Raw genomic sequence first — 144,179 nt, 5'->3', positions numbered from 1 at the left:
AGATCCTTCTGAAACATAGAATCCAAGTTCATCAAATCTGCAGGGAGAATAGGAAATTGGCCAGGCTCCAGCTCAGATTAAAGAAAGTATACTTCTATCCAAGATGGTGACCCCCAAACTGCAATTTAGAAAACAGTAAACAACAGTTAAAGAGTCTATGATAGTGGGTTAATGGACTCCAGAAGCAGGGCTGACCATGCCTGCCTTGCTTCTGGTTGTTGCCCATTGTTTTTTGGGGGGTTTTTTTTGGCTTTTTGTCTGTTTACCCTGTTTGTCAGATGACTGATTGCTTAAACCAGATGTCACCCAGTGTCTGATGTCTTTTCCCTGGACCTGGTGTTGACCAAACTATGGAGGCAGGCCGAGGAACTGATTTCTCAAACGGGACCTCTTCGGGAAGGGATAACTCTGTGTCCAATCTCAGCAGGAAGTAACTATGGAAGAAGAAACCTTCATCCCTTACCCCATTAGTTCGAGGGGGGAGTGATATGCTGCTTGTGCTCAAGACCCAGATACTGTTTTATGTGCTTGTTTTCTGTTATCTCTGCTAAAGTTCTGTTGATACCAGTTGCCCCACCAATCTATGCAATGAAATGAAAGATCTTTGTTCTTGGTTCTTCTATGTGAAGAGTCTGTTGTATTTTGTGATTCAGAATTTTGCCAGAATATTCATGGCCACCATAGGCACTGTGAATATCTTGCTGGTGCTACAGTTGTCTTGTTTGCTTTGAAGTTTGATCAGAAAATAAAGAAAATAAAAAGAAGCTCTAGAAGTACTGTTTCAGGTAAAAAAAATGATAATAATAGTGAAAATCTAGGGCTAATTGAAGTTCATTTTGCTTTATCTTTTCTGCTATGGAAAACAATCTTTGGATTAAAAAAGAAGATTTCAAAAAATGATCAATAAGTACTTGAAAATCAAGGCCCTATTAGTATCAAGTTGTTTTCCTAGATCAATAAGTTCACTGATATCAGCATATTGTATGTTACTAATAAAATACTAGAGAAAGAAATAAAAAAAGAAAATCCCATCAAAATAAAGTTAAGGAGCTAATAATTTGAAGAGGCAACCTGACACAACAATTTTTACAGAAATAAATAATACCACGAATAATTGGAAAAGTTTTTAAGTTCATAAAAAGGCTGTTCCAATATCAAACAAAATCATACTACTCAAGTTAATTTACAGATTTAATGTCATATAAATAGAATTATTAAGATATAACTACATGAAATTAGACAAAATAATGGCATTAATGTACAGCATCAGTTGGCTTCTCAAATTTTTTTCCCCACTCTTTGATTCCTTTTCATGTATGGCATGATGGCAAAAGCAGTGCAAAGTCCACATGCTTTGGATTCAGATCCAAGTCTACAGTAAAATTGTGCAATGCAACATGGAAAAATGTTGCCAGAAACACCTTGGATTAATTGTACATTTGATTTTTAATTAACTTTCTACCATTGTGCATTCAGAAATCTTTTACTGTTGCCAATTTTTTCACAACCTCATATGAAGTCACAACTCATAGGTTAAGAAGTGCTGTTTTATATAATAGAACCCTTTTGTAATCTGATAAACTCTATGGACCTCTTCTCAGAATGAAGTTCTCAAAAGAGTAAAAGACATATAATTTTAAAGAGAATAAGATATACTAAAATACAAATATCAGAAAACAAATGGAGGGGATTCGGTGTCCCTCTCTTGTCCCACCTGGTAGCATACTGATGACTGAGAGGTCAGACTTGCTCCTAATCATCATGGAAACTTTGATTTACTCCATTTATGAAGTGGGTCAATTTGCTTTTCCTTAGGCAGTGTATCACCACCCTTCCTCTTCTGGAGGAAGTTCATGTAGAAGTTTGTGATCTTTAACCTTAATGATGCTCTGAACTCATGAGCACAAGCAATTCACAAACTTCAGACTTCAAAGTAGAAGAGATTATGGGCATGTCCCACCACACTCAGTATTATATATGTGAATGCATGCATACATGTTGACATGTGCACAAACAAACATATGCACATGTTACAATATACATACAACTGTTTATGTACATATGCATATATGTGTATCCATCTTTATCTATGTCTATGATTATATTTATACTATGTCTTGGATGTTACCAGATTTTTTAATTATATTACATAAGAAATAATTATCAAGATAGTGTTATACCAGATTAAAATGTCAGAAGCAGATCATCAAAATATACTAAATAGACAAGAATTAAGAAGCAAATTAATATAAAATCTTATATTTAGTAAACCTGAGAACATGAAATGTGAAAGGGATTTTGGCCATTTTTCTTCATTAATATATAATTATATATAATATGTTATATTAATATAATATACTGATGTAATATAATTATATATACATATATATATTCCAGCTATAAAAATGGAAAAGAACTTCTGAGTAAAGTGGTGAAAAATTTTAGGTTGACTGAGTTCCCTGAGGAATGCTTATTAAAAATAAAGAAAAACACCAAATGAACCAACAGAACCAAATGTTTTTGTTTTTATTTTTTAAAGAAAAGGACAATATAATATATATATATAAAGGATATCATAGAATTTATAATGTAAAAGATATCATAGAACATTTGCCCCTGAAACAAGGATTGTTTCAGGGAGTGGTTGAGGCATTGGAGATTTCATAAGGCGCTAACCACAAGGTAGTATGATCATAACTGAGCCAAAAGCCCTATGCCTCCCATAGGTGATTGGACAAGCAAATTGAGGCAGACCATTTAACAAAGCTCAGAGGATATCAAAGAAGGTAGATGGAAGCTGCAGACTATGGTAAAGAGGAGGATTGGTACTTCCTTGGTTTCTTTGTAGGCCTTAGGCTATCACTGTGGAAGAAGACAGAACCTGTCTCTAGATAATTTTCCATGCAAGGAATAGACTACATTCTAAGCTTAATGGCTTACAGAATGTGGGAAAAGGCAGAATGTAGCTCCATTGCATCTTTCTGCTTCAGTCCTGTAGAAGGAGATACAGCCCAATTCTATTCACCAAATTTAAGAGGACAGAAGGCGCTTAGAACAATCTTAACCACCAACTACAACTATAAATTTAAATGGTATTTGGGGTAGAAGAAAATGTCATTTTAAAAAATATTATGAATTAAGGAAGCCTAGAAGAAGGAAATATATTTGAAATAATTACCTCAGATAAAAGAATGAATAGACTTTGAGAAATCAAAATATATAAAAGAATGGAGGAGAATCTAAAACAGATAAAAAAAAATAAACTTAGTATATGTGGGAAAATACTTAATAGTTGAGAGTAGACAGCCTTTCCCAAGAAGTTAATATCCTGAAATATGTAATGGAGTAAACAGAATTTAATGACTGAATGAGGAAAAAAAGAAATTCCGTCTTCTGTAAGAAGCCTTTTTTATTCCCTTCAAAGCTAGTGCCCTATCTCTGACATAAATTTAAAATTACTATTTATATATACGTGTGTTTATACATATATAAGTATGTATATGTATACGTGTATCTATATTATATATATATGTGTGTGTGTGTGTGTGTGTGTGTGTGTGTGTGTTGTTTGTAAAAAAAAAAAAGTTTTCACATGGTCTCTATCATTAGACTGTGATCTTCTTGAAGGCAAGAACTATCTTTTGCCTTTCCTTCTTTCTTTTGATTGTTGTGTATGCCAAGGGCTTAGCACAATGCTTGGCAAATTGTAAGGGCTTGTGAAATATTAGTTTGACTGATTAATCAAAACCCTCCAAGGGAAAAAAAAAAAAACAACCATTTCCAGAGGCAGGGTTTCCAATTTTGAACAATTCTATTGTTTGGAAGGTTTTTGTTTGCTTGTTCTTGTTATTTTCCTGAAGGTAAGGGGAAGGGAACAAGAATTATTTAAACTCCTACTGTGTGCCAGGAACTGTGTTAAACTTTTTATAAATATGATCTCATTTGACCACAAGTCAAATCTGTCATTGCTGCAACATCCATCAAGTGGAGTTGTAATGAATAGCATGATATTCACATTTTCATGGAAAATGTTTATGCATTAGGTAATACCCCCTCCCCAAATACCTCAAAAAGAAATGCCTACACATAAAACTGTCATACATAATCTTCATTATTTTAAAGCAATAAAAATTACAATTACAATTATAATACAATAAAAATTACAGTTTGAAAAAAGGAATGAATGCTTTAAAATATACCAAAGAATGAACCCCTAAAATGAGTAACTCAAAGAATAAATCATAGAAATTTTACACTTTTTAGAAAAATAACAATGACAAAATATGTCAACGCAATATTCAATTCAGAGAATTAGAAGAAAATTCACGTCTAAAAATTTTAGTCAATAAAAAAAGCAAAACTATGTAAAGTAACTTTTATCAATTTCATCTTACATTATGATGAATAATAACACATATTCTGCAACTGAACATAATTCAATTCAAAAGTCATTTCTCACATGTGATGTGTTGGGCATTAGGGATATAAAGACTAAAACTAAAATCCTTAAGGAGCATGTGCTCAAATTGAGCCATAAAGCACATTCAAAAACCAAAAACCTAAACACAAGGTAATTTGAGAAGGGAGAGAACATTAACAAATTGGGAGCAGGCATCCTTTTTTCTTTGCCTTTACCTCATTCTGTGAAAACTTTCCTAAGGGAAGTAAATAAGTCTAACCAAATGAAAGGGGGAAAATATAAAAATATTGAAATCTGTTGACCAAAAGCAATTGAACAAGAAAAGATTCTGGAAAAAGTTCTGGCAACAAGCTATTATTAGAAGGAATTTTACTTTTCAAGGAAAGGTATACACAGTTATGGACAATTCTGTTGTTTTACTAGTTGCTAAATTATTTTTGATACTATCCTAAAGTTATATTTGTAACGCAGTCTAAGGGGGGAGACACCATGAGGAAACCAGGAGGTAAATATAGAAGGGAAAGAATTCCAGGAATGAGGGCCAACCAAAGAAGATGTCCAGAGTATAAAGATGGAATATCTTCTTTGTGGAACATCAAGGAGGGTAAGATCATTGAAATGAAAAATATGTGAGTTATGGTAGGTAAAAAGATTAGAAAGATCTGAAGCTGTTCAGATTATGAAGGGTTTTGAATGTCAATCATAGGATTTTGAATCTGATTCTATAGGCTATAGCGAGCCATTCAAGTTGTTTTTGTTTTTTTGTGGGGCGTGTTTGTGTGATATGTATGTGTGTGTTTGATGCCATTTTTAGGAGTCTATAAGAAAGTTTGTTTGGGCTTGCTGTTTGAATGTGTGGTGGTTGGTAAGATAGAAACTGAATAAAACCATTAAATTTTAAAGTTTTCTAATAGCTAGCTGCTCAATGAAACATATGCAACCAAAAATCTACTGGTGCATGTGGAAAGAATCCTCCTATACAACTGGAATTGAAATTCTTTGAAGTGTGGACAAATTATCCTAATTACTATAAATGTTTAAGAAACTCAACTTCTCTGGGCCCAGATGTCTGTGGTATTAAGCAAAACTGATTTTTCCCCTTCAAGTAGACTATAGAATTACTAAAGCCAGTTACTCTAAATGACATTGCAGAAATGACTAATTCACACACAAAAAAATCTGCAAGTAAAAATATTTCCTTTCATTTTTTCCATAGATTTCCAATTGGAAAGGAACTTAGAGGTACTTTAGTCAACCCTTAGATATTATTGATGAGGAAACTGAGGTAAGGGGAGGTTAAATGACCTATCTAAGCTCATATTTGTACTTTTCTTGGCAAAGAATATAACATGCAACTCAGGACTATCATCAGTACCGAACTATTACTTGAACTTCAGGTAAAGCATATATATAGAAACTCATTAACCACAATACTATGGCAAACTGCCATTCTTTTAAAGTGACACAACCAAAATTACAATGAAAATTACTAGAAACAAGGGATCACACAAAAATATAATGCACAAAATGATATTTCATGCATTTGTATAAGTAGAGAAAAAGAACTAGACTTGTATATTGAACAGCAAAAAGTACAGAATTCAGAAAATACATGTCAGTGAATTGAAATGAAGAAAAGTCTTCTCATGACATTATTTTTCTTCAGCACAGTTTGACAGAACTTATTTATTTCACAAGTGGTTGAAGTTCCATTGCAGAGGAAATTTATATGCAAAGTGAAGCCAGATAACATTTGTTTCAGAGGGATCAATTCTAACCTCACTGGAAGTAATATAAATATTTGCCCAATATTTCAAGGGCACATTGAATCCCATTATTATCTATTCCAGAAGACTATACAATTTCCTTCCCTGTTCTCAAACTTTCTTTTTAACAAGCTAAGCCTAGACTAGTCTTAAAGGCTGGCGGTGAGCTGGGTTGGGGAGGGTATAATAGCAATCTTCTAATATTTGAAGAAGTTGCTTGGAAGTGTTCAACAAACAAAGACTGAATGGCCACGTGTCCTCCTATATCCTTTTTCCATTTCATAGCCAAACTACTAGAAAAACCAGACTATCTTTGCTGTGACTTCTTGTACTTTTCTCAGTTCCTTACTTTTGGACTTCTGATATCACACAGCTAAAACTGATTCCTCTAAATCTACTGACAATCTTTTAATTCCGCAATCTCATGTCATTTTCTGAGTTTACATCCTTCTTGATACCTCCGCAACATTTGACATTGTTCACTACCCTTTTCTTCTACACATTTTTATCTCTGATTTTTAATCTTTGTGGTCCCTATTGGTTTTCCTTAATTCAGGTGACCCTTTAGTATTCTCTATTGGATCATCAACCATGCCTTACTTCCCAAATGCCTAGTAAGACTGTGTTACATAAGTGTTCTCCTTCTCTTTAAGTCTCTATCTCACTCTCTCTTTCCTCTCTCCCTTTCCTCCATTTCAATTTTTTGTAAACACATCAGTTCCTATAAATTCAATGATCATACCTATTAATGTGACCCTCAGAACTAGTCTCTCTTCAGATATCCATTCTTACATCATCAGATCCCTGGTTAAACATTGACAACTGGATATATCACAGGAGTCTCGAGATTTATATATTCAAAACAAAATTCATTATCTTTCAGCCTAAACTTTCTCCTATTTCTAATATGTCTATTATTTTGAAGTCAACACCATCCTTCTAGTCACAGTTTATAATGTTAAAATTATTTGCTACTTTTAACTTTCCTTAACCCACTATCAAATAAATCGTCAATACTTTTGAATTTTACCTCAACAATATCTCTCTTACATGTGCCCATCTTTCCACTCAAATTAATACTCCTCCTTGTTTAGACACTCATCACCTCTGATTGGTCCAGGCCAACTCATATTTTTCCTGGAGGAAGGAAAATATAGGGAATAAAGTGACTGGACTACTCTGATGAAGAGTGAAAGTCTTAGACATCAGAGATGAAGAAAGTACAAATTTTCACAAATTTTCAGTTAATGCCAGATAGTTCGAAACTCAAGGTTAAGCTGAGTTCATAAGTCTCAAGTTTCTCCATCTGGATCTGGTGACTGACTGGCCTTTCTGGATGAAAGCATCAATCCTGCTATAGAAACTATTTTTCAATTTATATAATGAGTAAAAAAAAATATTTGGATGTTGTGATAGCCTTCTTTCTCGTATCCAAACCAGTTACCATATAGTTATTTAAATTACATTCCTAAAGCACAGGTATGGACCTGTAACTCCTCATCAAAAATCTCTAGTTAGTTCTTTATTACTTCAAAGATAAAATAGTCATTGGGATTTAAATGCTATTTGACTTCAAAGTTTTCTATAACCTCACTCCAGACTACCATCCATCATCCATCCATCCATCCATCCATCCATCCATCCATCCATCCATCCATCCATCCATCCATTTTTCTCTCTCTCTGTCTCTATGCCTGTCTGTCTGTCTGTCTTTCTTTCTGTCTATCTATCTAGGGATCATTTTAGAGATAGGTGAATTACTAGGCTATCAGAACATTCCAATACTTTATATCCAAGATAGTGTGTGTATGTGTATGTGTGTACATTTATGTCTGTAACACTACCTCTTACCCACTCTACAGTTCAACCAAATTGGATTCTTTGCTCTTCTTCACAATATGCTATTTCATTAATCATTTCTGTGTGTTGCTACAGCATGTTCTATATTCTAGGAATATATTCCTTCCTGATATCAGTCCCTTAGAGTCCTTAGCTTCTATTAGAGATACTGAGCTATCTCCTAAGTGAAACTTGCCTTATCTAACCAACTTTGACTTTTCCTAACCTTCAAAAAATTAATTTGTAATTTTATGTGTATACACATATACATAATTGCATATATCTATCTAATTGCATACTGTTACATGTCTATGTATTTCCCCTGAGTAAGTTCTATGAGCTTAGGAACTTCTAGTTTTTCATCTTCCTAATAGATAACTCTTTCTTATCACAGTGTAGGGATTTAATAAATGTTTGATTGGTAAATTTATTAGTTTGAAATAATAGTTATGGATCAGAATATATTACTTCTAAGATTCTATGATATAATAATGTCTTAATTTGTGAACAATTTGTTTACTAAATGGCAGGGGAAAATGGTGAAGCAAAACTGATAAAATTAACTTCTGAGGAAGTAAAATACCTCAGAGGGAAAGTTGAGGAGATGCACAGATTGTTCTGAAAACTAGAGAGAGAATTACTTTCAGATGAATGGATTAGAGAGACCTCTTTGAAAATAGAGCAAAGGTAGATAATGATAATCACAGGGCAACTGATTTGCATGTGATTTTTTTCAGAAGGTTGTATTTAATAACTGAGGTGTTATTGACTTGACATCTGACATTAAATGGGGTTACTTGACCTTAACCTAAAAGGGTCAGGGACTCCCATCGCATCCTGGGCCATCTGCAGTAGTCCTGATGAATATCTGGCACCTGTACTCAGAAGACTCTGGAGGAGAAAGTGAGGCTGGTGACCTTCAGTAGCCCTGCCTCCCTCTAATCAAAGTCTACTGCAAGCCATGCCATCTCTCTGATGTCATGGCCTTCTTTGAGAATGAAGGGCAAACATAAGATAAAATATGAGTCACTGATACACCAGAAACTCTGATTAGAGTTGCTGGAAGATATAGGATGAGAGAGGAAAATCTAGAAAGAGAATTAGAAAATGAAACAAGGAATGAGCAGGACATAAGAAGAATCATAAGAATTCAGAGGAAGGAGAGAGAAGGATACAAAGGAAACTCCTAAGTTAAATACTGTCCACCTTCTTTGTTTGAAGTCTACTAATTGGAAGAGACAGATTTCTTTTTTTTTTTTTATTGCAGAAAGCTTGGGTGAGCTGAGAGCTCTTCTGATATTGTGTTGATTAGAGGAGAGTCTGGCTTATTGCCCTCTAGAGCCTGAGAGTTTGGAGGGGAAGAGAGAATTGGTTGTTTTTTTCCTGTTCTCTATATAGCTTTACAGGGAGAAAATGTTAGGAAAATAAGGCTACACATCTGTTGTGTAATTAACTGCACTTATTGAAGAAGAAACTTTGCTTTCTTAGAAGCTGATTGGAGAAACAGAATCATGTGGAGTAAAGAGGTGCTTGAATTTGTTTCCATTTCTCTGAGACTTAGCCTGAGGAATTCTGAGTTATCTTGTTTGAAGGAACAGTTTGATACTTAGGGCAGTGGAATGGTACAATGATTAAAGTGCCAGATCTATAGTAAGGAAGATTGGAGTGTGAATTCTGCCTCTGATACTTAACTAGCTATGTGAACAGTGGCAAGACACCAAAATTATATGTCTTAGCTTTTTCACTGAAATACTACTACTATCAATCTCAGCAGGATGGTTTTGAATGCTCTATACATGTAAGGATGATTTTGTTACCCTTTTACAGTTTAGTTTTTCAGGATCCATGGCCATTAGAATGTCTAGTTTCCAGGTGTTAGACTAATAATTCCCAGAATAGCCCCAAGAATAGTAGTTCCCAGAATCATAGTGACAGACAGTACTACTGAGGCTGTGCTGTGAGATATAGGGTGATAACTGATATTTTCTACATTTGTGCAGAACGACTATGTTGTCAAAGTTAATTTATGAGCTTAATTGTTGGTAATGTGTCTTCTTTGTTTGTTTCCCTATAAAGCAGGTGAATATTAAGTCAGTGAGTGGGGAAAATAACAGGAAAACCAGAGGGTACACCAGAGGGCACCCATAGAGGAATCTGTGTGTGCCTCAACTGGTCCTCATTGAGGCTTAAGGAAAGTTGGTGAGTGTTCGAGCTATGTCTGTCTCAATTGACTCCAATCAGACTTAGGGGTAGTTGCCCCGCCTTCTTGCCAGACCCTGCTAGAACAGTGATTAGGTAATGCTGTAGGAATTAATACTTCCATTATCAGCAACCTTTCTGAGAAGACTAGACTAGAATAAAGCTAATTATTAATCCCTCTGAAGCTGTCTGCCTTTCTGAACAGATCAAGAGTGAGTATGTTAGAGGCTGGAAACTGAAAATTCCATTGCTTCCCATGTGTTATCTATGAAACAAATATCAAATTAAATAAAATTTGCAAAGGAATTTAAAAACCTTAAAGAATTGTATGAATATTATTATTATTAAGGTTAAAAGTTATTATCACTTTTATATTGTCTTTTTAAGGTGTCTGTGAATTAAAAGCTTATCATGGTTTCACCAGCTTGAAAGCATAAGAGGAGTAGCTTTGCCCAATAAGAGAAAGTTGAGGAAGAAAAGGAGAAGAGTTAATAACTAATCAGTTTCATATGGCATATGGTACACATTATTCCTGAAAGTTTAAAGAAATCAAGGTCTCAAGTCCAGAGGTTTGATTTTCCCTAGAAAGATGGATTTCTTTGCTCATGTCACTCAGATAGGTTTCTATAGAACTGAGTACTGTGTATATTGGTGGGAAACCGAAGTCAGAGTTTATTGGGTAGGCTAGGATATTTTGAATATTTCTGATTTTCTCTTTTATTAAATGTCCACTTCAAAAACTAAGAATAAGCACAACCTGTGAGTAGTCCAAGCGGTTGGATAACTCAACTTGTCCTGTTCCTCTCCTTGTCCTTCTCTCCAAAGGAAGGTAAATTTTGATGTCTGGAAGCTACTCAGTTAACTTGGGCTTTGCTGGATAGATTCCTTCCTTCCTACCTTCTCTTTCTCTATATCTCTTTCTCTCCCTCTCTCTTTTTCTCTCTGTTTCTCTCTCTCTTTTTTTCCCCTTTTCTCAAAAATCAAACCTTAAACCCATTTCACTGTGGAGTTCATAGATCGGACCACAATAAGCCCTGCCGAAGCTCCAGTTAATGACTATATTCTGGGCATTCCTGACTCAGAGTGAATGTCAATGTTAATATATTTCTAATTAAAGGGGCCATCCATTGACTCACATCTTAAAAAGAGACCTATTCACTGAATGGGCTTTACCTCACTCAAAGTGAAAACCTGTAAGAGTCTTAGCCTAAAAGGGCTGGAGACTGCCATTGCATCCTAGACCATCTCCAGAGGAAAATCTGGCCACTGGATCCAGATGACTCTGGCAGAGAAAATGAGGCTGGTGACCTTGCACAGCCCTCATTCACTCAAATCAAAGTCAACAGCAAGTCATGCCCTTGTTTCCCTGATGTCATAATCCTCTTTGAAGATGAAGAACAAGTACAATCAACCTTTTATTGAGTAACTATGGTATCCTGATTATGCTTGCTTTTGGTCTCTATTGAGGAATGTTATGAAAATTTTTGTTTTTACCTTATTGTTAAATAAATGCTTCACATTTAAATGTTGGTTATTAAGAGTGAATGATGCAATGGTGATTGATTTTGTATCGATTTCCAGAACACCTGTGAGAGCTTATGAGCTAATGAGCTATAGTAAGGAGCAATAACAATGCAGATGTGTTTTGAAGGAGGCACTGTAGATTTTGGATCCCAGGCTCTAAAACACAGTTAACACAACTATGCCAGTGTAAGACAGGTGGAGACACTAGCACAGGTTCACTCTTGATATCGGCATACAGGAAGACAAGAATAATAATAAGATATTAAATAAACTAAATTACTTTATTCTAGGGGAGTCTTCTCAAATGGAGTAGGATGATAACGGGAGCATCAACTTCTACAGCATTCCCTAATCATCCTTCTTGCAGGGGCTGGTGAGAAATGGGGGAAACTACCCCTACATCTCAATGGAGTCAGTTGAGACAGGCACCACATTTCAACTTGATCATTCTCCTCCATCTCCTCAAGTGTCAGGGTGGATTGAAGCAGGAACATGCATTACTCAAATCCCAAATCCCTATGGGTTCCCCCTAAGCCTTGCTGGGAGTTAATTAAGGCACACACAGCATTACACTAATATTACGCAATTATTGACCAGTGCCCACTTGATTTATAAGGCATCAAAGGAAGCAATTTGCCAGAAATAGCCTCACAAGTTTACATTACATCACAATTATATCTCAATGAACAGTCACAGTGGATATTTACAATTTTAAGTACAATTGTGTATATTTATCATTATATAATGCTTGACAAGCATGGAGGAGATGTTTACAATTCACGAACCTGGGAACCAGAGATGGTGGCCATGGAACCTGAGAAATATTATCTAAAAAAGAGTAACAAAATCCACCTTATGTGCAAGATATTTCCTTATTTCTGGTAAGGGAAAGATGAAAGAATTATTATTGGAATGAAAATAGGTTGGGGAGAAATCATCCCAGACCCAGAGAAAATGCATGTTGGCCACATATTGAATACTATATGAATGATGATATTGATCACATGGGTGGATGCAAAAACAAGCATATAGTATACTATATGGATGAACCAGGAAAAAATATTGTCTGCAACTTTGAAAAACTCTTGTTCTGTGGAAATTGGGTTATGTTATGATATTTGCTTAGCAGGCATATCAATTGAGTAAAATCAGAGAAACATGTCAGATGACACAACATTATAGTAGTTAGATTCATATGAATAGCATTAGAAATATACAAATAGGGCATTTTTCTGGTGTTGCTATGAGGGCGGTTAATGTTTTATCAATGTCATTTAAACAAGGGATTTCATTAAATAAGGCTTTCCTATAATGATATGCAACACATTTTTAGAGTCCCAACACTTACTTGATGATTCCATAACACCTAGGATAAACATAAAAAAAGATACGATTAAATTTATCAAGTTAGGGCTTATGGATCATTTTTTCATTGTCAAAATAATCCAAAACTATATTCCTACCCCTCAATCTACTTCATAATCTACCTATTTCAACCACTGGAATTGCTCAGACAAGTTTTAAGACCATGCTATTTTCATGAAGTTTGCTATTCACCCTGAAGAGTTCAGTGAAGTAACTAAGTCACCTGAAAGTGACTATTATTTCTTATATTTGTGTATATACTCTTGTTCGCTACAATTACAATATGACTTCATTAAGAGTAGGATTTGTTTATTCACTGTGCTTGTACCTTTAAGGCCTAGAAAAATGCCTAGGGACTCATTAAAACTTCTAATTCGTTTACAGTCATGATGTGGACTACATACTAGGAAAACAAAAAAACAAAAACAAAAACAAAACATCCTACCAATACGTCAAGCCACTGTATCCACTGGTCAGTTTCGTTCTGGGGTGACAAGGTGTTTTGTTACTAGCAAATGCAACATAGATGCAATGCATTCTTGGAGCATTTTGCAAAAATGAAGAATTTTTACAATAAACATGCTTGAATATTAAATAAATGTTAAACATATTTAGATCCATCTCTGTCAACTTTCTCTTCATCTTAATTTTATTTTAATTAATCCAATATGTTCATTTTTCACATAATTTGAGCTATCTGTAGAGGTAAAGATTACTTACTTAAAATTACATATCAAGAAGTCATTTAGTGGGATATGGACCCTACTAACGCAAATCACAACTCTCATGGACCTTAGGAGAGTCTTCATAAGTTGCTGTGGCTAAAAAACAAAAAAAGAAATCACCTTGAAGCTTAACCCTCTGGTGATAAGCTTTCTCCCTACCTTCATGGACTGTCCACGGATACAAGACACGGTCTTTCCCTAGACCAGCACAATCTTTCCAATTTGAGAGAATCTGTCAGACCTTGAATTGTTACCATTGTCTTCCTATTCAGGTAAGGGCTGGACAAGATGATTTGAAATTCATTCCAGTTCTGAGATTCTGTGATTCTGAGAACATCCCATACCAACATAAACATTCAAGGAAGATGAAATTAGAGGAACAATAACAAACTCAGAAATTTACAGTGCTTTATAGTATATAAATAATCTTCATAAATTCCAGGGGATTGTTACTACTTCAAGGATCAAAAACAAATCCCTTTGTATGGTAGTCAAAGTCCTTCATAATCTAGACCATTTCTGTCATTCCAAGCTTCTTTTACCTTAGTCCCTGCCTTATACTCTCTGATTCAGTGACACAGGTCTTTACACTGTTCCAAGAATTAGACATTCCATCTCTCAGTCCTGGGCATTTACTCTGGCTATTCTCCATACCTGGGATGCTCTCCCTCCCCATATTTGTCTCTTGGCTTTCATGGCTTTCTTAAGTCCTATCTAAAACCCAGTCTTTTATAGAAAGCCTTTTCCAACACCTCTTTTAAAAATATTTTATTTTATTAAAAATGTCCCAATTCCATACAAAAAAAGCAACCTCTTTTTTAAAAATTTTGAATTATAAATCTCTCCCAGAGTGCTATCCCTTCACCCTCCTTAAGAAAGCAAACAATTTGATATCAATTATATATAATTGATATTGAATTACATAGTTTTTATAATTTTATAATTATATACAATATACATTTTATAATATGCTATAATTATGTATTTATTTATATACAATATACATTTTATAATATGCTATAATTATGTATTTATATACATATATAGTCACGTAAAGCATATTTCCATATTAACTGTATTGCAAAAGAACACACTACCAAAACATTCCAAGAAATATAAGCAGATTTTTTTAAAAAAGTATGTTTCAATCTGCATTCGGAGTTCATTAGTTCCCTCTCTGAATGTGGATAAAAATTTTCATCATAGGTCCTTTGGAAATGTCTTGGATCATTGCCTTGACCAGAATAGCCCACTCTTACACAGCTGATTATCGTTACAATATTGTTGCTACGGTGTACAATTTTCTCCCGGTTCTGCTCACTTCACTTTGCATGAGTGCGTATAAGTTTTCCCAGGGTATTCTGAAGTAATTCTACTTGTCATTTCATATTGAACAACAGTATTCCATCATAATGATATATCACAACTTGTTTCACTCTTCCTCAGTTTATGGGCTTCCATTCAGTTTCCAATTCTTTGCCATTGCAAAAAGAGATGCTATAATATTCTTGAAGAAATAGATCTTTTCTCTTTTTTTGAATATATTTGGAATTCAGACCTAGTAGTGATATGGCTGGGTTGAAGGGTAAGCATAGATTTATAGCTTGTTATAGTTTCAAATTGTTCTCCAGAATAGTTTCGCTAGGTCACAACTACACCAAAATTGCATTTTAGTTGTTAGTGAGTCATTTCATTCATGCCTGATTCGGTGTGACCACATTTGCAGTGTTTTCTGGTGAAGATATTGGATTGGTTCACCTTCTCCACCACATTTTACAGATGAAGAACTGAGGCAAACAGGGTTAAGTGACCTGCCCAGGGTCACACAGCTATTAAGTGTGATTTGAGCTCAGGTCCTCTTAACTACAAGGTCGGTGTTCTATCCACTGTGCCAATGAACTGCCCCATTAGTGCATTAGAATCCCAGTTTTTTCCACGTCCCCTGCAGCATTTATCATTTTCTTTTTCTCTCTCTTGTTAGCTAATCTGACCAGTGTGGTGTGGTATCTCAAGAGTTGTTTTAATTTGGTTTTTTCTGATCAGTAGTGATTTAGAGCATTTTTTCATGTAACTATTGATAATTATGATATTTTAATATGTAAAACTGCCTGTTCATATTCCTTGACAATTTACCAACTGAGGAATGGCTCTTATTTTTAGAAGTTTGATTCCATTCCCTATTTATTTGATAAATAATTCCTTTATCAGAGAAATTTGTTGTGATTTTCCTCAGTTTCCTGTTTTCCTTCTCACTTTGGCTTTGTTAGTTTTGTTTGTGCTGAGGTTTTTAATTTCATGTAGTCAAAATTGCTTACTTTAGTTTACGTGATTCTGCCTACCTTTTACGTGGTCTTAAACTTTACCCTTATCTATCGATCTGACAATTGTACTTTTCCATAGTCCTCTAGTTTACCTAAATTATTTATCCATTTCAGAGAGTGTGAGATATTGGTCTATGACTAATTTCTGCCAAAGAGCTTTCTAGATTTCCCAGCAACATTTTAAATTAAATACGGAGTTCTTATTTCCAAATTTTGGATATTTGGGATTATCAAACACTGGATTACTTTGGTTTTTACTTCTGTTCCTTCTTTACTCATTCTGTTCTCCTGATTTTCTATTTCTTAGCCAGTACCATATTATTTTGATAATGATCACTTTTTAATATAATTTGAAATCTGGTACTGCTAGGTCACCTCCCTTCACAATTACTTAATGATTCTCTTGATATTCTTGACCTTTTGTTCTTACAAATGATTTTTATTTTTTTTCTAACACTACTTAATCATTATTTGGTAATTTGATTGGTATGGCACTGAATAAGCAAATTAACTTACATTTCAGTGTTATTTTATTATATTGGCTTAACCTGTCCGTGAACAATAAATATATTCCCAGTTGTACAGATCTGTCTTTATTTGTATGAAGAGTATGTTGTAATTGTGATCATATAATACTTAGATTTGTCTTGGCAGCAAGACTCCTGAGTATTTTATATTGTCTCCAGTTATTTTATTTTATTTTATTTTATTGTCATCAAGAACAGGTCATATTACTAAATGAACTTTATTTTCCTTTTCAACAAAATTACCAAATGGGTAGATAAGAGAAATTCTTAGATTTCTCATATTTTATTTTATTTTTTTGTTCCCTCCTTTTAGAAGTTATTTAGTATTTTATTGTTCCTTAATTACATGCAAGAACAAAATTTTAAATTAATTCATTTTTAACTTTCAACATTCACCTCCTCAAGATTTTGAGTTCCAAATTGTCTCCCTATCTTTCCCTCCTGCCTACCCCAAGACAGCATGCATTCCAATTATGCCTTAGCCCTCCCTTTTTTTACCCACTTCCCCTCTATTTTCTTGTATGGTAAGATATGTTTCTATACCACATTGCCTGTATGTTTTATTCACAACTTGAATGAAAAACAATTTTTAACCTTCATCTTTAAAACTAATTTTGAGTTACAACTTCCTCCCTCCCCACTCATCTCCACTGAGAAGGATATCAATTCCATAAGGTTATGCATATTTAGTCATGCAAAACACTTCCATAACAGTAATGTTGTGAAAGACTAACTATATTTCCTTCCATCCTATCCTACCCTCATTTATTCTATACCCTCTCTTGACCTTGTCTCACCTCAAAAGGGTTTATTTTTAATTATCCCCTTCTCCCATTTGCCCTTGTTTCTATCATGCCTCATCCTTTGCTTATCTTGTTCCCTCCTGACTTCCTGTAGTTTAAGATAGATTTTCATACCAAATTTCTTATTCATGTTATTCACTCCTTAAACCAAATCTGATGAAAGCAAGGTTCACTCTTTCCCTCTCACCTTCCCTCTCTTCCAGTCCATTGAAAAAAAAATTTCTGGCCTCTTTTATGTGAGAGATAATTTACCTTATTCTATTTCTTCCTTTCTCCTTTTCCCAATATATTCTTCTCTTACTCCTTAATTTTATTTTTTTTTAGATGTCATTCTTCATATTCAACTCACCCTATGCCCAATGTCTATATGAATATAGTCTCTCCAACTACTCTAATAACTGAGAAAAGTCTCGAGAGTTACAAATAGTATCTTTCCGCATAGAAATGTAAACAGTTCTACTTTAGGAAGTCCCTTATGAAATCTCTTTCCTGTTTACCTTTTTGTGCTTCTCTTGATTCTTGGATTTGAAAGTCGAATTTTCTATTCAACTCTGGTCTTTTCATCAAGAATCCTTGAAAGTCCTCTCTTTCACTGAATGGTCATTTTCCCCCTGAAGTATTATACTCAGTTTTTCCGGGTAGGTGATTCTTGGTTTGAATTCTAGCTCCTTACCTCTGGAATATCATTTTCAGAGCCCTTTGATCCCTTAATATAGAAGCTGCTAGATCTTGTTTTATCTTGATTGTTTTTCCACAGTACTCAATTTGTTTCTTTCTCTATGCTTGCATTATTTTCTCTTTGAACTGGGAGCTCTGGAATTTGCCTACAATATTCCTAGGAGTTTTCCTTTGGGGATCTCTTTCAGGAGGTGATCAGGGGATTCTTTCAATATCTATTTTACCCTTTAGTTCTAGAATATGAGGATGATTTTTCTTGATGATTTCTTGAAGGATGATGTCTAGGCTCTTTTTTCGATCATGGCTTTCAGACAGTCCAATAATTTTAAAATGATCACTCCTTGATCTTTTCCCCAGGTCAGTTGTTTTTCCAATGAAATATTTCTCATTGTTTGCTATTTTTTCATTCCTTTGATTTTTCATAAAGTCATTAGTGTCCATAGGCTGCATTATAATCTTTAAGTAATTATTTTCTTCATTGAGCTTTTGGGCTTCTTTTTCCATCAGGCCAATTCTTTTTTTTTTTAAGAAATTCTTCTCCTCATTGAAATTTTGAATCTTGTTTGCTATTTGGGTTAGTCTATTTTTTTAAGGTGTTATTTCCTTCAACATTTTTTGGATTACCTTTAGCAAGCAGTTGATTCATTTTTCATACTTTTCTTACATTACTCTCATTTCTATTCCCATTTTTCCCTCTATTTCTCTTGCTTGATTTTCAAAATCCTTTTTGAACTCATCCATGTCCTGATACCAGTTCACATTTTTCTTGGTGACTTTGGACATAGGATCTTTAACTCTGTTGACTTCTTCTTCTTCTTCTTGTATATTTTGATCTTCCTTGGTATCAAAGTAAGATCCTATAGTCTCATTCTTTTTCCTGCTTTTGCCTATCTCCCAGCTATTTGCTTGTTTTTGAGCTCTTGGTCAAGGTAGTTCTCTGCTTCCAGGGTGAGGGGATGGGGGGATAATACTATCAGTTTCTTGATCCCTCCACAATCTGTGGTCCTAGAGCTCCAGAAAGTCACTGCTGCTTCCTTTCTGCTGCTGTTGAGAATTCAGTGGGCTCCTTTACCCTCTCTGCTACTCTGAGTCTGGGGTCTGACCACTCTACTCTCTCACACAGGTCCCAAAAGTTTTTTTTCCACTGATCTTCCAATTTGACCTCAGTGTTGTGTGGTTGTGAATTCAGGAAACTGCCACAGTTGCCAGTGATTCAATCCCCCTGAGACCTGCTCAGGTGCTGTCTGTACTAGCTCAGTCCACACTGAACTGTGCTCTGCTCCCAGAGTGATGTGATAGACACTTCCCTTCAACCTTCCAGGTTGTCTTGGGCCAGAGATTTGCTTCACTCCACTATTCTGTGGGTTCTGCAACTCCAAAATTTGTTTAGAATAAGTATTTACATGTATTTGGCTGGGCTTGGGTGGAAAGCTCTATAAATTCCTACTTCTATTCCACCATTTTGGCTCTAATTCCAGTCACAATGGCATTTTTTAACATTCATTTTTGCAAATTTTAGGGTGTTGTCTCACTGTTGTCATTCTATTTAATGAAATTGATTATTTCTCTGATGTGTTCTTTAGCTTATTCTTTAGCATTAGATCATTTAGTTTCTAATTAATTTTAATCTATAGTTTTATGGCCCTTCGTTAAATGCTGCATTTTTGCATTATGGTCTAAAAAGTTTGCAATTAATATTTCTGCTTTTCTGCATTTGTTGTGAATTTTTTGCACTAACATATGGATTTTTTTTGTGAATGTGCCAAGTATAACTGAGAAAAAAGATACACTCCTTTCTATTCCCATTCAATTTTCTCCACAGGTCTATCCTAACTTTTGTAAGATTCTGTTCATCTACTTGACTTCTTTCTCATTTGTTTCATGTTTATATTTGTTACGTTTCCCTTTGAGAGGGAAAACTTGCATACTAGTGATACCTTATTAGTATAGTGTTACTATTTTCTCCTGCATGTTTTCCTTTAGAATTTGGATGCTATGTTCTTTGATGCATATACTTTTAGTATTGATATTATTCATTCATATTCAATTCATATAATTCAATAACATTGATCCATATCAATACTATTGATATTTTTTCATTTTATGTGCTTCTATTTTTGCAAGATGTAATTTCTCTTATTGCTTTTAATCATCTTATTTTCCTTTTGTTTTGTCTGAGATCATGATAACTACGCTTTTATTTTATTCTAACTGAAGCACAGAAAATTCTGCTCCAGCTCCTTATTCTCTCTCTGTCTCTGTCTCTCTCTGTCTCTCTCTGTCTGTCTGTCTATCTGTCTCTCTCTCTCTCTTTTTCTTTGTCTCTCATAAACAACATATTGCTGGATTTTGTTTTGTGATACTTTCTGATATTCAGTTCTCTTTCATGGATAAGTTCATCCCAGTCACATTCACAGTTTCATTTACTAACATTTCCCTCTGTTAGTAACATTTCCCTCTCTCCTATTTTCCTTTGCTTGTTCTTCTCTCTCTCTCTCTCTCTGTTTATATCTTGCTCCTTTTCTAAAGTCTCTTTTTCTTCTAATCACTGCCTTTTTATATATTCCTGCCCTTTAATGGCCTCAGCTTTCTCTTATCACCTTCCCTTCCTGCTTTCCTGTTGGGTAAGCTAGATTTTTTTTGCCAGTTGAGTGCATGTGTGTGTGTGTGTGTGTGTGTGTATGTGTGTGTGTTTGTATCACATATTCTTTTTCACATATTCATAGGTTTTACTGTATTCCAACATAATTGACTCCCTCCTGCCCCCTCTTTCTATATAGAATTTTTCTAATCACCTTAAAAATAATGAAGTTCTTAGAAGTTACAAGTGTAATTTTCTCATATAGGAAAATAGCTTAATCTTATTGAGTGCTTTTTCATGATTACTTTTATATTTCCTCTTGAGTCTTGTATTGAAAATCCCACTTTCTATGTAGTTATGATATTTTCATCAGGAATGTTTGAAAATCCTCTCATTCATTACAAGCCCATTTAATCATTTGAAGGATTAAACTCAGTTTTGTTGGGTAAATTATTCTTGGTTGCAATTCCAGTTCTTTTTCCTTCTGGTATATCATATTCCAAGACTTCTGCTCCTTTAACATGGTAGCTGCTAAATTTTGTGTGATACTGACTATGACTCTATAGTATTTAAATGTTTTATTTCTGGCTGCTTGAACCATTTTCTCTTTGACCTGACAATGCTAGAATTTGGGTATAACATATAATCTCCTTTAGGTGGTAATTGACGAATTATTTCCATTTCTATTCTACCCTCTGTTTTCTAGACTATCAGGGAAGTTTTTATCAATTATTTCTTGAAATATTTCCTGAAAACTTTTTTCTAGCTTCTTATGTTGAACTTGGAATTTAGGTAGCTAAATTATTCTTAAAGTATCTCTCGTTGGCCTATTTTCCACGTTAGGTATTTTTTCCCTGATCGTATTTTCTTACTTTTTTCATTATTTTGACTTCTTTCTCATTTCTAGATGTGTTATACAGTCATGGGTTTCTACTTACTCAATTCTTATTTTTAAGGAATTATTTTCTTCAGCAACCTTTTGTACTCTTTTTTTATTTGTCCAATTTCTGTACCTTTTCTCTCTTTGTAAAATACTGCATTTTTAAAATTAATTAATTAATTTATTTTTAGATTCTGACATTCATTTCCACAAACTTTTGAGTCTCAATTTTTCTCCCCATCTCTCCCCTCCCCCATCCCCATAATATCTTGCATTCTCATTACCACTTCCCTCAATGTACCCTCCTTTCTATCACACCCTACCCTTCCCTTATCCCCATCATCTCTCCCTTTCTACTCCCAGTATTTTCTTCCCTCACCCTTTAATTTTTATTTTATTATTTTTATGGGTATCATCTCTTCTGATTCAACTCAACCTGTACTGTCTGTCTATGTGTGTGTGTGTGTGTGTGTGTGTGTGTGTGTGTGTGTGTGTGTGTGTGTGTAATCACTCCACTTACTCAAATACTGAGAAAAGTCTCAAGAGTTACAAATATTATCTTTCCATGTAGGAATGTAAACAGTTCAACTTTAGTAAGTCCCTCATGCTTTCTCTTTCCTGTTGACCTTTTCATGCTTCTCTTGATTCTTGTGTTTGAAAGTCAAATTTTCCATTCAGTTCTGGTCCTTTCATCATGATTGTGTGAAAGTCCTCTATATCATTTAATCACCATTTATTCCTTTGAAGTACTATACTCAGTTTTGCTGGGAATGTGATTCTTGGTTTTAATCTCAGTTCTTTTGACTTCTGGAATATCATATTCCAAACCCTTTGATCCCTTAATGTAGAAGCTGCCAGATCCTGTGTTATCCTGATTGTATTTCCACAATACTCAAACTGTTTTTTTCTAGCTGCTTGCAGTATTTTCTCCTTGACCTGAGAACTCTGAAATTTGGCCACAATATTCCTAGGAGTTTCTCTTTTAGGGTCCCTTTCAGGAGGTGATCAGTGGATTCTTTCAATATTTAATTTGCCCTCTGGTTCTAGAGTATCAGGGCAGTTTTCCTGGAGAATTTCATGGAAGATAATGTCTAAGCTCTTTTTTTGGTCATGGCTTTCAGGTAGTTCCATAATTTTTAAATTGTCTCTCCTGGATCCATTTTCCAGGTCAGTTGTTTTTCCAATGAGATATTTCACATTATCTTCTAGTTTTTCAAACTTTTGGTTTTGTTTTCTAATTGCTTGTTTTATCTCATAGTCATTAGCTTACCTGGACACAATTCTCTCTTTTAAAGAACTACTTTTTTTCAGTGAACTTTTGAACCTTGTTTTCCATTTAACTAATTTTGATTTTTAAAGCCTTCTCCTCATTGGCTTTTTGGACCTCTTTGTCCAACTGAGTTAGCCTCTTTTTAAAGGTGTTATTTTCCTCAGCTTTTTTTTGGTTCTCTTTTAGCAGGCTACTAACATGCTTTTCAAGCTCTTCTATGGCCTGAGTCCATTTCATATTAATTTTGGGGGTACTGAAGGCAGAGGCCTTGACTTCCTCTGACAGTATGCCTTGCTCTTCTTCAAATGAAAGGATGGAAGGTGACACCTGTCACCAAGAAAGTAACCTTCTATGGTCTTATTTTCTTTCCATTTTTTGGACATTTTTCTAGCTAGTTACTTGACTTCTGAATCCTTTGTCAAGAAGAGGGTCCAAGTGCTTCTCCTCTCCCCAGTATAAGGCTGAGATTCAAATCAGCTGCCCAATTCTCCCAAGGTTTGGGTGGGGGTAGGCCTGCCAATTAGGACTGAGTTTCAGATCAGTTGTTCAATTCCACCAGAGGCTTAAAGCTGAGCTCCCTGGACAATGGACTAAAGTACTTCCTTGACCACCTTTGCTGCCTGCCTCCTGCTGCTGCTGCCTGGGGCTAGTGCCCAGGTGGGAAAGCCCTCCCATGCTGACCTTTGGAACTTTCTTTGTCACTTGTGGGTTGAAGTATCTCTGACCCTCCCTGCTGGGAATTCTGGCCCATAAGTCTGTTCATGTCCTGTTCCTCCCAGTGCTGCTTGGCCAGGGCTGGGCTCTGCTCCCCTCAGTATCCTGTGAGATAGACCTTCCTGTTGTCCTTCCAGGTTACCCTTGGCTGGAAACCTCTTCCACTCTGTTGTTCTGTGGCTTCTGCTGCTCTAGAATTCATTGAGAGTCACTTTTTACAGGCATTTTGTGGGCTGTGGGGAAGCGCTAGAGTATATACATCTTTCTACTCTGCCATCTTGACTCTGTGCCAATTCTGCCTTTTAAAATGTCATTTTCATTAGTATTTTTGTTCCACTTTTTCTAAGCTAATTGTTTTTTTTTTTAATTTTCTTCCTTTTTCATCTCTTTACCTATTTTTTCCTTTCTATTCATATTTGATTTGGAAAAAATTTTTAAAGTCTTCCAGGAATTCGTATTAGACTTCTTTCCAGTTCATATTTGTCTTTGCTATTCTGCTTGTAACTGTTTAAACTTCTCTGTCTTGTTCTAAATGTGTGTCTCCATCTTCACTGTCAATATTTTAGCTTTTTATTATAAGATCCTTTTCCAGTGTTTGCTGATTTTTCCACCCTTTTTTTAAATTTTGAACTGTATTTAAAAAGTGTGCTTTATTTTGGGAATGAAGGGAATGGGGCACAGTCTCAATCTTTAAGATTTTTCACACTTCTGTTTTCAGAGCTATTTCTGGGGGTTTGAGAGTTTTTGCTGCTTCCAAGATGATGTGATCTGAGGGATATGTGGTCACTGATCTTCTGGTTTGATTTCTAGAGCAAAGACCCCTGATATCTTAAAACTGCAGAAAAAAGTATTAATTTTCATGGTAGAGGAATTTTCCTCCTCTGGGAGTACTCTTCTGGCAAAATCACAGGTTCAATTATTCTCCTATCTAAAAAGTGTTTGAGCCAGAATTCAAAACCAAGTCTTCTGGCTCCAAATCTAGTAATATGTGCACAATTATGTTGTCACTGAGTTGTTTCTATTACCATGACTTAGCAGGTATTATGTCAGATACTGAGGCTGCATAGCCTCTATCCTCACATTAGCATTCACAAATAAAGAGACTCAATAAAAAGGTGGGAAAAGCATTTTATAATTATCTCTAGCACTTGGTATTTTGCTTATATTGCCTCAGATGATGTAGCAAATATTATACTGAAAGCCAAATAAAGCAGAATATAATGAACAATATTATACTCACCAATCAATCAGAAGAATATGTGCACATGGGCACGTGCACACACACACACAGACGCATACATACCTACATACATCCTCGTAGAGCACTTTGGGGCTGGGTGCTTGCTGTGTTCTACTGGATAGCAGGTGTTCAATCAAAATTGTTAATGTATTTTCAGTGGATCTCATATCCTTTAAAAGCAGGTAATTAGAATTATCCACAGATACTTTGAGAGCATGAATAATTCATTTCCTGCACATCAATAAAATAATTATTGAGTATTTTTGTTCTTAGCTCTCTATTTCAATAAAATTGCCCATGTTGTGTTACTGTCATCAGAATGCAACTTTATTTTCATTTTCATATTAAAATGGCTTATAAACTCTCTCTTGGTGTGTGTGTGTGTGTGTGTGTCTGTGTGTGCCAGAGTAGATGGAGATTTATGGCCAATATTCTTTGTGATATGCGATAGCCTTTCAAAATTTCTTTTCAGCAGTAAAAGAAGGGAGAAAACTCCTTCTATACCCTGGCTTCACAAAATATATTCAATTTAATTTCATCTTCATCATCATCATAACAACCATTTGTATACTACTTTAAGGTTTACTTATAATTTTTGTTTTTATTCATACACTCACTTTTTTTGCATTTTCAGCTGGGTGTATACTGCTAAAGCTCTATAGAGAAGTGAAAATTGAAATTACATCATAGGCGTATATATGCATGTGTGTGTGTGTGTGTGTGTGTGTGTGTGTGTGTGTTTTCACAACAACACAGATAGCAATCATTTTTTGCCACAGATTTTTTAACCCTTCCTCTGAAGTGATGGAGATGTAACTTGATCCTTTTACCACTCTAATGGCAATAGATGTTTCATATTAATGAGTGAAAGTAGAAAACTTTTTCTTAGCAAAACAAAATAAAAAATGACAAATCAATGATTGTGCTATATGGTAATACTATATTATCTCCCACTTTTCTAGTACTTTAAGGCATATGAAACTTTTCATTTCAGTCCTTTAAAGAAAGAAGTACATCTATTACAGTTCAGTCTACCATAATCCTCCCAGACATCCAAGCTTACTATTTAGGTATCATTCTTGACTCTTCGTTCTCTCTTGCCTCCTCATCTCCTTTCTATTGCCAATACCTGTTTATGCTATGTTCTCAACATCTCTCCCATACAATCCCTTCTTTCCTCTAATGCCATCACAATCACAGTTCAATTACTCATGCTTGGACTATTATTACAATTGACTACTTGATAATCTCCATGTCAGAAATCTCTCCTCACTTCAGTGTAACCTCCACTAAATTATAAAAGCAATCTAGCTAAAGCACAGTTCCGAATATACGGAATATATACATCACAAAACAAACATGACAAGCAAAAACCACTCTACTGGTTTTCTAGTGATTGTGAAATATAGCACCCTCGGATTTGCTTTTTAAAAGCTCCTTCTTGCCCTTTCCTACCATTCTAATCTTCTTACACAATATGCCCCCACCATCCACCCCCAATATGCTCTATAATCCAATAACATTTCTCTCCTTCTTTCTGATACAACTCTGTGATCTGGCTCAATGTCTTTTCACTGGCTTTCCCCACCCATGTATACAATTCTCATCCTCCTCTCTTCTGTCTCTTTCTTTTCCTGACTTCCTTCAAATGTAATTTAAACCCCTACTTCCTGCAAGATTCCTTTCCATGGAAAAGAAAGGGTAGTTGAGATGAAAGGGAAGTCAAGAGAAATTAAGGTTTAGAGACAGACTTCGTGTGTGTGTGTGTGTGTGTGTGTGTGTGTGTGTGTGTGTGTGTGTGTGTGTGTGTTATAAACCCATTGGTGCTAGCTCCTTTTTTCAGAAATTATCAAATTACTCTGTTTCTATTCTATATTCTCATAGTGGTTTGTCTAGTTTCTCCCCCTTTAGACTATGAGCTTTCTAAGAGCAGGGACTGTTTTTGCCTTTCTTTGTATCCCTGGGAGCTAGATAGTGACTGGCACAGAGTAAGTATTAAATAAATGTCTCTTGACTGAATCACTGATTGACTTGATACCCATGTCATCTTGAAAATGCCCATTCCCTTGTTAACCTCTCTGTTTCCTCAGGCCTGGTATAAAAGACACTAGAAGTATAGAAACTAAGTTAAAATCCCAACTTTATCGTGATGACCTGTTTTACCTTTGAAAAGTTGCATGATATCACTGGATCCTAGTTTCCTCATCTCCAAAACTGGGAGATCATACCAGATGATAATCCTATCACCGATAAGCTAATTATGATGATGCTTACCTTTCAATTACCTTATGTCAATGATGACAAAAAAAAGTGCTGTAACAAACTAAGAGGAAAACAAGCTAACAGACACCAAAATACAGCACAAATGTGAGTTTGGGTTATTTTTACTTTATTTCTGGATTCTTTAACCACTATTCATAGGTAAAAGTGTTATTTGGGACATACGTAGGAATTGATTAGATTAAAAACATTAAGACTTCTTGCTACGTGTGTGTTTTTAATGCCATTTTTCTTGACTGTATATGCACAGGGCCTGTCCAAGTTTTTCTAAGATGTTTTTTCTCTCACAGTCATTTAAGTTTAAAGTCAATATTTACCTTGTTTTTTGTTGTTGTTGTTTTTCTGTGGCTTCATATACCTTTAACAGTAAACTGAGGAAGAAGGTGAATGTTAACAGATTTGACTTTAGGTTTCTTAAGGTATAATGTTGACTGGATTTTAGTAGTCTAGTGAATGCATTTAAAAACAAATAGAAAATGACATTAACAATAGGCTTGATTTATTTACAGAAAGTGTCTGAAAAGGAGTTAGAACAATATTCTTTGAGGAAATATTTGAGAGCCTGTTTGTCATTTATTAAAAAAGATGAAGAGGTCTCTATCAAAAAAGTGGAAATTGAGGGAAGATATCCTTCAGTTGTGGAATGGATGAATAAGTTATGGTACATGATTGTGATGGAATAATATTGTGCAATAAAAAATGAATACCTGGAAAGACTTATATGAATTGATGCAAAATGAAGTAAACAGAACCAGGAAAATATCGTACACAGTAATAACAACAATGTAACCATGATCAATTGTGGAAGATTTAGCTACTTTAATCAATAAAATGATCCCAGACAATTACAAAATATATATAGTGAAAAATTATATTCACCTCCAGAGGGAGAAGTGATGACCTCTGGACACAGATGGAAATGCTTGTTTTTTATTATTTGTAATTTTTTTTTTGATTTTTTGCAACATGATTAAGATAGAAATTTGTTTTGCATGACTTCTTATCTATACTTGATATCATATTGTTTGCCTTTTCAGTGGATGGAAGAGAATATGGAATTGAAAATAGTAAAAAAATTATTAAAATAAAAATTAGAAATCTGCTAAGATAAAATAAAAAAGAGGACTCTGTGATATTGTGGTATAAAACAAAGAACAATGGATGAAGAGAGTTAAAAGACATGGATTTGAGAACTTAGGTTCTGTTACTTATTCACTGTCTGACCATGGGCAAATGTTTTACCTCTCTTAGGCACCAGTTGAATTCTATGTAAAACGGGAATCATGATGCTGGCACAACCTTGCCTGCTGTTGTTGTGGTCAATTAAGATAATTAAACAAAGAAAACTATAAATATAACACTGTGATTATCATCACTGGGCACTGAACACATTTGTTTCAAAATTCTAAAAATCATGAGTAGCCCTATGGTACTATTTATGTGCCAGCTTTTTGAAGTGAGAAGTATTGAATATACCACATCTTCAGGAGTTGTCTTTCTCGTAGTAAGTGAGGATGAGCAGACAAAATCATTCACATTCTTTTATGACTAATAACATTTGACAGATTATTCTCTCTGGTCAAACAACAGAACCAATGAACTGAATGTCAAAAGTTTTTTCAAGAAGATCACAGATTTAGATACCTGTCTCAAAGGTTATCAATGTCCCTGCTGTGGACTGGTCCCATATGCTGGTGCTAGAAAAGGACCCTAGCACGATTCCTGCAAACTGTTTACTGAACTGATTGACTTATTGGTCTAATTGTGATCAAGGTGATATAACATTCATATGCATGCAGGCAAGAGATGCGTAATATTACGCAAAAAAAAAAAAATAAAAATGGATTTTCTTTGAAGGTAGGGGCAGAAAATTACACAAATTACCTTTCATGAAAAGTGGGAAATATTAGAGCAATCCCTATATATTTGCCTCTGCCACATCTGTTGAATGAAAGTCCCTCTGCATTTGTTTTATAAGACATGAAGAGAAATTTGCAAGATTTTAGACTTCGCATCTGTAAGGGTTGTGCCTGGGAAACTGGTTTTGTGCAATTGCTGGGGAGTTCTGTGAGGACTGTGACTGATGGGAATGAGCTGCTGAGAATAATCAGAGCAGAAGGAGGGTTAGGGAGGGCTGAACAAGCGCAGCAAAGCTCCAGTCGTCACCGTGGAGAGTTGAAGCCTCTGAAGAAAGGAGTTTAGCATATTGATTTTTTCACTTGTCTGACTATTGGCCTGGATTGTTAATTATTGGCTGGCATTCTGCTCTGGAGCAGACACACAGTGAGCTCTTATCCCTGCCTGCCTCAGCCCCCATGGCTGCCTATCAATCTTGAGTCATGATGTGGATGCTTTTATGTTTGACTTTCATCTCACTCGATTACCATTTGGAGAATTCTTCACTATTTGATCTCTCCTCATACTGAGACCCTTAGTATCACAGATGGTATTTGGGAAACAGAGCATTTTGTCTTGGGGGTGAAAGGAGGGGGAGAGATATTCAAGAAGAAATTACAATGTCTACGAAATACCTGGGAGCTCTCAAGTTCATTTTGAGACTGCTCTGATCCCTCCATGTGGCCCATACATTGTGTAGTCTGAAATGGCCTGACCTGCACTTTTATATAGAACTCCTAGAATGTGACTCTCTAAACCATCAGAACTAGGAGCTCTTTGTTCTCTGGACACCAAGTCATGGCAATAAAGTTTGGGGGCATTTAAGATACCATTTGAAATACAACATTTTCAGTGTATTTCATTATACATTGGTATTCCCTATCCTTCTGCAATCTTCAATGGCATCTATTCAGAATTACTCAGAGAGCACAAACACAGCCCATCACTGACTTCGTCTATGCACTACATTTACACAGCCTTCAACAGCACAGGATTGCATTTGGGTTAGGACTAATCATCTGAGCAGAACTTTAGTGGAACACAGACAACTGCACAAATAGTGTCCACATACTCTTGTCTCTCTGACTCTCTGTCCATCTTTATCTTTATGTCTCCCTCTCTCTCTTTGTCTCTTGTCTCTGTCTCCCTCTCTGTCTCTGCCTTTCTGTCTCTTTCTCTCTGTGTCCTTTCTCTGTCTCTTTTTTCCCCTCTCTCCTTCTTTCTCTCTGACTTTATCTCCATCTGTTTCTTCTGTATGAATCTCTTTACTTTGTTTCTTTATGTGTTTCTTTCTCTCCAGTGTCTCTCACTCTCACCATCTGTCCTTGTCTCTCTCTGTTTTGTCTCTGACTCTATCTTCCTCTTTCTCCTTCCTCTCTATGTGTGTCTTTTTACTCTCTCTCTGTCTTTCTCCATCTCTGTCTCTCTCTGGGTCTTTGTCTCTCTCTGAACAATCTACTTCTTGCTATTATACAGCATTAATATTCAGTTATGAAAAAGAGCATCAAAACTTGAAGAAATCATTGTAACTCAAAGCCCTATAGAACCACTTTGGGCAAAAAAAAAAAAACTGAAGTGGGCTACTTACAAGTCATGAGATTAGCTTATCTATGCAATGGAAGTCTGTTAGTCAGCCCTCATATACAGAACTGGAGAGATCCTATGGAATTCCTCTGTGATGCAATGGATAGTATTAACCTTGGGAACAAGACTTGGGAATCTAATCCCCACCTCAGACACTCACTGTGTAACATGGACAGAGAAACATAACCTCTCAGTCTCAGATACTTTATCCGTAAAATGGGAATAATAAGAGTGCATAATCCACAGGCTTTTTATGAAGATCAAATGAGATAAAATGTAGACTGTATTACAAATCATAAAGTGTTTTATAAAATGGTATTATTATTATTATTGGCGTTTTCTAGAATATAGAAGATAGCACTCATTTTTGATGAAAGAAATAAAGAATTTCCTCTTTGAATATAGGAAATAATTTTGAGTTAGTTTCCATTTTTCGTTTCTAGTGCCCAGAACTGTGATGCATGCATAGCACATGCTTTATAAATGTTTGATAGATTATATTGGAAATAGAGGCCCAAAGTGTCGAACAAAGTGGAATTTAAATTAATGAATGATCCCCTAAAATAGATCGCCTGGGTCTTGGTTCTAAGCTCAGTGCTATTTTTATCACTCCGTTTCAATGCTTTTCACCTTTCCTGGATTCCTTGGCTATAAACGAGGGCTCTGTGACAGTTGCAAGTAACACATTTCAACCTGTCATTGTTTGAATCTGTTCAGCTGAAAGGTTCTAAATCAATACATTCTCTGAGGCAGGGATTATGTTCCTTTCTGAACATTATACCTATGCTGCATATATGGACACAGTGTTTTTGCATGTGACAGGCACTTTTTAAGGATTTTCTGTAGTGTACTGAAATGGGCATGCTCTCCCAAACATAACTAAAGCTACTCATTCTATCTTTTTTGGTGGATTGACAGTCAAAACTTCAGGCCAGGATGTTTTGTAAGGGCCACATCAGTAATCATTTTGGGCAAATGTTCTAAGTTTATATTTTGAAATCACCACGTAAGCAGGTGAATGGAATAGCTAAAGGGAAAAGTGACAGAGGAGAGTTAAAGAATCTGAAGATTTAATAATGTGGTGTTCAATAATAGACAAGTAAATTACTGAGCTAGACATGGTGTTTTAACCATTTGCTACTATTAGAGCCCAAATTAATCTTTTCTTTGTGTGTGTGTGGGGGGGAAATCTTATTTGTGAAGTCAGTCTGTCCCCTACCTCCTTGTCTCCTTCTTGGCAAACTCATTTTCTTTTTATTTGTCAGATGATTAACTCCTGTATCATTTTTGAAATTTCTATTGTCTGCCCATCTATCGCAGCAAATATGAGAAACCAATCAGCAAGGGACCATCCCTTCCTATAAAACTCAGGCGTTCCGGAGTTGCCCTGATGCAGAGAATGATGACAAACATATGACTTATACCCTTCATACTACAGAGAGCTCAGTGAGACCACAATGTGCCAAGTCGTTGGAGTAACCTTTCACTGAATTGTCATGTATTTTGTTTTCCTCTTGCCTCAACCTGAAGTCTATCATGTCAAGGCTCATTGAGGATATCCCTGGTCTTATTAAATTTTAGAATTTTTAGCTATCTGCCTTAGGTGAGATGGTGGGTGCTCTTGTAATTTGATAAGTATTGACCAACATCCCAGTTTGGGGATGGTGCCTCCATTTGTTTTGTGATTTTGTTGTTGCTGTTGTTACTCTGCAGTTAAACCATGTACATTTAAATGAACCAAATTGAAAGATATATAACTGCTTTCCATGTCTAGTTCAATTAATTTTTCATTGAAGCCTTCCCTTTTTAAATCTAGCTATAGCAGTAATATCTATTACAAATAGAGTTGGAATCCAAGGCAGTTGTCATATCTATATCTAAAAATTCACCAGACATGGCTTTTAATTCTGTCACATAGGCTCATTTTTCTCACTGAAAAGACAATTAATCCTTCCTGTAGATTTAATTGGTTCATGGGACTAAGTCTTAAACCAGTGACATGACTAGACATGACTCCCACAGTCATGTAAGTCAACATAACCTGCTGACGCATAATGTCATTTTAGCAAATATAGGAGCAAGGAAATCATCTTCCATTTGAACAATGGTTCTATCTTAGGTAGTTAAATCTTCTTCCCAATGTTATCTTTCATTCACTCTGTATATATCTTTCATGTACAAAGCTATATACATGTTTTCACCTCCATTATAATGATAACACCTAGAATTTATATAGTGCTAAACAGTTTCCAAATGGCATTAAATATGTAGTACATATGTGTTGATGTACATATGTATATATGTATTGTATGTACATATAAATGTATGCATATGTGTATATATAACATATGTAGTATGTGTGTATATGTAATACACACATGTCTATATAACATATTTGCATACATGTATGTATAACACATGAACATATACATATGGACATATACATGTAATTATATCCTCACAGGGCTGTGAATTAAGTAATAGTATTATCTCCATTTTACATATAAGGAAATTGAGGCAGAAAAATAAGTCAAGCGTCTTGCCCAGGGTCAAATACCTATATAGATATAGATATAGATATGTATGTATGTATACAAATACTATGTTTTTGTCTTTTTTTTGCAACTAGTTCACATAGTGGTTAGAACATTGGTCTTAGAATCAGGAAGACCTACATTCAAGTGGTATCTCAGTTGCTTATAGCTATTTGACCCTGAACAGGTCATGCAACCTCTCTCGGTGTTTCTTCAGCTATAAAATAGGGATAATAATAGCAGCTAAGACACATGGTTAGTGTAGTTATCAAATGAGATGGCATATATCAGGTTCTTTGAAAACTTTAAAGCATTATGCAGTTGTTTTCTTAGTAGATAGATATGAGATGAAATTATTTTTTAAAAAAATCACCATTTTATGGCTGACCGTTTGGCCATTTATTTCTGTACTTAGCTAAGTGGCTCCTTGGTTGACAGAGCTAGGAGACATCTCTCAATGTAATCCTAAAAACTGTCAAATATTGTAGGATCTGATAGATCTTGCATTCTATAGTCATATCCTTGAATAACTTACGTTTCATAGATCTTTAGAACTGGAGGAGAACTTAGAGGTCATCTGGTAAAACAACATTATTTTACAGCAGGGTATTGATAAGAGGACTCCTGATCAATTGAATGCTCCTGATCCACCGCATGAAACCACAGTATATAAAAGACAGGAAAAAGCAGTGAGGAAATGCTAAGGTTTTGACCATTTCAGAGTTACAGTAGTTGCATGCAAAACTTGAACGGCTCATGTCCTTTGCAACATGTTCAAAGATTAAAAAGAGTTTGTCCCTTTAATATTTTGATAGATCAGTTTAACGAAGCATTCAAAAAAAATGTTTACCTCTCTTTCATCCCTTGGGCTTTGCAAAGCAGTTTTCTTATCAACTCAATAGAATTTTAGGACAGTAAAGAGCTACAATATTAGGATGGTTCCTGGTTACCTTAAAAAATAAGACAATTCTGAGAAGAATGTCAGTTCTGGTAGATGAAAGAAGAACTGGCTTTGGAGAAAGGGCCTAGATCTTGAAAAGGAATCACTTTTGACCTTTCCCCTTTACCCCTTTCTAGGGTAGGGTTAGCATGGTACAGGAAATTTCTCTCTCCTCTGTTATAACGTTTTTCTGTGACTAACAGAGAAAAAACCTATAGGATCCAACTGTGTAATTCATTTTGAATTGTGGAGAGTTTTAAGCCCAGGGTTCCAGCAGAGCAATCCTTCCAACTGAGGTTTTCTTTTTGATCCATCCGGAAGGAGGATCAAGAAACCATTGAGGGGAAAGAAAGACAAAATAAATGACCTTCAATGATTAAGATTTTAGCTATCTTGGCTACATGTGTTCCTTATATGCATGTATTTCTAGTAGTTTATTCTATTTTTATGACTGAATTTGTAGGCTAGGTTTATGGGGAATGTTTACCCTCCATAATGTTCATTCAGTGCCATTTATGCAAATAACTTTGCCTTAAGCCAATTGTGTCAACTGAGTAATTATTGAAAGTGAATTCAGTGGGTGGGGTTTAAGAGAGTGGATTCACAAAATTCCCTGAATCTGGAATCATTTTCCTCCAGACCACTCAACCCGATTACAAGAGGATGAGATAGTCAAGAGAACTATATGCTAGTGAGAGATCAATGTCAAGAGATGTGAAATTACATTCGCAAAGTCACAGGCTACAAATGGAGAAATTGGGATTTGATTCCACATCCATTACTTTATGTTATGGCTGATGATGCGACAATGATGACAATGATAATGATGATTTAAGGAACTGAATCAAGGTATCTTTTAAACAGAAAATTTTGGATTTTTATCAAATACATTATAGAACAAATGTGATCTTCATAGAGACAAAAAGATCTATATGGTTTTTTTTCTTATAATTTAAGTGATTCCTGTAGGATCACAGACATGCTTATGTGGGAGGAAAAGAAAAGGGGAAAGATGTAGGGAGATTGAGCCTTTGAATGAATCAGTCCCTTCAGGCTACAATTATTTATATCAACCTCACACAAATATTCAGATATTCTTAAGATCAGAATATTTTTTTCTCTTCTATTACTTTCAATTACCCTGATTAATGTTTATCATAAACCTAGAAGAAGGAGATTTTCTTGCTTCCAAAGGCCATTTCCAAAGACAGAGTGATTTTCTCCTGGAGGTTTCAGTCAGCTGCTAGCATAAAGTGAGCTGTGTGCCATCATTATTTTTTTTAATACAGCTAAAGAAATCTCAGTGTATTAATAATATCATTATTAACAATAATACATTTCATTTCTATAGTGCTTTATAGTTTTCAAAATTACTCCACATACATTATCTTTAATAGGCTATGCATTATTTAACCATGATTAAGAGACAATAGGGATAGGACTAAGGTTCTTTTTAGCTATGAAAATTTAGCAGATATCATGAAAATAAGTATAGGATCCAGTTCTAACAAGATTTCACATTTTTTCTTCTTTTCGCATCATACAAAATGCAGAGTACTGTGTCTGGCTTTGGGAACCACATTTTAAGAAGGATTTTGACAACTAAACACATACTCATTTGGATCACACCAACTAAGGTATTTGGGGGAGTCAAGACCAAGTTGAAAAACAATTAACCATAGAGATCAAACATAAATATAGTGATACTTGTTAGTAGATATAATTACACACATCTTCACACACACATTTCTCAAAGGTTTGTAGATTACAAATACTGATTGTATACATCATATCTGATTTTAATGAATAATGAGTACTCAGTAGATAAGGATATAACATTGATTTTAAAGACTTAAATAACCCCTATGCATAGAAGAACATCATATCTGATATTAAAAACTTAAATGACCACTATGTAAAAAAATCTTCTCTTTTAAAGGAAGAACTTTAGGTACAATGAGTTAAAGGAAGAAAGTTAGATTTTAAATGTTAGTTCAATGTAAACAATAACATTTTTATGCTTTTCATAAACATTGTTTTTATTAATTTTTGTATGTCATATTATTCTAATAGTATATATACTCCTTGAAGTCAAGGTCTATTTTATTTTTTTCTTTGCATCTCCACAACTTTGCACATTGGAGGCACTTAATGTTTTTAAAGTTGGAGAATTACTAAACAACCATAGTCCCACATCACCAGTTACCTGCCTGACATCTCTACTTGGATATTGCATCTAATTACCAAACTTAATATGTTTCAAAATAAAACTCATTGTCTCCTTCCCTAAATTCAGACCCTTCCCACATGTACCCATTCCTTTTGATATGAACATCCTCCAAACATTCTCTTAATCCTTTGGGTAACTAACTTCAGAGTAATCCTTGTTTCTTCCTTCTTTCCAACAATAACTAAATCCTTTCTTCTCTATCTTAACCACACGTTCCACATCTGTCTTCTATTCTCTACTCACATGAGCACCACTCTACCTCGAATCATTCTTTAATACTTGTCTGGACTATTGTATTAGTTTCATAATCTGTGTCCTTGGTTTAATTTCTTCCTTCTCTAAATCAATCATACACATTTAGCAGAATAATCTTTTTAAGATGTTGGAATGAATGTTGCTTCTACCTAGGTTCAAAAACCTTCAGAGACTTCCTATTACTTATAGAGGGATTTGTGAACCTCTCAACTTGAATTTTAAAATCATCTCTAATGTTCCTCTAATCTACTTGTTAGATTTATTTCTGATGATTTCCCTTTATGCATCCTATATTAGTCAACCTAAATTACTAGCTTTTTAGGGGCCACAGCACTATATTCTTACCTACATTGAATAAAGCCATTTTATCCTCTTGACCACAATTCCTCATTAATTCCGTGTCTGAAAACCCACATTCATCTTCAATATTTAGGCACTATGCTAAGACTTCTGTGAAACTTTCCATCACCCATCCCTCCCATCCCATTATCATATATATATATATGTGTGTGTGTGTGTATACATACATGTATATGTGTGTATATGTGTGTATGTGTGTATGTATGTGTGCATGTATATATGTATGCATTGTGGGGGAGGAACATCTTTTTATCCTCAGCACTTAGCATCATTTCTGGAGCATATTATTGAAAGGAATTGAATGAATCTAATCAGCATATAGTGTTGTCCAAAAATGGAAGATGTACCTAATCCTCAACAGAAAGCTACCTACAGATTCTCTAGGTTATAACTAATCAGGGATGCTGAAGAGAAATTTCATTATCTGAGAGGCAGGTTGTTGTATCAGATAGGGATCTGAACTTGAAGTATGCAACTCCTGGGTTCAAGTGCCATACTAGACACATTGTTGCATGACTTTGGAAAGTAAATTAACTTGTTTCTTCTTCAGTTTACTCTTCTATAGCATGAAGGAATTGTATTGTTCATCTTTAAGTTATCTTCCATCTTGGATTCTATGACTTATCTGTAATTGAACTAGATAAGTTTTAAAGTAAATTCCAATTTTGAAATTTGAGAGTTCTGCAATGCCTAATTTAGTATCCATTAATTGGAAGTATTTTAGTGCCATTTCTGATGCCTTTCCTGTGGTTATTTACAACAAATGACCCTGGTACACCTGTCTTCTATTTTTCGTCTGATTTGTGTGGAGAAGTCTAGTTATTCCAGTATCAAAAAGGGATATTGTCTTAAGAAGATGGTTTGCATAAGTTTTACTGATTTGCAGGTACCTCTTTGCTCCCTTTTAAATGATTTTCTCTGTCACCTCTTCCTGCTTACTCCTATAGATTTAAGTTACTAATAGTGACTGCTGTATCATCGCAGCACTAAGGGGGTGGGGAAGGAATAAACATTTATTAAGTCCCTACTTTGTGCCAAGAGCTGTGCTAAAATCCTTACACATATTATCTCATTTTTTCTTTAACCATCAATGAGGGGTTTCTAAACTTTATTTAAAAAAATTCAGTACACATGTGACATCGAAATTGCTTAGTTCAACCATTTGAAAGTACAAATTTACTAAAACTATAAAGAAAATCCATCTAAGTATTTTCTTTGATTTGACTACAGACACACATAGAGATTATTTTTATTTTCTCTCAGAAAGGTAGAACTACTATTACTGGGACTTAAAGTAGGATAGGCCAGAGAGGAAGAATATTAACATGTCACCACATACTCAGAGGAAGATCAGTATAGTCACAATACTCCAAATCATATCTTATCATTGATCAGATAAAGAAACTGAGGATTATTTGACTGGAGAAATGAAGACTTCGTAGGGCACCTGGGGATGAAGGAGAAAGCATAATCATTGTCTTCAAGGATTTAAAAGTCTGATATGTGTAAATGGAGGAAGCATTTATAAATGGGGAACGAGCATTTAAATAGCCTCCACAAAATGCCAGACATTGGCTAAGTGCTAAGTAAATATGATCTCATTTGATCCACACAAGTACCCTGTGAGATAAGTGCTAGATTATTCTTATTATACAGTAGAGGAAACTGAGGCAAATAGAGATTTTTGTTTAAAGATACTTGACCAGGGTTGTGAAGCTAGTAAGTGTCTGAGGCTTGATTTAAGTCAGTACTTATTTGTATCACCTTGCTGCCCCTAGATCTGGTCTAGTTGGCACTAAAACAAAAATAAGAGCAATATCTGGAAGCTACTAAGCTGATAATTTAAACTTAAGGTGGGGAAAAATAATTTCTTAATATTCAGAACTATATAAAAATGGAATAGGCTATAATCAGCTGCTTCTCTTCACTGGAGTCCTTCAGATGATGAATGACCACTAATTAGAGGACCTATGCGGGACTCAAGGTTATTCAGATAGAGCTGGAATTTTACAGCCACTGAGGTCCCTTCCAGTGCTAAGATTTGGACATCATGAAGGTATAACTTAAGTGTGATGGCCTTCTCCTGTCCTAGATTTTGCCTCTTTATAATTCTGGAAACTAAACCTTGAGCCATCTTCCTTTATATCAATGGGAAGACTCAGCCTCCTCAACAAGTCTGTGGTCAGCATCACTTTCATAACTAAAGGATAAAAACATGGTGTTGTAGAAAAGAATCTGGACTTGAAGTCAGAAGGAAAGCTTGAGCCCCAGCTATGGAACAGACCTATGTGACCCTGACCTTTTTACTTTTCCTTTGTGTTACACTCTCATCTTTGTTAAACAAAGGATTGGACTCCATGGCCTTTTAGATCCCTTACATTCTAACATTATCTGAAGCTGGCTCAAGGCAATTCTCTTTCTGTATCTCAAAGCTAGAGGTTATTTTCCCAAGAGTAAACTTTCAGGTAGAGATGCAACAGTACCAACTATGGGCACTAGAGGGCTGGTAATTTAGTGAATACAAGGTTATTTATTACAAGAACAACAACTCAATGAAAATTATATATAATACTTCCAGAATTTATTTTCAAGTGTGTTAAATGAAATTAAGAATTCGTGAACTGAGATTATAAAGTGTAATTCATGTTACATAAGATTTGTTTGATTATTTATTAGAAACAATTTCCAAACATCCCAATATAATGGAGGTGGTGCTCATATTGCCTAATGTAAAAGAGCATATAGAAGGAAGTATTTTGTAAACTGTAGGGTGTTGAATGTGTCAGTCATAACTGTGATGCATGTGCCTGAGCCCCAGTTTCGTCATCTGTAAATGCAGGTTAATGACTCTCATACTTCATACCTTATTGAGTTGTGAAGAATGATCTTTATATGGTACAAAATAAAATAGAAATGTGAGCTAATAATGTTCTTGTTGTTTCCTTCCAAGATCAGGTCAAGTGCCACCTGTTATACAAGACCTCTCTTTATCCATTCAATAGTTAGGGTCTTTCTCATCTTACTGGCACCATTATACTGCTTTCTTTTCTATTCTATCATCAATATCCACATTCATTCCTCCAGTAAAATGGAAACAATGGTAGAAAGGGGATTATTATTAGCTTTTCATGTTGATTTTTTCTTTATACTTGTAATAGACATATAGTAAGTGCCTAATAAATGCTGATCAAATGAATGAGTAAAAGAATGTGGTGATAATTTGTACCTGAGACATCATTGAACAGGGACAGTAGGCTTGTGTCATTGCCATAGAGCTAGGGTTCTTCACTTGAGGCCCACAGAACTTGAGGGTATATGGACAGCTTTCAGAGGGTCTATGAATTGGGATGGGTAAGAATAGGCATTTGTTTTCTCTAACTTCTTACTACAATTTGTCATTTCCCAAAATTATAACTTAAAGAAAAATCTGAGAATAGGTCCATAGATTTCACTAAAAGGTAGAAAAGGTCAGTGTCCTACAACCAATACTTTAAAGCACTTTCTTTAAAGTCTTTTTATCTCTCTTTTTTCTTTTCTTTTCTTTTCTTTTCTTTTCTTTTCTTTTCTTTTCTTTTCTTTCCTTTTCTTCTCTTTTCTTTTCTTGCATATTCATACTTTTCCATTCAAATAATATCATTTACAGTCTAGGTCTCTCCCAATAAATGGAGAGTTAGGGAAACTCCAGATTAATTGAGCAAAATCAGCTGAGTCACTGTTGCTCTTCTGTGTTTTCCTTCTCTCTGGAATACATGACTTGCCAGTGATAAGCACTGGTAGTACAAAGGTCTGAGAGTGGCTGATTGTGAAAATGGAGAGGAAAACTAAGATAAGGTAAACTCATTGTGTCTCAAAGAATTGCTCCATCCAGGGCATAGAATCTAGATGGCCACTGCTAGAAGGTAGGAGTTGTATGACAGGTCTTTTTCCATTCTGTCTTTATCTGGCAACCATTTTATCACAAGAGACTCAGCAGCCAGACTTAAAATGAAAACCACAAAGGTGTTAGATAGCTCTGACTGGACATATACATCAGTTCAGTTAAGTGACAGGTCAATTCAGTCAATCCAGTTTATAGACACTTAGTTACCAGGCAAGTCAGTCAAAAGGGTCTTAGTGTGTTTGTAAACACAGCTTCAGGTGAAACAACTATTCAGATAAATCACATCCCCTAAAAACCTTTGCTCAGAATATCCTGATAAGGGAAAGAAAGAACTCCTAGGTCCTTGTCTTATCTGCACAGAGACAAAATTTTCCACTTCACTGTTAGTGTTCTTCCCATAGCCCTTCCTTCCTTTCACCTGTGTAGATAAAATGACAAACATATGTTTGCTGTCTTAATTGGATGAAAAATTAAGATAATTCTCTTATCTTAAAATTGCATCTTTTGTCCCCAGGAAGTTTTCTTCCTTCCTTCTTCCTTCCTTCCTTCCTTCCTTCCTTCCTTCCTTCCTTCCTTCCTTCCTTCCTTCCTTCCTTCCTTCCTTCCTTCTTTCCTTTTTTCCTCTTTCTATTCTTCCTTCCTTCCTTCCTATATTCCTTCCTTTCTCCCTTCCTGCTTTAGTTGGTAGTGTACTTGCTTCAAAATTTCATTCACAGCCATCTTCTTCTACTTATATTTCTCAAGAACATTTATTCTGTGAAGTGGTTAAAATCAGGAATCAAAGAATTTAATAATTAGAAGGGGCTACTACAATTTAATAATATGATGCAGAATCTTATCAGTCATTGAAATTAATATAATTATTTGATGTTTGAATGAAATACTTCTTTTCCTGTCTTTTGAAATTATATATTCAATTTTACTATTTCCAGGACTATGACATTTTTATCATTTGCTGTTTTCATGTAGATCACTTTTCAAATATCCAATAATTGTTGTTTTGTCTGATGTTGTGATATCATACCTAATCAGTTATTTTTAAACATTTATCCTTGAACTTGATTGATGTTAGGTGGCAATGCACCACTATATGCTCAGTTACATTTTATGGCATCTATATTTTGTGTCATTTTATGTCTACTACTTCTAGGCTGAAGAGAATTTTGTTAGAGATAATGTAATTTCTTAGAGATAACATAATCAAAATAGTATAATTCAGGAATGTGACAATAAAAGTCAGAAAGGGATAAGATGATAGATTGTGGAAAATGGCTGGATCTGGGGAAATTCTTTATGGATGAGGAATATTAGAACATGTGGCTAGCAATAGCATCTACCTCATGGTTGTTGTGAGGATCAGATGAGAGAATATTGTAAAAGCAAATAATAATGTCTTACACATAGTAGGTGCTATCTAAATGCTCATTTCATCCTCTCTATGTGTTATTGTTATTATTAATGATTAATTGTAAGGATCATAACATCAGCATCAGCGTTATCATCACCACCATCATTAATATCATCGTCATCATCATCATCACTATCGTGACCTTGATTCCATTCCCATTCACGTTTTCTAGGAGGCTATCCATTGATAATTCCCTATTTTGCCATCATCCTCAATATTCTGTGAGTGTACCTACTAGTTTTCATTTCCTAATTACAAATATGTTTTAATATTCTTCTTCCATAAAAATCCTTCCCAAGATGCAGTCATTGGCCACAGCCTATCATCCTATACTCTTCTGACTTATTGCCAAATTCTTGTGCTAGATTGTTTTCCTTTTTTTCTACTGAACAAAATTATCTTCAGCCTTGAAGAAATAATCCCCAAAATAGCACAAAATATAGGTGCTATATAGACGTAATGAGTTGTAAGAAGTATGGAAAGTTATGCATTTTGGGAAAAATCACTTTAGTGCCTAAATGGGGAATGGATTGAAGTGCAGATAGACTTGAGGCAAGTAAATTGCAATAATCCAGGTGTGAGGTGAAAAGGCATTGAACTAAACTGGAGGTAGTGTCAGAGGAGAAAAGGTGACAAATTATAGAGATGATGCAAAGGTAAAACTTGCAGGCAGTGGCAACAATGTGGATATGAGGACCGAGAGAGAGTGAGAAATCAAGGATTACTAATAGATGAAAAGCCCAAGGGACTGAGAAGATGGCATTGCTCTCTAGAAAAATAAGAAAGATAGGAGAGATTAAGAGTTTAGGAGGAAAGAAGAGTTCGATTTTGAACAGTCAGTTTAAAATATCTACTGGATATCCAGTTTATGATGTCTAAAAATAGTTGGAGATGGAAAATTGGAGGTTAGGAGAAATATTGGGGAATGAAAGCTATATTGGATAATCACAAGGAGAAAATTGGTAATTAAATTGATGGGAACTGATGAGATATCAAATGAAGTAGCATAGAGGGAAAAGAGAAGAGAACCCAGGACAGAACCCTGAGGGACACCTACAGTTAGAGGGCATGATCTAGTGGACAATCTAGCAAAATAGACAGAGAAGGAAGGGTTACACAGATAGGAGAAAAACCAAGAGAGAGTAGTCTCTTAAAAACTCAGAGCAAAAAAAAATATTAAGGAAGAAAAAGTGATTCACAGTGTCAAAGATTGAAGAGAGGTCAAGGAGAATGATAATTGAGGAATGGTCATTGAATTTGGGAGTAAAGAGATCATTAATAAAGTTGTAGAGAGAAGTCTTGATGAAATGGTAAGGTTGGAAGTCAGATTGTAAGAGGTTAAGAAGAGAGTTAGAGGAGAGAAAGTGGATACGCTGAATGTAGGATGGCTTTTTTGAGTTTAGCTGCAAAGAGCAGAAGACAAATGGAATGATAGTTAACAAGGAAGGAAGTATCAAGTGAGAGTTTTTCACTATAGATGAGACATGGACATGTTTATAAACAGTAAGAAAGGATCCAGTAGAGAGAGAAAGACTAAAAGTAAGTTTAAGAATGAGGAGGATGGAGGGGAAAACATGTTGTGAAAGATGGGATGATGTGAGATCACTTGAGTAAAAAGTTCAGTCTTGGTAACATGTAAGGTGATATTATCACGTGAAACAGGGGAGAAGGAGCAGAATGTTTTGGAAGGCAATTTAGTAATATTAGATAAGGAAGAGAGAAGATGGAGTTCATGGAGAATGACTTCAATTTTTTTCCGTAAAATATGAGGCAAACTTTACTTAACCTCTTTGTCCTCTTGGCAACTTTCAACAGTTGTATTCTTCTTTAGAAAGTATTGACCTGAATTGGAAGAGGAAGTTCCTCCATGGGAGCCTCTTATACTCAAGAAATCATAGGCATAATCCCTATACCTCATTCTTTACCTCTCAGGGGAGCTTTTACAGTCCAGTTGACCAAGTGGAGATAGGGGGCATACTGGGACATTTGATGAGGGATGAAGCTTGGAAGAGCCACTGTGGAAAGTGGAACAATGAACTAATTAAGGAGCCATTGTAGGATTGCCTAGAAGCAGGGAGGACCAAGTTGAGGTTAGGTAGCATAATTTTGTAATGGTTCCAGTCAGAATGGCTGCATGATTTTCTCCACCTTTGTCCTGTGTAGACAGGAAGACAATACATGGGGGGAAAGATCTAAGACTAAGGCTTAGTTGAGTATGATCATTGATATGATAAGGTCACTAAGGACTTAAGATCAGAGGATAATGTATATTTGAATTTGTTCACCATGGAATCAAGATAAAGAGAATAGAGAGTGACAAGTGCAGAGGAGGTGGCCTGAGAAAGAATTTAGGGACAAGGAAATAGAGGTCATGATGAAGATGAAGAGAACAGTTCTATAATGGAAGTCAGAGGGAGAAGCAAAAAGTCAATAGATTATGATCAGATAACAGAATTTCATGAATTCTTGAACATAGAGGTAGTATATTCGTGGGTGATAGCAAGATAAAGGATATGACCTTTTCTTTTTAATATGCCTGAGATGAGGTAGAGGAGTCACTCATGGAAGAAGAATAGTTTGAAGGACTGAGTAGTTAGTATATCTGAGGAAGAATCAATACATATGTTGAAATTCCCTTGTTTGAGGGCAAGAGTTGGAGAAGAAAGAGAAATTATAAGCTGGGTATCAACTCACTGATGAAGAAAGGTCTATATGAAATGGCTTGATCTCAGACACTTACTAGCTGAGAAAGTCACTTAATGCTACTTGTCTCACTTTCCCTTATCTGTAAGATGAGCTGGAGAAGGAGATGACAAACCATTCCAGTATCTTTGCTAAGAAAACTCAAAATGAAATCACAAAGAGTCAGACATAGAAAAAGACTGAACAACAATACAATTACAATTTTGATTGGTTATAAAAATGGAAAACATGAATCCAAAAGAAGAGAAGTTACTGAGTGAAGGGAAAAAAGCTGGAAGTATCCATGGGGAGCAAAAAGTATTCCAAATCCCCTGCCTTGGCTAGTGGGCTAGGGAGAATCAATACCAGTACTGTAAAAAAGAGTAGAAGCCAAGAAGTTTGTGTCATTAGTAGAAAGTCAGGTTTCAATAAAATCTGGTAGGTTGATGAAGTGGAAGAGGAGATAACTTAAAATGAAGAGAAGTCTGTTATAAATGCAACAGACATTCTAGAGGGCACAATGGAAGGGCTGGTGGATTTAGAATGAAGTCTTGTGGAAGGAGGGTTGATGGGGTGGGAATATGTAGCCAGGTGGTAGGGGGTGTTAAGTTGGGTTTGAATATGAAGGTTTAATGTCGTCAAGTATTAAGGCAGCATTTGTGGAGGAAATTATTATGAACCAGGTAGTGAACTATTAGGAAAAGAAGGTGGAGTGAATGAGGTTTAGTGAATAAAGAAGTATCTGAAAGTGGTTGCGGAGAAAAGGGATGCATTAACTCTTCCTCCCAGTCTGAAATGCAACCCTAAATTCACTCTGTGGGACATAAGTGAAATAAAAAATATCACTGAAGAAGGTAACCAAAAATAAGTGTCATTCACATAAGTCAGATTTCCATGGACAAATTAAAAGGAAAAGAGGATGAGAGAAAGAGATCTGGAATGAAGAATAGTTTTTATCAAGAGTGTGGTGATTTCAGAAGGCACAATGTGAGAAGGATATAGATAGATATCAAGATTCAGGGGGGTACTGAACTGAGTAGGATAGGCACGATTGGTGAAAGAATTAGAAAAAAAGAATGCTCATCTTCATCATTCTAAATGGTAGGACTTTGAACTCCATGAGAACAGGAACTTGTTTTTCTTCTGTGTCCTTTGCACTTAATATGGTTTCTAGCATGTAGTGGAAATTAATAAATGTCTTCAACTCACTGATTGAATTACTAATCATTGACTTAAAGCTGGAAGGGGCACAAAGTGTTTCTGAAGCTTATCTGGTGAGAAAGACAACTTATCCTGGCCAGAGTAACCACTTACACAATTTTTGTCCCTGGATCATAATGTGCTGAGGCTGTGACAAGACTGAGGAAATTTAAAGAGTAAGGTGAGAATCAACATCTCTGTTTTTCAAAAGTAGTGACTACTTTTGTTACCTGGGACCTTCAAGTTGATTAGTATTTGAGGCTTGGGCCAGAATGGCTGATGTTACTGGTAACTGAGAGGGTAAAATAGTGAAGAAAGCCTCCAGACACTATAGTTTCTAACCTCTACAATATGCTGCCATTCTCTGTTTTAATACCATTGGGAAACTGGTAATGTTGAGGGAGGGCGGAAGCCTGGAAAAATCTTTCTTTTTTTAAAAGTTATTATTTTTTATTTATTTCATTAAATATTTCCCAATTACATGTAAAATTTAATAATAATTTTTTATTTGAGTTCCAAATTCTCTCCCTCTTTCTGCATTTCACCCTCCTTGAAAAGGCAAGCAATGTTATTTCAAACATACGTGTGGTATTATGCAAAACATATTTCCATGTTAGTAATATTCCAAAATAAAATACAAACAAAACAGTAAAGGCAAAGACATTTTTTTAGAAAGTATACTTCAATCTGCTTTTAGATTGCATCAGCTCTTTCTCCAGAGGTGGATAGCATTTTTCACCATAAATTCTTTTGAATTGTCTTGAATTTGCTTTGATCAGAGTAGCTGTCTTTCTCAGTTGATCATCTTTCCAATATTGTTATGTATCATGTTCTCCTTCTTCTGCTCACCTCACTTTGTACACATTCTTAAAGGTCTTCCCAGATTTTTCTGAAACCATCTTGTTTATTATTTGTCATAGAATAATAATATTCCATCACAATCATATACAATAACTCATTCAGCCATTGCCAGTTTGGTGTTCATCCTCTCAATTTCCAGTTCTTTACAACACAAAAAGAGCAGTTATAAATATTTTTGTACATATAGATTCTTTTTCTTTTTTCACTCATTTTGTGGTAGAAACCCAGTAGTGTTTTCTTCTAAGTCAAAGGGTATGCACAGTTTTGTAGTACTTTGGGTGCAACGCCAAATTATTCTTCAGAATGTTTGGACTATTTTGTACTTCTATCAACAGAGCATTGGTGTCTAAGTTCACCACATCCCTCTATTATTTGTCATTTTCCTCTTCTGTTGTGTTAACCAACCAGATGGGAGAGCTGGTATCTGGTTCATGTTACAATCTGCATTACTCTAGTCAGTGGTGATATACACAATTTTTCTTCACATGAATATTGATAGCTTTGATTTCTCTTTCTGAAAACGATATTTACATCCTTTGACCATTTATTAATTAAGAAATGGCTCTTATTTTTGGCTCAGTTGAGGGCAATTCTTCACTGGTGGTATTAATTGATTCTTTTTACCCATTTAACAATTAGCCACCGCCTATCTGGACACTTTGTGATGGCAGAAGACTTAAGATACTAATGTCTCAGGCATGATTTTCTTAAGTAGAGCTGGTAATAATCTGGCTCCACTTACCTGTGTGGACTGACTGCTACTATTTAATGATAATAATTGTTAATGATAACTAACATTTATATAGAATTTTCCATCTGCCAGATGCTATGCTACGTTCTTTATAGTTATCATCACACTTGATCCTCACAACAACCTTGAAAGTAGGTTCAATTTTTATCCCCAATTTGTAGATGAGAAAACTGAGGGAATGGGTAAGTGATTTATCCAGGATCACATAGCTAGCAAGTTTCTGAGGCCAGAATTGATCTCAGTTCTTCCTGATTCTAAACCTGATATACAATGTACTGCTTACCTGCTCCTTTTGCACCGGGTCATTTCTACTCTGTGTAGATTGCTCTATTACCTCTCTCTAAATATTTCACTCTTCTTTTCTTATTGCTGCATTTGCCTTATTCCATTCATGTGAAATTCCTTTTCTTTCTTCTCTTTTATATTGTCCAGGTGTTTTTAACCCAAAGGTTATGAATCAATGTCAAGGGGATTCATCAATTTTGATCAGAAGTAGGTTATATTTTTTATTTTCACCAATTTCAAACTGAAATTATCATTTATTTCACTTATTATTTTTCAAAATCATTACTCTGTGAAGGGGTTCATTTGCTTCGACAAACCGACGAAGAGTTCATGATGCAAAAAAGCAATAAAAAGTTTAAAACTCCCAATCCATACAAGTGACAACATAAAACTTAAAGAAAATCACATTTTCATTTGTTCCCCTTAAGCCTATATTTCTCTCCTTCTCATTGCCACTTCCTAGGATCCCTGGATTTCTCCAAGTCTCAGTTAAAAATCTTACCTTCTTCAAAAATCTTTTCTCAGTACTCCTAAATCGCAATGTCCTACCTGTGAGATTTCCTTCAATTTATTGATTGAGTATTTTCTCCTGTTATGGCTCTCCTGCTCAATATAGCTTCTCCCTAATAAGTACTAGTTGACTGATATATTGGCTCCATAAACACAATTGCAGACACAGAGTTTCAGAGGTGGATGTGATAGCCTTGGTCATCTGGTCTAACTCAAACCAAAAAGAACCACTTTTTAAAGATACATCTGTTCAAGAATCTGTCATTATAAAGCTCCAATGAGGGAGGATATAATATCTCTCAAAGCAGTTTATTTCATTGTTAGGTATCTCTAATTTTTAGGTAATATTTCTTTATTTCCACCTTAAGTTTGTTTTGTTTTGGTTTTTTTTTTTTTTGTGATTTCCAACCATTGCTTAGTTATACTTTTAGGGGCCAAAAAGAAAACAAATACAGTCTCACTTTCATATGACAGTGATTCAATTAATTGAAGACAGTCATAATGTTATTTTTGAGTCTTTGCTTCTCTAGGATAAAGCTCACAATTTCATTGAATTTATTCTCATGTGAAAGCAAGGAATCAGGGCTATTTACCATCTTGTTTATCCTTCTCTGAACACTCTTTAATTTATCAGTGTTTTGCTGAAAATTTGTGGCACCAAAGTAAAATAATATTTGAGATTCTATCTGATAAGAGCACAGTAGAAAAGAATTATCACCTTATATTTGCTTCTTATCATGCAACTCAATAAAATAAGGTTTTTTTGACTGGCATATCACATGCTGATTCATACTGAGCTCATAGACCATGAAATCCCCCAGATCATTTAGACATTATTACCTAAACAAACTGTTCCTGTGTTATAGTTGATGCTTTTAATTCAAGCAAAAGATTTACTTAAAGTCTGAAGAGTTGGATTTAAAGTTAGATAATCTGAGTTTGAATTCTAGCTCTGACCCTAGCTATCTCTGTGACCATGGGAAAATCATATAATCAATCTGTGTCTTATTTCCTTTATCTGGAAATCAGCAGTTTGGAAGAGTTGGCTTCTAATATCCCTTCCAGTTCTATCCCTATTTGCCCTATAATACTTCATCTTATTCAGTGCAGCATCAAGTTCTAAGCTGCATTTATCTTGTTAGAACTTCACTCTTTCATCCATTGTGTAAAGTATCTCTTACAATTGGAATGGATTTCTTCCTTCAGCAACCAACTGAGAGGGTAATTTTATGCTTTATATTTGACTTTTACATTAACCTACCTTGAAAACTTGATCAAGTACTTTATTTTCTGCATGAAGATCAACAGTGCAATTATGCTAGAACTAATTATCTGAAGGATCTTATCCTGTTCTACACTTTTTTTGTTCTGAGATATCTTTTCAAAATAAGTACATAATTTTTAGAATTTATGTCAGATATATGTCAGTTCTTATTTACTGTCTGATGTTGTTACTTGTTATGAATTTACCAACTGGACTGTAAGATCTCCTCTTATAGGTAAAGAATGAGGTATAGGGGTTATGCCTATGCTTTCTTGAGTATAAGAGGCTCCCATGGAGGAACTTCCTCTTCCAATTCAGGTCAATACTTTCTAAACAAGAATACAACTGTTGAAAGTTGCCAAGAGGACCGAGAGGTTAAGTGAATTGCTTGGAGTTATTTTGTCAGCAAGAGCCAGAGATAGCACTTGAAATGATTTTTCTTGGCTCTGACCCAGATATACCCACTGTCTCAATCTGCTTTTCACAGTCTTCCCCTTTTATTTTCTTTTTAGTGTTAATATCACTCAGCACCACCATCTTACATAAACATAATAGCTATACATTTCTGGGCACCACTATTTTGGAAAGACATTAATAAATGGAGAGTACTTAGAGGACAGCCAGAGTGGTTGAAGGGTATTGAATTCAAGGCTTTTGAGAAATGGTTGAAGAAACCCTGGTAAGTTTGATCTAGAGAAGAGATGGTATGATAAATGAAATATGTGCCTGAACCTTTCACACGCTGCTCTTAGCTATGAAGTCAACTAGCATAAATGCACATGTCTGCCCTTCATATACTTCGAGATTTCAGTCACATTTATCTTAATTGTTTTCTCCTCCAACATGCCCATTTTCTTTAGCTAGTGGTTTTATGACATGAATTATAATATCCTCACCAGCCTAGGGAATCTGGTCATGATCTGGCTTTTAAAATGTCTTAAAAAACTGAACATAATTATCAAATGTGGTACAATGAGGGCACAGTAGACCATAAATGTTTTCTTACACATTTTATATACTGTTGAGAAAAAAAAAAACAAAACATTACTTACATTTTTTTTAGAAATTACTTTCAACAGATTTTCAGATAATTTCTGTATAATTAATAACAATATCCTTCATATTCTGAAATTTATGTGCATTGTTTTACCCATTCATACTTTTATCCAGTTTACAACTTATTGGGCATGAAAAGTATCTGGTTCCAATTTTCAAGTTTCAAGGTGTTTTAGAACAAACTTCTTGTTTTTACCCAATACAAAGGTTTAAAAATAGACCTAAAAGTTAAAGGTTTCTCATTTAACTTGTGTAGTTTCACTGGGGAGAGTAATGAGGGGTTAAATTTATTTTAAATTTCCCTCAATAAATTCCCCACAGTCCCAGATTAAGCATGTCATATTTTGTGATTGAGTGATTGGTCAATATCTATTTTTAAACAAACTGCATAACAGCATTTTGAAATTTCAGGAAACCTCTTTCAGTGAAGTAGAGAAATTGAAAAATTACCCTCATGCTTATTCGGATGGAAAGAGATAGAAAGCAACTGTACCTGGGGAGGGGATGAGGGTTTGGAAAGACACCTGGAAATGTTCCAAATGTGCATTTTCTTAATAATTAGCACATCACACACCTAGTTAGCATCTCATAAATAACCATAGAGTATTTATTTAATGAATCATTTTACCTTACACTGTCAGAGGTTAACATGAAAGCAAAATGGGTGCTTATTTTTTAAAAAAGGGATTCAGTTGTTTCTTGGATTTCCTCTAGGTAGAAAAATAATTGACACTAGGAATGCATAATCCATCTAACCTCATTTTCAAAATACTTTTAGCTATTTTCTAAAAGATGTCACATATGAATATATATATAGGGATACATATATTCATATATATCCATATATATTCATGTATATAATGCTTTGACAGGCATGACAGAGAAATGGGCATAAAAAAGGTAACAACATCTTCATATGTTTATACTGTGACAAGTGTTCCTATGTATGCATATGTATGTAGAACTGATGTCCTTTCTTTCTGACACTGAACTATCTTTCAAATTTTTTTTTGCCATAATGGCTTTGGGGAAGCAATACTAGGGATTGGATTTCAGTAATTTTCTCCCTGAAATCCATTAATTCACTTAACAAATGGTAATTAAGTGCCTACAAGGGGCAAGACTCTATGTTAGATGTGGGGTATGAAAAGATCTGTATAGTACAAAATTTGATCCGAAAGAGCATACACTTCAAGAGAGAGTTTGGGACAATATGCACATGAATAAGTGTAAATGCAAATCCAAGTCTGATAAGTGTAAATGAAAGGTGGGGAAAGTGTTAGAATATTTGAAGAGGAAGATGACACTTTCACCTTAAGCAGTGGAGTGAGTATAAAAATCAAGGAAGATTTGATTCAAAGAGAAAATATTGTAATGGACCTTAAAGAAAATGAGGTATTTCGATAGAAAGAAGTGAGTGGTATGAAAAAAATGTCCAATCCAGTTGTCTGAACAAAATCTGAGAGGTGGAACAGTCCAGGACAAGGAAGGTTTCATGGGGGAAAATGTGTTATGGTTCAGGTTCAGTGTAATAAAAAAAAAGAAAAACATTGCAAATAAGTGGAATGGAATACATTTATACATGTTAATTCACACAACAAGGTTGAGGTCCTTAAATATGAGGCTGGAGAAGGGTAATTAAAAGATACTTATTGAAAATTTGGATCTAATTGATATTGATATGTGGTGCTTACTGGAGTGGAGAAAGTTAAATTTTTTAAGGAATAAGAAGACATATCTTTTCATGGATATGTTTCTACACAGTGTTCTTGACACTAAAATCTTTGGTACTGACAAAGGATTGAATATCATAAATATATCCTTTAATCAATGGAAATAACATAAAGGAATATAAATTATAAAATGCCTTGCTGCCACTCCCTGAGGACCATGAATCCTTTCCATATGGCTTGCATCTAAAAACTTGTAAATATTTTATCTTCTCCTATTAGAGTATGGACTCCTTGAGAGGAGGCAATATCTTATTTTTCTATCTATATCATCAAAACTTACCTAAGTACTTTGTACATAATTATTGTTTAATAAGAATCCACTCTTTAATTCCTTCTTTCAGGTTCTGTGATCATATGATATAGGTCAAAGACAGGTAGTAGCAAATTATGACACCTTGTGTAGGACTGATGAGGCATATATATGTTGCTTTGATCACAACAAAAAAAAATTTGATGTCATCTTGGGATGCGTTTATTTTCCTATTGGAATACCTTGTGAGAAGATCAGAGAACATAACAAAGAACCGGAAACCACAGAATATAGTAGAAAAGTACACAACAAATCTAAGTATTCAAACTACTGAGAGTAATACCAACGACATGATAGTAGCTACCAAGAAAATTGATAAGTGGTATCACAGAAAAGGTAATGTTTAGACACATGTTTAGATGCATGTTATATATAATGCAAAACAACATATAAAAGGATAATTACTGCATCAGAGGGCTTGGAATATATTATTACAGAGGGCAAAGGAGTTAGGATTACAACCAAGAATCGCCTACCCAGAAAAAAAGATTAGTATAATCCTTAAAGTAGAAAAAATGGATATTCAATGAGGTAGTGGACTTTGAAGCCTTCTTGAAGAAAGAACAGAGCTGAATAGGAAATCTGATTTTCTAAAACAAGACTCAAGAGAAGTATAACAAAATAAAGAGGAAAGAAAAATCATAAGGGACTTAATAATTTTAAACTGTTTAAATTCCGACATAGGAAGATGATATTTGTAACTCATAAGTTAAAGGAGCATATATAGAAAGAGGACACAAGCAGGAGGTGAATATCTTATCCTATTGTCTCAAAGAATGAATAGCATACACACTCAGTTGGGTATAGAAACCTATATTATCCTGTAGGAAACTAGGAGGGGGAGAGGAGAAGAGAAGGGGTATGTTTTGGGGATAGAAAAGAGGGCAGATTTGGGGAGGGGTAGTCAAAAGCAAAACACTGTTGAGGAGGAACAGGATGGAGAATAAAAGAGAATAGAATAAACAGGGGTGGGAGGAATAGGATGGAGGGGAATCACAATTGAAACTATGAAAAAATGAAGCAAGTTTCTTTAATAAAGATCTCATTTCTCAAACATATAGAGAATTGAGTCAGATTTATAGAAATGAGTCATTACCCCAATTGATAAATGACAAAAGATATGATTAGTTTTCAGATGAAGTAATCAAGGCTATCTACAGCCTTATTTTTTAAAAAAATTTCTAACACACTATTGATTGAATAATTGCAAATTAAAATTATTCTGAGGTCTTAACTCATACCTATTAAATTGTCTAATAAAATAGAAAAGGAAAATGTCAAATTGTGGTAGGGATGTGGGAATATTGGAACACCAATGCATTGATGGTGGAGTAGTGAACTGATTCAAACATCCTGTGGAGCAATTTGGAACTATGTCCAAAGGTCTATAAAGCCATGCATACTCTTTGGTCTAATAATACCACTATTGGTCTGTATCCCAAAAAAGATTTTTAAAAAAGAAAAAAAAAATATTTATAGCAACTACTTTCTGGGACTAAAGAATTAGAAGTTGAGGGGATTTGGGGAATTGGGGAATGACTGAGCAGAATCAATGTTAGAATAAGAAAATAAATTGAAATACAAAAAAATTCTATTAAAATCTCAAATAAAAATATATTTTATAACCATGAGAATTTCACATATGTATTTATACATACATATATATAGATAGATAACATACGCATAAACACATATGCATAATTTATATATTCAAAAGTAATTCTTCAGGAGTTAAGTGACCAAGACTTTCTTTAAATGTAAAATCAAATGAAAACATTAAAAAAAAAACTACATGGCAAAATGTTCCCAATCACTAATTGCATTACAAGCAAATTGAAACAAGTCTGAAGTTTCATTTCGCAGTAATCAAATTGGCAGAGATGACAAAACAGAAAATCATTGATAGAGAGGCTGTGGGAAAAGAGAAAAGTTATTACATTATTGACATAACTCTGAATTGGTTCAATCTTTTGAAAACAATTTAGAATTATGTAAGAAAGCTCACTAAAATTTTCATAATTTTGATTTGATAATCCCAAAATGGACATATTTCTCAAGGATTTTTTGAGAAGGATTTTTTTAAAGGACTAGGGTTCACATATGTATGAAATCTTAATAATATTAAAACAAAATAACTATCAATTTAACAATGGCTGAATAAAATGTAGTGATGTAGTGACATGATGAATATAATGATATATCATCATGTGGCCAGAAATGACTAATATGAGATACAGAGTGAAATTTAGCAAAAATAAAATCACAATACACAACTATGAATGAAAACACAAGGAGATCCAATTATGATTAACTGAAAAACTAATAATGATACTGAAGGACAGATTAAAAAATAATACATGCTTCCTCTGAACAGATACTCAAAGACTATTGGGGCAAAATGTTTAATACATAATAATATATATTATTAATATATTAATATAGCTATAACCACTACATGATAGGTTTTTATTTAACTTTTCTTTTTTATGAGAGAAATAGTTTTTCAATTTCAGGGGAAAATATTTTCAGAAAACAAGATACATTAGCTCAACAATGTAAACCACACTCAATCTTGTGTCCAAAAATAAGAAACACATATAAGCACATTATATACTTATAATGTGATTTATCAGTGTCCTAATGATATTGCAAGATGTGTATTTACCCATGCACAATAAGTATTTTCATATGAGTTGTCTAAATTTATAGATTTAGTTTGTGAGGACTTAGGGACAGATGTGATACCAGTACAAGCCCATCGTACTCCAAAGCAGATAGCAATTCCTCGTTGAAGAGTGAAAAGGAAAGAATGAGGTTGGACATTATTTTGTTTACTTTATTTTTCCTTCAATCTCAGAAGTTACCAGAGTAGAATTGTATTTCTTTAGCTTCCCCTAAATATTGCTGATCTAGACTTAAAAAAAAAATCAGGATATAAGTTTTTTTCTCCCTAGTTTCTACCTTCATGTTTAAGGATGCAGAGTAGCCCCAGACTTGTACCTAGAAGCTTCTTCCTTTTCTACTAAATATTATTCCCATAGAAAAACTTCAGAAATAGTGAAGTAAATAATTTTAATCAATCAGCCAGCAAGTAGAAATTTGATAAATCAAGCATATTAGAATATTCCAAAGAATATAAAATAATGAGTTAATTCTTTAGCTGGGAAGAATTAAGACTAAGAGTACCACTCAAAGAAATACAACCCAATATTATTCAAGGGTAAAGTTCTTATTCCAACATATCTATATACACAACCTGGAAATCAGGAACATGATTCCTTCTTATACATGTGCACAGCTTTAAACAATCTTTCCATCCCAAAAAAATATCTAGAATCAGAGATTTGTCAAAACATTTTTGGGTCCAATTTCTCTGCTTCATTCAGGTCGACTTCATCATCTTCTGTTTCACATTTTCTCCATAAATTAGAAATGATGTATTCCTTTTCTTACTTAATGGATTGCAAAATCCCTTAGTCTAGGGTGGAAGGTTTAGATATCATAGTAACAGTATTGGGAACATTCTTTTGCTGCTGTAGCAACTGACTCAGAGAGGCTGTGATTTGTCTAATGTGACATGAATACTCATTGCCAGAGAAAGGACTGTAATCAGGATCTTCTGACTCGAAATTCTAGGTTTTCTTTTACCATGTTGTGTTGTCTCTATTAGCACATATGGAAAAATGCAAGTAATTGATAACTCCATTATTTGATACCTTTTTCATTCTCAAAAATGGACATTACAACTCACTAACAACTAGATATAAATGAAATTCTGTGAAATTTCCATCTGTGCCTTTCATTAAATTGATCATGGGACTGATCAAGTGCCTACTACTAGTTCTCTTGACATCCTATACATATAAAAAAGAATGTAGTCTATCTATCCAACTATATTCTTCCCATTTACTGAATAGACCTTCTCCCACACCTGCCCAAGTAATAAATTTCTTTTGTGGCATCTCCTCAAACATTTCTCCTATGCATATCCTAATTTGTAACGCATTGTTATCTGCTCACACTTCTATGAACCTCAGTATTGTTCTTTGAGTGACTGATTCAATTCTTTAAATATTAGCATTTCATGAATTGTATCTATTAATCATCGCTATAATAATTATTATTAAATGGATGGCTTTTGTTTTATTTTTGTTTGGGTTTCTTTTTAGAAGGAAGAAATTATGGTATTAGAGAAAAATTCAGTTTTCCAAAGACATCCAGCCTTCTACTATATTCTTGTTTTATCTGAGGTCCATATAACTGTCCTCCTGAATATCTGTCCAACATAAGTGTATTGGTCTATAATTTTAATATCACATTCTAGACAACTCACTTCTTATCCATTTTCCCCTTCATGGGTGGTTTGAGCAAATACTTTTAAAATGATTATAGATTTCAATCCTTTTAATGAGATCCTTGAGACCTCGTGTTGCAAAGGATGGTACTCATACATATGTTAAAAGTTACGGACTGTCCTTTGAAATTGATCAATGGAGACTATTCTTTGGCCATTAATATGAATCACAGAACACTGTGAAAGAGGTAAGCTCAGTATCTTCATTGAGAAAGTCCTAAACAGAGGGTCTACCAATGTATGGTAATGTTTTCCACAAAATCCTGTTTGTAGATGATATTTTACTGAATGAATATACTCCTACAGCATTCTGTAACTTTCTAGATGAGAAATATAATTACTCAAAAGAGGAAAAAAAAGCTACAAAGGACCATACTGCTGACATAGGTCTCTTACAAAGGATAAAAATTTACTAACTCTGTGTTGCATAACTTAGAAAAATCATGGTGATTTAGTTTTTTCCCTCTTCTGCAGAAAGGATCATGTGTATTTTTAAAGGCATCCAATAAAATAATTGTAAACAAATTCTTAAACTAGATAATAAAAATAATGAACATCCATCATCTTTATTTAGATGATAAGTACTAGTAGCATATCTTTATGAAAACACAGGTTTTCACATAATCACATTGCATTAGGAATGATTGTTGGAGCTTTATTTTACCATTTTTCAATGTTACATACCACCCAAGCATATTTCATTAAATGTTGTCAACAGCACAGAAAACTGCCAATCACATTAACAACTAACTTCTTTTAAAAGCCATTTGACTGACTTTAATTATGCTTAAGTATATCTGAAGCAAAGGAGCATTAAAATACACAAATGCCTATAGGCAGTCTTCTCAAACTGCATTCTTTCTTCCCATTGAGTTGACTTTTTTGCTTGCCCTTTATTTTGTTACAAAAATGAGAGAGCAATCATGAAAGGACTCCTAATAATAATAAACCAATAGTAATAAGAATACAGGGTTCAGTAAAGGAGGGATTCAACATTTACATAGCAACTACTTGGTGCCAGCTATTGTCCTAAGTCCTTTACAAATTATTTTTTAAATTTTCATTTGATCTTCACAACATCTCTGCAAGTTCATGCTATTATTGATCAAATTTTTACAGTTAGAGAAACTGAGGTAAAAGGACGAGTGATTTCTCTGGAGTAATTAATTAAGAAATTACTGGATTTTAACTCACATTTTCCTGACTAATAGCCCAGCTGTTGTTCTTGATGACAATGATGATGATGGTGATGATGATGATGATGATGATGATGTTTGTCATTAGTTCCCAAAGAGGACCATGAAGTCAGGAAGGTGATGCCACAACATGCAAGTGAATTGGATGTAAGTGAGGGAGAGGTTTGCAAAGTGACCAGCCTCATTAGAACTCCATACACTCTAACACATATCTGCCAAGGAAAAGGTATTTCTTTGTTTTTGAAGTCTCAAAATGAATGCCTATCTTTAGAAACAATGAAGAAAATAAAATTTCAATGCCCTTTTTAGCTTTAAACCCAATGATATTTGAGTGGGAATAACTAGAGAAGAAATACATTGATTTCTCAGCCACATTTTTTTTCAGCATGAGAGGCTTGGACTTGTAACTTCATTAGAGCATGTAATATTAAGTGCAGAAACTCCCTCAACTAATCCAGATCAGCAATTCATCTGTAACTTCTGTTCTTAGAAGTCTGGAGCATTGAGAATATAAGTAATTTCTTGATTTTTATGTAAGTAGCATATAGCAGAGATATTTCAATCCACGTTTTCCTTCACCAAGGTCAAGCTTTTGTACATAAAATTCCCTTTTTTAATGATTATGATGGAAATATTTATATGAGACTAGATAGTCAAATTTTCATATCCTGGCACAGTGAGAAATCTCAAGTCTAAGACTAGGAATGTGATCTCTGTAGTTTTCACTCATCCATTAGCAATTGTAAAACTGTGTCTAATTCTATATAATGTATCTTGGGAAGAATTCTGAGAAATTTCAGGATCCAGAGGAGGGAACCAGTATGGTGAGAGAACTTGATCCCATGCTATACAGATCAATTAATAGAATTTGAGATATCTAGACTTGAGGGAGAAAAATAGGATGAAAGGACGATAGATTTTAAGAATGAAACACTGATAGGAAAAACCACCTGGTCCAATCCCCTCAGTTTTACAGACGAAAAGTCATGGGTTGGAGATAACTTAAACATGATGAGTCTAGGACATTCTAGGTGTCATAAGGTAATTCTCAACCCATTTCTTTCTTATTTCAAACCTTGATCATAATCTACTTCACCATGCCACATCTCTGAAGGAGAAAATCTGGGTGAGTGTGGGGTCATGATGACTGTCTTGAAATATTTGAAAGTGTATCACATAGAAAAGAGATTAACCTTACTCTTCTTGTTTGTAGACTTTTATTGAGTTCTAAAATCAAAGTATGAATGATCATTTTGGGGAGTAGGTTTTTAATGTTAAGAACATAAGAACATTTATTTAAAAAGACACCCATGGTTGTGAGGTCAATATTTCCTCTTTCTGTAGCCTTTCAATGAATGATGTTTTTACTGTTTTATGCAGAGTATATATATATACATATATATATATATATACACACACATATATATATACACACACATATATATATACATATATATACGTATATATGTATGTATATATATGTATACATATATATGTATATATATATATATATATATATATATATATATATATATATATATTGTAAGATCATCAATTTAAAGCTCAAGGAGTACTTAAAGGTCATCTAGTTTAAACCATTCATTTTTACAAAAGAGAAAACTGAGACCCAAATCATAAAGTTATTTGCCCAGGATCTTATAGGCATGAGGTAACAGAGCTGGGAGTTTAACACAGATCTGTTGACTCTATATTACTTAATATCACTTAAAATTATTAAACATCTACTTGGTGTAGAGGCCTATACTAGGCACTGGGGTCAATGAAAATTACCTAATGTATTGCCATTAATATCTTGATTTTAGATAACGTATTAAGCCTCAGGTTTACAAAATATTTGAGTCTCCAAACAGAATTGCTGCAGTTGAATATTTATTCATCTTGTAATCTAATCATGAGTCTTTCTGAAATTCTCTAGATTGTCCCTATAAGTACAAATGTCCTGACTGTCATGAAGACCATATTTGAACACCATCTATCTTGGTTCTCTAGTAGAACTTATATTTCATTGACACAGATTTTGAGAATCTAGAGTTACTAGTGGGCCACAATGAAGATTCAGAAGAGGGATTTTATAGAAGTTTAAAGTCACATCAGTCAATATCTACTGTACAATCAATAGTAAGCATTTTCAAGCACCTTCTTTGTCTCAGGCATTGTGTTAAGTGCTATGGATTATAAAAAAAAAAAAAAAAAAAAAAACAACTATCTTCCATCTATTTGTTTATTATCTGTTTGTGTATGTATCATATATCTTTATTGAGAGAGATCCCCTGCCTTTCATGAACTTGTACTTTCCTAGATATAACAGAAGTTATCTTATGCAAACAACTGTCACATGATAAAAACAGCACTTGTGAGCTCAAAGCTCCCTCATTGAACCATCCATTCCACCACTTCCTTTCACTTATGAAGAAATTGAAGGTGGTAGCACTATGCCCAGGATAATACAGTGTTAGAATTAAGATCAAATTTCGAGTCTTTTGAATCCCTTCTAAAGTTTCTTTCACCTACACCATACTTTCTCCTTTATAAGCTGGAGTAATCTAAATAATGTAGTTATGTTAGTTTGAAGATACTCATGGTTTTATTTGTCAGTTATAACTTGACTGGTATCACAAATTGCCACTCTAAAATAGCTCTTATACTTTGGAATGATATAAATCATAGTGCATTTAAAGTTTGGCTGATATACAGAGAAAACTGCAGGAATTAATAGCCATAACTTACCTCTTTGATGACTTTTAAAATCCCAGTAGCTGAAATAAGACTGTATCCCTTTCGGTCAACAATTTAGATCATATGCTAAGTTAGAAGTAGAAACTATAGGTCTTTATTCCATTAGCTCATGATGTCATGTGGGTCAGAGAGGAGGGATTAGAAATTCATCCTTTTGAACAGACTTACATTCAAAATCAAATAATAGACAAACACTTCAAATCTTCAATAATCATATGTTTGAAAGCTGGAAGAAAATTCCATAGCCCTTTTGTTACACAAGACATACTATAAATTTGGAAACTGGTCGAGTCACACTAGTAACTATCAGCCAAAGTAAGATTTAAATTCAGTTCCTCTAATTTTGAATCTAGGATTTTGGATTATTTGGATCAGAGAATGATCTTACAATGCTATGATATTAATGCTATTTGTAGCACTCAATGGATTCCACACTATCTAGCTGAGACTACAGAGAACATGTGATTCATGGAGTAATGATAATTACCCAAATAATATAAATGTACACTATGCATTTTAAGTTAGAAAAAGATATTACTAAATTACCTAGATTGATTATCTGCATTGATTTTCTCCAGTGGATGATTATCTGACTCTACTTACCTCATTTTGCATAGATGCAGACTCAATAAGGCTTTGTTCCTCAAATCGGTGGCTGAGTGTAATCTTTTCATGTTTTTAATATACCAGAAGGAATTGCAGGAATCATTGATTCACTGATTAGTATAAGGATCACCATTATATCCATATACAATTCTCTGAAGGGCTCTTCTAAGAGGTCAGTATTTGGGAACTGTTTCCTGTGCTATTTCGTTCTGGTTAACTATCATGAAAGGAACCATGCACACAGCCATAGAAGAAGCCTTCCCCTCAGTAGGACATTGGGGAAATGATCCAGATCTCTGGGGGGATCATCCCTTCCAATAGCAAAGTTACCCATCAGGCAGCAGATGCCCACTTCTTCACTTCCGGAAATCCTGGGATTTAAAACTCATCAAGCCATTCAAACTTTGACAGGCACAACTATTATGCTGAAACATTATATTGAATTTTGAAGATGGTTTCAGGGGACACAGGGATTCTTCAAATTTTTAGGGAGAAAATTTTCATATAAAAAAGCTTAGGAGACTTCATAGTTATGTTTTGACTGGATGAAAGGTGCTAGATGGTTTCATTTTATTTCTATACTAGAGGAAAGGTGAGAAAGATACAGAACATATGGTAAATGATACATATGCATACTTTTTACAAGAAGAAAGATGCTTGTAATTTCTCATTCTTCAATTATTTTGTCCAAGGGTTATTTTTAAGAGATATTATCATGACTGGAAAGGTCACCTTTAGAAATTCTCTTTTCAGGCTACGAACTTATAGGAGCTTTCTAAGCAGTGTGTGCTATGAAAAACAAGAGTAGACAGAGCATTTAATGAAAGGAACTCAGAGGCTGAGCTTCAAGAATCAGTTTTGTGCTTCCATTTCTTTCCAATGTGTCTTCATTTATACTCTGATGCCCTGTCTCAACTTAATTTTTGAGAAGTTATTTTTATGTCTAAATTCTTGTAGCTGCATACAAATAAAAGTGAAGGAAAGGTGCTTATTGACAGAGATTTGCAAGAAAGTCTCCAAATAAATGGAGATGTGCTTTTGACCTAAGATCTAATCAAAATTGTGAAGTCTCGAGAACAGTGATTAAAATGAACTTTGCAAACACCCTTGTCCCCCTTGGGGCTCTAATATTTGAGCAGGTAGTGAATAGGAAATGAAAGACTTAAATTCTAAATTTATATTATGTAAAAAATCAAAGTGATCTCAGATGGAATCATATAACATAGAAAGTTTGGGATGCAATTCACTGGAAACATAAACAATTAGAAAAGCAAGGGACATTAGAGTACAGAATATTAGAAAAAGAAGACACCTTCTATTTAGACTGAATAGGATCCCTAGATCAGAATGTGAAATCAGGAAGGAATGTTAGAATGATACAATACAGAATATTAGACTAGTAAAGAATCTTATAACAAACTGTCAGAGTTAGGAGGGATTTCAAACAGTCTTTAATCATGATACTAAAAATCTAGGGCAGACCTGCACAACTCAGTAATAGGTAGGGGCCAGAATTAAAATAGGCAAAACTTCTTCAGACTGCATTTAGGTTTTTAGCAACTCACTTTGCAAATAAAAGTATAATTAATGATTGAACTATTTTAAAAATAAAGCATATGTTTTTAAAAAAGGAAATTTCAATTACTATCAATTAATTACATTTAATACTTAAAATTTTTATTTATCATTATATCATAAATCACATTAGTGTTTAAAAATACTTTGCTAAGTGGTAAAAGTTTTAATATATTTTGAGGGATTTTTACTGTTTACATAAAGTTATTGGGATGTTTTGTACTTCTTGACAACAATCAGTTTATTGTACTCTGGAATCCTGTTTGAAATTGAGGTTTTCAAAATATCTTCAAGTGTTCATCTGAGTTGATTGTTGCTTGTGGTTATTGTTTTCATTAATAATGGAAAAGTTTTCTTACTTTATGTAGGTACTCTTGATTATGCTGAAGATCTGTAAAGCAGCATCTTACAGATTTTTTTAACTTTCCCTTTTCCAAACTCTTGTAAAGGTCTTGAAGGCTGCTTTTTATGTGTTTATTTTGATAAAGTGTTGAGCACTGAAGTTCAGTAATCTATAACTGTAAATGTGTGGGGAAAGATCTTCAATTAACTTAAATGTGATGCTATCTTCTTTGGATAGTGTCAATTTTCTGTCAAAATCCTGGATCTAAAGCTCAATGTCACTTGAATATTTTTCTCTTAACTTAGGATGCTTATTCAATGGAATATGTTTCATACACATAGTAAAGTGGCACATTTCTCCTTATGACTGTTGGCTTTTGAATAACCTTAGTTTCATTTTGAAAGCCTTTGCTGCAGCAATAATTTGAAAAAAAATAAACAAACAAGCCTTTTCTCTTGAAATTATAAATTCAGTTCATTTAAATGACCTGTGATGTCACATGAAAATTCAAGTTATTATTCCAAATTTCTTTATGTATCTCTGGGAAACTTTTTTTGTGTCTTTCTTTAAGAATTGAACAATTTCTTCCTTGAAAGCAACAAAATTTTATAATGCTCTTCCATGGCTCAATAGATGACCTTTTGGGTGATAGAGTACAGCATTTCAGGTGGCGCCAACCTTTTAAAAAAATTCTCAAAATGACCTATTCTTTAGTCCTCTTGAATGAATATAGTTTACAATGAAAGGACTACTGACATTACATGGTCAAAATTCAAAACTTTGCTGCATAACACTTGCCAATGCACAATGCAATGATACTGAGCTATTTTTTGCCAGCAATCTCTTCAGCAAGAGTAACTGCAACAAGATTTTTCCTGTACATAGATGGAGCACCGTCAGCCCAAATGTCCTAACTTTTCACTTACACACTTGTTTATTTGATTTGTGATTTCCTTTTCAAGTAGTTTGACCTTTCATGGAGTATAAACCAGAGAGTTCCTTGGTTGCTTTAAGGTTATCTTTAACACCTGAAAGGCAAATTAGAAGTTGAGCGGTATCTGTCAAATCAAGGTTGTTGTTCTTTACTAAAGAATAATAGTTGAATTCATTTGCTTTACGATGTATTTGATTGTTAAGGTTATTGTATATGTCAGCTACTCATCACTGCACAGTCATACAGGACTATTGAAAGCACATTAAAAAGCTTATTCATCCAAAAACATCTTTCTTTAGTGATATCAAAATATAATTTGTATGGGAAAAGTATAAAATTATTCATTTGTGTTAAGGAAATATGAAGAATAGAGGCTTTCAATTTGAATCTGAAGTTTAGATTAAACCAATGATTGACAAATTGAATATATAGAAATGTGGGAGATAGCTATGTCTGTGTATGCTAGCATATTTATTGGTATTAAAGAAATATTAAAAAGATGAATTTAATGAACTAACACCTTATAATTACACTTTTGGAACAATAAAAAGGACCCACAAGATCCTTTTTTTTGCATGTTTTGAGTTGAAATGTAATCTATACAAGGTTACAAAGTAGGTGTATAAAAAGCCTGACCTTCTTAAAATTAAAAATATTCACTATTTGAATGAATGAGATGATTAAAGACACTTACCTGAGCAGGAATATTCTTCGCAATGTTCTATATATTCAGATTGCTTTAAAACTTTATCTAATGGAGATTTCTCAAAGCAGTTTCTTTTTTTTTTTTATCACAAGAAGCCTGGGGAAGAGTGTAGTATAAAATCCTATAATGCCAACATAGGATTTAGAGGTTAGCTTGATGAGAATTCCAAGAATGCCATACACATATATGTATGTATGTATGTTTGCATGTTTGTATGTATATGTGTACTGCTGAATAGGCTTCCAAGGAGGGAAAAGGATTCTCTTTATAGATGAAATTTTCTGATACAGTAAAGTTTCATACCAGAAATAGAGAGAATCATGAAGATTCTAAGCTTGTCCAAATTATCCTTGAAATTGCTGTAATATTATTTTCAGTTTTCCACCCTTAGCTTTTCTTCATATTTTAGCAATCACTTTACCTTTATCTGTTTTTATTTTTTCCATTTATCCTCCCAGTCAAGGGTTCAGATGGAATAGTAGTAATAATAATGAAGAAATCCTAATGACTTCTCTCAAACATATGCTATATATACATGCATATATATATATATATAATATCTAGGTGCTATATATAGTCTTGAATCAATTCTTGTCTCTTTATTATTTCTCTTTTTGTCCCATCTCATGAGCTACATTCAAGATAGACCCTTGGCCATCTTGAAATCAATTACTTATTGAATTAGTTCATCCAAATAATAATAAGGACCTCATCTGGGATAGTGAATGAGAGAAGTCTTCAGATATGAAGCTATTTTTTTTTTTTTGCTGAGATGATGTGAATGGAACTTAGTTATTCAATAGACATCAGAGATGAGAGTTAGGGATAGCTCCCATTAAAATGTAAGGTAATTAAGGAATTAGCCATGGATTGACTGGGATACTCCAGCTATACAATAATCTATCCTATATGTCCCTGTCTTATCCATAAAGATAACATGAGAGATTTTTCTGGTCTAGTTGTTTTATGTCTTTAGTATTCCTCTTACCTATTAATGTAGTTAACCTTGTTAACAAAAAAGTAAAAGAATGTGCTTAATTTGGCATGAAGACTTGATGAAGTCATGCTGTTTCTTTACAACCATTATTTCGCTTTCTTGATTCAATATGTCTTTTTATTTCCAAGTTTTTCTATATCAGTCTTGTTGGCCTAACATGTATTGTGTTAATTATAATGCATAGCAAGGAACCCATTAGGAGACATTGGGTTGATCTAACTGAACAATTCCCAATTGTCTACTAAATGAGGCTACCAAGACTCTATGATTTTCCCAAGGAAACAGTAAGTAGTGTGAGTCAGAGGACTATTTTCACTGATGCAATTTCCAGTCCCTCTATACATTAGAAAGAGTCTCTGTGAGGTGATGTGGTTTTAAAAGTTTGTCCTCTCATGAAAATTTTTTGAGCTCAGCTAGATTAGTTATTGGGTAAGAGCTACACTATTTTCTATTAAGCCCTTACTCAAAGGCTTCAGAACTTGAAAGAAATAGAAAGAAAGTAAATACTGCTGCATAATTTTGATGATCACAGTATCATGCCTGCACTATGATGAGGAAGTTTTCAACAGGATAAATGAATAAATCAAATAATTATATCAATATTGATGAGAGATTATTTTCATAAAATTTCTTCAGTCTTTCAGAATTTTCTCAAGACTTGAGATACTATCAGTCAACATACTACCTCTACAAGTGAACATCATAAAATCTTTTCACAATGTCAAGTCCTGGAAATTCATAAGTCTTCTCTATTGGTTCCACTAATTTGAGAGAAAAATATGAAATCGTTCGTTAGTTCATTTGTGATAAAATAGAATTAGAAATATTTACATTTGCATTATAAAATGATCATAAAAATAAGAACTAACATTAACAGCTGGGCATGTCTTTTTTTTATTTCTAGATTTTAATTTTCTGAAAATTGAAGAAGGCCCTGTGATTGATTGCAAAGATCATATACTCTAGAGTTAAAGATTTCAGTTCACATCCCAGCTCAGAATCTTAACACTTGTATGACTTTGTGTGAGTCACTTAAGGTCCTTCAGCCTCAGTTTCCTCATGTGTAAAAATTCAGACAAAGGTCATGCCTACACAACATACAGCCCAGGGGAAGCTTAGTACCTGACAAAGAATTTCAGGCATGCTGTGAAATATGTAGAGGTTGTAATGAAAGAAAAGATGTAAAGAGTACTTTGTCCATGCCTTGCTCAATCCACCTTCCACTAGTGATTATTGTGTACTTCATGTAACTTGGCAGGTAGGTTGCAACTGTGCACTCTCTCTTGTTTGTTACATGACCCATGGTAACCAACCATCATTGCTCTGTCTCTGGTCTGAGAGGAACAAGAGTTGTATAATTCACTATGTTTTCAGTCATTATTGGCACTGAACAGGAAGAAAATGAGTGTACCCATGCAACAACACAGCTGATTTTCTGCTTTCCAATGAGCAGCAATAATCCAAGCTCTTCTTCTCCATTTCTACACAGTCATCCTCCAAGTTATATAAGCGCCTGGTGCTCTCTTCAAGGTCAGACAGCTCAGTACTTCTTCATATGTGATAAGCTACAGTGGAGATGCAACATATATACACATCTTATATACAAAGTATCTTTATACAAAATATGATTAATAAGAATCTTTAGCATAATTCTCTCTCTAATTTCTAAGCCAAACTCATATAAATAAAAGAGATGACAATGGATTTAAGATCAAGAAGATATTTATTAAGAGACACAAATTTGGAAGAAGTAGCCCAGGACCACACAACTTCTGCGTCCATCAATCTACCTATTGCTACACCTAGCTGCTTAATGCCTCCTTCAGTGTCTTTCTTTGTCTTTGTGTTTCTGTCTCTGTCTCTCTTTCCCCTTCTATCTCCCCTTGAAGATCTGTCTGTCTATGTATGTGTGTACATATGTATGCATGTACATATGTATGTATGTATCTGTCTATCTATCTATCTAACTATCCATCTATCTATCTATCCGTTTATCTGTTTACTTCTTACTCTAAAACATCAACTATCAGAAATAAAGTTCATGATTAGCATTGATTTCCTTTGACTCATTGTTTTGGCTTGACAATTTGCATTCAGTTTCTTTTGTTGTCATTAAATTAATTAATTTATTTTAATATTCAACATATACTTCAATGTGATTTTGAGTTTCAAATTTTCTCCCACTTTCCTCTCCCTTCCCAAGATGGCATGCAATCTGATATATACTGTACTTATGCATTCATTTTAAACATATTTTCACCTTATTTTTGATATAAAGAAGAATTAGAACTAATGGGACGAACTATAAGAAAGAAGAAATAAAACAGAACAAAATAAAAGGAGAGTGAATAGTATACTTCCATCTGCATTCAGACTCCAAAGTTCTTTCTATGGATGTGGACAGCATTTTCCATCATGGGTCTTTTGGAGTTGTTTTAGATCCTTGTGTTACTGAGAAGAGCTAAGTCTATCAAAGTCAGTCATCACACGAAGTGGTTGTTACTTTGTATAATGTTGTCTTGCTTCTACTCATGTTATGCAGCCTCAATGCATATAAATCTTGCCAGGTTTTTCTGAAGTCTGCTTGCTCATCATTTCTGACAACACAGTAGTATCCCATGACCTTCATATACTACAACTAGTTCAACCATTCCCCAACTGATGAACATCTCATCAATTTCCAATTCTTTGCCACCACAAAAAGATCTGCTATAAATAAGTTTGTGCATGTGAGTTTGCATTCAGTTTCTCATTAAAGGAATCTGAATTTCTAATATACCTTTGTTTTCTGGATTTCATTGTGAAAACCTCAATTTTCTTTTTTTTTTCTTTTAGGAGATACAGTGTTCAGGTTTGCTAAATGCATTTTCCAGCTTTCTAATGATGCATTCCTCCAATAGCTGTCTATCAATATTCAGAGGCCAGCTAGGTGGTGCAGTGGATAGAGCACCAGTGCAGGAGTCAGGAGGACCTGGGTTCAAATCTCACCTCAGACACTTGACATTCACTAGCTGTGTGACCTTGGGCAAGTCACTTAACCCCAATTGCCTCACCCTGGGTCATCTCTAGTCATTCTGATGAATATCTGGTCACTGGATTCAGATGGCTGTGGAGGAGAAATGAGCCTAGTGACCTGCACAGCCCTCCCTCACTCAAAACAAAGTTAAGTGCAAGACTTGTCATTATTTCTCTGATGGCATGGTCCTCTTCGGAAAAGAAGGACAGACACACATCAATATTCGGAAGCTCCCTGAACTTGCTTGGCACACACAATGAAGACTATTCCTCAATAGCTCCGCTTGTTTTTCCTTTCAGTATTGATAGAACAACATCCACTCCATGTACTATAAAGTGCAGTAGTTTCACATTTTCTCTCAAATATTGTGGGAAATATATTCATTCATATTGAATACATGCTTTTTTCAGTTATTCTCTTTTTTTATAATTTACTATCCATTCTAAGCCATTCAGAGCTTCGCAGATTCCTATCTAAATATGTCTTTTTCCTCTTCAATGTAATTTGAATGTAGTTACAAGTTAATGTAGTTATTAGATAGAATTTGAAGTTTATGTTAAGTGAAGATTTTTATTTACCTAATGTTCTTGATATTTCTTAATGTTTTAACAATGTCAAATTTTGCCTGTTATCTAAACAAATATTGTTTTGAATGTGCAGTTCTTTCTTACAAAGCCCTGTTTTTGTCTTCCATATTTTATGTGTAACTTGGAGATGAGGATGTCAGTAATAAATGTTAATCCCTTACATATAAATGTTAAGATCTGTTTCAACTTTGTTATGCTCTACTATTTGCAAAAAAGGGGAGAAAAGTGATACATATCTTCAATCCATTTCATAGGCACTCATTGTTTATCCACTCTAGTAGCCAATACTACCTTTGTTGTTCAGTTGTCTTTGTCTCTTTGTGCCAAGACTGACCATATCACAACAGGCCCTATTATCCTCTACTCACTCTCAGTCTGTCCAAGTTCATGTTCACTGATTCTGTTCTACTTTCCATCTCATCCTCTGTGGTTCACTTTTCCTTTTGTCTTCAATACTTCTCAATATCAAGGTCTTTCCCAATGAGTTCTGTCTTCTCATTATGTGCTGGAAGTATTTAAGCTTTAGGTTTAGTATTTGACCTCCCAGTGAATAATCTGAATTCATTTCCTTAAGTATTCATTGATTTAATCTCTTCGTTGTCTAAAGGACTCTCAAAAGGCTTTCCAGCACCACAATTCAAAAGTGTCAGTTCTGTGGCACTCAGCCTTCCTTATTGTCAAACTCTCACAATCAGACATTGCAAAAGGAAAAAAAAAAAAAGTTTTAATTGCTACAGGAAAAAGCAAAGTTTTGACTATACAGACCTTTGTTTGCAAGAAAATGTCTCTACTTTTTAGTACGCTGTCCAGCTTTGCCGTAGCTTTCCTTTCGAAGAGCAAACATCTTTTAATTTCATGACTACAGTCACAGTCTACAGTGATCTTTGAGTCTAAGAATTTAAAATTAGACCCTGCTTCCATCATTTATTTTCCCTCTCTTTGCCAGGAAGTTTTGGGACCAATTAGCAAAATTTTAGGTTTCTCTTACTGTATTATTTGTTTTGCCTTATGTTGATATTTAAGCTAGTTTATACACTCTCTTCGTTCATCCTCATCAAAATTAGAGTGGTATTGTCTGACTATTGGAGATCATGTATATTTCTCCAAACAATCTTAATTCCAACTTCTGATTCATTCAGCCTGCCATTTTTCATGATGTACCCTGCATATGATCAATAAGGTGATAATATATTGCCTTGCACTCCTTTTCCAATCTTACACCAATCAATTGTTGCATATTCAGTCCTAATTGCTGCTTCATGATCTGTTTACAAGTTCTTCACGAGACAAATAAGATATTCTGGTATTCCATTCCCTTTGAAGATTTGCTACATTTTCTTGGGATCCACACAGTCATAGGTTTCTGTGTAGTCAGTGAAGCAGAAGTAGTTTGTTGTTGTTGTTGTTTCTTGGAACTCTCTTGCTATATTCACAACACAATGAATGTTGACAATTTGTTCTCTAGTTCTTCTGCCTCTTTCAAAACCAGCCTGCTTTTCTAGTAATACTTGGTTCTGACCTTACTGAAATCTAGCCTGAAGTTCTTAAGCATGACCTTGGTGGTATATGAAATGAGCAAAGTTATTTGGTAATTGGAATATTCTTTGACATTGCCGTTCTTTGGAACTGACACACAAACTGATCCTTTCTAATCCTGAAGCAAATGTCAAATTGTACAAATTTGCTGGTGTATTGAGTACAGCACCTTAGCATCAGCATCTTCTGGGTTTTGAATAGGTTGGCTTGAATTCAATATGCTCCACTAGCCTGAGTGTTAGCAATGCTTTTTATGGCCCACTTCACTTCATTCTCCACAATGGTTGGTTCTAGATCAGCAACCACACCCAATGTAATTATTAATGATGTTAAGATCTTTCTTGTATAGTTCTTTTCTTGTATTCTTGTCACCTCTTCTTAATTTCTTCTGCTTCTTTAAATCCCTATCATTTTTTTTTGCATGAAATATTCCCTTGGTATCTCTAGCTTTCTTGAAGAGATCTCATATCTTTTCCATTCTATTGTTTTCTATTTCTTTTCATAGCTTATTTAAGAAAACCTTTTTATCTCTCCTTGTTATTGTCTAGAATTCTATGTTCATATAGAAACATTTTCTCTTTCTCCTTTACCTCTCACTTTTCTTCTTTCCTCAGCTATTTGTAAAGCCTCATAAGAAGCATTATATTTTCTTGCTCTTCTTTTTCTTTGGAATATTTTTATTGCTGTCTTCTGTACAACATTATTGAAAAACTTCTGCTCATAGTCTTTCAAGCACCCTCTCTACCAGATCTAATCCATTAATCTCTTCATCACTTACAATTTTTACCTATAAGTTATTTTCCCTTTTCTTTTTAGGTTATACCTACCTCTTCTGATGATTTTCCCTACTTTCTTCACTGTATCTCAATTTTCCAATAAGAAAGTCATGATTTGAGCCACAGTTAACTTGAGGTCTTATTTTTAACTGACTGTATAGAGCTTCTGCACCTTTCACTGCAAAATATATAATCAATATGATTTTTATATTGACCATCTGGTTATGTCCTTATGTAAAATCACCTTTGGGCTTGTTGAAAAAGAGTGTTTGTTATGACCAGCTAGTTATCTTGGCAAAATTCTATTAGTCCCTGCACTACTTCATTTTGAACTTCAAGGACAAAGTTGATGTATATCCAATTATCTTTGGATTTCCAACCTTAGCATTTCAATAGCCTACTATGAATGTGGCATCTTTTTTCTTCTTTCAGAAGATTCTGCAAGTCTTCAAAGAATTGATCTCAGCATCTGTGGTTGGAGCTTAGATTTATATTACTGTGGTATTGAAAGGTTTGCCTTCAATTCAGATATCATTTAGTCACTTTTTTTTCAGATTGGACCCTAGTACTGTTCTCTCATTTATTTACTTCCTATGAAGGCAACTCCATTTCTCATAAGGGATTCATGTAGTGATCTTCAGGACCATGTGCACCAATACAAATATAGTGGGTATGCTACTGGAATATCTGATTTTTTCTCATGTATTTTGCTTTTGGCTACCAGAACAAGGAGCACCATCCCTTTTTTTTTATTTTTATTACTTGTTATATTACTGCTACTACATATATATGCAGCATTACTATTATTATCACTTTAGAATCAAAGGAGCATTATTATCAAAATCAAAGGCAGCAAGGCAAAAAGGGAAAAAATGAACTAGGAAGAAGAGGATTAAATTTTTGACTCTGCTACATACTGGCTGTATAATTCTGAGCAAATCAGTTAAATTCTTAATTCTTCTGACAACTCTTTAACACTGTATGTTACAAGTGGCTTTCTGAACACTGTTGGAAAGGATTTTCAAAGTAGGGTACTTCCTTCACTGGTGAAACCACAGGTCTCCCTTTGAATTTTGAGTGATATTTATATAATATTTCCAGTAGGTTGGTGTCTAATTGATATTTGCTGAAAGGTGTCTCTCTACTTGTATTAAGTAGAACAATTTTTTTCTGGTTTGCTACATGTGAAGGGAATGTTATGGATATAATTAACTATAAATTAGTTGATGCATTTGTAGGGAAGTCAGGACATTGGAGTAAGCAAGAATCCAATGAAATGCATTCAGAAGTTGATAGCTAACCATCTAGAAGAGCTGTTGATGCTTCAGAGATAATGTGGTAGGAAGTATTCGGTAGATTACCATGGGAGTCTGAACTTGGTCATGTGTTGTAAAAGATTATCAGCTATTACTCTGATAAAGGTATAGAGGACTTGATCATGACATTTGTAGATTATACAATACTTGGAGGGGTATAATGTGCTAGGCGATGGAGTCAGGTGTGAAACAGTTCTTGAAAAGCTAGATCTGTGGGCTATATCTAAAATTAAATTCATTAGGCAGAAATTTTAAAAAAATTGGGTACAAAACTGTCATTTCATCAGTTTAACACAGGGCACATATGGATTAGCAGTTCCCCAAAGTCTGGAGATTATAGTGGACTGTAAGCTCTATAGGTGACTGTCATGGTACTTGCAAAAGATAATGAAACAGGTATCACTAAGAAAACCATAGTTTCTAGGAATAAAGAGATATTACCAATATGAGACCCCTATCTTCAATGTCACATTCACTTCTGGATCAGACAACTGAAGAAGGATATTGTCAAGCTGACAAGTATGCAGAGGAGGAAAACTAACATGAATCCATGCTATAAAATGTTAGGACTGGCTAAAAAGTTGCCTATGTTTAACCTGAAGAAGAAAAGGTAGAAGAGGACATGATAACTGTCTTTAAGTGTTTGAAAAGTTGTTTTAATAGAGGATTGATTAGATTTGAAATGTTCATAACACAATCAGGATGGTGAGGGAACACATCATGAATGGATCAGTAGAAGAGGTGAAGGCAATAGGAATATTTAACTTAAAGAAGTTACATATGTGCAAGAGAGGAATGAGGATAGCTCTTTTCATGTATTTCAAAGAATGTAATATGGAGGAGGGATTTGACTTTTTCTGCTTAGCACCACTAGATAAAGTTAGGAGCAATGGAATAAAGTTGGAAAAAGGAAAGTGTAGTTTCATATTCCAAGAAAGTTAATGAAATAAATAAACTTCTTAAGATCTAGAATATTTTAAACTAGAATTGATTGTTTCAAGAGGAAATCATTTCTCTGTCCTTGGAGCCCTTATAGCAGACTAGATGGCCACTTATAAAGTATGGTATAGTGGAAATTCCTTTTTTGTGTAAATTTGGACTAGAGGATTGCTTAAGTCCCTTCTAATTCTCAAATTCTACAATTCCAATATTCTTTGATTTGGCTGCTTTTATATTTTCCCTGGGGTGCATGTGTGTGTACACACATGTGTATATGTATACTTATGTGTGTGTCTTTATGAATATGCACCTTTATGCCTCTGTGTTTATTTGTTTAGAGAGATTAGGGAAAAAGGAGACTTCCATTATCTTGTTAATTTTGCTTGTCATATAAAGTAAAGATTTGGTATAATGGTATACTTGTGGCCCATGTCAGTGGTAGAGAAGAGTCTGCTCCTCCCGGGAAGGCATATGCTTGCTCCCCATGTAATGACTAATGATCAGAACATTCAGGGACTTCAGAACATGTTCATAGTTCAATTAATCAATCTGTGGCAAAATTCAGGTGAGGTAGAGAAACTGATGGTGGATTAGCAACCTCCATCCCAGGATACTGTCACATTACATTGTTCATTCAGGAAAGAAATATTTCATGTAATTTTTTAATAAAATAAGCCTTGAAAAATGATGATACAGATTCCACAGCACATAATATGATCTCTTCAATGTGGTGATAGCATTGCTGGGTTAAATATGGCAAATACTTTGAAACAGCAATATCAATACTTTGGCTATATTTTAAAGAGATCAAATGTAAGAGGGGGAAAAAGTTTATCATACATATACACATGCAACTTTTATAGTTGGTATTTCTGTGATTCTTATGAAAAGTGTTAGTCAACTCTTCTAGGAAGCACCAAATGAACCACAAAGTCATTGATAGACAATTTTTCTCCATTTGAAACTCTTATAATGCTTGATATAGTACTTGTACTCTGTGCAATTATTGTATGTAATAATACGTTATGAAGGTTCAAAAACTTATTGCAGTTATTGCTGAGTTGTGTTTTCCACATAACAAATGTTTAGGCAGAATTTTGTAGTGAATAGAGTATTGGAATTCCTGAAAATTAGAGTGGTGAAAAACTGCAATATCTTAGTTAGACAAAAAGAGATACTAGAACAAAACATTGTAGATGGAATAAAATGTAAAGTAGCTTCTGCTGAAGGCAACTGAATTGGAAACAATAAAAGATAAAAGTCAAGACTGAAGAATCATTGCAGTCAGTGTAAAGCAGGAAGCAACATAAATTCTAGGCACCATATGAATAAAGCATAAATAAAATCTTCCCAGATCACAAAGCAAAAAGATACACAATGTGCATATGATATCCCCCTCCCTGAAAAAGGAAAAAAAAAAAATTTAAAAGCCCAGGAATGTTATCAACAACTTCCATTACAGAAAAGGAAAGAAAGAAAGAAAGAAAGAAAGAAAGAAAGAAAGAAAGAAAGAAAGAAAGAAAGAAAGGAAGGAAGGAAGGAAGGAAGGAAGGAAGGAAGGAAGGAAGGAAGGAAGGAAGGAAGGAAGGAAGGAAGGAAGGAAGAAGAAAAGGAAAAAAAGGAAAGAAAGAAGGAGGGAAGGGTAAAGGGAAAAAAGGGAGGAGTTCAATCAAGGAATTACCATAAGAATTACACCTCTTTGTAATCTCACCCCCAACTCTATGTGAAAGAAAATTTTAATATATTTCAAAATGTAAAAGTTAAAAGTTTAAATGAACAAAAAGTAGCCCAACCTGAAAGACTATACACTTCTACAAAATTTTGAAATGCAGTAGACATTAAATGCAATGGGAAAATATCGATAATTCTTGGGTAAAAACAAAGAATGAAATAGAAATTTGAAATGGAAAAATAATAATGAAGACATTTGTAGGTACTTTGAGGCTACCTGAGGTAAAATCTGACTTCAGATACTACCTGTGTGATCCGAAACAAGCCACTTAACAAAAACAAAAACAAGTTTTCTCGACTGTAACCTGGGCATAATAATAGCAAGTACTTTTATTGTGAGGAGTTGTGAGCTGCAAAGATCAAATGCAATATTTGTAAAGAGCTTAGAATAATTTCTGGCATATAGGCATCATATAAAAGATAACCTATTATTATTATTATAGTATAATAATTAATAATTACAGTATAATAGTATGACTGTTGATAATAATACTGATAATAGTAATGGAATGATAGAAAGGTAAAATATTTGAGTAAATACTAACAACTACATCATCAAAAAACTCTTAATTGGGAAGAAAGACAAATTTTATTCAGAACTATAATGTCTTTAAAGTTACAGAGGGGGTTAAGACAGAGTGCTTAGGAATGCTTTTGTTCTTTTTAAATGTTTTTTAAGCTAAGCAAGGTAAGGGAGAGAATGAGATATCCAAGGAAAGAACTGAATAACTACAAGGTGAAACTTAATATTTCTTATTAAAAAAGCGTGAGAAAAAGAGTAGGAAAATAGAAGTAGGGATGGAGGAAAAACGAAACACATGAACTTCTTTTATGATAACCACACACAAGAGAGCTGCAATTATGCATTTTGGCATGTACAAACATACATATAAACATGCATGCATGAATACATGCACACACATTCATGCACCTACACATATTCTTACACATATTAGGCATTAGCAAGATCTGCGTTTCAATTATGATTCAAATCCTTACTAGGATGATGACTCTGAACTGAGAAATCCTCTCAGCTTCAGTTTCTGCATCTTTAGAATAATGATAACACCTGATTTAGATAAATGTTCTAAGGATCACATAAAATGATTTAATTCCAATAAATCACATTTTAAGCCCTGAAATTCTAAATAAATCTTAAGTATTAAAAAAAAAAAAACATAATTAGTGATAGTGATCTCAGACAAATAGAATAAATTTTTTGTTTTGTTATTTAGTCATTTTTCAGTCTTTTCCAACTCTTTGTGACCTCAATTTGTGTTTTCCTGGCAAAGATACTGGAGTAGTTTACCATTTCCTTCACCAGCTCACTTTATGGATGAAGAAGCTAAGCTATACAACATTAACTGATTTGCCCAGGTCACAGCTAGTAAGTGTATGAGACTGCATTTGAATTCGGGAAGATAACTGATAAGACGTCTTAAAAAAACATAAAAAAATACTATTCTTAAAACCATCATCTACAATGAAATAATATGAATTACATAAAACAACAATAGCAACAACAAATGGCATGCCATCTAAATACTTAATTGGAAAGTTTGTTGAATTACTTGAGTGTAGAGAAGAAAAATATAATGATTTTGGACATCAATGTATGAATTTCAGAACTAGAAAAATTCATCAAAAAGGAAAGAAAAAAATAGGGACTCAAATAGAATATTCCAAAAGATAGTCATACTATATCTCTGCTGATTACTAAATTGGAATAGAAAATATTGCAACCATTTTTCAACTTGATATCTTAACAAAAAATGAGGTTGTGCTAGGACATAAAAATCTCTTATGTAAATCACTCTCACCTCCATATAATCATACTTAAATTCACTCCTGAAATTCATTCTTTCAGTGTCCCCAAAATGTATATTTTGACATCCATAACTGAATGTACCAGATACTCCTCATAATCTGTATTTCTAAAACAAAATTCCTCTTGTCTCACTGCTTTCCAAAATTCCATACTATTGCCAAGGACACCACCAGCCTATCAGTGAGGACTTACAACCATGTTATTGTCAATGTGTCATTTGTACTCATCCCACAAATCCAATCTTTGGTCAAGTCTTATCATTTCTACTCTTATACCATCATATCTATCTGTCTATCTATCTATCTATCTATCTATCTATCTATCTATCTATCTATCTATCTATCCATCCATCTATCTTAAGTAGACAGATAAGACAGATGGATAGACAGATAAGATAGATCTATCTAGATAAGATAGATAGGTAGATAGACAGATAGATAGATAGATAGATAGATAGATAGATAGATAGATAGATAGATAGATAGATAGATATATACCCTTCTCTCCACTCATAGAACCTACCCTCTGGTACAAGCCTTTTTCACCTCACAAGTGTGCTATTCATCTCTCTTCCTCATACCATTTCCTATTTCAATAATTCATCCTGTCATGTCTCACTGATTTGTCTATAATACATGTCTGATGTTGCTACCTGTCCTCCATGCCCTTACTCAGCAATCTCAAGGACTCTCCTAATTTTAAATTATCTGTTTAGCATTTAAAGCCTCTCAAAACCTGGCTTCTTCCAACTTTTCTATGTTTCTTTAACTTTACTTCTATCTATGTGCTCTGTCCTTAACTTTCTTTTTCTCTTTTTCTTTTAAGATTCAGTTCAAATATTACCTTCAACAAGAACCCTTCCTTGGTTCACCCAATTCCTTTACCTGTTTTACTCTCAGATTATTTCCCATCAGATCTGTACATATCTTGGATCTACATAGTTTGTCTCCCCGATTATAATGTGAAATTCTGGAATTCAGGGATCATATTCCCTGGCTCTTCAGATCCTTGAAATGTAGGGTATTGGTAGGCATATGATAATCACTTAATATATCGTTAACTGAATAATTTGTCTTCTCTCATTTTACAGGGGAGTATAATGAAAATCAAAGATATGAATGATTTGCCCAAGAAAATTCAGTTCTAAGAAACAGAATTCAAACTTCAGTTCTCTATAACTCTCAAAGCTCTGTACTCTCTAGCATACGGACACTTCAAAACTAAAGTGGTCCGTATATTTCTGCTGTTTTTAGTACTGAAACATATTTCTATTGATTCTTGTATGTCAAATCTATTTAGTTCTGGTTTTTTTAAACAAAGTCCTGAAAGTCTTACAATTCATTACTTGTCCATTTTTTTTCTATTCAGGATTATGTTTAGCTTTGATGGATATTATATTTTTGGCTGGGACCCCAGTTCTTTTGCTCTTTGATATATATGGTGTTTCAAGACCTGTATTCTTTAGTGTCTACTCTGCTAGGTCTTGTGTGATTCTGATTGTGGCACCACCACATGTATTATTTTTCTTGTTGCTTGTAATATTGTATGAATGAGCTGTAGGGTTTCAGAATGTGGTTATGATATTCCTATGGGTTTTCCTCATAGGATATCTTTCAGGCAGTGGTTGGTGGATATATTTTTATATTTCTACTTTCCTCTCTTGTTCTGATTCTTCAGGAAAATTTTCTTTAATTATTTGCTGTATTTTTGTATCAAATTTTTCATCATAATTTTCAGGTAGTCTGATTATTCTTATGTCTTCTCTTTTTGAACTGTTCCCCAGATCAGTTGTTTTCCCTGTGTGATGCTCTATAGTCTCTTTTTTCATTCTTTATATTTTGTTTTATTACTTCTCTATCTCTTATAATTTTGCTGGCTTCCCTTCACCCAATTCTGATTTTTGAAGGAGTCATTTTCTTCCTTAAGATTCTGCATCTCCTTTTCTAGTTGGTTGACTTTCTTTTCATAATTTTCTTATTTTTCTTGGATAATTCTTACTTTTTAAAGTTTTTCCTCAATCTCTTTCACTGATTTTTAATCTTTTTTCAAGTTTTTCTATGATTTCTTTTCAAGTAGGTGATCATATGATGTTACTCTTTAGGGCAGAAGAGAGTTTCCTTACTTCAGTGTTCTTCTCTGACAATGAACTCCAGTCTTCTCTAATTCAATAGTAACACTATGGTTGAATTATTTTTCCTTTATCTGTGCACTGTTTTTAGATTTGTATCAGCTTATTTTTTATAACCACTTGTAGTCTTGGAGTATGGGGGATGTTGTCTCTAGCCACAGATTTTCCTTCAATTCTTCCATCTGACTTGGAACTGGAACCAAGATTAACAGCCTCCTGTAAGTGCCCACAGCCACTGGGGTCTCTGCCTCACTGCTTCTGCACTCACTAGGCATGTGCTGATTCCTTCTCACCTCACCAAGTCTCTACAGCACATCTGGATTCGGTGGTCCCTGACATCAGAGGTTCCCTTGATCTTCACTGGCTCAGACAACCAACACCCCTCAGTGTCCTTGGGGTAAAAGTCCTTGAACCTGCAGCGAAGGCAGCCTTTTTGTTTAAGGGTACCCAAGACCTAGCCTGGAGGTATTTACTCTTCACAGGGCCTGAACCTCATCCTGGGACTTTTTTCAGATTTTCTCCAATTGTCCCAGAAGAACATCTGTTCCACCTCTTATTTATTTTTACTGGTCATTATATGTCCTGAGGCACTATTTCATCTCATTTGTGGGGAGAAATCTTGAGAGGTTCATATTTTCTGACCTACTCCACTATCTTCCCAGAATCCTCTGTTATTTCTACTTTTATTGGGGATGGTATAAAATGAAACAGTAATAATTTTTGTTTAGTTCTCTTTAGCCAATAACATTAATTTATACTTGTTGCATTTTATAGCACATAGCTGAGGAATCAATGTATATAGGAAATGGCAACTGACAAAGGAACAGAAAGGTTTGTTCTCGTTCCTTCCTAAATTGACTACACTCAGTGGTTAGGTGTGCAACACTGTTGGCTACCACACAATATCTATTTTCACAAGTGGAAAGAGCTACAAGAAACTGGTCCAAGTATTGAATGTTAATACTCAGTTGTTTAAATCAAAACTCAAATGCAGATGATTAAATAAGTAGTTGAGAGTACTTAATCAAGAATACAGGGAAAACATCTCTTCTCCTATAGGCTAATCGCTACTAATAAATATAGGCATTGACTTGCTGACTAATATTCCAAAGCATATTTTACTCACCCTTACTCATTCTAATGAAAGGAGTTCTGAATTTCTACAGAATTCAAAGGTAGGTTTCTACATATGGATGAAAACCTATGGGAAAACATATTAAAATATTCTTTATGAACATATTGTATGTGGTTAGTTGAGAACTAGAAAGGACTGAAGGGATGTGCAAACAACAGGATAAGTATGAAGAAAAGCAATAGTCCCATGGACAGATTAACAGCCTCTCACTGGTAAGAAACATATTGTTTTTATGAAAATAGATCAGTGAGAATTACTACTGTTTTTATTGTATCACAGTTTCACAGAATTTTAGTCAGAATGAATTCGATGCCATTGGTTCTAAGTCAAATGAACCAGAATACATTCTACCATTCTACCACATGCAGTCAAAGGATAACTAATATGAAGTAGCACATATAAAACATGCTAAAATGCAGAAATTGATCTATGTGTTATTTCATTTGATTCTCACAAAAAAAAACTATGAGGTAGGTGCTATTATTGCTTTTATCATTTTACAGATGAAGTAACAGGATGATATTGATTGAGTGACTTAATACAGTCACATAGGTAGAAATTGTCTGGGAAAGGATAGGAACTCAAACTCCAAATCCAGAAAACTAGACTCAACTTTATATAAGTATTCTTATTTTTCCTTTATTTTTTACAGTAATTTTATTTTTTTCCCAAGTTACATACTAAGGAAAACTTTAGCATTCATTTTTACAAGATTTTGAGTTCCAAATGTTTCTCCCTCCCTCCCCATACCTCCCCTCTTCTGAAAATGATAGGCAGTGTGATATAGCTTATTCATGTAGTATCATGTAAAAATGTTTCCATGTTAGTCACAGTTGAAAAAGAAGAAACAGATCCAAAAAAAGAGAGAAAGAATAAAACATGTGAAAAAACATAAGCAAAAAATGTATGCTTCAATCTATATTTAATTCATCAATTCTTTCTCTACATATGAATGACACTTCCTTCATGAGTCCTTTGCACTTGTCTTGGATGCTTGTGTTGCTGAGAAAAGTTGAGTCTTTTTAAATTGATTCTCACATAATTTTGCTGATGCATGTACAATGTTTTCCTGGTTCTGTTGAGGTTTGGGAACCATATGAGGTTTGGAGTGCTTGGGACCCCAAAATATCAACATACTGGGTCCTGCAAAATGAATTCAACTCAAACCTTCTTTCAGTCAAAGTAAAACAAAGTTTATTAAAAGTTCACCATGTTGGGTTGACTTTTAAGGAACCTAAGCTTGTATTGACAAACAGGCAAGATAGAATCTCAGCTAGACAGAGTCAGACCTGAATTGAATCTAAGTGGCTTCATGGAGGTGAGATGGAATTTATATACAGAAAGTCCACGGGAAAGATCTAGAGGTGGTCTAGTAGTCTGGGATGAGGGTCTAAGGAGGATCTTGATGTAATTGGGGTGACTAGTAATGTAATCAAGGGTGGAAAACAGCTGGAGACAATTGGGAGATATCAGAAAATGGAGGGCTTGGGTGGGAAGCAGGTGGGGCAATCCAGAGGTAACAGACAATGGAGGGCCAGGCTAGGTTAAGGGTAACATATTTGAGTATGAAAGGCCAGATTAAGTGGGAAGATTGAAGGGAAATTCAAGGAGGTTCCCAGAGTTTGAACGCTATCAGTTCTGCTCTTGTTACTTTGTATCAGTTTGTTCAAGGCTTTCCAGGATTTTCTGAAATTTTACTATTCATTCTTTCTTATTTCACAGTAGCATCCCGTTATATTCATATGTCACAGCTTGTTCAGCCATCCCTCAACTGAAGGGAATCCCCTCGATTTCAAATGTTTTGACATCAAAAACAGGGCTGCTATAATTATTTTTTTTGCACATGTAGGTCCTTTACCCCCTTTTTTTAGGATCTCTTTGTGATAGAGACCTAATAGTGGTATTGCTGGATCAAAGGATATGCACAGTTTGGATGTCTTTTAGGGGCATAGTTACAAATTGCCCTCCAGAATGGTTGTATCAATTGACTACTTCACCAATAGTACATCAGTTTCCCAATTTTCCCTTATTCTTTCCAACATTTATTGTTTCTTTTTTTTTTTTTTTTGTAATATTATCAAGTCTGTTGGGAGTGAGGTGGTATTTGTTATTTTAATGTGCATTTTTATCATCAAACATGATTAAGAATATTTCTTCGTATGACTATAGATAGCTTTGATTTTTCATTTAAAGACTGCCTTATTCATATTCTTTGACTATCAGTTGGGGAATAACATTCTTATAAATTTGACTCAGTTCTTTAAATATTTGACAAACAAAGTCTTTATCAGAGACACTTACTATAAAGATAGTTTTCCAGCTTTCTGTTTTCCTCATAGTCTTGGTTCCATTGGTTTTGTTCATACAAAATCTTCTTATTTTAATATAATCAAATTATTGATTTTATAATGCTGTCTCTCTTGTTTGGGCATAAATTCTTTTCCTCCCCATACATCTGACAGGTAGACTATTCTTTTTTTTCTAATTAGCTTTTTTTATCACTCTTTAGGTCTAAATCACATGCCCATTTTGTCCTTATTGTGGTATATGGTGTAAGATGCTGGTCTATATTTAGTGTCCTATTGTTTTTCAGTTTTCCCAGCAGTTTTTTGAAAAAATGATTTCTTATCCCCAAAACTGGGGTCCTTGGCTTCATTAAACACTATGTTGCTTTGGCCGTTGACTACTGTGCCTTGTATAAATAATCTATTCCACTGATCCACCACCCTATTTCTTAGCCAGTACCAGAGAGCTTTGATGATTTCTGCTTTATAATATAATGTGACATCAAGTATTGCTAGATCTCTTTCCTTTGCATGCTTTTTTCATTAATTCCCTTGATATTTTTGAACTTGTATTCTTCCAGAAGAATTTGGTTACTATTTTTTCTGACTATATAAAATAACTTGTGTTAGTTTGATTGATATGGTATTGAATAGGTAAATAAGTTTAGGCAGATTTGCTATTTTCATTTTATTGGCTCAGTCTACTCATGGCCAATTGATATTTTTCCAGCTGTTTAAATCTGACTTTATTTGTATGATTTTTTTTTTTGTAATTGTGTTCATGTAGTTCTTGAGTTTGTCTTGGCAGATAGACACCCAAGTATTTTATATTGCTTCCAGTCATTTTAAATGGAATTTCTCTTTCTATCTCTTGTTGCTGGACTTTACTGTCATATAAAGAAATGCTTATGATTTATGTGAGTTTATCTCATATCTTGAAACTTTACTAAAGTTGTGAATTATTTCAAGCATTGTTTTCAGTTGATACTCTAGGGTTCTCTAAGTACACTTATCATATCATCTACAAAGAGTGATAGTTTTGTTGCTTCATTGCCTGTTCTAATTCCTTCAATTTCTTTTTCTTCTCTTATTGATATATCTAACATCTCTGCTACTATATTAAAAAATAGTGATGATAATGGACATCTTTGCTTTACCTCCAATATTATAAGGAAGGTGTCTAACTTATCCCCATTACAGATAATACTTGTTGATGGCTTTAGTTTCATTCCTATGCTCTCTAGAGGTATTTAATAGGAATGAGCGTTGTATTTTGTAAAAAAAAGAAAAAAAAACAAAAAAAAAACTTCTTCAATTGAGATAATCATATGGTTTCTCTTGGTTCTGTTATTAATATGATCAATTAAATTAATAGTTTTCTTAATATTGAACCAACCAACCCTGCAAACAATCCTGCTCTAAATCCCTCCAAACCACAGTGTATAATCCTGGTGATATATCTCTGTAATTGCCTTACAATATTTTGTTCAAAATTTTGCATTGACATTTTCCTTCTGGTTTTGCTATTAGTGATACAATTTTTAAGAATGAAAGCATCATATTCTCATGTAGGGATAAAAACAGTTTAAGTCTATTGAATCCCTTATGTTTTCTTTTCCCTTTTTCCTTGTTTGTGCTTCCCTTGGATCTTCATTATTAGAGGTCCACTTTTTGTTTCATTCTGGTCTTCTCCTTAGGAAAACTTGAAGTCTTTGTATTTTGCTGAATGACCATTTGTTCCTTTAATGTGGTATGCTGAATTTTGTCATGTAAGTGATCATTGGTTGTAGGGATAACTCTTTTGACTTCTAGAATATAATGTTTTATGAGCCAAGGTCCTTTAATTTTGGAACAGACAAGTCCGGTGTTATCCTTATTGTCATTTCCCCACTACTTGAGCTGTTTCTTTGTGGCCACTTGTAGCATTTTTTTCTTTGACCTGATAATTCTGAATTTTTTAAAAATTGATGATAGATAATTTTAATGTCTTTTTTTGAAAACTGCCTATTCACATCCTTTGACAATTTGTCAGTCGGGAAATTATTTATATTCTTACAAACGACCCAATTTTTAAATATATTTTGGAAATGAGTACTTTAACAGAAACAATAGCCATAAAAATTGCCTTCCAGCTTTCTACTTTCTTTCTAATCTTGGCATGATTTTGTTTGGACAAAACTTTCTTTTCAATTTAATGTAATCAGAATTATCCATTTTACATTCCATAATGATCTCTCTTACTTGTTTATAAATTTTTCTCTTCTCTATGGATCTGAAAGGTAAACTATCCCTTGCTCTCCACATTTGCTTATGTTATCATCTCTTATATATAAATAATGTACCCATTTTGAACTTATCTTGGTATAGGTTGTGAGATGTTGCTCAATATCTAGTTTCTGTCATATTAAATTAATTTCTAGTTTTTCCAGCAGTTTTTGTAAAATAGTGATTTCTTTTCCCAAAAGCCGGGTTCTTTGGATTTATCAACTGGTGTAGATTACTATAGTAATTTACTACTACCTTGTGTACCTAATATATTCCCTTAATCTTCCATTCTGTTTCTTAGCCAGTACCAAATAGTTTTGATGATTACTGCTTTTTAATATAATTGTTGCATCTGTTATGGTTAGGTCACCTTCCTTTGCATTTGTAAAAAAAAAATAATATCTTTGATATTCTCTATCTTTTTTCCCTTTCAGATGAATTTTGTTATTATTTTTTTCTGGCTCTACAAAATATTTTTCATTGATATGACACTAAATAAAATAATTTAGGTAGAATTGACATTTTTATTGCATTAACTTGGCCTACCTATGACCAATTGATATTTTTTAATTGTTTAGATCTGACTTTACTTGTGTGAAAATTGTTTTGTAATTGTGTTTCTATAGTTTCTCAGTTTGTATTGACAGGTAGAATCCCAAATCATTATAGTGTCTACAGTTATTTTAAATAGAAGTTCTCTTTCTATTTCTTTCTGTAGGGCTTTGTTTGTAATATATGGAAATGTTGATGATTTATGTGGTTTCATTTTATATCCTGTAACTTTGCTAAAGCTGTTAATTTTTCGAGTAGTTTGTTTTTTGCTTTTTGTTTTTGTTTTTTTAAAGTTAATTCCCTGGGATGTTCTGAGTGTATCATTATATTATCTACAAGGAATGATAGTTTTGTTTTCTCATTGCCTATTCTAATTCCTTCAGGTTTTATTCCTGCTCTTATTGCTAAAACTAATATTGCTAATATAATATTGAATGATAATAACGATAATGGGCATCCTTGCTTCATCACTGAGTTTATTGGGAAGGCTTCTAGCTTGTCCCCATTACAGATAATGCTTACCTATCATTGTAGATTTTTGCTTTTTCTTATCATTTCAAGGAAGACTCAATTTATTGCTGTGGTTTCTAGTATTTTTAATAGTAACAGTGCTGTATTTTGTCAAAAGCTTTTTCTGCATCAATGGAGATAATCATGAGATTGTTGGTAATTCTGTTATTGCTATGGTCAATTAAGATGATAGATTTCCTAATATTGAATCAATCCTATATTCCTAGTAGAAGTCCCACCTGTTCATAATGTAGTATCTTCATGATAAACTACTGTTTTCTCTTTGTTATTATTTTATTTAAGGTGCTAGCATTAATATTAAGTAGCAAAATTGTTGCATAATTTTCTTCCTGTTTTAGTTCTTCTTGGTTTAGGTATCAACACCATATTTATGTTATAAAAATAATTTGATGGGACTCATTTTTTTGCCTGTTTTTCGAAATAGCTTAGATATCATTGGAAATTATTGTTCTTTAAATGTTTGGTAGAATTCTCTTATAAATTTGGCCTTTGAGATTTTTTTTTCCCTTAGGCAGTTAATTGATGGCTTATTCAATTTCTTTATCTTAAATAGAGTATATTAAATATTTTATTTCTTCTTCTGTCATTCTGCACAATTTAGGTTTTATTTTTTTAATGCTCATATGTTTCATTTAGATTGTCCAATTTATTGGCATACACTTTGGTAGAATGGTTCCTAATTATGGTTTTAATTTTCTCATCATTGGTGGTGAATTCACACTTTTCATTTTTGATGCTGGTAATTTGGTTTTCTTTTCAAAATCAAATAAGCCAAAGGTTAATTTGATTTTCTTCTTTTTTAAAATCAAACTAACTAGAGGATTATCTAATTTTTCATAAACTAGACCTTACTTTTATTTATTTATTATTTCAATACTTTTCTTTTAATTCATTAATCTCTCCTTTGATTTTCAGATTTCCTGACTTGGTATTTTATTAAGGATCTTTAATTTGTATTTTTTGCTAGCTTTTTTAAGTTTCATGTCTGCCTTATTGATCTCCCATTTCTCCATTTTTTCCACGTAAGAATTCAAAGATGTATTTCCTCTAAGAAAGGCTTTGACTGCATCCCATAAGTTTTTGTATATTGTCTCATTATTGCTATTTTCTTGCATGAAGTTTTTGATTGTTTCTATGATTTGTTGTTTAACCTACTCATTCTTTAGGATTCGATTTTCTAGTTACCAACTAATTTTTAGTTTTTCTTTTTATGATCCTTCATTACACTTATTTTTATTGCATCACAATTTGAAAAGGATTCATTTAATTTTTTTATCTTTCTGCATTAGATTGTGAGGTTTTTATGCTCTAATACAAAGTCAATTTTTGTTTAGGTGCTATAAATTGCTGAGAAAAAGGTATATTCCTTTTTATTCCCATTTAATTTTCTCCAGATGTCTGCCATATCTTACTTGTTTAAAATTATATTCCTTCTTAACTTTTTTTTTTAATTTTGTAGATAGATTTATCTAGTTCTGAGGAAGGATTGAGGTCCTTCACTATTATATTTTTTCTACCTATTTCTTTCTGTTACACAATTAACTTTGCCTTAAATAATTTGGATGCTATGCCACTTGGTGCATTTATGTTTATTATTGATGTGCTTCATTATGTATTGTACTTTTTAGTAAGATGTACTTTCCTCCATGTAAAGGCTATCACTCTGGCATACGCAAGAGGGTCTATTACATAGGTTCTTAGATCAGTTTTTCTAAAAGGAAAGCTAGTTTTGAGGAGTCAACAATCTACTTTAATTACATTCACCAACAGAGAAAATACAAACAGAGAAATAAAGACCAACAGACAGGGATTCAAACTTTTTGACAATAAGCAATGCATCCATAACAGATCAACAGACAGATCCAACTATCTGACCATTGCATACATGCCTAGTGACTAGTGAGAGTAGCACAAACATCTGGGTTTTCAAAGCTAGGAGTGCTCTTTAACAGCTACCCAGAGTCTCATCTGGCCCAAGAACCTTTTTCCATAGAGTAAACCCCAGAGCAAAACTTACCTAAGGGTATAGCTGGTTGTTGTTCATTTTCAAAGAGGACCAAAATGACATCACCATAACAAAGTCAAGTTTCAGTGTGTCTAACTGTGGATGATCAGACCCATAAAATCTCGGAATGCTCTAGCACAGGTAGGGTGCAGACAGTCCATAAGAAGTTTTGGGATGGGTACTCCAAGTTTGCACATCCTATGGTTACTTTGTGCTGTCTCAGTTCTGCTTTGCTTATAGAGCACAGAACACTCACTGGTGTGGGCATGCCATGCTGAATGGTCCTGTGCCACTGTTTCCCATTTTACACAGTCAAATCCAAAGTTCTTGAGAGAGACCTTGAGAATGTCCTTGTATCGCTTCTTCTGACCACCATGTGATTGCCTGCCCTATGTGAGTTCTTCCTAAAATAGTCTTTTTGGCAAGTATATATTTTGCATTCAAACAGTGTGGCCAGCTCATCAGACTTGCCCTCTGTAAGGCATAGTTTGAATGCTTGACAGTTCAGCTCGAACAAGGACTTCAGTGTCTGGTACCTTATCCTGCCAGGTGATCCTCAGAATCTTCCTCAGACTTTTCAAATGGAAGTGATTCAGTTTCCTGGCATGGCACTAGTAGACTGTCCATGTTTCAGAGGCATGCAACAATGAGGTGAACACAACGACTCTGTAGATCTTCAGTTGGGTAGTCAGTTGAATACCTCTTCTTTCCCAGACTTTTCTTCAGAGCCTCTCAAACACTGAGCTAGCTCTGGCAATGCGTGCATCAACCTCATTGTCAATGTGTACATCCTGGGAAAGTACACTACCAAGATAAGTGAACTTATCCACAGCATTCAAAACTTCTCCATTTGTTGTTATGAATGATTCCATGTATGGATGGTGTGGTGGTTTACACATTTAAGAGCATATATTTACACTTTTCAGAGCTGGAGTGTATCACCACCCTTGTGAACCAGTGCCTAATTAGAAATTAACAAAGGGAGTGGGCCTTCCTATGAAACAAATCTCCCAGAATCAAGTTTCCTTTAATTGAGAGACCCATTAATGGAATGGGAAGATCTTTCACTTTCATTAACAAAATTACCACTACACTCCCTTATCTCTTTTAATTAGATTTTTGCTTTTCCTTTGTCTAAGATCTCAATTGCTACCCCTGTTTTGTTTTCCTTTTTTAGTTTAGATGAATCATAATATACTCTTATCTATGTGTCTCCTTCATATGTGTTTCTAGTAAATAACATCTTGTAGGATTCTGGTTTTTAATCAACTTTGCTACCCACTTTCATTTTATTGGAGAGTTCATCCCATTCACATTAACAGTTATGATTACTAACTGTATTTACCTGTTTCTATCCTTCATTCTGCCCTCCCTTCTATCAGCCCCATTCCCCCTCTCTTTTCGTTTCCCCTTTATTCTCCTACTTTTCTTTATGGTAAGGTAAATTTATATACCAGACTGAGTGTTTATGTTATTCCCCATTATGAACCAAATACAATAAGAATAATATTCAAGCAATGTTCAACCCTTCCTTTTTTCCCCCTGTAATACAATAGACCTTTCTTGCCTCTTCATGTGGTATAATTTACCCTATTCTTTCTTTTCCTTTCCTCCTTTCCCAGTACATTCATTTTATTTGCACTTAATTTTTTTTACATTATCACATTAAAGTCAACTTATACCCATATCTTCTGTCTATGTATATTCTTTCTTATTGCCCTAATAGAGATACAGTTCTCAAGAGTTATATCCTCCAGTGAAGGCAAAGTAATTAGATTAAATCTAATTAAATATTTTTTTAAATTTCTTGTTTATCATTTTATGCTTATCTTGAGTCTTTTATTTGAAGATTAATTTTGCTGTTGCTGTTCAGGTCTGAGCACTTTAACAAAAAAAATTTAAAAGCCCCCCCCCCTCCCCATCTCTTTGAATGTCCTGAATGACGTTTCTCCTGAATGATGATTCTCAAATTTTTCTGGCTAGCTGATTCTTGGATGCAATCTAAGTGCCTTTGTCCTCCAGAATATCATTTCAATCACCCTAATCTTTAAATGTAGAAGCTACTAAGTCCTGTGTAATTCTTACTGTGGCTCCTTGCTATTTGAATTGTTTCTTTCTGACTTTTTACAGTATTTTCTCCTTGGTCTGATAATTCTGGAATTTTTCCATCATATTCCTTGGAATTTGAATTTTGAGATCTTTTAAGGAGATGATTGCTGGGTCTTTCAATAACTGTTTTGCCCTCTGGTTGTAAGATATCAGGGCAATTTTCCTTGAAAGATGTTATTCATTTTTATATTTCAGGATATTTGTATAATCTAATAATTCAAAAATTATCTCTCTAGGATCTCTTTTCCAGGTCATTTCCTGTTCCAATGAAATATTTTGCATTGTTTTCTATTTTTCATTCTTTTAATTTTGTTTGATTGATTCTTGATTTCTCCTAGAGTCATTAGCTTCAAATTGGCCAGTTCTAGTTTTTGAGGAATTATTTTCTTCAGTTAGTTTTTTTTTTTTTACCTCCTTTTCCATTTGGCCAATTATTTTTAGAGAAATTGTTTTCTTCTTTGATTTTTTTTTCTGTTTGATCAATTCTGCTTTATAAAGAGTTTTTTTTTCTTCAGTTAATTTTTGTGCTTCCATTTCCAATCTTTTGGGTCTTTTCTCATATTTCTTTTGCATAACTCATTTCTTTTCACAATTTTTCTTCTACCTCCTTTACTTGATTTTTAAGATCCTCTTAAAGCTCTTTTAAGAGGAGTTTTGGGGCTTGGTACAAATTCATATTCCTCTTGGAGGCTTCACATGTAGCCATTTGGACATTGTTCTCTTCTGAGTTTGTGTTTTAATATTCCCTGTCAGCCTAGTGACTTTCTGTGTTCAAGTCTCTTTTCTGCTTCTTCTTTTAGACTTTTTTTGGTAACTTTTAAAGTTGAGCTCTGTTCTTATAGCATAGGGAGCACTATCTCAAGCTTCTTAATCCTAGGGTCCAGGGGCCTGGTCACTAGCTTTCTATGCAAGGGTTTCAGGGTCTTTCAAGTTGCCCAGTGCTCTGGAAGTGGCCCAGTCTAGTCGCTCCTGTTGTGTTGACATTCCAGTACACACAGTTTGCCTTCAGTTCTTGGTCTGTTGGCCTCACTACTGGCCTGCTGAACCAGGACTGAGGGGACTTGGTTGCTCACTAGATCTGTGGCTAAGAGCCTCCTTGTAGCTAGCCTGGACACTGTCTGTGCTGGGCTGCACTCCCTTCTTATCCTAACGAGATATACCTTTCCTAAAGTCCTTCTAAGTTACATTAGTCTAGAAAATCACTTATCTCCCTCTTTTTGTGGGTTCCATTGCTCCAAAATGTGTTTAGAGGCTTTATTTAATGTTGTTCCTGAGGGAAATTGGAAAGAGTTCAGGGAACTTTTTGGCTTCTCTCTGCCATCTTGTGTTTGCCTCTCATAATTTTATCATGTATTTTAAAGGAATAGCAAAGTGTGCATGATAGATTGGTAGTTACATGTGCCATTTTTTTTTATTATACAATGAAATAGGGGGGAAAGAATTTCAAAAAAGGTAAAAACAATAAACAGTTCTTGTTCTTAGAATTTATTGTTTTCTAACTTGCACATACTCACATTGAATATTTAAATTATCATGAATTAAGAATCTATTTGAGCCAGTTTAAGCTCATCCATGCTGAAAAAATCATTTAAGAACATATACATGTGTACATGCATGTGTATATGTGCATACACAAATATGTGCATGTGGATATGTGAATTTATGTCTATATGTGTGTACATACGCATATTATATGGATATAATTGTGGTATGTTTTTCTTTCTGTTATTTATATATTGTGGGATCAATAGCACTTTTTGGTCTCCATTTCATTCCTTGATCTTTTCAAATAGTTAATATTATAATAATAATAATTAGAACCTTCAGCCCAAGAAACATTCTAGTTTAAAAAGAATCTCTTTCCGTAATTAGTGATTGGGGAATAAAACCCCAAGAAAGAGAGTATGCTTTTAAAAAATGTTATTTGAGCCCCAAAATTGACATTCGACTTTGCTTCCATTATGATGATGGCAAAGTGATAGGATATGGTTACTAGATGCAAAGATATGTTGTGTCTCCTGGATTTCAATTCCAGTTCTATTAAGATGAATTATAGTTTTAGAAGTAGAAATGGATGCAAATGCTATATTGTCTAAATTCTTACTTTCCTATAAAAGGAACCTGAAACTCAGAGAGATTAAGTAGTTTGTCTGAGGTCATGTGCATAGTAGCAAAGCAGAATTTAATCCAAATCCCTTGACTCTGAATCAATAATATTTTCATTGGATCATGTTACTGGGTGACTGATTTAACTTTTTTGTTGTTGTTGCTTTTGTCTTCCCTTCTATAAAATCTAAATATTTTATATGATGTTCCCTTAGATTATTTTCAAATCAAAATCTATGAACCTGTGACCATTTCTGTTTTACACTTACTTCCAATCATACTTTCAATAATGTTTAAATACTGGCCACTGTATTGCTTTTAGTTGATTGCTCTAATTTAAATGTTTTGTAAAGCAGAAAAGGACAATTGATGAAACATTCACAACATATTTGATGATTGTTAAATCAAAACTAAGAGCTCCACTTCAGGCCCCTAAATTACACAAATTGTGATTGAGTTTCCTGAGGGGTATAATTGCATTGCATTGCCCAACAGTAGAAAAAACATACCAGAAATGTCAGAACCTATGGATTTTTATTTAAATTTTTTCCACATCTGTGTGGCCATGAACAGGTCTGTAAACTTCAGTCTGTTCATCTCTAATATGGTCATGCAAACATTTACATCATTTCCTTTACAAGGGTTTTATAAGAGCTAGCAGTGACATCACACTTTAAAGATTGAAAAGTTCTTTAAATATCATCTCATTTTCATCTTTAAGGTAGATGCTCTTATTATTCTTATTATACAGATGAGGAAACTGAGGCAGAGAGGTTAAGTAACTTGCCTAAGGTCATACAACTAGCAAGTATCTGAGAGAGGATTTGATCTCAAATGTTCCTGACTTCAAGTTCAGCACCCTATCCACTATAGAACTGAGCTGCCAATACAATGATCAGATAGCAAAAGAAAGCTAACTATAATTATAAGAAAACTAGTCTTTGGAACATAGGGTGTTTCCTTTAATAGAGACATCTTATTTTATAATATTCTTTCCAAGTGATAGAAAAAAAAAACTCAGCAGTCTTTACAATTGTTAAGGGATGTGTCTAATGGGTGATCAATAATTCTAGTAAGATTATTCTTATACATTTCTGTTTTATTATTTACCTTAATCTCATTACTGCCATAGAGTATTCAATGATTGTGTAGCACCAACATGATATTCACATCACCTATAGCAGTTAGGAATATGCCAGCACAGTTCTGAATTGCAAAATATAACACTCTTCACATGGAAGACGGAACCAAAACATTTATTCAAATACCAGAAAGCCAAATCCCAACACTAGAAATCCAAATCCATAATAGCAACAAAGAAATTCACCACAGCCACCAAGAAATCTATACACATTATCAGGCCTACCCACACACAAACACTCACAATCATAGCTGCCTGCTTCATCTCTTCTTCTCAGCTCTGAATCATCTGACCAACTTCCTCTAAGCTCTGCTCCAGCACTGCCTCCTCCTGTTCCACCCTTCTTACTCCACCCTTTTCTGTTCCACTTGTTCAGCAAGCTCCTCTCACCACAGGCTTCATGTGACTCAAACTCATGTGACTTAGGCTACCATGTGACTTAAGCAGGTCACAGAGGTCTATTAATGGATGGGAAAGATGCTCCCATTCCATTAAAAAATGCATTAATTCTATTAAAATACATTAACAATACATGTTGTCAAATAAAAACAAAGACAATCAAATTCAGGTACCCAAATTTAAAAGACTGGGATTATGGATATTGTTAGGCATGAGAGGACATCATTTTCCAACAGTTAAAAAACCCCAACATAAAACATCTGAAATATACTACCTATGAAATCTTGAATCAGCTCTCAATGGTATATTCTCATTTGAACTCCATCTAATAGTTGACATTTTCAATTCAGCCACTTGTTGGAAGTTCAGCTTTTTGTGTCCTAAAAAATTTCATTTTGAATTAAGAGTAAGATCCCTGGAGATATTAATGGAGTACTTACCAACTTCAGAGTGCCTGACCGAAGTTGACTTTTATCAGAAATAATTGAAGTGGTAAAAATCAAGAACAGAATTGATGTGGTTACACACTGTGAGCCCACTCAATGACGCAGGGCAATGTACTCCACATTGCACTGTGGAGGAGAAAGGTGGTTTTCAAAATAAAGGATTATCTACCTTTACTCCATCTCACCCTAAAGTAGCAAAACAGTTTTTCTCTGACTTCGTTTATGTTTTAACACAGGCTTAGAAAATATAAAATTATTTATTTGGCAACATTATAAATATTCATAACCACATGCTCATGAGGGAAAACCAGAACTATAAGTGTTTAAACATAAAGAAAAAAATAGTTCTTGAAGTGGTCCTTAAAGAGAATGATATTCATGTTCTTTGCAATCATTTCATATTTCTGACCTTCATTTAATTAATGACTTCAATTAATAAAGAACGTTCAAGAAGACATAAAAAGACTTTCTTCTTTTCCTCTAAAGAGCTCTCTGGGGCCATGCTGAGTGGCTGTAATCTGATTTTGGTATAATTCTGATTTTTTATACCACTTTTAAATGTCAAGGTTTTTGTTGTTGTTGAGGGCTGTGTGTGTAAGAGACAGAAAGAGAGAGACAGACAGACAGAGATAGAGAAACAGAGAGAGACAGAGAGACAAGAAAAAGAGAACCACATCTAATATGATTTTCAGCTAAGTAGTATTAATTGAAAGATTCTGAATAAAGGCCAGCGATTACAGTCTATCACTATATCTTTCCTTATAGTATCTCCTGAGCGTAGAATGGCCTCCTCAATTTCACGTGTTGGATTCCTACTATTTCTTATAACCCAGGTTCCTTTTTAGAGACTTCCTTGATGAGATCCATGAGCTTCACACAACACTTTGTTTTGGTGCCCTATAATGCACTTCTCTTCTCTTATTGTCCACTCTTGCTCTCCATACATGTACAAATACACATATGTATGCATGGACAAACACATATAAATACATGCATACATATACTCATATAGGGATATGCACATGCACATATGGGTCTGTGTCAAACTTTATTTTGCATTTAGGATCAAGTACATAATTCTATACTTAAGAAAAACATGTTAAATATTTCTCAGTACATTGCCATCAAACCATATCATCAGCAAGTTGGTGTCCTCTAGGATTGTAGGCATAATATATAGAATAAGAATCTTGAAATTATAGATAAAGGACAATTTGTATGAAAATTTTATCTGAGATGGCAATACATTTCTAAAATCCTGTATAATGCTGTAATGTCTCACTAGGTTTTGTGCTCCATCCACCATTAGGTGTCACAAGACCATGCATCTTCAAGGATGAAAATTGTTATTTTTAAAATCTTTCCTTATGATCTCAAGAGGTTATCTACACAGCATAGTGGAAAACATCTGTTTCTGTTAATTATTTCTGAATATTAGTTCCCCATTTGTGCTGGCCATTTTTCCACCTTGTTCACTTTATATAAATAGCAGTAATTTTTTAGCCATATAGTTTTCTAATGGTGTCTTTTATTATAATAATTGACAATATGCTAAAAATGTCCATGTACAATATGTCTTTTCAATTTCATTTGGACCACTTGAAATTTTGGATCTGCAAAATATCTTTCTTGATGTTCTCTGATTCACAGCCATCTCTTAGCACCAAGAGAATGTTGGTGATGAGAACCATATTTTGGTAGCAACAGTTTGTAACCAGGTCCCATATTCTCTCCTGATTAAGCATAGGTCCATATTATTCTTTTCTTAAGTCACTCTTTAGGACCCTGGGAAACAATTTTATTTAAAAAATGATCTCCTTCTTTTATATGTCCCTTAATGTTAATAGATAGAAAAATCATTGGGTAAAATTGTTCTAGCATTTGTATTTAGCATGGAGATTTTTTGTTTGATCTTAACATGAAGCCAGCAATGGAATAGCCTTTACTTTACTTAGTAAGCTTATTCTGATTCATTTTCCCAAGGGATTAGTTATTATTCCAAGATTAAAAATATTATAACATGCTAATCAATTTTTACTGTGTCTTCAAAGTATTTTATGAAATGTATATATACATGCATAAGTTGTACAGAGACTCTTAAATTCACATGTAGTAGTTTGGGCCAACATTGGTACTAACCTTATTAAAGTGATGGAGATGATTGAAGGAAATGGTGGAAGATCATTTTATGACTATTTAGCAGAAATTATATTGATAGATATGAACTACAAAATTTTTTTGATATAGGACTGTTGAAGGGGGTAGTGTTTGAGTACAGCTGATTTCTCTGAATCCATGCATATTAGCATGTTAGATAATCAACTTTTTAAAGAATTGTATTTGCATCCGTAAGTATGAATCATCTACGAATGCTAAAATATGTAAAAAAATAACTCATGGCAAATTCCACAATGAAACAGCATTGGATATTTTCCCAGCTGTACTTATACTAGGAGTGATATTATAGATAACAAGCCAGTATTTTAGCAAATCTTAACAATGAAGTAACCCAAAACAACTCTGAAGGACTTAGGATGAAAAATAATATCTATCCTGAGATAAAGAACTGATGTACCCTGAATACACATTGAAGCATTTTTAAACTTTATTTTTCTTGTGTTTTTATTTTAGTCTTTTTTATAAGAACATGACTAATATGGAAATAGGTTTCACATGACTAAACACATATAACCTGTATCAGTTTACTTGCCTTTTCAATTAGGAGATTGGATAGAAAAGGAGAGAATTTGGAACTTGGTTGTACAAATGAGGGCTGAAAATTTTTTTTCACTATAATTGGGGAAAATAATAAATAGAAAAAAAGAAAATAAATCTTCTGGAGTAAAAAAACCTAAGCTAATCTTAGAGATGTGAATGTAATCATTGTCATTGAAACTCTCAGTATTCTAGATAACTCTCTAGGACTCTATGTTTCAAAGACACAGATCTGGATTGATAGATGGACTTTCCTCATTGATAAGTTTCCTTTAACAAATAAAATCAGAGGTGCAGCCCCTGGCTCTGTGGTAATTGTCATGAGCCAATGAGTTGAAAAAGTTGGTTATACAAAGATTATCCTGGCTTCTTATCCTATACTTGCTTCAAAAAGTAGTAAGAATCACAATGCCATTCAAATACAGCAACTGAGAGTCTAAATTGGTCTTTCCCCATTGTGAGTAAATCTAGAGGTTCAAGTATATATAGGTAAATAAGCCAAAAAGCAATCTCATCAAGAAGTAATGGAATTATAAAATTTGAAGGAATTTTGAAGACAATTGAAAATTGCTTGCAATGATGTTTCTAACTGGAGAGAGGAATCTAGGTTAGAATCCCAAATCTGAAACTGACTACTTTTATGTTAGGAAAATCACTTAACTCCTTTGGTATTGATTTTTTTCATCCAAAAGATGAGTGGTTGACAAGAAATTTTATAAAACTAAAACTCTAAATCTATGTTCTTATAGACTAGAGAATGCTACAACAACATTGTCCTTGAAGCAGGTCAATACCCAAGAACGTATGTTGTGTGTTTTAAATTTGAGAAGTTTATATAAATAAAACCTGTTGTTACTACAACCACTACTGCTACTGCTACTGCTACTGCTACTGCTACTGCTACTGCTACTGCTACTGCTACTACTACTACCACTACTCTGGCATGTCTGACAGATGGTCACACAGCCTCTCATTGAACACTTCCACTGACAGGGAACTCACACTCTTCCAAGACAACCCATTCTATTTATGGATAGCTCCATTTTAGGAAGTTCTTTCTTATATTGAGTTGCAATCTGCTTCTCTCTGACTTTTGCCCATAGCTTCCAATTCTGTGTTCTGAGATGAAGTCTTATTCTCCTCATATGCAAAAGCCCTTCAGATATTTGAAAGCAACAGCTCTATTATCCTCTTCCCCCTATCTTTTCTTCTCTAACTTGACTGATCTGAGAACAAGAAGTTTATAGATTTGTTGTCATTTCATTTAGGCCCCTCTGAATCTTCTTGAGCCCTAAAAGCCACTGTAAAATGTGGCCCTCAAAATTGAACAGGATCAGAGAATTTTAGAGTTAGAAGGCACTTCAGAAACCCCAGAGCCCGATTCATATATGAAATAAATCTATACCAAAACCTAACAGAAAAGAGGCCATGCCGCATCTATTAAAAATATTCAAGGAGGGGAAAGTCACCACCTCTTATAGAACTCTCTTCTATATTGGAAATATTTAATTCTTTACATCAATTAAAAGCTTGACTTTTGTCAACTTCCACTAATTGTCCTAGTTACACTGCTTATTTGTGATGATAGTTGTAAAGGCTTTTGGGTAGAATGATGTTTCCTTGAAAAAGAGATATTTTTAGGAAACCCCTTTAAATACATGAAGACAGCCATAGTATCCATCATGACTCTTCTCATCTCCAGTCTAAATAACCCAAGATCCTTCAATTGATCCATATATGACCTGAATTAAAGATACTTCATCATTCAGACTGACTTTTTCTGGACATTCTCACTTGCCATGTGAGTCATGAAACTAGTGTCATGAAAAAAACACTATAATTCAACAAAGTCTAATGAAGGTATAGTATAGAAAATATAGTATAATAGAAGATATTGAGGGAGAAATGATTGCCTCCATATTCTTAGAAGGTACACTTCTCTTAAATCAGTCCAAAACCACGTGAACTTTTTTTGGCTAAAATTTATCACTGCTTACTCATATTGAGATTGCAGTACACTAAAATTCCCTTTAAAAGAAGACTGCTATGAAGTCATCTTCTCCCCATCCAGACTTGTGAAATTGTACTTATCAAGTTGATAATTTGTGTCCATGTTTAAGACTTTATAAATTTTCTCTACTGAATTTCACCATTCTAGAGTCTGTCTAATGCTTTGTCATTTCAAGTGATCTTTGATCTTTCCTTCCAAATGCTATGATACTGATATATTGTAGGTGTCTTCTATTTGCAAATATGGTCAACACACCATTGTTACATTCATCCAAACCATTGAAAAATCATATTGAACAAGATAAGATAAATAATATCTCCGTTTTGGCGTGAGATTTGTAACAAGGAAGCTTACAATGAGTATGAGCTTTTATATCACTAATTTTGTTCAGCTACAAAAATCATTTATTTTACCCATATGTACAATAGACCACAGAATATTAAATGTGATTTTTAAGAATGGTGACCTTATAATGACTTGTACTATTATTTCTTCTGTCTGAAATACATCAACAAATGAAAAAGAATAATATAATATTCCCAGTGTTTAATTAAATACCAGATAATTATATGATATTATAATAAATAGCTCTCCTTAATCTTAGAGGAAATTTAATAGTCCCTCAAGTCCATGTGGTTTCCTCAAATTCTGGTTTAGAAAGTGTGTATTAAATGAAACATTAAAAGTACCATCATAATTTCTTTGAGCCCCAAGTTAATAAAATTTATAACATTTTGATGGAATGCTTCTCTCTGTTTAATTTATATTTATTTCTAGTTAAATGTTGGCCTTTTGCAGTTGAGGCAAAAATTAGGATTATCAGAAACATCTGGGTAAAGAAAGAGTATATTACACTGTAGGTAATGCAGTGGCCCATTGGTAGCTCATTGCCTCAATGGATGAAATACTAGACTTGGAGTTAGGGAACACTTCAGTTCAAATCTGGCCTCAGATACTCACTAGCTATATGATCCTGAGCAAGTCTCTTATACTCTGTTTTCTTTAACCTACTGGAGAAGGAAATAGCAAACCATTCTAATATCTTTGTCAACAAAATCCTATAAGCACTATGATCCTTGGGCACATAAAGAATCAGAATGTCTGTATGACTGAAGGACAAGAACAACATGGTTCCTATTAGTTGAGTGCCAATGAGTGAAAAAAGATTGAGAAAAAGAAAATCTTTCCTCAGTCATTGAGAATGTGGGTTTACAAAGGTAGTATCAGTTGCACTTTGACTCCACTATTCCACTTGGGCTGGCATTCCTCACTGATCTCTCTTTTCTGTTCTATAGTTTAATGCACAACCTCCCCACCCCCCCCCCACCCCCTTACAGTTATTCATGTGATTTCTATTGTTTTTGGGTCAAGTTTTTATTCTCCACTTCGGATCTGTTGGCAAAATCTCAAAAATTAATCTCTGGTTCTGTGATAATTAATTTTATATAAATTACACAAAGAGTGATTAAGTCATTCAACCAATTGTAACAGTCTTTTAATGGAATGTCACTGAATTTAATTTATGGAATGATTTATGTTCGGCAACTACTTGGCAGAGTGGATAGAGCAATGGACCTCACATAAGAAAAAGCTGAGTTCAAATATGTTCTCAGACATAAACTACATTTGTGACCCTGGAAAAATAATTCTACTTCTTTCTACCTCAGTTTTATCATCTATAAAAGAGGAAAATCATTAACTCCCAAGCTTTTTAGTGAAGATAAAGTAAAATATTATTTGTATGCATTATGGAAATATGAAAACACTATATTAATCATACCATAATCTGATCATCTTGTTACTGATGTTGCTGCTTGTGATGTTCTCACATGTTAAATATTTTAGCACTAAATGATCTGGAATGAACTCAATTCTTACACTAACAACATTAACAATGAATAATAACAGTAATAAAAACTATAACAGCTGACATTCCTATAGAATTTTACAGATTGCCAAACATTTTACATACATTGTCTCATTTGATCCTTACAAATCCCACAGAAAAATGATTCATAAAGACATAATTAGCTGTTCAGGCTCACAGAGATATTTAAAATCTAAGGCTTCCATCATACCTAGTTGTTGTTCACCCAAAGTCTAACAGTACACATATAGAACCTTTTGCAATCCATGTAGCTGTATTCATTTCCCTAAATCTCCAAGACCTGTGAGAAATAGCTTATCTCTCCACTGAAAAGTTAATATTGTTCCAAATAGCAGAATCTCATTTTTCATACACTTCACAAATGAAAGCACTATTTACTTCTTTAAAATCCCTGGCTTCCTTCAAGACAGCTTAAATCCTTCCTTCTTACAAAGAAATCTCCCAATTTCTCTCAATTCCATACACCCAGAAACTTTCCTATGTCCCATTTACACTAGACCAGGGATCGTTACTGACATATATATGTCCCAAATGCTTAGCACAAAACCTGGAATATAGCAAAATTTTAATTACACATAATTGTGATGTTAATGTTGATAGTAATGACAGAAATGTTGCAAGAGCTAAACACCTTCTCTAAAAGCTAAGAAATTCTGTTTAATATTTTCTTTAACTATAGTTCCAGTCAGCATAAGGTGGATAAAAACTTTAAAAAAAAGGCAAATATAGAAAAAGTCAAAACTTTTTGCAAGTTTTCTTCCAACAGTGAGATTCTGTAGTTTTAAGAAGTGGTGATAATATTCACAGAAGTATTTTGGTTTTCATAGAATGTAATTAATAGAATTAGAACAGATTAGTCAAATTTTACATAGGATTTATATCAGATGATGTCAAGTAAAAGAAAATGTACTTTGGGCCATTCTCATTTGGAGGATCTATTGTGAAAAATAATTTATTTGGACTTATACTACTGTATTTCAATTGGTTTCATATATTGCATAAGTCCTATAGGGAGGAGCAGGTTCTTATAGTGGACCTCAAACTTTAGCACAGTGTTCACTACTTGTATAACAAATTATGTGGATCACTTGTGTAACCAGAAAAGTGTTGACAAAGATATATCCCTATCGTTTTGCTTAAATTCCATGTCCAAACTCAGTATGGCTGAGATGCCTTAGCTCTTTGGAAAGTCTCCCAATTTACTTTGTACCTCCAGACCTCTCCGTCTTGTCCAGCACAAGCAAGTGACCATTTTATGGCCATTTAGTTACTGGAAACGCCTCACGTTTTGCCAAATCTGTGATGCCCTGATGATATATCATTTTTGGCCCTCAAGACCAAGGTCTATCAACCAATGAGATTCTGTATTTCACCATGCCTTTTTTGCATATTTGAAAACCCTATAAAAACATGATCCTGGAAGAAGGGAACATCTCAGATCATTAGGAATATCTGAGGTTCACTTCACTAGAGAGTACCATGGACCCTTTAATTAAGTGACATTGGCTCAGAGATCTACCTCAGTCTCTTTTATTGTAGATTGCACATTTTTTAACCCCCACACCATTAATCTAACAATATTAACAAATTAAAATAACAAAGAAGAAGACAGAAATAAATCCTTAAACTAAGGCATCTATTATTCTGTCTTTCACATTGACATAAAGAACATTTTACAGAAAGGTAGGCCTCACTGATTTTGATAACATTCAACAATATTCATAATTTTACAATGTTAAAGCTGAAAAAAAAATTTAGTGGTTATTTTCACTTTATTGCCCTCTGTGATATGTTTCTTAAAAGTTTAGAGATGTACCTCATACCTCCTAAGTTTCCTTCAATCATATTTAAATTATATGACTGTAACCAGGAATCTGGAATCATAATCATGGAACCAAACATGATTTGTAAAATGTTTATGATTACAAGAACAAAATTATTATATTAATGCTGCATTAGCTCATTAATTTATACCTTCATTCCTGCCCTTATGCAATTTTAAAAAAGATTCACTGGTAATGTCATGGATTCTTTCCTTCAAAAATATTGTAGTAATTAAATTTAAATATTATATCTGATGACCACGTTAAATGCATACCCAAAATGTACCTTGGGAAACTCTAATTTTATCCCAAGATGAAGACCTAGAGAAGAAGAATAGAAAACTATAGATAAAAATGGATTTCATACACAGTCATATAATTTGCAAAAGGATAACTCAAGAATTTTTTTTTATTTTTAAGATATTTTTTATGAAATTCATATCGTCATTTTTTACTTACAATCTCTGAATTATACATTTTGTTTCCAGTGATGCCTATAGTCACTTTATAGCTATGTGTCTTGGGTTATTATGTCACTTTAAATCTCTGTGCCACAGTTTCCTTTTAAAAATGAGGTTGGACAAGATTATGGATTTAGGCATAGAAAAAATGTTTGTGGTCATCATATTCAACTTTTTTGTTTTGTAAATAAAGAAACTAAAATCCTGAGAGGTTAGATACTTGAATGTGATCACATATGGTAAATCAAAGAAAACAGAATTGAAACCAAAGTCAAATGGTTCTTGATTCCATGATCTAGAAACTTGATCATATTGTCTTGTATTCTAGCTCTTTTCAGGACAAATAGACTAATGATTTTAGATTTATTTTGACTCAAACAAGTTATTTGTATTAATATTGGCAACTCTTCTAATATCCATAAGTGGTTTTTTTTTTGACACTTGGAATCCCGAGATTATTTAAGAAGTGGTACTTCTATTAAAGGAAGGGTCCACTTTTCTCTAATGTTTGCACGGATGAATATGTTTTTTTAGGCATAAGTAAAAGCTCACTATCATTTATTGGTGACTAATATTAATTTAGAGATAAATATTATTAATATGTACCTAATTCCACCTAGTATCATGATTGTTTAATCATACTACTTTAATATTGAGTCTAAAAAGTTTAATATCATAAACTGGTGGCTAATACCATTAATTGGCTCCATGAATGAAGAACACTACAAAAATAAAGTCAAAGATAAAAAAAAGTAGTTATAAAGGAGGAATGTTATTGGGATTATAAATATCATATGTTACAGTAACAAGATTACATGAATTAATGGTACATTGGTGTTAATTTTTTTATATTGAGATTGTTATTGTATAGTAAATTTTATCAGGTCAGTTCATGAGTGGGAGGCTAGTTTGGTACTTCAAAGGAACAATAAAATTCTTAATGTGTAACAGAAAAAAATTGAGATTCAAACATTGTACAAATGTAAAATCCAGGTGTCAAAATTAACCAAAGTGATAAAAACAATTTTGTCTTGGGCAAAGACATGAGGGTATCAAGATTTGGGGGACTGTATATGTCATGAGAATGACTCAGATATTAAAGTTGAAACGTAAAAACAATAACACGTATTGAACAATTAACATCCGTAAATTTCTACTTTCTGATATAAAAAACTTATGATATAAAAAACAGATGACACTAGACCAAATAATTCATTGTATTCAAATGACAAGGAATTAAACGCCCTTAAAATATAGATGATTAGTAGACAGAAAAACAAAAATGTGTTAATAAAAAATATGAGATCATAAATTTATAGATGAGCTTAAATCCATAAATAATAACTAAATTGCCAAAAATAATATTAATTTTAACCACTAGCATGATAGCCCACAAAGAAATAAATAGGTTAAGACTAATAAGCCAAACATGTCTTGGAACATGTCTATCTCAACTCCATTAAAAGAGATGAGAAAATAAAACAATGGTGATGATGACAATCATAATATTAACGACTATAATCACAAGCCCAGTGCAGGATTGGGAGAAGGGCGATTGCACAGTGGAGATGTACTAGCTGTCATGTTAGATTTCATAGACTGCAGCTGTTGTGACATCATTATGTGGTGACAACAAAGATCAGGCAAAAACCCTGAAATTTTAGAGAACTGGGTACTGTTTGTCAGGCTTTAGCATGATGATCAATATGATCTAAGTTACCTAAACAGTTAAAAATAAGTTTTTTCTGTTACATTAAGTTCATCTGCTCAGGTAGGGGCTCAGTTCCCTCAGGGGGTTTACAAGGAGACCTTCATCAATGGATGCGGGACACTGCCTGCTTTGGGAGCCCTTGTCCTTTGCTGCTTCTACTGCTGCTTCCTGAGGGGGCCCGAGTTATGGGGACACCTTGTTCCCCTCTCAGACCCTCTCACTGACCTTTGGAATCTGTGGGTTGAGGGATCTATGCTGCTGCTGGAGATTCTGTCCCTGCAAGAAAAGAGAGAAAATGGAAATAGAAGAGGGGAGGGGTGTTATGGAGGGGAGGGTACATTGAGGAAAGGAGTAATCAGAATGCAAGGTATTAGGAAGTGGGGGGAGGGGAGTGATGGGGAGAAAAATTGGACAGGTTACAAAGTGAGGTAAAAGCAATTACTATTAACACAATAGACTCAATTAATTACTAAGAATAAATCAATGACATCATTAGTTTGGAGAAAAGAATTTCAGTCTAAATTTCCTAGAGAAAGGTAACCTCAGATAAAATTTGGCATTGATGAAAAAATCAAGGTTTTAATAGTAAATTTGATTTTATGATTGCCATTTAATCAGGAACTAGAACATGTATAGAAAGGCATGTAAGCCACTTAAGACTTGCCTCAAAAGATGTTCCTTAGTCAAAATGAAACTATAATCATATTTGAAACCTGGCTATTGGAACTTGCCATTTTTAGACACTATGGGACAATTAAGTGACTGTTCTTCTGAGTCTAACTCCAGGTACGGGTAGCAAGAAAGGCGATCTGAGCGTCCAATACATAATGCCAGTAAGCTGACAAGATGCTGGTATGAACTGCATAAGGTGATCTCAAGTGAAGGGTATGAGAGTAGCTGTTCAGCATGGGCTGAGGTGGGATTCTCCCTGACTCAGTTTCCCCACTGACACCTGGCAGACTTAAAGCCTGACTGAATGCAAGTGGATAATCTAATCCTGCCTGAAGTTGACATGAAGTTGGGAGATATTGTATCCCTGCAATGTTCCTACTCTTGGTGGCAATTTCCTATAGTCAAAAGATTTGTAAGCTTAATACCAGATCTATTCAATTATAGATTATTGGTAGGGGAACATTTGAGGTTGTCTAAAATTAAGCTATTAGGCATAGAATTTTAGACCAACAACAATAAGTTAGGATCCTTTAGTTATTAGTAATACTGTGGAGACAATTAGGTCAAGAGCTTGTGAAGTTAGCAACATAAATATTATTTGTGTCTCAGTTGGTTAATGTTTTTAAAAAAAAATTCTTTTGCGGTTCATATTCTAAATGTTATTAAAAGAAGTATCACCTGACCAAAAGTTTGAATTGCTTTATCTGTTATAAACTGTGCTAAAATAAAAAAAGAAAATAAAAAAAGAAAAGGAATAGGTGGATCTAGAGTAGAACTAAGAGAAAATTTGGTCAAAGCAGTCAGAACTGAAGGATGCAGGCAAGCAGGCAACTGGCTGTAAGTGAGAGAATGGCATTTTTATTTAAGGGAGCCTGTGACTTGTTTGAGGGAGCTGGTTTGTGGGAAGTCTAACAGAGGGAAGGCTTTGGGATGGTGTTGCCCTCTACATTGTTATTGTGTATAGATTTCCTTATTATTATGATGGATTTGGCTTTCTGGTGTTGGGATTTAGCTTTCTGGTGTCTGAATAAATGTTTTTGTTCTTTCAAAAAAAATAAAAAGAAATAAGACCTTTAGCAGAGATACTAGCTGTAAAAATTGTTTCTCAGATTTATGCTTCCCTTCTAATCATGGTTGCTTTGGCTTTGTGGGAAAACTCTTTTAAGTTAATGCAAACAAAATTTACCATTCTTGCATTTCACAATGTTCTCTTTCTTTTATTTTTTGGTCATAAATTCTTCCCTTCTCTATTTATCTGACAGGTAAACTATTTCTTGCCCTCTTAACTTTCTTATAATATAACCCTTTATGTTAAATCATGTATTCATTTTGAACTTTTGTTATATGGTGTAAGATGTTGGTCTATGCCTAGATATTACCATACTAGCTTCTAGTTTTCCGAGCAGTTTTTGTTAAATAGTGAATTCTCATCCCGGACTCGGGAGTCTATGTGTTTATCAAAAAGCAGATTACTGTTGAACACTGTGTTTGTGTACGTAACCTATTCCACTAATCCATCATTCTGTTGTTAGCCACTACCAAGTAGTTTTGATGATTACTACTTTCTACTAAAATTTAAGATCTTGTATAACCAGGCAACCTTCCTTTGAATTTCTTTTCTTTAATTCTCCTGATATCCTAGACCTCTTGTTTCTCCAGATGAATTTAGTTATTTTTTTGGCTCTATAAAATGATTTTTTGGTAGCTTGATTGGTATGGTACTGAATAAGTAAATTCATTTAGATATAATTTCATTTGTATTACATTAGGTCATTCTACCAATGAGCAACTGACATTTTTCTAATTATTTAAAGGTGACTGATAGTTGTGTTCATATAGTTCCTGAGTTTGTCTTGGCAAATAGAATCTAAAATGCATCTGTAGTTGTTTCAAAAGGAATTTCTCTTTTTATGTCTTGTTGGTGGGCTTTACTGATAATTATTTCAAGTAGCTTTTTAGTTGATTCTCTAGGATTTTCTAAGTATACTATCATATCATCTTCAGAGAGTGAGAGCTTGGTTTCCTCATTGCCTGTTCTAATTCCTTCAATTTCTTTTTCTTCTTTTTTTGCTAAAGCTAACATTTCTAGTGCAATGTGAAGTAACAGAGCAGATAGTAGACATCCTTGCTTCACCTGGTATTGGGAAAATTTCTGTCTTATCCCCATTGCATAAAATGCTTGCTGATGCTTTTGGATGGATAATATTCATCATTTTAAGGAAGACTCTGTTGATTTCTATGTTCTCTAGGTTTTTTTTAAAGGGAATGTGTGTTGTATTTTATAAAAAAAAAATTTCTGCATCTATTTAGATAATCATATGATTTCTGTTATTTTTATTGTTGATGTCCATTACTCTGATAGTTCCCTTAATACTGAACATCCCCTGAATTTCTGGCAGAAATACCACTTGGTCATACAGTACAATCCTTGTCATATATTACTGAGTTCACCTTGCTAGTACTTAATTTTTTTGCATGAATATTAATTAGGGAAATTAATTTATAATTTTCTTTTTCTGTTTTAGTTTTTCCTTAGGTATCAACACCACGTTTGTCTCATACAAAGAGTTTGATTGCAATCCTTCTTCATCTATTTTTTCAAATAATTTATATAGTATTAGAATTAATTGTTCTTTAAATATTTCATAGAATTCACTCATGAATCCATTGACCTTGGGATTTTTTTCCCTGGGAAGTTTATTAATGACTTGTTCAATTTTTTTTTTTGATGGGGTTATTTAGGCATTCTGTTTCCTTGTCTGCTAATCAACACAATTTATATGTCCATGAATGATCATCTCTTTTCCTCAGGTCACCAGACTTGTCACCATTTAACTGGGCACAATATTTCCTAAAGATCCCTTTAATTTCCTCCTCATTGGTGATTTTACCCTTTGCATTTTTGGTATTGGATATTTGGTTTTCTTCTCTTAAAAAAATCAAATAAACCAATGACATATATTTTATTGTTTTCTTCCCATAAAACCTGCTCTGAGATTTATTGGTCAACAATTTTTGTTTTTATTTCAATCTTACCTTTGATTTTCAGGATTTCCAATTTGATGGTCTACTGGGGACTTTTAATTATTTTTTAAGTTTTTTTTCTAGTTGCATGATTAATTCATTGATTGATTCCTTCTTTTAAATTTTATTGATGTAAGAATTTAGAAAAATAAATTTTCTTCTAAATATTGTTTTGGGTGCATCCCACAAATTTTGGTATGTTATCTCCTGGTTTTCATTTTCTTCAATGCAATTATTGGTTGGCTCTGTGATTTGTTTCTTGACCCACTTATTCTTCATGATGCGATTTTTAAATTTCCAATTAATTTTATTCTATCATTTTGATGCCTTTGTTGAATATAATTTTATTGCATTACAATCTAAAAGAGTAAATTTAACATTTCTATCTTTTTATATTTGATTTTTAGGGTTTGTGCCCTATTACACAGTCAGTTTTGGTGTAGGTACCAAGTACTGATGAGAAACAAAAGGCTATTCCTTTCTGTTCACATTCAGTTTTCTCCAAAAGTCTTTCAATTTTTTTTTTAATTCTCTTTACTTTCTTAGTTTCTTTTGTGTTTATTACTTTTTGCTGTTTTTCAATTAATTGATTTCTGCAAGGGGACAGTTGAGGTCTCCTACTAGTATAGTTTTGCTCTCGATGTCTTCCTGTAACTTACTTAACTTCCCCTTTAAGGATTCAGATACTATACAAGTTGTTGCATACATGTTTAGGAATGACATAGCTTCAATGTCTATGATGCCTTTTAGCAAGATAGTTAATTTCCTTACCTTTTTTAACTAAGTCTAATTTTGCTTTTACTCTCTCTGAGATCAAGATTGCCACTCCTGCTTTTTAACTTCATCTGAAGCCTGATATATTCTATTCCAGCCCTTTATCTTTACTCTCTTTGTGTCTCTCTACTTCAGGTGTGCTTCTTGTAAACCACGTATTGCAGGATTCTGGTTTTTAATCCACTCTTCTGTCCATTTCTGTTTTATGGGAGAGTTCATCACATTCACATTCAGTTATGATTAATACCTGTGTGTTTCCCTCCAGCCTATTCTTCGTCCCATTTGTCCTCTCTCCTTTTATCCTTTCGCTCCACACCAGTGCTGTACTTCTGTCTGTCACCGCTGCTAATCTGCCTTTCCTTCTGTAACTTCCCATTGCCTTTTGCTTATTCAGTCTCCTCCCCTCCAACTTCTCTGTTGAGTAAGGTAAATTTCTATATTCAAGTGATTGCATATATGATTCCCTCTTTGAAACAATAACGAGGGTAAGATTCAAACAATGTCCATCACCCACCCTCCCATCTTCCCTTTCACTGTGCTATGTTTTTAGTGCCTTTCATATGAGATAATTTACCTCATTCTACTTCTGTGTTCCTTCTGCATCCATCATACACCTTTCTCATCTCTTTCTTTTGTTTCATCCCTTAAAATTCATTTTATATCTGTACACTTTGTTTTTGTATATTATTTCTACCTGAACTATTAGTGATACAATTTTTAGGAATTGCAAGTATCATGGTCCCTTGTAAGGATATTGACAGTTTAGCTGTAGTGAATACTTATGTTTTCTTTTCTTCTTTTACCTGTTTATATTTCTCTTGTAAGAAATAAAAATTTTGGTTTATTTCTGATCTTGTCCTTATGAAAACTTGAAGTCCCTCTATTTCATTGAATAACCATATCCCCCCCCCCCCCCCCTGATGTTTAGTCTTACTGGGTAAGTACCTTCTGGAATGTTGTATTCCATGACCTCTGGTCTTTAAATTATGCTTCTGCCAAGTTCTTTGTAATCCTGATTATGGCTTCTTACTATTTGAATTGTTTCTTTCTGGCCACTTTTTTTTTTTTTTGATTTGTTAGTTCTGAAATTTGGCTATATTGTTCCTTGGAATTTGTGTTTTGGGATCTCTTTCCTGAGGTGATAAGTGGATTCTTTCAATGCCTGTTTTTCCACCTGATTCCAGAATATCAGAGCAGTTTTCTGTGATTTCTTGAAAGATGTTTTCCAGGTCCCCCTTTTGACTTTAGCTTTCAGGAAGCCCAGTGTTTCTGATATTGTCTCTCCTGGATCTATTTTCCAGGCCAGTTTGTTTGTTTTTACATGGAATATTTTGCATTTTCTTCCATTTTTCATTCTTTTTAATTTTGTGGGATTGATTCTTGATGCCTCATTGGCTTCCAATTCTAACTTTTGAGGTGTGTTTTCCTCAGTTAGCTTGTGTATCTCTTTCCATTTTACTTTTCAAGGAGTTGTTTCTTTCAGTGAATTTTTGAATCTCCTTCTCCATTTGGTCAATTCTAGTTTGTAAGTAGCTGTATTCCTTTTCTAAGCTAATGACTTTTTTTCTGAATTCTCTTGCATCACTCTCATTTCTTTTTTTCCATTTTTTCTGCTTCTCTTATATGATTTTTCAGATCTTTTTTGATCTCTTTCTTTAGTTTTTTCTAGGCTTGAGATCACTTCCCATTTTTCTTTGGGGCTTTGTGCTGAGGTGTTTTGGCATTGCTGTCCTCTTCTGAATTTGTGCTTCAGTCATCCCTTTCACCATAATAACTTTCTATGGTCAGAATCATTTTGTTGCTTCTGGTTTTTATTCATCTTTTTATTTCATTTCTTTTAAATTTAAGTTCTGCTCCTGTGGTGGAAAGGGCACTCTCTCAGGCTTCCTGTGCCAGGGACTGTAGACACTGACTTAGCACTGTACTGATGTTGCCCTGAGGCCCATGTGGGACCTTCCCATCCGGTGCTATGCTGCAGGGCCGGAGATGGCTGGTGCTTCTAGAGTCTATAGAGTTCTAGCTGCTACCTTGGTCTTGAACTGGTGTTTTAGTGGTGGTGTTTCACATGTACTGAGGCTGGTGGTATGCTTCTGTGTTTCCCTGGGGCTACGCTGGAGCAAGCGGTCATCTGCCTGCTGGTGGCTACTTGTTTTCTCTGTGCTATACTGAAGCACATAGAGGTCTAGCTTCTGGAGTTTGCTTCTCTGCCTGAGGGTATGTTAAAGAATATGGCAGTGTTCAGAGCTCTAGCCTGTCCATTACCTTGGTTATGCTAAGGCATATGGCATATCATGGTGTTGGCATTTGCCTGCTTCATGACACCAGACTGCTCTCCCCTTTAACCTCAGTGAGACAGACTTTTCCTTCTGATCTAAATATTTTGGGTTCAAAGATGGGTTTACACCCACACTCATCTTCTTTTCTGCTTTGTTGCTCCAGGATGTGCTTTTTGGTGCTATTTTATGGTTGTTTTGAGGTGAATATGGGAGAGTTATATCAATTTACTGCTTCATCCACCACCTTGCCTCATGGAAGTTCCTATTCCTCTTTAGTAGTATTCACATTTTTTTGTGAAACTGTAAGGAAGTGGTTAATGAAAGATTATCACTAGGAATCTTTAAATTCTATTAACATGCAAAAGAATAAAAACTACTACAATAAGATTCTGATCCTCCAGGAAAATACAAAACAGGATTAGGTTCATTGACTTGTCCTAAATAAGTGAAGTCAATTCAGTGAACACCCATTAAGAACCTCTAACATGCCAGGTCCTACACCAAGATCTGAAGAAAGAAATAAAGGCAACATAAATCACAGTGCTCAAAGAACTCACAATCTGTTGGGGTGAAGGCAATGTGAAAAAAAATATATAGGATTAATACACACACATACATTATATATATGCATCTATCTCTCTATCTATGATAACTTATAAACAATATCAGAAAGGAGGTACTAATATTACTAATATTCAGGACAGAGAAAGAATTCTTGGAAAAGGTGAGATTTTAACAGATCCTCTAAGGAAACAAGAGAAACAACAAAAAGAGGAGAGGTGAGGAAAGAGGAGCATTTCAAACACTGTAATAGTGAAAATGCACAGAACTGGGAGATAAAAGGCCTTGTTCATTAAACATCAATCAGGCCGGAGACACTGAAGAACTTAGAGGAGAATAAAATGTAAGAAGTCCTCCAATAAAATATTAAGCCATTACAATATAGAAGCCACTGTTCTATGTTCTTGGAATACAAATAAATGTAAAATGAAAGTCAGTCTGTGGCCTCAGGGGACTTATACTCTTCTAAGAGAAGACACATAAAAGGAAAATGAAAATCTTGGGTTGGGATATGCAGGACCATGGTGGCAAAGTCAAGATTCAGAATCAAACCTGGGAGAATAAAGGATGGTTGCCCCAGATCATTCCTTAAAATGGAAGTTCTGGGAGGAATTTGCCAATGGGAATAGAATTTATAGGAACAGAGGAATATTACACAGGTGCTGAAGAAATTATCAGAGTGAGAGGGCAGCTGAGGTATAGAGACAAAATCCAAAGAAGTAGAAGCAGAGTAAGGAGAGGAAGAAAGGACCTCTACCCTGGGTCCACACTGAAAAGTTAGGAAGGGACCAGTTCCTGATCCTCCATAAGTCAATTAATCATACTGAAAGAAGGAAAGAAAGAATGTCCTTGGTTTCTAAGGTCTTGGCAAAACATATTTACTGTCTTTCTCCCACTCAATCCACAGTATTTAAAGACTTGCTTACTTTAGTTTCATCCTCCATTTCTATAGTGATTATGCATTACTCTTCCTCTTGAAATTAACTTTCAAAGTAGCCTATTTCCTTTTTTTCTTAACATGAAACTCCACTTTCAATCTCAATGACTTTGCAAAATCTGTTTCTCATTCCTGGAATTAAGCTGCTCCTCATTTCCCCTTACAGAATTCCTAGCTGTCTTCCACAACAATTTTAAAGCCATAACTTAGACAATGATTTTCAAACTTTAGTAGATTTCCTATATGTGTGTGGGTCGTATTTTGTTTAGGTATGCCTGCATGTGTGCATGTGTTTATGTATTTGAGTGATCACATATATTTTATGCCATAAGTAATTTAGGAATCCAAAGTAATATTGCATGCTTTCATTTAAAATCTACATGTAAATGTTGCAATGCCTTGTCCGGGGGTGTGTCACATGTGGCCTTCTAAGTCCTTGGGTGTAGCTTTTTGACTGAGTCAAAACATGAGCACAATCTTTCAGGGGAGGAGATGGACATTTAAAGAAATAGTGGTCTTCTAAAGCTTCCTGATGAAAAGGTGAGAGATCAATTTCTTCAAAGGCAAGACTTAAGAGAGACATAAAAAGATAAACAGGAAAGTAAAAACAAGTAAAGATGTTATTCAATAAGGGCAAACTGTTTACTTCCCTACATGGAAAGATGATATTTGTAACTCTTGAGAATTGTATTTTTATTATGATACTTAGAAGGGATATACATAGACAGAGGCAGTGGCTATAAGTTGACTTTAATGTGGCAATACAAAATCTAATTAAGTGATGAAAGGGATTGTAATGAGAGAAGAGGAAAAGAGGAGGCAAAGATGGGTAAATTATCTCACATGAAGAGGCACAAAGACCTATTACAGTAGAGGGAAAGAAGGGAGGGAGATGAGCATAATTTGGACCGTATTCTCATTAGATTTGACTCAAAAAGAGAATAACATACTCAGATATAGAAATTTAACTTATCCTATAGAAATTAAGAAGGGAAAGGGGAAAGAAAAAGGAGGGAGATGATAGAAGAGAGGGCAGATTGTGGGAGACAGTGGTCAAAAGCTAAACTCTAATGATGAGGGAATGGGAGAAAGGTAAGAGAAAAATCATAAACAGGAGGTGGAAATAGGATGGAGAGAAAGACACAGATAGTGATCATGTCTGTGAATAGGATGAACTCTTCCATAAAACAAAAACAGATAGAGGAAACTAAAAAAAATGTAATCTTACAATATGCTGTTTATAAGCATCACATTTGGAGCAGAGAGATACAAACAGAGTAAAGGTAAAAGGATGAAGCAGAATTATGTTATTCTCCAGCTGAAGTAAAAAATAAAAGCAGGAGTAGCAATCCTGATCTTAGACAAAGCAAAAGCAAAAATAGATCTAATTAACAGAGACAAGGGAGGAAAGTACATCCTACCAAAAGTCACCATAGACAGTGAAGTATTATCATTACCAAATACATATGACCCAAGTGATATCACTTGAGATCCACTTGAGATACCACTTGAGCATCTAGATTCTTAAAGAAGTTAAAGGAGTAAAAGGAAGAAAAAGACAGCAAAACTATACTAGTGGGATACCTCAACCTCCCCCACTCAGCACTAGATATATCTAATCACAAAATAAACAAGAAAGAGGTTAGAGAGGTAAATGAAATTTTAGAAAAAAGTTAAAGACATTAGACTGCTGGGGAAAAATGAATGGAGACAGAAAGGAACATACCTTTTTATTTTTCTCAGTGGTACATGTCGCTTACACAAAAATTGACTGTATCCTAGGGCATAAAAACTTCAAAATCCAATACAGAAAGACAGAAATATTAAATGAATCCTTGTCAGATTACGATGCAATAAAATTATATTTAATAAATGTATACGGAAAGATAGACTAAAATTAATTGGAAACTGTATAATGTGATCTAAAAAAACGAATGGCTCAAACAGCAAATCATAGAAGAATCAATAAGTTCATCCAAGAGAATGGCAATAATGAGACAATATAACAAAATTTATGGAATATAGTAAAAATGGCATTAGGGGAAGTTGTATGCCTCTAAATGCTTACATAAACAAAATAGAGATAGAGGAAATCAACAAATTGGTCATGCAGCTAAGTAAAGCTAGAACTAGAACAATGTAAATATCCCCAATTAATTACAAGATTAAAAATTTTGAAAATCAAAGGAAAGATTAATGAAATTTAAGGAAATTATAAACAGTTTTGATTAATAATTAATTAATTGTATGATCAATTTATTAACTAATTTATTTGTTCAATAGTTTAACAAAAAGTATTTGCTTCATCTTACGAAACTTTTTACTTAATTGTAAACCTAAAAAGCCCTACAAACAGGAAAAGATTTAGTGTTACCTGATGCTTTAAAATGTCTGAAAGAGTTCATGGGAAAAAGTATAGGGATGAAATTTGTAAAATTCTTTTATCAAATGATTCTGTTTCCAAAAGAATTTCTGAAATTTTTAAAGACCAATTCCAACAGCTTGTTTTTAAGCTGAAGGGCAGACCACACTTTGCAATACAGTTAGATGAAACAGCTGATATTTCAACATGGCACAGATGTTACTTTATATAAGATACATTCATGAAGGAAGTACACATGACAAATTATTGTTTTGTTGCCTTTGAAAGGCACAAAAGAGGAAAAGATAAATAGCTTATAGTCAATGAATTTTCACAAATGAAAGTTTACAGGGGAAAAATTGCCTTAGAGTCTTACAGACAGTGCTGGAGCAATGATGGGCAAGAATTTTGGCTCTGTAGCAAAATTTAAAGCTGGATGGCACTTGGAGACAAAAAAAAAATCAGCCTAGTTAGCATGTTGGGCTTTGTGACACTATCAAAGTCATTAACTTCATTGAAGATCATGCCCTTAATATTCATTTGTTTTCAAACCTTTGGAAAGACAAGGACTCAGATTATAAAAGTTTATTTTTTTTAAAGTTAAAAAATATATGCTTCAATTTGTAGTCAAATGCCATCAATTGTTTCTCTAGGGATGGATAGCATTTTTCATAATAAGATCTTCAGAGATTTCTTAGATAGCTGTATTGCTGAGAATAACTAAATCACTTACAACTGATCATCTTACAATATTGCAGTTACATTTTATGTAGCACATATCACTTTACACGAGCTAATGAAAGTCTTTCCAGGTTTTACTGAGAGCATCTTGCTCATCACTTCTTATAGTACAATAGTATTTCATCATAATCACATTTCACAATTTGTTCAGCCATTCACCAGTTGATGAGCATGCCCTCAATTTCTAGATTTCCAGATAAAGAGCTGCTTTTAATATTTGTGTACATTAAGTCCTTTTCCTATTTGTGTACATCTAGGTTCTTTTCCTTTTTTCATATATCTCTTTTGGAATATAGGCCTAATAGTAATATTGTTGGGTCAAAGGATAAGTGTAGTTTTATAGCCCTTTGGGTATATTTCCAAATTGCTGTACAGAATGGTTGAATCACTTCACAACTCTTCCAACAGAGGATTAATGAATCATCTTTCCTACATCCCCTCTAGTCTTTGTCATTTATGTTTTCTGTTTAATTAGACAATTAATAGATATGAGTTAGCACCTCAGTGCTGTTTTAATTTGCATTTTTCCTCTCAGTAGTGAGAGAGAATATTTTTTTCATATGGCTATATGAACTTTGATTGCTTCATCTAAAAACTGATCATATCTTTTGATCATTTATCATTGGAGAATGGCTCTTATTTTTATAATTTGATTTGGTGCTCTCTACTATGAGAGATGAAGCCTTTATCAGAGAAACCCACTTCAAAATGTTTTTCAGTTACTATTGCTAGCTGTATTTCCTTCCATCCACTTCTGACCACCACTATTTCTTCTACTCTCTGTCTCCTTTCACCTTGCCTCTCCTAAAAAAAATGTTTTCCTTCTAACTCCTACCTCCCTCAATCTACTCTTTCTTCTATCAGTCCCTCCATTCTCTTATTCCCTTCCCCTCCAACTTTCCTGTAGGGTACGATAGATTTCTATACTTCAGTGAATGTATATAACTTCTTTGAACCAATTCTGTTAAGAGTAAATTTGACTTCCTCCATCTTGTGTCCTCTCTCTTCTGCTTCACAATAAAGCTTTTTTTGTCTCTGTTATGTGAGATCATTTACCCCATTCTATGTCTCCCTTTATCTTTCTCCCAGTACATTCCTCTCACCCCTTAATTTTATTTTTTACTTATTATCCCTTAATATTCAACTCATACATGTGCTCTGTCTATATATACTCCTTCTAACTTCCCTAATAATGAGAAAGATCTAATGAGTTGCGAATATGAACTTCCTATGCAGGAATGTACACAATTTAGCCTTATTAAGTCCCTTATGATTTCCCTTTCCCATTTAGCTTCTTAAGCTTCTCTTGAGTCTCTTATTTTAAAGTCAAATTTTCTGTTCAACGCTGATCTTCTCATCAGGAATGTTTGAAAGTCCACTGTCTCATGGAGTGGACTTTTTCTTTCCCTAAAGGATTATACTCAGTTTTTCTGGGAAAGTTATTCTTGGTTGTAATTCTAGCTCCTTTGCCTTCCTGGAATTTCATATCCAAAGCCCTCTGATCCTTTCATGTAGAAGCTGCCCAGCCCATTTCTTGAATTTTAATTGTTTGTTGAAGTAGGTCTCTGTTTCCAGGGTGCAGGACATACTGTCTCATACGTCAGGGGATTTATGTAGTACTTTTTAGATATATTTCTAGGCACCTGCAAGTTTTAAATTTTTGCAAGTTGATATGATCTAATGAGAGTGTTTACTATTCTCCCGGCCTGTGTTCTCTTCCATAAGAAACCTGAAGTACTCTTTTTTCTTCTGTAACTGTGAGGAGGGGTCATCCCTTAACTGTGACCACAAGTTCTCCCTTGTTATTTCCTAGTATTCCTCCTTATTGGCTTTGAAGGGGAAATAATCTGTGGCTTTCAAGATGGAAAAGTTTAAACAGATTAGCGAAGCTGAAAGATGAAATTATATATTTTTAATTAATTAATTTATTTTTAGTATTCAACATTCATTTCCACAAGATTTTGAGTTCCAAGTTTTCTCCCCATCTCTTCCCTTCCCCTACTCCAAAACACCATGCATTCTGATTACCTCTTCCCCCAATCTGCCTTCCCTTCTATCATACTCCTCCCTTCCCTTACTCCCATCTTCTCTCTTTTCTTGTAGGGCAAGAGATTTCCATACTCCATTACCTGTATTTCTTATTTCTCAGATGCATGCAAAAACAATTCTCAATCTTCATTCCTAATACTTTAAGTTCCAACTTCTCTCTCTTCCTCCCTCCCCACCCACCCTCACTGAGATGGCAAGCAATTCAATATAGCGAATATATGTGTAGTTTTGTTAAAGACTTCCATAATAGTCATGTTGTGAAAGATTAACTATATTTCCCTCCATCCTATCCTGCCCTCTATTTATTGTATTCTCTCTTTTGATCTTGTCCCTCCCCTAAAGAGTTTACTTCCAATTACTCCTTCCTCCCATTTATCCTCCCTTACATTGTCCCCCCAACTCCACTTATACCCTTCTCCCCTACTTTCCTGCAGTCTAAGATAGATTTTTATACCAAATTGAGTGTGCATGTTGTTTTCTCCTAAGCTAAATGTGATAAAACCAAGTTCACTTTTTCCCTCTTACTTCACCACTTTTTCTCTCCATTGAAAAAGCTTTTTCTTGCCTCCTTTTTGAAAGATAATTTGCTCAATTCCATGTCTCCCTTTCTCCCTCCAAAACATTCATCTCTCTCCCTTTATTTTATCTCTCCTAATTTTGTTTATAGATATCATCCTTTCCTATTCAACTCACCCTGTGCCCTCTGTCTATATGTACATATATACATGTGTGTATGTGAGTGTATGTGTGTAATCCCTCCAACTACCCAAATACTGAGAAAAGTATAAAGAATAACAAATATTATCTTTCCATGTAGAAATGTAAACAGTTCAACTTTAGTAAGTCCCTTATGATTTCTCTTTCCTGTTTACCTTTTCATGCTTATCTTGATTCTTGTATTGGAAAGTCAGATTTTCCATTCAGTTCTGATCTTTTCCTGAGGAATGCTTGAAAGACCTCTATTTCATTCAATGACCATGTTTTCCCCTGAAGTATTATATTCAGTTTTGCTGGTTAAGTGATTCTTGGTTTTAATCTTAGTTCCTTTGACTTCTGGAATATCATATTACAGGCCCTTAGATCCCTTCAAGTAGAAGCTGTTAGGTTTTGTGATTTCCTGATTGTATTTCCACAATATTCGACTTGTTTCTTTCTGGCTGCTTGCAATATTTTATCCTTGACCTAGGAACTCTGGAATTTGGCTACAATATTCCTAGGAGTTTTTTTTTTTTTTATTTTCAGATCTCTTTCAGGAGGTGATCAGTGGATTCTTTCAACATTTATTTTGCCCTCTGGTTCCAGAATATCAGGGCAATTTTCCTTGATAATTTTGTGAAACACTGATCTTGTAGATTTTGAGAGTCGGGTCACTTTCCAACAACGAGACTGAAGATTTTTGCTTCAATTGATAATTTTGTCATTGTTGTTGACGTTGTTGAGGATAATAATGATGAAATCTACTCGTGTGCATGCTACTATGAGTCCTAAGGGACAGTGGTGCTGTCTCAGGTTCTCACTTTATTGTTACAAGATAAGTCTGTTGCTAAGGCCTCAAGGACTCTATTTCATTTACTAGATAAGCATTAGGTGGAGTTTTGGGAAGAGACAAACCCTATATATCCCTTACCTTACTCATTTTATATCTATCCACATCTGACTTCTCAAATGTCAGGAACTCTCTTGCAGACTGCATGATCCTCCACCATGCTCTAGGTCTTTATAAACTCTGTGATTGCACAAATGTATCAACTACCCTGAGAGTGACATGGGAGAGCTTGGACACTTGATTGGTGTATTAGTCTACAGACCTACATCAGTGTGGAAGGAGCATTATTCTAAGGGATTGACAGGCAAATTAGGAAAGATTTTCCTTGAAAAACATTGAAACTATTCTTCAGATCCAATTGTTTCCAGGTACTAAAAGCCAATTCTGTCAAGGATTCTAAGGAACCCGAGAATAAAGCAAAGCAACCACAACAGAAACAGCCAAGACAGAAGGGACAATAGATCTCTCTGTCGCTCTCTGTCTCTGTCTCTGTCTCTCTCTTTGTCTCTGTCTCTGTCTCTCTGTCTCTGTCTCTGTCTGTCTCTCTGTCTGTCTCTCTGTCTCTCTCTGTCTCTCTCTGTCTCTCTGTCTCTCTCTCTCTCTGTCTCTCTCTCTCTCTCTCTCTCTCTGTCTCTCTGTCTCTCTCTCTCTCTCTCTCAGTTGCAAACAACAGTTTAAAAGCACAAAAAAGAATGACCTCAGCTGAATCAGGAATATTGCCAGTGAATACATTCTCTTTGCCCTGAATGTCCTTCCAGGTTTATAGCTATGTAATCCTCTTTTGGTTAACTCTCAGGTGTACCAAGATGTTATACTTTGTTTCAAGTAAACACCTGGAATACCAAAACATTCTGATCAATACTGACCTATAACAACAGTTTCCTCTTAGTTCAATTCACCTATGAATGTTTTAACTTCTTTCAGGATCTAACATTTGTTTTATGATCTCTTTCCAGTTTAAGAGAATGTAAGGTCTTGAAAGGCAGGAACTTTTTGTTTCTGTCTTATATCCCCCAAATCTGGCACAATGTTTTGCACATAGTAAATACTTAGTAAATATTTGTCAATATGTATTATTAATTGAATGATAGTAGTATTAATGTATTATATTGCAACTCATTTTAAAATCATGTCCACGTATAGACTCTCATTTGATTCTCACAGACATTTGAAGTGAGAAGAGTAGATATTGTTTCTTTTTTTTATATAGAACGGGAATTAAAGAGAGTTTGATAAGTTACTGAAGGTGTCAAAAGTTAATTCAAAGCACTTCTGACTTATAATCTAGCCTTTTTTCTGTGGATTACATGGATTCCTATACAAATCTCATTTTAAATTATATCTGTAGTTACATCTATATGCATTTATACCATATCTATATAATTTCATCATATCTATCTCTATCCCAATTTCTATCTCTATCCATATCTATATCATCTATTTTATATCTATCCACATTCATATTGATATTTCTATTTCTATCCATCTACCACCTGTATATTGTGTCTCTGTCTCTCCTTTCTTCTCTCCTTCCCTCTCTTTCTCTTTCCCTGTCCCTCTTTCTTTCCCCTCCTCTCTCTCTCTCTGGTACACTACTAGATTCAGACAGATTATATATATCCCTTTAGAATTCTTGGGCACCTCTTTTATACTGCTTTTTTTGTGGGAACCCCCCCCCGGTAGATATGTATCTCAAATCTCTTTCTCCCAATTACATGCCCTTCACAACTCATGTACTCAAGAATATGCTTCTCAAAATTCCCCCCCTTCACTCCTGCAAATCGTCTCAATTATATATCCATGACAGCCACCATGCTCCAACAGGAATTTATGCCAAAGTCATCAGTCTTCAGATCAGGGTGTCAAATCACCACCTTATTTAAGCTATTTATGAGTTCAGAGATGCTGACTTCCATGAAATCTCCCACCACCTGAGCAAGCAGCCCTCTAAACTTTTGCAACTTCTCACTTCCATTGGACTTGGTCATGGAGAAGTAGGATCAAGAGTGTGAGGGCTTTATGTTATAATTGACTACAGCTTCACTGATGACTCTCATGATCCTTCCTAGGAAGCCCATGGAACCATCACCCCTCTGCCACCTCTGTTGCTGCCCTGACTTCAACTGGCAGTGTTCCCCAACATTGCTAATTCCTCTGATAAAATCAACCCCCTACCCCATTGTATGACCATATATATGAGTGGCACCGTTCCATTTTAACTCTAAAAATCAACTAGATTTTCAAATGAATATTTAATCCAAGGATGCAGAAAAAAAGTACAATTATTTATACTTAACACCCCAGAGACATACTCAGCTTAGTTGCTACATTACATTGGTTCCGCCAAGTTCATATGCAGATGCGACCCAACTCTGCAATGTGTCGTCACTTCAGCTTAGGCTGGCCTGTGTCCAGAAGGTCATACCTGAAAATCATTTCTTATCCCTTGGATTATCAAGTGTGCTATCTGTAAGACCCAAACTCTGGACAGCAAAGATGGTCTCTTGATCTTTTAAAGCTCACTTTTAAAACTTAAAACTTTAAAGATCCATGGTGTCAATCTCTTCCTCTAAAACAGATGAGAACAAATATAGGAGGCCAGTATAGAAGCTGCTAACATGGAAACTTACTAACTGAGAGGGGAGAAGACTGATAGAGACAGACACACAGAGAGACAGACATAGACAGAGGTAGATAGAAAAAAGAATTCTCATAAAACTAACTGCAAGTTTTCATGCACAAACCATTGGAAATAAGAAGAGAAAAATGTGCCCCAAGGTAGCAAAATAAAACACGATTAAAATGATTTCTTATCTGTTTTGTTTTCTCCTTCCACACTAACTTCTTTCCTCTTTAACCTTGTTGTTGATCATTTGATATTTTCCTAAAATCAAGAAAGAAAAGGGATCAGGAGTGGCCATTATTTTTGTTTGTTTCTTTCAAGAATTCATTGAATTTCCTTCAATGTGCTACTTCCACTTTTGAGTAGGCCTGATATTATTTTCATGCAATCAAACTTAATTCTCCAAACCTTTATTTCAAGTTTTATTCTAGAAAAGGAGCCATAGCAGCATTTTATGCCTACTAGTTTTCCTGGGTACTGTTTCTTGTATGCTGTTGCTGCAATTCTTAGAATAACATAGCATGAGGCTGAATTAACACTGGTTTCCATTCTACTTCTTCAAGATCTACTTCTGATGCTATTTAGAGAAGGTCACATTGGTTAATGCCCAATAGAAGTTCTTTTAGTATTCTGTGATAATAAACTATGTTTCTGTGAGTGGCCAAATTTTTCTCCTAAAATTCAAAACTGTTTGTTTCTACTTTACCTCTATTTCAGAAAATTTCCTTTTTCCTTCATCTACCTAGAAATAAATCCTCTTGTAATTAAAGATAAAAATTGGAGGGGAAAATACATAGGCAGACTAACCAAAATATTATCTCAGTCAGAATGCATACCAAAAATTCCACATATATAGTCCCTCAACCTCTGCAAAGAGAGAAAGTTGAGAATAATCTTTTGATGGATCTGTTTATCTGTGGTTTCTCTTCACACATTCATTATTCCAGTCACTGTCAGAGCAATCTTCCAAACCAACAAATTTTACTATGTCACTATAGTGTTAACAAGCAATCATTGGCTCTTTATTTCCCATAGGATAAAGATATGAAACATACAACTTGTCACTTAAGACTGTAAAAATCCAATGCCCACCTACTTTTTTTCATTTTTTAATGTCTCATTACCATTATTCATGCCTTTCAGTTACAGTCAAAGTGTACTTTCAGATGTTCCCCAATCTTGCCTTGTCCTCTCCTGAAAGTATGCATTCCCACAGTTCATTCCCCATCCCAAAAATACACTATGCTCATGTTGAATTCATCCTCTTCCTTCAAAGACTAGCTAAGTTGCCGACAAACCATGAAATTGTGAAAGTTTCCCTGCGCTTTCCTCAAAGTGTTTCTTTATTCTTCATTTCCTGGAATTTTTTGCCTACATCGTTATTTGGCCTCATGTCATATCATTGCAGTTCACCTATTCGATTGGAATCTCCTTCAGGACAATGACGGTAGTATTTTAAATGAGCATTTCTTCAATACCTAGAATTCCTTGGTCATCCTAGAAACATAATGCATTTTCGTTGTTTTCTATATGTAATTTAATTGAACAGCAAAATAAACCTGAAGATCAGAACAGAGTAGAAGGAGTAATGGAGCTACAGTCAGAGGACCTGGTTGAAATTCTCGTCCTGCTTTTTTCTTGTTTGAACTTGCGCTGCACTGCTGTTTTTTCTGAACCCATTTTATAATTTCTAGAATTATCAAACCTTAGAAGAACACAAAAGCCATCAGATCCAACTCTCATATGAATGAGAATTGCCTTGAGAATACACAATATGTAGCCATCCAAAATTTTATGGATGAGCTACAGTGAGAGCTAAAGCTACTGTCTTCTAAGGGAGATCATTTGACTGTTGGTTAGCCCTGGTTCTTAGAAAGGTTTTCCTCTCTTGGTAACTAAATTTCACACTCTACAACTTCTGCCCTTTGTTGCTAATTCTTTCCTTTGGGACCAAGCAGAATGTAGCTATTCACTCTTACTTTTGAGAGCTTTTCAAGTATTTCAAGAAAACTAACTCCCATGATTTTCTTCAGATACTTGAAAGGTTGTGAAGCTAACTCCTAGAATGAGGGCAGCTAGGTTGGACAGTAGATAGAATACTGGGTTGGAATTAGGAAGACTTGAATTCAAATGTGGCCTCAGACTCTTACTAACTTGGGCAAGTCACTCAATCCTATTAGCCTCAGTCTCCCCATCTGTAAAATGAAAAGGAAAAGGCAAAACATTTCATTATCTTCCAAGAATACCTCAAATGGGGTCATGAAGAGTCAGACACAACTGAAATAAATGAACAGCAATAAAAACAACTCCTATGATATCCTTTCTTCTGCAAGGTAAGCATCCCCATACCTTCAAACAATTTACCATAACAAGAATAGGATATGGTTCACCATCTTAATCTTTAAATGTCCTACATTTATCAGTTGGCAATATCTGTGGTTCTCTGAATTGAAAACCACATTCCAGATGTGGAGTGACCAGAAAAGAGCGCATCAAGAAAATCACTTCTCTAATAATAGACACTATGCATTATTTTGTTTTTCCCTGGAATATCACAGCAAATTCACGTTGTTCCTGAAGTCTTTCAGATTCCCCCTCTACCAAAGAACTATATTATAACCATAGCTTACTCCTTTTGTTTTTATGAAGCTTGGATTTTTGGAGGGGAAATTCATGTTTGTATGTCCAGATGCTTTCTGGAGGGTGGTTCCATCAAGAGGAATTGAAATTTCCTCGGCTTTGTTTGGAGGGAGTTCTAATTTCTTTCCTTGATATATGAATAAACTTGTTTGTTTATTTGTTTGTTTTATTTGAACATTATAGTCTTGCCTATTTATAGGAAAGACTTATTATTATACCTTGGTGGGATAGTTAGAGATGGTCTCAGATACTGAGATTTTTAGATTATGTCATTGGAGATGAATGTACCAGAGCACTTGGAAGTTCTTAAAATGTAGCTATGATATTCATGGGTAAAAGGACACCCTGACCCAACATTTGGACCTGTATTTTTAGCTCTCCCACTTTTCAATGAACATGCTGTTATACTATATCTGCTGTATAATGGCCCTATCTAAAATCTACCTTTGAAATTCTAACTAGCACCTTATTTTTAGGGCACCTGATGGTAGGTTCTTATATTTGCTATTCAAAATAGCTACAAACTTTTGCTCAATAGATCCATTTATTTTATGTGTTTTCAAAGATAATACAGATATCTACCTATATCTCTTTTATATGTTTTGTATATACATACACACATATGAGTGCATTTTCATACACACATTTGTATGTATGAAGTAATTATCTTAAATTCAATGTATGTGTGTATGTGGATATATATATATATATATATATACATATATTTCATCTTTTATTCAAGTCATAGATGTCCTTGATAATATATCATAACACATTTTTGTTCAATTCAGTATCTGTACAATACCTTAGCGTATATTTGCCCAGCCAGAGACTTTCCATTGTCCTTCAGGTATCTGAAATTTTTATTCTTTTAATATCATGCTGTCCCATGATTCACAAGTAAATAACATTCCTAGGAAGATATTTGTGTTGAAGAGAAAATAATTTTGAGTTCATTAAATACACTGTAAATTATCCAAATTAAACCTGGTCAGATTTCCTTTTCCAATTACATTCTGAGCCTAGTGCCCTGTCTATTGATACCTGCTAAAAAGTATACATATTGATATATAGACTACAGATTATTTGTTCAAATTTATGCGTTATTCTGGGCAATATAAACAATAGAAAATAGACAGATGTAAATAAAATTGGTGGATGTAACTATTGGGTATGATCTACATAAAATCTCATTTTATACTTAAACATTAAATGGGGTCTGTTTCATATAGAAAAATGGCAGTTTTGGTGCACTCATCTAGCATTCTTAATAATTCCTTTGAGAAAAGAGGAAGTGAAAAAGTAAATGATGACTGTTCTTTCAATGCCTAGGGATACATTGTGTGCTCATATGCTGGTTCATTATAATGAATATATCTGATGTCCTAGGTGTGGAAAATCACCTTAAACATTTTTACAGAAAAATTCAAGATACATTATATAAATGAAAGGACACGTTATATAAATGGAAGGGGGTAAAAATATTAGCTATTAAACTGACAAAAGGAAAATTAGTCTAAAAATATGCATTTCAAGAGCTCCATCGTCTTTGGAAATTTAAAGAAGAAAATGTTTTGTTTTGTTTTGTTTTTTGGTGGGGGGGGATCAATTAAAAACTGCCTTTGCCTTTACATAAGATAAGAAGAGGTGAAAATTTCTGAAGTTCTGATGAATCTGAAGAAACCTGAAATCCAAGAGGTATAATTGAGGTTCCAAAGAATGCTTTGGCTGTCAACATTTGCCAATATTCTTGGATAATGTCCAAATACCTGCTTCAGATTGTTCTGTGCAATCATAGCTAAGTTTAATCACTACAATTATGGGTGTATTTGGATAATTCCCTTAGTTTTTAAGATTCCCCATAGCTTTCTACATCCCTCCTTTTCAATATCTTTCCCCCCAATTTGTGAAATATATGTTTAATACATGTAAATGCAAAATCAGTTAATTTCACATTTGTAATCTAATTTCCTGTCATTGAACATAACACTAGTACAGATAATGCTTAAATGCCAGCATTAATGTTTCTATGTTAACCACTTTTATCTTTGTCCCCACTGAAAGATACATTTTTTCCATAAAAGTAAGATAAGATTCCTAGTGAAAATAATTGATATTTCATGACTTTTGAAATAATTATATAGTTTGGATCATATTTTTCCAGTAAGTAATAAAAATATGCATTCTATATTGAGTTCTACTAAAAGTGAATGTGTTGTCAGTTTCAATAGTAGATATCTACATAATCTAATGTCTGCCTAATCTATATATAATCAGTAAGAAAATAGTCATCCTATGCCTCAAGTATATTTCCATCAAGCAGATTTCAGTTAGGTGTATCTATGTTCTATGTGTATGATATGAAAGGGGAATATCATTGAACAGAGGTTTATTTATTTATTTCTTTATTTAATTTGTTTTGTCCTGAGTCTTTTTACAAGTTCCTTTGTGGCCACTGGCAAATTTCTTAAACTCTGTGCAACTGAATTTACCTAATTGTAAAATATGAAAATCTATTAGATTATTTCTAACGGTCATCTGACTCCAATATTCCAAGAAGTTATGATGGGTTCAAACAGAATGAACACTAAAGTCCAATTTCCAGTTCTATTAAACCCCTGAATTTTACAGAACATTTAAGAGATTCTTGAGAGTGGATATCAGTAAATCAATCTTGAAAGCAAGTAATTTTTCAATTTCCTGACATATACAGTATAAATCTGAGCAGAAACCTCCCTAGAATTGGAAGCTGTGTGATGAGTGAGTTCTACTTCTAAGGTACACTCATGACAAATAATGTTGTTGATAATTAAGAGGAGAACAAAAAATAAAATTCGAAGGAAAAGGACAAGACAATATAGTAGAGAGAAGATAGATAAAGAACATTTATTATGTGCTTATTCTGACAATAACTGTGCTAAGCAGTGAGGATACAAGCAAAAGCAAAGAGGATTGTCCTTGTTCTCAAGGAATTAAAATTCTGATGGGGGAAGAAAAGATGTAAGTACTGATCAGAGGTAAAGCTGTGGTAGAGGAGGTGAAGTCTGGAGAATGAAGAAAGATGGAAGAAGACACCTTAATTTGCCACTAAGATTTACAAAGAGCTTTCCCTAAAATAAACTTGTGAGAAGCCTACTACCATATGTGATTTCAGGCAAACCACTCACTATTCTTCAAATTCTAGTTCAACAAGCATTTATTAAATATATCCTGTGTGCATGAGACTCTACTAACTCCTGAGGATAGAAGGACAGAAATGAAAAGCAGTTCCTTCTCTTCAAAGAGTGTACATTTTACATACTTCATTCTATTAGGAAAGAGCGATAGACCTGGAAACAGGAAGACCCAAGTTAAAATCTGGCTTCAGTCACCAGTTTTGTGACTTTGAGCAAGTCATTTATCATCCATTTGCCTCAGTTTCCTGATCTGTAAAATGGGGCTAAGTATGAAACCTAACTTACAGAGTTGCTGTGTAGAATATAATAATTTGGCATTTTTAAAGTACTTTACAAACCTTAAAGATACACATACACACACACAAACACACACACACACGCACTTTACTACACCAATGATGGGTACTACTACTCCACAGAAAAAGCACAAATCTAGGCAACTTGGAGGTTGAGAGAACTCTAGAAACTTAAAGAATCAGGAACGTCTTCATGAGGAGGTGGTATCTAATTTAATTTTTGAACTCACTCACAAAATTCCAAAAGGAGAAGTCAACAGAGGGTTTAAACTAGCTTTTCAGAAAGGCTATTTGTGTTTCCTTGTCTGTGAAATGGGACTAATAATCCTTGATATAACTAACTCATTTCATAGTGTTAGTAGATTAAATAAAATGTTTATGAAAATACTTGGAAAGCTAAAAGCCAACATTCTATTCTTTCTCTTTCTTGAATTTCTTTAAATACTCTTTCCTTATCATATAGAATAATCTTTCCATCTTAAGGACAAGAAAACATGTAGCTCATTTGTCAAATTTCCAGCACCAAGTGGTCCTGTAAACTTGAGAAAATACATTTTTCTCTTTCTGCAGACCAATTATGGAACTGTAGGGTAAGCTAAAGGAGGAGATACTGTAGCCCTTTTAGTCAGTCCAGCCAAAAGTAACAATTGTATCCTCTTCTTTCTACTCTCCTCTATTAAAAAAGGTACAGGGTCTGATTCCCTGCTTGATTGAACTCCTGTGCATGCTCTGTTGCCCTCCATCCTTTCCCTCAAAGCCTCAAGCTCCCCAAAGAACTTTAAGAAGCAATAATGTTGAGACTCTCTGAAAAATAGCACAAATTTCATGCATGAAGTCATTCTCTCACCATGTCCATGGGCATGCAGTCAAAATTAATTCGCATTCAAGACAGCTCAGAAATAGAATAGTTAGAAATCAAGAAATAGATGGAAGAAACAAATGGATTTGGCTTATTTATTTTCAACATCAAAAGTGTGATCAAAAAGGATAGGATGACTGGTCAGAGAAACAATTGTGCATTCCACAGCATCATTTGGCATTTCCCCAGCAGCATGCAGAATACTAAGCGTAAAAAGTAAAGAATCTAAAGTTATCTGACCAACTCACATTCCATTCTGAGTCCAAGACTTCCTGAAAGCCAAATATATCCATAATTCCCCATAGTGTATACACAAGAAGCCTCCAAACACATTGGGTTATCTTTAGGAAAACTATACATGCTTCCTTTATATTTTATACTTTGAGACAATAAGGTAACCAATTTGCATAAAAATATGCACATTATATGCATATAATATATATATATATATGTGAATGTGTACCATATGTAAATTTGTATATATGAATATACATTTACCTCTCTCTCCACACACACACACATACATATACACATACATATATGTATATACACACATATACACTTTCCCAAATTTCCAAATATGTGTGCTTGTGTGTATGTATATGTATTTATGCATTTCCATATATTCATATGTGTGTTCACATTTACAATATGTGTGTATGCACAAACACATATTTAAAATGTATATATTTCTATACATATATGTTTTCCAAAATCTAAGAAAGCAAGTCCCTTTGAGGGACAGGAGAACCCACCTCATGATCTCTTCTTGCCAATTCCTAATTATTGGAAATTTTCATAAAGGAAGATATAATTCTATGGAATTTCATCTTTATTTCTCTGATTCTGCTGGGGATTCATAAAAATCTGACTAAGTTCTGTTTTCTGACTGCTGCTGCTGCTTCTGCAACCACTATTATTTACCTACTTACTTATCTACCTAAATACTTACCATTTCTGTGTCAATCCTTCAATGGAACCATAATTTCATCCATGTGGGTATTTCCTCCAGTGCGGCACATTGAAGTCCCTCGATCTCTACTAGTCCCAGGAGAGTCTTGTCTATACCTTCCCACAAAAAATCAATATGCTTGTTTTTTTTTATATTTGCTCAATTAATTTATTTTTAGTTATTATGTTGGGTTCTGAGCTGCCTCTCTCCCTTTCTCACAACTCTGCACTAAGGAAGGTCAATATTTGACACAGATATACATGTGAAACTATATGCATTATTCTATAAACAAGTTTTATTTTTCCCTCTGAAGATAGATAGCATTTTTCTTCATAAGTGTTTGTAGTTTATTTAAATTTCATATTACTCAGAATAGCTTAGTCATTCCCAGTTCCTCTTTGCTGTTACTGTGTTCAATGTTCTCCTGACTGCTCATTTCATTCTTCATCATTTTGTGCAAGTCTTCCATGTCTTTTTTAAAACTAAATCTTCTCTTACAGTACAATAGTATTTCATCACAATCATATACCACAACTCTTGTTTAGCTGTCCCCCAATTGATGGATATCCTTTTGATTTCCAATTCTTTTCTACCACAAAGAGAGCTGCTATAGATATATTACAACATATAGGTTCTTTCCTTTTCTCTTGATCACCTCAGAAAACAGACCTAATACAGCTATTTCAGGGTCAAGGGGTATATATATATATATATATACATATATATATATATAGATATCGATATATATATATATAGATAGATATAGATATATATATATGTACCCCTAAAGTTATCTGACCGACTCACATTCCATTCTGAGTCCAAGACTTCCTGAAAGCCAAATATATCCATAATTCCCCATAATGTATACACAAGAAGCCTCCAAACACATTGGGTTATCTTTAGGAAAACTACACATGCTTCCTTTATATTTTATACTTTGAGACAATAAGGTAACCAATTTGCATAAAAATATGCACATTATATGCATATAATATATATATGTGAATGTGTACCATATGTAAATTTGTGTATATGAATATTCATTTACCTCTCTCTCCACACACACACACATACATATATACATACTTATATGTATATACACACATATACACTTTCCCAGATTTCCAAATATGTGTGCTTGTGTGTATGCATATGTATTTATGCATTTCCATATATTCATGGAATATATCCATATATTCAAGATATATATATATATATATATATATATATATATATATATATATATATATATATCTTTATAAATCTTGGGTACAATTCCAGATTGTTCTCTGAAATGGTTAGATTAATTCACAGTTCCACTGACAGTGTATTCATCTCTAATCTTTCCACATCCCCTCCAAAATTTGTTATTTTTCCTTACTATCATTTTAGCAATCTGATAGTTATAGGTGATTCCTCAAAGTTATTTTTTCTTTGGATTTCTCTAACATATAATGATTTTGAGCATTTTTCACATGATTCTATATAACCTTGATATTTATTTCCTTCCAAAATAGCCTATTAATAAGTTCTGACCATTTATCAATTGGGGAATAACTCATATTCTTGTAAATTTGACATTCTATGTATTTGAGATATGAGGACTTGATCTGAAAAACCATCTATAAAAATTTCCCAAATTTCCCTAATTATCTACTTTCCTTCTAAACTTTGCTACTTTTGTTTTGTTTGTACATTTAAAAAAATGTAATCAAAATTGTATTTTGCATCCCACAATGCTCTCTATCTCTTGTTTATACATAAATTTTTCTCTTATCCATTAATCTGATAAGTAACATGCTTGTATACTTTATAAGATACTTGGTATCTTCCTCTATGTCTAGGTCATGTATCTTACTCCTTGTGCCTTGTATTTGCTGTAACAATGATTTGCCTGGTGTCTGCTCTACTATCTATTGTTTGTCTCTGTTATCTATGGGTTCACTGACTCCTTATCACCAACTTTATTTTGAACCCCATATTGAATTCCTAAGGTTTCCTGATCCAGGAATTATGTAATAGTGAAAACAACATTGAACAAAGTCAGAAGCTGAACCATCACTAGAGTAGAGTGAGTAGAGGTTTATGACATAATTTCATATTTAAAGTGCCCCTAATTTAAAGGGTGTTGAATTTGGGCTCCTTGTTCACAAGTCAATAATAAAACTTTTAATCATTCTGAAATATCAAAATAAAGGTTTTCTCATAGTTTTCAATAATATTTAAAATAAAGAAGCTGACAGAAAATAGGTGGGAGTGAGCTCCCTTCCCACTCCAACCTTTCAATCCCTACCCATATCATGTTGATATCCTAGGGTCTCTGTCCTTTCAACACCAAGCGTTGGACAACATCAACTACTCACCTTAGTTTCCTAAATTAGAATATTCTATGCCAGTTGTTCTCAAGTGTGTGATACTTTTCCAAATTACAAAGAAATTTGAAAAACAGATGAAAAAATAAGCATAAGCAAACAGGAGACAAAACATAAACGTATTGAAATAGTGTTTAGAATAATCCCTGACCCATGAAAAACATTTAAGACATGCTTAATTACTGACTGAAATATAACTATAAAAATTAAAACCAAGGACTCTATGATAAGAACTCCTGGTATAAGGGATTCTAAGTTTCCTTAATGTTCCTTGTCTAGGTTTCCTGATTCTATAATCCTCTAAGCACATCAGACTATTCTAGATAAAATCATCTGGATGGAACCTATGTTTATCAAAGAGGTTTTAGTCAAGCCTATCATCACTCACATTTGGGGAGGGGAGGAAAAAAATTAATATGTATTTTTTTTCAGATACTATGTGTTTCCATTGGGGATGGATATAGGTGAATTTGACTGTGCTTTGAATGCTCTTAACTTGTAGAGTCTGCAACACAGCATGATAAATAATCTGATATTGGAAATTGTGATGCCTACAGTGAAGACATTTTTCAGATATCTTTCTGATCAAGGACTGAATAAATAAATTATAAAGATGATTTTAAAGAAAGACTTGAAAATTTAATGGAGGTTTAAACGATCAAACTTAATTTCTTTCAGTTCTAAAGAACATTTTTGCTTTCCTACACATAGCTCTGGAAAGATTTTCACCACAATATCATATCAGCAAGTTGCTAATCAAGATAAAAGTATTTGAACATATCAGGAAATTGGAAAATGTTGTACTACCATTGAAGATAAACATATGCTTTCATTTATTGCTTCTCTTGTAGCAGGATCATGGGCATTGGGTAGTACTCTAAGGAAGAAGGGTAGCAAACTTAGCCAAGGTGTACTGTTTACTACCTGCATCACTTTGAACAATCTCTTTTCCTTTTCTGGTCCTCGGTTTCCACTTTCATAAAGTGAAGCATTGAATTAGATTGATTCAAGAGAATTTTGTAGTTTTTAGTTCAATAGTTCAATGTAAGAAAGATAGCTAATGATAATAATAATAATAATATTTAAAAAGTTCTTATTTCTTTACTTCCTAATGATTTCCCAAGATGCTTTTCCTCCTTAAAAAATGCTGTGAACTAAATACAGTATTTTTATATGCATTCTACAGACAAGGAAATTGAAATTAGGAGTCAGTAATGACACTTAGGTTCTAGTCATTAAAGAATTGGGTTTGAACTTAGGTTTTCTTGTCAGAATTGCCTACTCAATATATCAGGGATTTGTAATTATTTCTTTTGAGGAGGAGGCAGCCTCTGACATTGATAGCAATCTTTTAGAAAAGTATTGAGGAATGGCTAGCAAAACTTGATATGGGGGGAAATGGGATATCATTGATCTTCAAGGAATGATTAACATGAAACTTTTAGATGATCATGAGCAAACCCATATAAGCTTATGTGTATTAAAAACAGCAGAAAAAATTTACAAAATTAGCCTAGGACAATAGATTTCAGGTTTATTATAATAAACCAATGTTGATTCAAGATGACTAATGTTTAAGATAATTTTCTTCCTTTTTTCAGAAGAACTTATAAGAGCAAACTCTTGACATACTGCTAACCCTAAAAACAATTTTAGAAGGATTTGATTAGTGGTTAATGTCCATATGTCCTTTAAGTGCAAGTATTAGTGTAACAGGGAAATGGATGAGAGTGTTGGGAAGTTAAGTTAAAACCAGACAACTTCTAAATAACTGATTCCTAATCCACATCTCTAAGATATTTTCTATCTCTAAGTCTAATGAAATCAAAAAGTGTGGTAGTAATTGCACTGGTCATTTTTTGGTAGACATTTTTATTATTATTTATTTTCATTGCATACCTTTCCTACAATAAAGTGTTCCTGAAATGGAGTAAGAACCAAAACTTTTACCTAACTACCCCAACACATCTTCCACAACAATCTATAAAGTGCCAAAATGAATTTTGATCAACAAAGTAAAGAAAAATTATGAAATGATATTTTTCTAACCCAGTATGCCAGAGACAAAGACAGACAGACAGGGATATCTACAGACATTTTGGTGGGAGCTCAATGCAAAAGCAGCAGCAATACTACAATAGATGAATGTGGTAGCAAGCAGTGTCAGCAGCACAAGGTGAAAAGTAGTCAAAGACTACTTACAAGTTGTAAGAATCTAGAAAACATGATCATACAGAGATCCCAGGGAACTCTTGTCCTAGCATTGGGTGTAAAAATAGTTGCCATGCAGAGTTTTGTCATCTATTATCAAGCTCTGGGTCACAGTTCTAGAGAGGAGAGGAGAAGTCATAGTCCTAAGAATGCAGGGACCTTTCCTGTGAAAGGAGCAAGGAATTATATTCTAGAAATATATCTGTGTGACTCTTAGTCCAAAAGCAGAATGGGAACTTGGTTCTAAGGTCCAGTCTCACATACAATCTTGCACTAAAATGAAGCGGAGCAGGAGATCAAACCCGAGAAGAATCCAAAAGTTTAGTTGCTCTGACCCTATAGATTTTCCCAGTGGGCTAACTTTCACTGGGTCCAGCAACAGTTTAGAGAAACTCAAACATGAACAAGTCAACAGGTTGAATCTTAAGCCAGGAACTTGCAGAGTACAAACCAGGAGGAATAAGAAGTTATCTCTTCTTGGATCACACCACTTTGGAAGCAACAAAAATTTACAGGTCCCCAAACTGAATTGTTAAAACAGAAGAAATTCTCAAAAGTTAGCAGAGCCCAAAACTAACACAAATTGCAAATACAAAAAATCAACTAGAAAAAGAGCAAACAACAAAAAAAACCAAAAAACAAAAAAGAGTAAACAACAACAAAAACCTGAATATAGAAATTTACTAGGGTTTTAGGGAAGATCAAGACATAAACTTAGAAGACAATGACTTAAAAACATTTATGAGCACATACTCAAATAATTTAAAGAAAAGCATATCAGTAAGGGAAGAATAAGAGGGATGATTTACTCAAAATTTTTCTCAAAAGCAAAAAGAAACTTAAGGAAGAAACAGAGTAAACAGTGAAAGATAAGTATAAGAGAATGGGATACATATAAATACATATTTACTTATCAAAACACAATGCTGAGGAGATGGGCCTTCCCCCCAAAAAAAACATAGAATGAGATAGTAGAATGTGTTAGAAAACAAAATTTAACAATATATTATTTACAGGAAATATATTTGAAACATAAAGATACAATTAAAATAAAGGACTGGAGCAGAGTCTATTATGATCCAGCTGAAGTTAAAAAAAAAAAAAAAAGCAGTGCTACATCTCATACAAAGGAAAAGCAAAAATAGCACTAAATAAAAGAGAAAATCAGAGAAACTACATTTTGTCAAATGGTGCCAAGGACGATGAAGCAATACAGAATACATATGCACTTAATGGCATAGCATTGAAATTCTAGAGGGAAATATAAATAAATTAAAAGAGGAAATAATAAAATAATTATATTGGGAGAAGTCAATGTAACCCTCTCAGATGTAAATAAATCTAACTAAAAATAAATGCGAAGGAAGTTAAAGGGGTAAACAGAATTTTAGAAAAGTTAGGTATGATAGACCTCTGGAATAATTGAATAAGAACTAAAAAGAGCGTACCCATTTATTATATTCTTTGACCATTTATCAATTGAGAAATGTCTATTAATTCTAAAAATGTGACTCAATTTATACATATTAGAAAAATAAAGTTTTTATCAGAGAATCTTGTTCTAAATTTTTTCACACTAATGATTAGTATATATTTCTCTTCATCCTGTTTCTTGCATTTATCCTATTCTCTCCTTTTACCTTGACCATTCTCAAAAGTGTTTTGGTTCTTACTGTGACCTTTCTCAGTCTTCCTTCCCTTCTGTCAGCCTCTCTCTTTTCCATTATCTTTTTCCCCATTCTTCTTTCCTCTATGGTAAGACAGATTTCTATGGCCAACTGAGTATCTGAAAGCAAAATTTTCTTTTCAGCTCTGGCCTTTTCATCAAGAATGCTTGAAAGTTCTCTATTTCATTGAAAATCCATTTTTTTCCCCTGAAGTATCATACTCACTTTTGCTGAGTAGGTGATTCTTGGTTTTAATCCTAGCTCCTCTGACTTCCAGAATATCATATTACAAGCCCTTCAATCCTTTAATGTAGAAGCTATTAGATGTTTCATTATTTTGACTGTGTTTCCACAATGCTTAAATTGTTGCTGGCTGCTTGCAATATTTTCTCCTTGATCTAGGAACTTCAGAATTTGGCAGCAATGTTTCTAGGGATTTTCCTTTTGGGAACTCTTTCACAGGGGTGATCAGTGGATTCTTTCTATTTCTATTTTTCCTTCTGATTCTAGGATATTAGAGCAGTTTTCCTTGAAAATTTCTTGTAAGACAATGTCTAGGCTCTTTTATTCACTATCATGGCTTTCCCTCCTGGATCTATTTTCCAGGTCTGTGACTTTTACAAAGAGATATTTCACATTTTCTTCTATTTTTTTGTCCTTTTGGTTTTGTTTTATAATTTATTTATTTCCCATAAAGTCATTAGCTTTAATTTGCTCTATTCAAATTTTAAAAGGATTATTTTCTTCAGTGAGCATTTGGACTTCTTTTGCATTTGGCCAATCCTGCTTTTTAAGTCATTCTTCTCCTCATTAGCTTTTTAGACCTCTTTTGTCAGTTGAATTGGTGTATTTTGAGGTGCTATTTTTGTTAGCATTTTGGGGAGGGTCTTCTTTAGCAAGCTGTTGACTTGATTTCATGATTTTTCTTGTAGCACTCATTTCTCTTCCCAATTTTACCTCTCTTTCTCTTATTGATTTTCAAAATTATTTGTGAGTTCTTCTATCACCTGTGACCAATTCATAATTTTCTTGGAAGCTTTTGATGTAGGAGTTTTGGTTTTGTTGTCTTCTAGCTGTACATTTTTATCTTCTTTGTCACCAAAGTAAGACGGTTATGTTCCTAGCTAAATACTTGACTTTCTAATTCTTTGTCAAAGTAAGACTCTGCTTCTAGTGGGGGTTAGGGTGGGGGTGGTTGTACTGTCCCAGGCTTCAGGGGTTTTTCATCAGTTGCTCGATCCTCTACCATCTGCTAGCCAAGACCTCCAGAAGTGACCACTTCTGCCACCACCCATGCTGCCACTCATGCTTCCTCCTCCACCCTATGGCTAGGACCAGACTTCAGCCAGACCAGGTCCCAAAGAATTTTCCCACAAACCTTCTACGCTGTTTTTTTGCCTTTGTGGGTTGAGAAGTCTGGAAACTGCCACAGCTGCCAGTGATTCAGTCCCTTCAAGTCTGCTCTGAAACTGCCTGTGCTGGTGCAGCCCACTCACACTGTGATCTGTTCCACTCCCAACCTGGTGAGAGAGATGCTTCATGTCAACCTGTCAGGTTGTCTTGGGCTGGAGATTTGTTTTATTCCATCATTTTGTGGATTCTGCAGCTTTATAATTTGTTTAGAGTCATTTTTACAGGTATTTGGAGAGGTTTGGCGGAGAGCTCAAGAAAGATGCTGCTTTTGCTCTACCATCGTGGTTGGACCCCACAAGGACTCTATTCCATTCTAAAACTATGGTCAAGTTTCCCACTTCCCTTTGACTGCAAGCTCTGGTGTGCTAGTGCAATCTGCACCAACACAGCCTGCACTGGCAAACCTACTCTGCCACTAATAAATCTACCTTTTCTGCCAACCTTCTAAGTTGTGTTGGGTTGGAAAATTGCTTCACTCCATTTTTTTGTGGGTTCTATAGCTCTCAAATTTGTTTTGAAGCATTTTAAAAAATGTTCATAAGAGCTTGGAGTAGAGCTCAGGTCAGTCCCTACCTTTTCTCTGATATTTTGGCTCTGCATCCAAAACAGTATACTTCAATAACAATTTCCTATAAAAATAAATTGAATGATCCTTAAATGTGCTCCCTATGAACAAAACCCTAGACTCAGATGGATTCATAAATTAATTCTACCAAACAGCTAAAGAAGAAATGTTCCCAACATTTACATAAAAAGTTTGGAGGAATAAAAGTTAATGAAGTCATACCTAATTCTTTGTATGACAAAAATATATTTTTAGTCCTAAGTCAGGGAGAGTCAAAACAGACAAAATAATCATTGCCAAATTTCTGTAATGGATATACAAACAAAATTTTTAAATAACACACTAAAAACATATTAACAATATGTCAAAAAGATCATACTTTGTAACTAGGTTGGATTTATCCCAGGAGTGGAAGGCTTGTTCAATATTAGGAAAGTTATAGCATGAGAGACCCTATCAATAACTCCCCCAAAAGTCATATGATTATTTTGATAGATGCAGAAAATTGTTTTTTTTTTCAAAATTCAACCATTCCTGTTTTAAAAAAATGCCAGAAAATATAGAAATAAATGAACTTTTATAAGTAAGTAGCATCCATCTAAAGTCATTAGCAAGCATTATCTGTAATGGGAATAAATTAGAAGTCAATCCAATACAAATAGGCATTTAAACAAGGGTATTCATTATCACCATACTCATTGAATATTATATAACAAATACTAACTGAAGCCACAAGATAAGAAAAGTAAGTTGAATAAGGATAGAAATGAAAAACAGAAATATCACTTTTTTATACATGATAGTATATTTCGATAACCCTCAAAAATCAAGTAAAAAATAAAATTCATAAATCCATCAACAACTTCAACAAAGTTACAGAACATAAAATAACTCACAGAAGTGATCATGTCTACACATTACCAACAAAATCCATGAGGTAGACATATGAAGAGCAATTCCACTTAAAATTACTATAGAGAATATAGCATTTCTACTTGCCAATATACAGATGGGACTATATAGATATATTTACAAAACAATATTCACACACACACACAAACACACAGATATATAGATAGAGAAATATTAATTGTTCATGGATGGGCTGAGCCAATGTGGGAAAAACAGCAATACTACTTTAATTTACTAATTTTTGTACCATACCAATTAAACTACAAAACAATTGTAATATAGGGTTAGAAAACATAACGTAATTGATCTGAAGGAACACAACATCTGGAATATCAAAGGAATCAAATTTTTAAAAAGCAAAATAAGAAGTTTAGAATCATGAAATTTAAAATTATACTATAATGCCATAATTGTCAAAATAATTTGATACTGGAAACAAAATAGAGAGTTTCCTCAGTGGAACAGATTAGGTAAGATAATATGAGAGGAAAAAATGAGTACAATAACTGAATGAGAAATTCAAGATTCAACTGTTGGGACAAGAAGTTATTATTTGTGAGAAATTACTAAAGTTATGGAAAGAGATAGAAAATTTAAATCTCACTCTGTTTAATATTGTTGATTCTAAATGTGCACATTAATATTTTGATGCAGGTATTAAAAAAATATCTTCTCCAATAGAATATCAAGCACATACTAAGATAAAATATATTTCTGCTTTAGTAGCTCATGGAAGGAATCTACCAAATTATAGTGTCGTTGAAGGGAGCATCTGTCCTCATGAAAATACAGATCCTTGAAATATTTTAAAAGCTACCAATTGAGAGAAAAACTACTGAATACTGCTCTCATTTCAGTGTATTCCAATTAGTCATTTACAAGAATACTTCTATTCAAAATTCAGAATCTGTAGTCTATAACATAAGATATAGAGTCTGAAGTGGACAATTAGAAAGATCATTGTTTGTAACAACAAACAATAGAAATACACACACGAGAGATAGAAAGAGAGATATTCTGTTTGTGTGTGAGTGTTAGGAATGAATTATTCCCCTCTAGCCATTTCATAGCTGTGTGTATTCCCTTACATTCTGACATTTTTTCATCTCCTTTCCTGCATTGATGAGGTGGGGGACTATTGATGTAGAACATTTACTATCAGACTCAGTTGAGGTGTGAGTTAGGTTTCCTGAATTTCTTTCTTCCTCTCTCTCTCTCTCTCTCTCTCTCTCTCTCTCTGTCTCTGTACCTCTCTCTCAATGAAACTGATATTAAAGTCATTAAAGTTTAAAGTAATAAGTTTATACCACTTTTTTAAAGGAAAGCATCGTACTTTTAAAGGTAACTAGATGGATAGATGGATGGATGGATAGAAAGATAAATGGATAGATGATAGATAGATAGATAGATAGATAGATAGATAGATAGATAGATAGATAGATAGATAGATGGACAATAGAGATAGACACATATATGTGTATAGAAATTATATCTATATATCTACACACATATGATGGAGTTTTCCTTTAGTATTACAAAGTATTACTTAGTGCCTAGTATTCACTCAATACTGCTTCATCATGATGAGGAGTTATACAGTTTAAAAGAGACATAGTCTTAGGCTTGAAAACAACAAAACTTTAGGAAATGTACAAGACACAAAAACACAAATAACAATATCTATGTTTCAATACACATACACATCTGTGATCTCAGTGATGTGAAAATTCCTTCTAATACTCCAGAGTAAAGTAGCTATTTCTACCCAACATTTCTACATGTCTTTGTATAGTTCTTTTACAGAAAATCCACCTAATATGTTAGAGGCTTTTATTTAATTATTTTTCTATGATATGGTTACCTTTGTGATACATAGATTGGTCCTATGTTATCCCTTGCTCTCAGTAATGCTTAGCACACTTTAGCGCCTGGGTATGCATTAAGTCAACAATATCTCTTTTGTAACATCTTGACTATGCACCATCGTTAAAATATACCACAATCTGTTTGTAGCCTACCATATGTCTCTCCTTTCACATACAAATCAACAATTTTAATTCGTTAAAGACTATAGTGTTTCAAGACTCACAGTATCATGATATTGCCAGAAAAATATTTTAACAAAAAGATGGATCTTTGAAACAGCTTGGAATTGTCAAGTGCACTGAATAATTTTTGGAATCCGATTCACCAGTGTCTTCATCCTATTCAATACTATGTCCAATTAACTGTGTATCTCCAGCATCTTTATGGCATGATATGCTCACATAAGAGATTGTCAATCCAATTACATGTCAGTGTATGGACTACAAATAATTTTTATCCGTTGAGTTTTGTCTACAAATAGGTTCATTAGATAAAACACTTTTGAATTATCATAAGTCTCATTAAGGAAGTCTTCTAATTTTCTAGGGATTAATATATAGTATCATCCCTAAATCACAGAATCTGGAGGACTTCACCATCAAGAAGTAATCTATTTTTAATTATGTCTTGCACAAAGCATCCTCCTTGAGAGTTCTGAGAGCCTTTGGATGTAATATATAATAAACATAATTTTACATCTCTTTTAAAAAACAAAAAAAAATTCATTGAATAAAGTTATTTCTGTAGCTAAAAGGCATCAAAGACTCATGTTCTAGCTTAGCAGATGAGTGATAGTCTATTGCAGATCTTAAAAAAAATCCATGTCAAAATATTACTAGAGAGTCATGTATATTTACAATCAACAAATTATAAACACACTAGGTTCATGTGTCTTCTATGTCTTTCAGTACACTGAGCAATATGAAAATATGATCCTGTACACAGAAATGCTTTTGACAGCTTACCTTGTCCTTTCTTATATTTCATCCACTATAGCTTCAAAAAGACTGCAGAATAGTGGTGTCAAACACATATAGAAACATACCACTTAGATGTATATATGATCACTGTGGGTACGTATTAGTTAGAAAACTATATGTTAACATTATTTATGTTTTAATGTATTTTTATGTTGTTCAATATTTCATGATGACATTATGATCTATGTTTAGCTGCACCCAGGAGTAAGGACACTCCTTTCCACAACCTGCCCTCCCTTCTATCACTCTCCTCCCACCTTCCTCCCTTCTGTTTTCCTATAGGCAAGATAGTTTTCTATACCCCATTGCCTGTATGACTTATTTTCCACTTGCATGCAAAACCAGTTTTAACATTGATTTTTAAAGCTTTGAGTTCCACATTCTGTCTCTTACTCCTTCCCCACCTACCCTCATTGAGAAAGCAAGCAATTCGTTATAGGTCATACATGTGTAGCCATGCAAAACTCTTCCACAACAGTGATGTTGTGAAAGACTAGTCACATTTCACTCTATCCTGACCTGTCCTCCATTTATTCCATTCTTTCCCTTGACCTGTCCCTCCACAATAGTGTTTCCTTCTGATTACCCCTTCCTCTAATCTACAGTCACTTCTATTATCATCCCTCTCTTATCACCTTCCACCCTGCTTTCTGCAGATTAAAATAGATTTCCATAGACAATTGAATGTATGTCATTCCCTCTTTAAGTCAAATCCAATGAGAGTAAGGCTCATTTATTCCCTCTCACATTCCCCATCTTCCCCTCCATTGTAAAAGCTCTTTCTTGTCCTGTCTATGTAAGATAATTTGCTATGTTGTACCTCTCCCCTTCTCTTTTTCCCAGTACATTCTTCTCAACATTTAATTTTATATTTTAAGCATCCTTCCTTCATATTAAATTTACCCTGGACCCTGTGTGTGTAT

This window comes from Notamacropus eugenii, chromosome 1, assembly GCF_028372415.1.
Source record: "Notamacropus eugenii isolate mMacEug1 chromosome 1, mMacEug1.pri_v2, whole genome shotgun sequence".
Classification (NCBI taxonomy): Eukaryota; Metazoa; Chordata; class Mammalia; order Diprotodontia; family Macropodidae; genus Notamacropus; species Notamacropus eugenii.
Note: the sequence above shows the minus strand (reverse complement) of the source record.